The following is a 121,896-nucleotide window of genomic DNA, read 5'->3' on the forward strand; positions in this document are numbered from 1 at the left end:
AACTCAAGGTTCCTAGCTAATTAAACGTCGTTGATGTCAGCTTGATGCACGTACGTGTGTATACTCCTCGTTAAATTCGTCAGGAGCTGTTTCTACTATAGTAGTAGTAGTAGTTTCCCATGCTAGACACCCAATTAAATGCTGACAGATTACCGTTAATTCTCGCATAGAGAAAAAAATATACTTTCGGATAAGCAAGTATAACAGTAGACTATAAACCGGCTAAATGCTGAAGTGGAGGAGAGAAGAGAGGAGAGAGAGGAGAAGCGGGCTGTAAACTTACAGCCGGCTTGAACACAAGAACCAAGAAACTCTGTGAGAGAGACAAGTGGGCCCTGTATTAATTATAAAGAGCTAACTATTATATGAGTAGGCTGATAGAAGACTATAAAGAACCTTATAGCCAACAGGTCGGCTGTATTATTAGCCTTGCTCTAAGTTGTACTAGAAAACGTTATATTTAGTATTAGATTCTTATATTTTGGGACAGATATAGATACAGTAGTAGTTTCCTGTCCTAGACACACCGTTAAATGCTCTCTCTGACCAGGCCAATCCAAATTAAGGGTGAGAAGTGCAATCAAAGCGAAAGTCCTAACAAGCGATCGATCGGTCCCTCTCCCCCGCGATCGATCGGTCCCTCTCCCCCCATATGATTTCTTTTTTGGCACCGCATTACTTTCCTATTTTAGTAAATTTATACACCTAAAGTTTGTGCACCTCAAGTTTACACATCTAAAATTTATACACCTAAAGTTTAGAGACCCAAAGTTTATATATCCGATTCATATTTGAATTTGAATTCAAATATTTTTATATATAGTATTTCTATACATATAAAGTTTATACACCTAAAGTTTATAGATCCAAAGTTTAGAGACCCAAAGTTTATAAGTCAAAAGTTTATATATCCGATTCAAATTTGAATTTGTATTCAAATATTTTTATATATAGTATTTCTATACATCTAAAGTTTATACACCTAAAGTTTATAGAGACAAAGTTTATAAGTCAAAAGTTTATATATCCGATTCAAATTTGAATTTGAATTCAAATATTTTTATATATAGTATTTCTATACATCTAAAGTTTATACACCTAGAATTTATAGACCCAAAGTTTATAAGTCAAAAGTTTATATACCCGATTCAAATTTGAATTTAAATTCAAATATTTTTTTTATATATAGTATTTCTATACATAAATTTCTCTAACTTTGTTTTTTTAAAAAAATCCCAATCAAAGATTAATTGTGTGCTACTATCAAGATTCAGTAAAACTATTGTGTCACACGCACACACGAGGTGTTAGTAATTTCGTAAAGGGAGATATAACGTCGCTGGCGCATGGATCAATTCAGCAAGCTCTCTTAACCTTTCGTGACTTTGTTATCACGGTGAGATCACGTTCAAAGATGGTAGGCTGGAAAACCGGCCGTGCCGGCCGGTCCCTGCTGCAGGAAGAGGGCTGAACTCCAGTTTGATTAGGTCGCCTGGCCACCATTCGAGCGTGACACCTCTTGTAGTGTACCTGAAGATTCGTTAGTTATCGCCAGGTTTTATGGTACACATGTCACTTTTGCACCGTTAGTTCTCTTGTTTCTGCGAATAGGTCTACTTGTCCAAGTCCTCTGTTTTTTTTTTCAAATGCCTGGAAAACACTATCGTCCAAAAGATATCCGGTATGCGACAAAAGAGAATTTATATTGACCTTTAAGAAGATATATATATATATATATATATATATATATATATATATATATATATATATATATATATATATATATATATATATATATATATATATATATATATATATATATATATATATATATATATATATATATATATATATATATATATATATATACACACCATCTTTTCTATTCTAGATCAGTTGTTAATACTACATATACCAGTAGTTTCTAAATTACGTAGATGCGTGGATGTACAATGGTCAAAAGGATATAGCATTTGTTCGTGTAGGGTGAACTTTTCTAAGAACCCGTGCGTAGAAGCTCCACGCACATACACTTTGCCTCTTATCATCTGTTGATTGTCTTATTAGCTATAGACAAATTTAATTTTTAAACTCAATTTATTTGCAGTTGATTTTGGAGTTATTTCATCATAATCTATTTTTTCCGTATTGGTTTTTAAACCACCAATAACACATAAGTAATGTTTTACATGTTACTTTCTTTTTCTTTTTTAGCTGATCAAAGTTTATTTCATGATGCAGAAAACTACAATATTAGTACACGTAGCTTGATTCAAAACCAGGTACGGTTTATGATAACAAATTAATAAGATCACATAGGTAGGAAAACTATGTGCGCCTATTTGAAGAGATCAAACATTTCTACGTACAGAAATCATCGCATTATGTGTACAGGCTGACAACTCAATTCCAAACATTCACATAACATAAAATGTATAAAAAGAATACATCCATGTGGACACAACATGAAAAAATTGAAATGGAAGCTCAATGTGTAAAATAATTCCATCTAGCTGCAACCACAGAGATGAATAGCATGATATATATAAATACCAACAAGTCAATATATATCTCCAATTTTTAAAGCATAGGCGATGATCGGTTGCTTGGAATCAAAGGATTTTATCTGCAATACGGAACAGGGTTAGGCCAACAACGGTTGAAGCTGACATGCAGATAGTACACTCTTGTGATGTATGTTACCTCCAATAGAAGCACAGCGGACGCACTCGCTAGCTAGCTAGCTCCTGAGAGAGGAGCTCCCTCTCTCTCTCTTGTTGACCACAAAAGCAATCTAACGCGCAGGAAAGGAAACGAATTAATTTTTGAAGGATAGTATATTATAGTTAATTAACCTCTGATAGGTAGTTGCTGTTACCCATGATATGCACTCGCTATCACGGGAATGTTGACTCTGTTATAGGTGCTAAGGCCCAATCGACTTAATATATACTCCTTCCGTACTTGTAAAGGAAGTCGTTTTGGACAACGACATGGTCTCTAAAACACAACTTTGACTTCTTGTTTATATAAAAAATATTTATTGAAAAGTGATATATGTATGCTTTTATGAAAGTATATTTTTCAAGACAAATCTATTCATATAATTTTTACATTTTCAAATTCAACAACTTGAGAGTTATTTATGATTTATATTTTCAAGGTTTGACTTAAAGATTGTCCTAAACAACTTCCTTTACTAGCATGGAGGGAGTATATCAGTGTGAGAGTTACACATTAAGAAAATTAATTGTGTGGTTATTAATTCAAACTAACGTTCTCGCACTCCGTATATTTATTCTTGATAGGGAGCATATATACAACACAAAATGTACTCTTTAACTGCTCCTCCTATTAAAAAAACATATTGTTTGGACATCGATACGGTTTGTACTAGCTATCCAACATATATTATACGATACTAGTGCCTCCGATCCGTTTGTTTTCAAACGTATGATCGATGTCGTTAATTTTTATATATACTGTTTGGCTGTCTATTTAAAGGTAACTTGTTTTATCATTAACGAGTGCCAATGTACTCCCCTCCTAAAAGATTATCATGACAGTTAGTCAAAGTCATATTAAATATAAGAGGTTAAAATACTACTATGTACTTCATTAATTTTTAATATGGAGAGAAAACAATTAGCATGAGGAAATTAATACTATTGTTTGATGATTAAAACAGGAAGAAGCGTATAAAGTAGTATTAAAGGTTCCGTTGAACAAACCTCTAAAACCACGATCTTTGTAGGATAACATTTTTACGCTAAAAAACAACGGTCTTTTATGGATTCAGGGAGTAGTATTTTTATATATTTACACTAAATTTCCTAACTAGCCGAATGCATGGTCAAATGTCATGTAAAAAAATCAATAATATTGTGGAGTACATTTTAAGAGAGAGAGAGTAACAGCATTATTGTATTATATGAAGGTACTTTCATGATAAATAATTTAGACATGGTTTAATTTTTCACATATCCAATTCAACAATTTGAAAACGCGTACAATATTAAAGTTTCTAAGGTTAGTTTGGGATATAAGAAAACAACATACATATTTTTGTGACGAGAGGGAGTACTACAATTTACAGAAAGGTGCATGCAGCAATATTTGGTCTCCTTAATTTCCATGCCCTTTAGTCTTTATCCAATATTCCATTAAAACAATAAATTGGGTGCAAAACTAGTGCTATATATTCAAGTTAACAGAATATTGGTAGGGCAGGTTTTAGCAGCAATCCTAAAACGGTCCTAAATGCAACCATTAGTTAAGTTAATCAGCACTGTGTAATTTGCACAGTACGTTTGACAGTTCGTGTTTACTGAGCAGGTATTATATTAGGAACTGAAGATAAAAACAGATTCCGCCATAGCTAAAATAATCCAACTATCTTCGATTGATCGGCATCAAGTAGCACATATACACGTGGCCAGAGCTAGCAACTATTTCCACTTACTCCCTCCGTTTCGAAATGTTTGACGCCGTTAACTTTTTAGCACATGTTTAACCGTTCGTCTTATTCAAAAAATTTAAGTAATTATTAATTCTTTTTCTATCATTTGATTCATTGTTAAATATATTTTTATGTAGGCATATAATTTTACATATTTCACAAAAGTTTTTGAATAAGACGAACGGTCAAACATGTGCTAAAAAGTCAACGGTGTCAAACATTTAGAAACGGAGGGAGTATAAACTGCTATACATAGGAAAAAAAAGCACTCAAAACAGCAAGACATATAGGGAAGTAGCGGTATGTAGTTACAACTCAACCTACCTAACTGAGCTTAATTTAATCAATTAATTATTAAACCGGAGACAGACACGATTAGATAATAAATTACGGGATTGACCAGGTAGGTCGAGGCGCCCAACCAGCACAGGAAAACCCGTAACAACTAACTCGCTGTGGCTCTCCTCGTCCCCTACAAGCTGAAAATTAGCTAGGGTTGAGCAAGATTATGAGTAAATTAGGCTATCTGAACCGTAGAAGAACTTAACCATTCTAGGCATGATCAGTGCTCGTGTGTCTAACTGTTCCAGAATTGAAAAACATTAATGTAAGAAGATAGTATCTTGCTTGTGTAGACTCAGTCTCATTAATTATATATATTTGCCAATATGTAATATATAGATAGATATACTTTGTCGCATGGTTTGTTTAACTAATTAATTTGTTCTTGCTAGCTAGTGCATATATATGGATGGGTATAGTACAGGCACAGGGCATCGTCAATAGTAGTTCTGAAAACTACTGATAAAATTAACTAACAAGACTAATATTCTGCGCTGAGATCATTAATTGACATATAAGGATGCTCACTGTGTACTCAACTTGAGGCATAAAATTGGGTCTCCCAGTGAAGGAAACTTAATTTATTTTAAGGCACATGCAGCCATAATTAGGTGTCGAGTTACATTTTGGGGGAGGGAAGAGTGATTGGGTTGGTTAAGTAGACGTTGTAGGTTTGACAACATCAGAGAGATGTTGAGACCTGAACAACAGAATTCCCCCCACCAAGCAAACCCTACTACAGCGCATGCATCCATACATGCTGCATCAATATATCCATCTTAATTATATTTTCCCTGGCCTAATCTATCCCAAATTAATCCTGAAAATTATTAGGTGCACCTAGTGAAGAATTTTCCCTTGCACACAAAGATCGACAGAGCTAGCAGCTGCAGCTTGTGAAGATCGATCGACAATAACAAATGATCTTTCTGAAAGGTACATACAGATCATATTTAGGTAACGGATGAAGCAGCTTAAATAATAAGCTAGCAACAGAAGTAGTAGTAGTACACAGATCATCGGTTGAACTATATATTTGGTTGATACCAAACATTTTTACCAATTAGCTAGCTATACGTACTACTGTAATCTGTTTTTAGTTAACCCTTCCCTTAAATACTCTGATGACATATATATATTTTCTACGTACTATACTACTACTCATGTAGTTCCTCAATTGTCATGGGTAGTTGCATGCATGGCACCAACATGCATGCAGAAATCATGCATGCATGCTAGCTTAATTAGGTTCTGTAAGTATGCAGTTTGTTGAACAATTTGTGTAACCGGAGAGGAGATATAGGTAGTTAGTTAATTAGTTGATCTTGTGTGGACCTACACGGCGTGCGCAATAACTGACATTTTTCTATTATAGTTGCGCGAGAAGCTTAACTTACAAAACCACCAGTTAGCCCACACGTAGCATCAAACTAACCTGGTGTAACCATCTCCCATCTCACTGTCTTTAGCTTCTCCCTAACGATCAGCACAAGTGCACAACGATGGAGAGATGTAGCTAGCTAGCTTATAGCTAAAAAAAAAAAAAACTGCCCAACACAAGACACCACTTTCCCTTTGGCTAGCTAGATGCTGGCCTCCTGTCGTTCTATATATTCCCTTGGCCATCGTCTCTCTCTTGCCTTCTTCTTCTCACCCTATTGGTAGCTCCTGATTTAGTTTTTTGCTTCTCTTCTTCCTCCTCTCATCTGCATCTCCAGTGGCCCAGCCTCGCATCCGCGGCGCAATCGTTTATATATATGTCTTGATCGATCCCTCGCATCCGCGGCGCAATCGTTTATATATATGTCTTGATCGATCCTCGTTCTTGATCCGTTGTCTGAATTAACCCCCTGAAACTAGCTAGGAGATTCTTTTGTTGCTGCAGCTTATTTCCATGCTGCAACTTTAGGAAGCTATTACACATATATATATACTTGATTGAGAGATACAGCTAGTTGCAAGATTATAGCAAAGCTAGAGAAAGAGGGGGTTGAGAGGGAGATTGGATTTGCTTAATTTGTTACATATTCTGGTGATCGAGATCGATCGATCGATCGATCGATCGGGAGGATGTGCACCAGGGGCCACTGGAGGCCGTCGGAGGACGAGAAGCTGAAGGAGCTCGTCGCGCGGTACGGGCCGCATAACTGGAACGCCATAGCCGAGAAGCTCCAAGGGCGATCAGGTGTGCCATCATGATATACACATAGTAGTACATATCTACATATGCTCAAGAAATGATCAATCGATCGATTGATATATATGTGTGTTATTTACTTGAGTTCTTGATCGATCTTTGGGTTGAGTCGGTTCATTGTACGGTTTGCTTCTTCGTGGTGCAATTCATCCGAGCAAGTTTATTTGACTTGAGGCTTTGGCATGTGTTTTAGTTCGTTTTATGATCAGATAGAATTTTAATTTGTTAGAGTGTCATGTCAAAGAGGTGCAATCTACACAGTTCATCAATACATGATGTCCACTGCTCTGATGTGTATATCACATCTATATCTCTTGTAGAGCAATATATTCCATCTCTCCTGTCGAGCTAGAGCTACTACTAGAGCTAGTTACTAATTGATTTACAACCTTTCTTGCTCTCTAATTCATCCGTGCTTTTTACCTTCTCAATTTCTAGCACAAGCCTCATGCTGCAATGGTGTGTCACCAAGCACAAAAAAAAACTACATAGCGTAAAGAGCTAACCTGAAAATGACAAATAATTTTTTTTCAGGCAAAAGCTGCAGGCTTAGGTGGTTCAACCAGCTCGACCCAAGAATCAACCGGAGCCCCTTCACCGAGGAGGAGGAGGAGCTCCTCCTCGCGTCGCACCGCGCCCACGGCAACCGGTGGGCGGTGATCGCGAGGCTCTTCCCGGGCCGCACGGACAACGCCGTCAAGAACCACTGGCATGTGATCATGGCGCGGCGGTGCAGGGAGCGGATGCGGCTGTCGAATCGCCGGGGCGGCGCCGCCGCCGCCGGTGCTGCGAAAGGCGACGAGAGCCCAGCTAGGATTAGCAACGGCGAGAAGACGGCGACGAGGCCTCCTGCCACGAATGGCAGCGGCATGGCCATGGCCTCCTTGCTCGACAAGTACCGAAGAGAATGCGGCGCCGCTGGCCTGTTTGCAATTGGCAGACACCATAACAGCAAGGAGGATTATTGTTCATCTACTAATGAAGGTGTGTTTACAGTTAAACATACAACAATCTCGTATGCCAATAGTACACATTTACCATTGATCCATTAGTTCAAGTCTATAATTAATAGTGTTATTCTTAATTATCAATTTTACTATATGCTAATGGAGAATTAATTGTTTTGCAGATACGAGTAAATCGGTGGAGTTTTACGACTTCCTCCAGGTGAATGCGAGCTCGAGCGACACCAAGTGCGGCTCGAGCATTGAGGAGCAAGAGGATAACCGGGATGATGATCAAGCTGAAGGGCAGGTGCAGCTCATAGATTTCATGGAGGTTGGGACTACTTCTCGTCAATGAATTTATCCACATACATATGTGTATTTAACTAGGGGATCAAATGATCCAAAACATGCAGCTTGTAATGCATGCTTTGCAGTTTGCATGCTGTGAAAGGAGAGGGATGCTGATAGAAATCTAACACCAAAAATTAAAGTATATACTTATAGAGGAAGAGAAATGCGATGACGTACGTATATATATGACATGTAATTTATTGATGTAATTAAACACACATATATATCTGTTCGATCGTCCATCCTCGGATCGTACATGTGAAATTCCTCATGGTAAATGAGGAATTAATTATTCTCTCATCTATTTGTAAATTTCAATTAATAATATAAAATTTAATTTCTGTTTTGTTACTCAATTGCATTTTTTTATGCCGGACGGATCGATACTTGATTGGGATATAACTTATTGCAATACACCACTTCCCTACATATACTCCAAATAGTTCCTATTGGTCTAATAGTATTAATTAATATTACTACCTATATATCCAAAAGAGTGTATCTTTTAGTACTATTTAGCTAAAAGAGTGTCTAAAAATATTACTACCTAATTATCCGTTGCCTAGTACAATATGAAAATGCAGCAGCAATTTTGACATTATCAGTAATTTGATGTATAATTAACTATGTGAATACGTCCCAATTGGACATGTGATGTTGATGCCATATGTGATGGAAGCAGTCCACCATATTTATCGTCTACCATTTTGTTTGTGGATATTATATTCTGTTTATGAACATATAGTTTAACTAATTTCACATCGATCCATCATTGATTGACCCCCTGGCTATCCTAGCTTTTCTTTGTTTTGGACTTCATCTATACAGTATAACGTACGCATGTTAATTTGATTCGGAATGGAATATGGAAGATGCATGCATGGAAACTAATATGCATACTATACTGGTGACGATGGATAGTTGTTAATTTGTCACCTTTCAAGTGCACAAACTTATCCGATCCATTCACGCTTCTTTGTCGAAAAATCGCTTTTAGAGACTTCACCCGGCCTAGAGCAGTGTAACGGTGAAGCCTCCTGTTACTATATGCCATGACATGACATTTAACAAACCTGGAAGAACTTTCCCATCTCTCTCGTTTGCGGTGTGCCAAAAGGAAAGAAAGTTTAAAAAAATGTATTGGTCGATCATTTGTGATATTTCTATAAATCTATTGCACTATGTCGACGTGTCCTTTTTACTGCTTCTGTTCGAAAATGACGATAATATAGAAGTTACGTTTTTTCACTACTTTCTAACTAATTGACAAAAGAGGTCGAAACACATGCGTGTCAATTACTAGTTCTCAAAGTATTTCAAATACTAATATTGTAACAAGCACTCAAAATTTTACCAGGCATATACTCCTTCCGTTTTCAAATTAATGATAATGTTGACTATCAATTTTTCACCTTTAACCACTTTACTCTTGAATAGATAGACTATGATAATTAAACAAAAAATTATGTGCTTATATTTAGGACGCTATACATTTTTTAAGGAAAACTACAGTAATTTTTTTTAAAAGAATAACGAGTGGTCGAAGTTTAAAAATAAACAGTGACCGGTGTTAATAATTTAAAACGGGAGGAGTATAATCAAATGGTCATACGAGTGAACCACTCTTTTCTAACAATTATAAATACATTCGTAATATATCTTATAGCTAGCTAGTATACAACTATATATATACTCCTTCCATCCAAGAAAAAAACTTTAGCTAGGGATAAATTTGGACAAGTACTTGTTCAGCTAGATTCATGTCTACAAGTTGTTGTTTTTTTCTGCATTGGGTATACATCCTTAATTAGCAATATATATTAATTATGTATACTCGGATACTCCATATATACGGATATGTATATATTCATCCTTAGGTTGTGGGACCTATAATCAACCAAAGTGCTGCCCTAAAGGAGAACAAATTAATTAAGTGCACTACCCAAATTTATTGTTATCAGTTCTCCAGCGCGATCGACGACCCCAGCTAGCTAGATGCCTAGATATATAGCACACTTCCATCCATCATTCCATAAAGCTATTCATTCCAATAAAGCTATTCTTCATTCCATCAGGCCGGCCGGCAGCAGCTAGGCATGGCCACCATCTCAAGTCTCAACACAGTTAGTTATGGTGTACGTACTTACCAAGCACAGAGACGTCGGCGTCAGCAGGGCGGCGAGCTGCCGAGTCGAACTGGCGTTTCGGTCCCAAGTTAGCTAGCACTCGCAGCGCCCCCGCACGCAAGCGCGCTGCAGGCCGGGACCAGATCAATCAAAACCAAATCGCCCGATCGGGTCGCGCCCTGCCTGTGCGCGCACGACGTCGCCGTCGCCGCGCGCATGCAGCACGGCCGCGCAAACGCAACACAACGCAAAAGGCGTCGTTTTCGAACGAGGGGGGGAGAGAGAGAGAGAGAGAGGAGATTCTCCCATCCCCAGTGCGGGAGCGCGCGCGGTGGAAATGGGAGAGGCCAACTGCTTCCCCCACCACTTCGCGGCCGGCGCCGTTGTTGGTGGGCGATGTGACGCAGGCGCTGTACGATCGATATGGAGCTGAGAATGAGAGATTGTGAGAGAGCGGTTTAGTAACGGGCAAGTCGGCCGTTTCTCGCGCGATCCGGCCCGTACGTTTTTTTTCGTTATCTCGGCTCGATCGATCATGCGCGTTTTTTAGAAGAGGGAATCGGTTAATGTGGGGCATCGTGGCGTGGGGGGGATCGAGGTCAGGGGTCGCTGGAGCGACGTGGATGGGGGAGGGGCGCAGGTGGGACGTGCGCGTCGAGGGTTAATGGGGCCGTGACGTACCAGTTTGATCATCATCCGGCCGGGACGATGGGGTGTGCAAGTGCAACTTAACGTCGATTATTCCCAGGGTTTAGTTTAGTTTAATTAGGCCCTGTTTGGGACTAATCTATTAGTCTATCTATTTTAATCACTTTCAGTTAAAAAAATCCAAACAAGGGTGACTAAAAGAGACTAAGGGCCCCTTTAAATTGGAGGATTGTTATAGGAATTTTGGAGGATTTAATTTCCTAAGGATTTTTTCCTATGAAACCCTTTGATTCATAGAAAAGTATAGGAAATTTTCCTTAGGATTGCATTCCTATAGCTCAATTTCATAGGAAAATAAGCAAGAGGTTCAACCTCTTGGAAACTATCATTTTACTTTGTTTGTTTCCTATGGTGCTATCAAAGAGACCCTCTTCATATTTCCTGTGTTTTTCATTCCTATAGGATTAGAAAAACATACCACTCCAATTCCTATGTTTTTTCTATTCCTTTGTTTTTCCTATCCTACGTTTCAAAGAGGCCCTAAAAGTGCATATTGGGACTAAAATCCATTAGTCCCTCTTGGAGGTACTAAAGTGGCAGCCTCTCTCTAGAGTCTTTAGTCTCTAGATCCAAATAGGACCATAATCTTGTGGTGTGTGCGTGTATTAGTGGAAGACAAAACCCTCTCATAGCTTGCAGTGGTCTTGAAATCCATCCTACAAGAGGGCCGCTTATGGTTTTCTACAAGCACAACGTCTTTTGGGAGTCTAGTAGAACCCAACAGCCACCCTTCCCTTTTCTTAGGAGCGATTTCAAATTTAGTTCCCCCTAGCATTTTTTGGTTATTTTTTCTCTTGTGTCCTCAGGCAATGGCCGTCTGGCCGGTTGCGTCGTTTAGTTAAACTCTGTTTTCTTCTAATATATTGACGTGTAATTTTTTTGTTCGTTCGCGAAAAGAGATGATTGCATATTTGGTTCTTTCTTTATAGAAAAGTAGTTGTGTACGTTGAGACACATATCGGGTACAGATTTTGCAGGAACTACTCCCTCAGATTATTTGATCCCTTTTCCTATTAGAATTTATGTTGTCAAGCATTAATTTGCTATTCTGCAATCTTTTGTGTAGTTTTTCATAATTTTTTCCTTGATTGCCAGTTTCTATCAAAATTTTATCTTCTCTCTTTGCGTTTTTCTTTTTTCTCTCTGGTCCCGCAGAATTTTATTAATTCCTTTTATTCACATTTTATATGCTTATCTTCAAATTATATATCAGATATTGTATGGGCCCCATAACAACAGCGCATTAGGACGTTAAACCAAACTTTGGACCACAGCTAGCTAGCTCCCCAAGTACACGCTGGTGTGTCTCTAACAAAAGAAGTACACACACTTGTGCACGGCCACGTTTTGCACACTATGCACTTGCATAGTTGCATTGCACCCCACGCGCTCGCATCCGGAAGTCCGGATCACCGGAACGCTTTGCGCGCCGCCTCGACCAGACGACCACGTAAGCGCGATCGAGCGGCGGGCTCGTACGTTTCGGCCTGGAAATCCTCCGATCTGGACCTGTCTGTGTACGGCGTGGGTTTACTGGGCCGTGGTGGTCGTGGCTAAAGGAAAGAGTTTGACTCCCTTAAAAAGTCACCCGAATCTAATCCGTAGCCCTCAATCGTAAAACCAGATAGGATGACTCTCTAAACTATTCAAACTAGTGCAATTTGACTCCCTCAGCGGTTTTGCTGACGTGGCGGTGTTGACCCGATCTTCATCCCACGTGGCACTTATGTGGCATTACAATTAAAAATATTTTGTGGGACCCGTCTGTCATTTACACACAAAATATACTGTGGGACCCACATGTCATCCTTTCTCTCTCCAACCCTTCTTCCTCCCCCCTCTCTCTCCCTTCTCTCTCTTTTCTCCTGCAGCCGCACCCGCTGAACATGCCGGTGTAGTTGAACCCGTGCGCCACCTCGCCGGTGCTGGACACCACGATGAGCCCGATGAACCCTTCGTCCAGCCGTTCCTTGACGCAGTAGTCGATGGCCTCCTGCAGCCCGGCGCCCCTGTACTCCATCACGGCGGCGACGTCGCACGCCAGCGTGGAGCGTATGATGGCCTTGCCTTCCCCCGACCCGATCAACGGCGAGTCGCCGATGCGCCCGGTCATCTTGTTCATCAGCCCGCCCGTGGACATGGCCGCCGCAGTGTGGCCGTTTGAGTGCACCACTGCGCAACCCACCATCTCCGGCGTGGGATACGGCAGTCAAACTACTTGTACCAATTAATCACAGGATGTCACGGTTAGATGTTAGCAATTTTTATAGGCGAATTGGTAACATGAGTCAATGCGCTGATCGACGAACCAAGATGCTATTGGCCTCCTTGGCGAGCTTCAGCATGCCGACGTTGTCCTCGGTGATGAAGTAGCTATTGTCCACGACCTCAAGACCTTGCAAACAGTGACCACAAAGAAAAAAAATCAGACCAGTCCATGACCTCAAGATCTGCAGGACTCGGGTGGACCACGCTGGTAGGACGGATTTGTCCTGCAGCTGCTGGTCCTGCCAAAATTCGACTGGATTCCATGGCGGCCGCGCCTTGCTACCCCACACCGGCGCTGCACTTGCATCTGCTAGGCAACGCTGTGCACATGCATGTTCTCCGAGCAGAAAGAAACAGAGGCGGCACCCCCTGCCGGCGCAGACCGGGAGGCACGGCTAGGGCCGGCGGCATCTCAGGTTTCGCCGTCTACATTAGCCCTCCCGTTCGTCCCAGCCTGGCGCGGCACCATCATGGGGGAGGCCACCGGCCAGACGCCCCCGCCTTCTCCAGCGAGCTGAGGCCGTCGCCGCTCCACCACCTCTCCTCCGACTCTCTGCCGTCGCCGCCGAAGCCGCCGCTCGACCCGCTCAAGTTCCTTCCTTCGCGCCAGCCCTCACCCTGCCGCCGCCGCCGCTCCAGATTCCGCACCGAATCTGGAGGAAGAGAAACATACAGAGAAGGGAGAGAGAGGGGGAAGGAGGATAGATAAAGGATGACATGTGGGCATCGCAATTTTTTTTCATGTGAATGACGAATGGAGCCCATATAGTTTTTTATTTTAATGCCATATAAGTGCCACATCAACAACACATATCAGGTCAACATCGCCACGTCAGCAAAACCGCCATCCAAAACCACTGAGGGAGTCAAATTGCACTGGTTTGAATAGTACGGGAAGTCATCCTATCCGGTTTACTTTTGAGGGTCACGGATTAGATTAGGGTCACTTTTAAGGGAGTCAAAGTGGACTTATTCCGTGGATAAATGGGGCTTTAGTGGTGGAATGGGCTGTAATGTAGCCTGTGGCCGTCGAAAAGCTGCGTCACCGTTGGGCTTTCGCTGACGGCCTCGTAGCGCCGGCCGCCCGCTTTGCTCGCTCGTGTTGCTATCAAGTTCACGTTAGGTCCCTATATTTGTCGTCCAATCTGATTTTCATCCCTGAACCGTAAAACCGGATATAACACATCCCTCAACTTACAAAACCAGTGCACATAACATCCTAAGGCGGTTTGAATAGTGGTTTTGGCTGACGTGGCGCCTACGTGGCTGGTTTGACTAGTTCTCCGTCCCACGTGGCATTGACGTGGCGCTTACGTGGCAATTATATCTCGAAAAAATAATAAAACCGTGGGCCCACATGTCAGCTAAAAATAATAATAATTTTAAAATGGTGGGGCCCACGTTGGCCCACATGTCAGTTACAAAACAAAATAAATAGGGTGGGCCACACGTGTCAGTCTGTAGCGATTTCTTTCTCCCCACTTGACCATCTCCTCCAATCTAGCAATCCCCATCCGCGGACGGCGGTTGCTGCGGTGCTGGCAGCGCACAGCACACGGAGGGTAAGCGGAGGGGAGTGGGGGCGTGGCCAGGCTCTCGGCCTCCGGGGCGCAAAGCTGCCGCGGCGTCATCTGCTCCGGGCAGCGCCGCGGCGTGGCTAGCCGCCAGGGCCCAGGGGCTCAGCCGCTCAGGCGAGCGGCCACGCACGCGCATGAGCGTAGCGCAGGCAGAGCAGAGGAAGGGGCAAGCAGGGCGGAGGGCACAACAGCAGTGCAACCGTGCAGCACCAAGCAGCAACAACAAGCAAGCTAACTAGCCACTCAAGCAGATTGAAATTGTGAACTAATAGCTCTGTATCTTATTAACCTGAAATAATGGACTATAATTCGATGTTTGCTTCAAGAACCTACATCCACACCTTTACATACTCACCAGCGAGCGACGGTCAAAGAGGCGGGGCTGGTACGGTGGAGCCATGGTAGAGGAGCGGCGTGCGACTGCGACTCGGCGGCAACCGGCTCGCCGGCCTCCTCTTCCCCCTCTCCCGCCAGCACAGCCGGCCGCCGTGGTATCCTCCTCCTCCTCCGCGGTGGCGGCGGTGGGCGGTGTCGAGCTCCCGTCCGCGCGCCGCTGCGACTCGGCGGCCGGCGGAGCCAAGCGGAGGGCGCCAGCCTCGTCGTCGTCGTCTTCCGGCGCGCAGCGGCGCGAAGCTGGCGGGGCGGGGCGGAGCGGGCGGGCGAACGGCGGCGCGAAGCCGACGGGACGGAGTGGGGCAGCGGCGGGCGGACGCGCCGGCGGAGTCTCCTTGAGGTCGTCGTCCCCGGCACCGCCGAGACCGTGGCCAGAGAGGGGATAGGGGAGGAAGAAGAGATGGGGTGAGAATGACATGCGGGGCCCACGTGGGCCCCACCATTTTTTATTCATTTGTGTGTGAAACTGACATGTGGGTCCCATGGGGTTTAATATTTTTTTTTATCGAATTGCCACGTCACCGTCACGTCAATGCCACGTGGGATGAAGACCTAGTCGTAGGCGCCACGTCAGCCAAAACCGCCCTTCATACTGTCGAGGGATCTCGTTTGTCCGGTTTTTGTAAGTTGGGGGACGGGTTGTACCTGGTTTTGCGGTTAAGGGACGAAAATCGGACTAGCCAACTAATAGAGGGACCTAAAGTGAACTTATTCCTTCGCTAGTTGCCATTGAACTACTCCCTTCGTACTGTAATATAACAAGCTTATATTCATAGTACTAGCTTCAATAACAACATATTCTATGTTTTATATTTTAGAGTGAATAGGATAAAGGGGACAGATAGGTAAGGGCATGTTTAGATCTCTACCATATTAATCCATTAATAGTGCTAATATCTAGGTAATCTTTGGCACTGTTAATGAATTAGAATGAATTAGTAAGGTAGTATTATCAGATCATGTTTGGATTGGGATTAATATAAAGCCAAAATTTGCGAAGTGATTTAGTTCAACTGGTTCGATTTATTGTGGTGGAACCAACCCACCGGGGTTCAAATCATAGATTTGACACGAGTGCTTACATTTACGGATAATTATTCTTTCGGTGGTAGACAACGTACCCGACTACCCGTCGAACGCCCATGGTGACTTCGTCAATCTCAAGATATGTCGACCTAATCTTTCGGAGATGCTCGTAGAGGTAGGGTGTGCGTGTGTGTTTATATGGTGAGTGCACGCGCATTGTGGGAACTTGTATTTGTTCTGTGTTTCCCGAAAAAATCATAGTGAAGAAACTTCTAGAATTTAGCTAAATAAAACATGGGCACTATCAATTTGGTTGGCCTTAATCCAAACTAGCACATTTACTATTTATATTGCTAAAAAAATGGTTTTACACATTTAGGTATCAATCCAAAATGTCCCCAAGTCTTTTGTCGTTTATCTCACTTGTATATTTCTTCTTCGATTTTTTATACTGCCAATGTAGAAAATAAACTTAGTAATCCAGTTCAATATGGACAGTGGGATTGTCTACTTCTTACATCGAACTCTAGTTATCTCTGCACCAACTTATTCTACCGACTAAAGTTGCTCAGAAATTGATTCTCGACACTCCTTGGGATGCATGGATATGTAAGAGTAGGATTTTTTTATGAGTTGGAGGAGAGAGAGGAAGAGAGAGAGAGCATGAGCATGCGACTAACCAGTCGCCTGTGATGTCCACACAAAAGTCTTTCCATGTCTGCTTCCTTATCGTCTTCGATGTGGTTGCGAAAACCAAGTTTTTTAGCTAGTTACCATAACAAAACGAGAAGTAGATGTAGGTTTTGGGTGAAGGGACTTCCACAGTGGGCCAAAGTGGAGTTTCTATTGATGAGGTGAATGTATGTGCATTTTCGACCATGTTTAGTAGGGTTTCAACTCCTAAATATAACTTTAGGAGCTAAGTCTATAGTGGAGTTATAGAGCGTTCCGAACCCCACCCTATCTCTCTAGTTTATTTTTTTCGGATCACTCTAGTCTGCTCTGCTTTCTTTTCGAGTGAAACTAAAGTCGTTTGGTTGGGTTCAACTCTAAGAGAAGTGGAGCTAAAGCTAAAGCTTTGTCAAACAGACCTTTCGTTACCCTCAGTTAGGGGAGAGCAACAATGGATTCCTAATAGTACTCCATGTCTAAATGCATTGATTATGAAAGATCACAGGGTTAGATAAAAACTTGGTAAAAATGAGGTATGATGTAAGTTGTGAATCAAACTGAATATTGACTAGATATAATATAATGCTAATCTAGACAATAACATTGAACATGAAACAATTACACATACAACACAGATACATATGACATGCATTCGATTGCTTTCTATAGCGGGCAGCGCTTTCGGTAACAAGCAACCAAGCATGTTCATACTACTGATAATATATTAATTTGTTTTCACTATGAATGATATGTGACATATATCCAAACACTCGTGAATCAATAATGAGATCCATTACCTCTCTAAAATCTGAACAGGCATGCACGTGTGATTGTCATTCCGAATCAAAGTGGTTTCTGTCAAACGGATTCACCAGACCAATTGGCAGACCCCTTTAGAGCATGTATAATAGCAGACTATAAGACAACCAGAAACACTAATGTGCGATTGATCGCTACCGCGATGGGTAGCGATCACCACCCCTCCCCCCTCCCTCCCTCCACGTTTCCTTTTTTGGTACCGCATTACTTTCCTATTTTAGTAAATTTATACACCTAAAGTTTATACGCCTAAAGTTTATAGTCCCAAAGTTTATAAATCAAAAGTTTATATATTCAATTCAAATTTAAATTTGAATTCAAATATTTTTTATAGTATCTCTATACATCTAAAGTTTATACACCTAAAGTTGTAGACCCAAAGTTTATAAATCAAAAGTTTATATATCCGACTTCAAATTTGAATCGGGTATATAAACTTTAGGTCTATAAACTTTAGGTGTATAAACTTTAGATGTATAGAAATACTATATATGAAAAAAATTTGAATCAGATATTTGAATTCAAATTCAAATTTGAATCGGATATATAAACTTTTGACTTATAAACTTTAGGTGTATAAACTTTAGATGTATAGAAATACTATATATAAAAAATATTTGAATTCAAATTCAAATTTGAATTGGATATATAAACTTTTGACTTATAAATTTTGGTCTCTAAACTTTAGATGTGTAAACTTGAGGTGTATAAATTTACTAAAATAGGAAAGTAATACGGTGCCAAAAAAAGAAAACCAGGTGGAGGGAGGGAGGGGGAGGAGGGGGGCCTACCGATCGCTACCAGATCGGTAGGGCGATCGATCGCCCATTAGAACTACCCTAAGACAACTATAAACACATTTTGAGAGGATAAAATAAAAGAGAGAAAAGTAGCGGACTACAGATTTGTTGCCAGCTGTAGCACGAACTCTAATATGCATGTGTGTATGATAGGTGAGTCCATATATTAATTGTATAGTATATGTTTATATATAGCTATGGTATAAATTGGCTATAAAATTAACTATAATTCATTTGGAGCGGGTAGTTGGCCATACCCTTGCTATTATACAACCCTAACTTACACTCCAACTACCACGGTAGGAACCAATCACAATGAGGGGCTTACATACCGGACCCACAAAAGATAGCGCAAAGAAAAATGGGATCAATCTTGAACTGACAAAGAGGGCCCACATAGCAGCCAGACACGACTTGTGGACTCTGCCAAACTTAAACCCCAGCAACTCGGCTTCCTCAGCCCTGCGCTGCGTTGCCCCCCTCCTCCTCCGCCGCCGCCTCATCCCACCACTCGCTAGTCCAATCTCGGTCTCTCCCCGCGCCGCCGCCGCCGCCGCGCCAGCCGCCCCTCCCCCCGCGGAATGGGCGCGCAGGAGGCGTCGGCGGAGGAGGCGCTGCGCACCGCCGCGGCCGAGGTCTCCACCTCCTCGACGACGCGCCGCCTCCGCCTCTTCCGCCACACCCTCCCTCATCTCCTCGCCAAGGCGTCAGGTACCTACGCCGCCATCGCCTCCGCTCCCCCCTATCCCCTGGATCGCGCGTGCTCCCCCCTTCCGTCCGCGGATTAGTCTCCCCGTGCGCGTTCGCTTGCTCCCGTGCTCCTACCCCCCCTTTTTTTTTCTGCGATCGAGAAAATTCTCGGACTCTGATGGCGGATTTGCTTTGATTTGTGGGAGCTAGGGCTCATCGTCCCGCGTTGCGCGTTTGCTTGTTCGTGTGGTTGCCCAATTCCGTTTTACTTGTAGCGGATCGTAGCTCGTTAGCTTCACTCGTCTGTGAATGTGGTCGCTATCCTGTGTAGATTGAGAATAATAGTGCTTGGTTTTGCTCCTCTTTTGCATCCTTGTCTCGTGTTATGCCATGCGATCTGTAGTGTTATTTTAGTTGCTTAGATTACAGTTAGGTCAGGACTAAGCAGCTACGTAGCTTCTGGAGTTGCTTGCTGTTGTTTCATCCTGACATCTGTTTAGTAGTTTTGAACCAAGAGAATGCTTGTATACATTCGTGTGAAGCTAAGTCTCTGCTTGCTTCCAAGTGGTTCCGCAAAGCACCATTGTTTTGTATGTATCTCGTGTTGGTCTGATCTGCAATTATAACTGAATTGCATCGCGCGTTAGTCCTGACTGCAAGGGAAGTTGGTTCGTGTGCACTCATCATCTCCCTTTTTCTACTATCTGACCAAAGCTTTTATTATGATAAGCGATTAAGTTCACAGATGCATAGTGTAATCTGAGCCTCCCTTGAAGTACCTGCATTCCTGATGCAGAGCGCCAGAGCATATGCTTCTTTGTGTTGACTAGATTTGATAGTGATATGTCACTCTAAGCTTAATACGTTGGACATGCTTGTTGAATATACCAAAAGTGAATATGATGCTACAACTGCATGGTCTCTGTTACCATGCAGTGTATATGTTTATCACACACACTTATGTTACGGCTGTTCATGATTCTCTAGAAAACTTGTTGCAAACAAACCAAGGCCGCTGAACTGATGTAATAGATCCCTACACCACCACCACTAATAAGTTAATAACACACACAAACACATACTTTCCTTGCTACGCATCTGGCTGATACACCTTCATTTCATTATACTATTCCATGTATAAGATCGATGCAAAGCTGTTTTTCTTAAGATTGCTTTGTCCCCCCTGCAGAGTCACCATCAGATACAACATTGTTAGTTGATCTCATTTTCCAGACATTGCTTATATATGATGATCGGGCATCGAGAAAAGCGGTCGATGATATGGTTATACAGGCTCTTGGTGAATCTACTTTCATGAAACCCTTTGCTGCTTCACTTGTTCAGTGCATGGAAAAGAATATGAAGGTTACAAGTCCTCTTGCATGCTTCAAGCTTCTCAGATGGTCATGCTATCTTCTGAATTTGAGCCAGTTTGCCATGCTTTCAAAAGGTGGTTTCTCTAGACTTGCCAATGCACAAGCAGTGTTATGTCAAGTCCTAATGGATGGCTCATTTCGTCAGCGCCGTACTTGCAAACAATTGTTTACCCGTCTTTTCTCTGAGGTAATATTTGTTTGAAACAAGTAAATAATTGCACTATTACATGGTTATCAGAATTGCTTTCTGATTATTATTATTTGGTCTCATTTGCCAGTCTATGGGAACGTATAAGATGTACATAGATGAGATCAGAGATTCAAGGATTCCAGTCAGGGACTCTCCTGCTTTCTTAAATATAATGCTGGATTTTGCCATCACTTCACCATCATTATATGCTGAGTACAAGGTAAAACATTGAACCCAGTGCATCACCAAATTTCAGTTATTATCACCCGTGCATTTTCTCTAACCGCCCCAATAATATGGGACCTGGTTTTTCTGGTTAATTTTGTTCATGTGTTTGACAATCTGTTATGATCTCTTTCAGCCACTGTTCCTTGATTTGTATGTCAAAACCATCTTGGGTTCAAAAGACCGGCCATCACAAGCATCGGCTGAAGCTTTTAAGCCTCTTTTTTTGGATATGGGACATGAGGACTTTAAAAACATTGTTGTCCCATCATGCATAAAGATGCTGAAAAGAAATCCTGAGATCGTGCTACAATCTATTGGATATCTCCTGAATACAGTCCGTTTAGACCTAAGCAAGTATTGCATGGAGTTTTTGCCAGTTGTGCTGCATCAGGCTCGGCATTCAGTTGAAGAGAGGAGGATTATTGCTTTGAGTACTGTAGGAACATTGAGTGGGAAGTCTAGTGATCCAGACACTCTACTTTCCATGTTCAATGCTATTAAAGCAATTTTAGGAGGTTGTAAAATGCAGATACATCTCTGTTTTCTGATACCTATTGGCTTATCATATTATTTGTGGGCTCTATTTGTGGTCTACAAATTGTGGCTTTAACTTATGCTGAATACATTAAAATTTTTGGTATTGAAGTCACTTTGACAAGCTTTTGTTTGTGCAGGCTCAGAGGGCAAATTATCAATTCCATACCAGAGAATTGGAATGATAAATGCTTTGGAGCAGTTGTCAAGATCGCCTCCAAAGCAAATAAGCAGACTAGCTCCCTCGTTGTCCAGTTTCCTTCTAACGTGCTACAAGGATGATGGTAAGCCTCAAGTGTTCCACTCTAAGCTTCATACCTTCATTGAGTGGCATTGATTCATAGCTCTTTTATATTATGTCAGGTATTGAAGAAGTGAAATTGGCAGTTCTCTCAGCTTTGGGATCCTGGGCTTCGGTATCAACTGAAACTGTACAAGCAGATGTTGTTTCATTTATAGCTGCAGGTTTGAAAGAGAAAGACACTTTAAGAAAGGGGCATCTAAAATTAATACGGGCCATATGCAAAAAGTCTGATTCACTGACTAAGGTAAGATTTACTTTCAGTTTTTGTCTACAAAAAGAGTCATCTTCCTATTGGTTTCATTATTTTCCCACAAGATTAGTTGCAAGGCAGGTGATATAATTGATGCATTTCAGTTATTGAAGGATATGCTGTTATTGACTTGTTATGCAGGTTACATCTTTGTTGGATCAGTTAATACAGTTGTCAAAAACTGGTTTTACCAAGGCAACACAGCGGCTGGATGGAATCTATGCCCTCTTTTCTGTATCAAGGCTTGCTGCTATTGATACAAAAGCAGGTTTGTGTGCAATCTTTTTTCAACATCCAAGGGCATGTTTTTATGTTATCAAGAACCAGTTTCTTTTATATATATATATATATATATATATATATATATATATATATATATATATATATATATATATATATATATATATATATATATAATGCACAAAATCACTCAAAATTTTCAAATTGTGAGTATATGCCTAGTTATAATAATTCGATTCATACCTATACCTATCAACAAAACAACTCAAATTTAACTTTATTTCACAATCCATGATTACATACCTAACTAATTATATGTATGGATGCTATATACCTAGAATCAAAATCTAACAAAAACAAGTTCAAATTTAGTTCAAACTTGCTTTGAACTAGTTAGTAAAGTAGTTAATGTTAATACCTAAGGAATTGAAAAAGTTTCATACTCATTTGAATTGGGTATATACTCAATTTCAACAATGGTGCCCGGGCACCATGGAGCACCAAACAAATTTACTATATATATATATACATATATATATACATATATATATATATATATAATGTATATATGCCTTTAAATGTATAATGCAGATGCTGCTGTTCTAAAGGAGAAGCTCTGGACATTGATTGCTCAAAATGAACCCTCATTGGTCTCTGTCCAGTTGGTAATACCATATTTCTGGTGTCCTTTGAATATCTGATAAGAATATTTGTTATTTGCCAAATGATCCAGACTGCTTATGTATCTCCTATGCATGACTGGTTCATGACATATAACCTTTAAGTGGTTTTGCTAATCCACGGGCATAACAATTGGATATACGTCAGCATTCCACATTGTTCTTCATTCTTTGTACTGTGAAGCTACATTCTGAAATTTGCTTTCATTATGCCAACGTGCTTGAAGAGTATAAGTTATTAATTTTTATCAAGTAGACAAACATTAGTGGTTTGGCTCAATCATTGGAGCTTCTGTTCTTAGTTTTCATATCTTTCGATGGTACCTTGAAACTGTTGCTCATTGCAGTAATTTTTTTAAACTACACTTTTCCTATGCAGTTTTCCAAACTCACAGATGAGGATTGCTTGACCATCATGGATCTTCTCCAATCACTGTTTGTGGAGCATCATTCCCGGTCTTGCTCTAGCTCAGTGTTTATTAAATTGGCTTTTATTTGGTTGGACTAGTGCCCCCCCCCCTCCCCTCCCTTCTAACTTACACCTTCTTTTTTTCTGTACTGCAGGGTCCAAGAGTTTTTCTCTGTGCAGTCATTACTGCAGGTATGTATTATGGGACAGCATTTTCAAACTGTCAAGTTTGACTTGCTGTTCCCAAATTCTCTTCAAACTTCCTTATGTGTTCATTCCGCTTTTTTAGTGTCAGAGAATTATTGCTTCTAAAATATGCGCTACCCTGATACTCATTGCTTTTCTGGTGCAGCTGCTACTGTATCTAGTTTGCCATCCATGTTGGGAAGTCAGAAAAATGTCTTTTGATGCTACCAAAAGAATCCTCTCAAGCTCTATTGGCTTAGCTGAAGATCTTCTCTTCTTATTTACTAATTGGTTGTCATTAGTTGGAGAGAGAATGTCTATTTTGAAACAAAGGTATGCTTATTTAATGACCTTCTCTTGGTATATTGGTGATCAAGCAGCGTTATCTATCATTAATTCCTCACCCTTCTTTTGAAGTGATCGCACCTAATAAGGCATCAACTTCAGGCAATTTTGATATTATTTGTTGGCTTGAACCCTTCAAATATATCCTGACACGTCTCTTTCAATCAGTGATACAGATAGCACTGCTGATTCACAATTACCATTCATTCCATCTACTGAGGTCCTTGTCAAGTGCTTGTTGTTGATTGCACCTTACGCAGTTGGCCATAGTCCGATATCATATTCTCAACTTCTACTGTGCTCCCACCACCCTTGTATTTCCAGCTCAGATCGTTCTGCTGGTGTCTGGAAGGTTGGATCTTGCTAGCTGTCTTCTGTCCACTTTTTTCTGTGCCTAACTGGTTTGCTTGCTCTATTTCAGAGGTTGCAGAGAAGGTTGAAACAACAGAAGATATTCTTTATTGAATTGATCTCTCCGAACATTTCAGTTATCTGCAAGGTAATTCTTACATTTGGAAACATGCGATACTTTGCCTTAACCTGATGGCTTACAGAATTCTTTTCCTGTTAATGTGTGCTGCTATTTTAATAGTGCTGCCTGAAGATATTAGGCCATGCCACTATATGTAATTCGTACTATATGCTATAAGGAAAAGAGCTGAATGTGTACTACTACATATTATGACTTTTTAATGGTTATTTGTAGTCACATGGTACACACTAGGATTTGGTTCTTTGGCATCGATTATAGGCCACACACTTTCTGTAAAAAAGCACTATTATCTTCTTGTGTCAATAACCCATAGACTTTCCTTTCAGGAATTACTTTCGCTGAATGGTTTATTTAGTTCCAACAAACAAGTTCAATGTGCTGCACTAAATTCATTATCAACGCTGATGACAATAACACCCAGTGATGCATTCCTTGAGTTTGAGAAGGTATGTTTCCCTTCATATTTCAATTGAAACTTGCAATACCTTCTTCTCACATTTTTTGCATACTGTTACCTTCGCAGCACTTCATAGGGCTTCCAGATCTCACTTTGCATGATGGCTTCTCTGAGAATGATATTAAGGTGACCTTTTAAGAATGTGATGTTTTTCTATTAAGAATTATCGAGCCCCCATTTATGAACATGCATGGATGCGCCAGCTTTCTCTGTCCTCATATCTCCTTGAAATGAACTGAATTACTGTATCTGCACACCAGTCTCACAGTCTGTAGTAAGTTTAAGTATTAACTTGTCAAGAATGGCTATATTTTGCTATGACACTGCAACTATGTATGTAGTGTATTTTCAAAAGGTTTCCACATTCTTTGAGCAATTTATATGTACTAGTATCATTAGTGTTTGTGCCTTTTCAAATGGCTTCTATTCCTACTGTAAGAACATATACTTAGAAGTTCTTGTCTCCCCAATGTAGATACTCTATACTCCAGAGGGGCAGTTATCTACCGAGCAAGGAATTTATGTCGCTGAGGCTGTTGCATCCAAAAATACAAAACTTGCGAAGGGCCGTTTTCGTGCGTATGATGATCAAGACACGGTAATTTTTATACTCTTTGACACCATGAAGAAAAAGATATTCCATTGGGCAAGAGAAATGAATTGTAGAAATTAGTGTTTCTGTACAACCTCTCTTTTTCTTGTTTGTTGGAGCATTTTTGCATCCCTTCTGGAATTGGAAATATGCTACTTGTGAGGTGACTTGTGACCAAGGTTTGAGTTCCAGTTCCAGGAAAAAAAAACCAGTTTATCCTAAAAACAGTTAACCGGTCGGTTGGTTACCAGACAAAAGTTTGATTCCAAAATTTTAAATTTGAAAACCGGTAATTTTTGGTAAACCAGTTCTTGAATTAAAAAAATGGATTCAAACTTTTGGCGTGGTTAATGCACAGTATTTTCATATATCTGTTATATAAAATGCATTGATGTACTAGACATGAGTCACATGAGTACATGACATTGGAAGAAAACTTACAGTTTGTACAATTTAAAATTTTGAATTTGAATGGGTACCAAACTACCAATTGGCTGCTCAGGATCTGTAACCGGCTGGATAACTGGCGAGATTTCAATCTCTGGTTGTGACCAAAGTATGTTTGGAAGATGATGTATTGTGATGTCTTGTTTTATTACAAATGTTTCTGTGAGAGCTATAAGCATCTGGCTCAGACAATAACTAATCTGCATTTGGTATGCGATATTTTATAGGACTCTGCTCAATCTGGTGCCCCCACAAAGAGTGACAGAAGAGAGTCCTCTAGCATTGGCAAACGAGAAACAGGGAAATCCACAAAAAAGACTGGTATGATAAGCTAAGGTTCTGACACAGATTAAGTTTTCCACACTGTTTGGTAAAAAAATATCTGTACAATTTTCCAGCTCCGGCTGACAAGGCCAAGACTGCCAAAGAGGAGGCCAGAGATTTGCTTTTGAAAGAGGAAGCATCTGTGCGTGAGAAGATTGGACATGTGCAGAAGAATCTCTCCTTGATGCTGGATGCTCTTGGTGAATTGGCTATTGCTAACCCTATATTTACTCATGGCCAATTGCCTTCTCTGGTTAGCAATCCTATCAGCCTTTTTTACTGTGTGTGCTTGTTATGATTGTTTAATATTGGGACTATAACAATTGGAAGTCTGGAATCACAATGGATGGCTTTCACCATATGGTATTTTTTGTTGTAACAACAGAACTACCTTGGTCACAACAAAAAAAATGTCATCCTAATTCACGCAGTCAAACTATGCGAATATTGATCAAAGATATTTTCTAAAAATGTACTTTGGCTATGCAAAATGGAATGATTATATTATACTATTTGTTATGCAAAATACTTTCATAATATTATAATTTTTTAACCATTGCAATGAATTTTACTGGTCAAACTCCCTTCTGTTGACTTTGGGAACTAAAAAGATGACATTTTTTTTGTGAGGAGGTTGTGCATATTTTGGACATGTAATCGTGGAAAACGGGACCTGGTTAATGATCTGACTGTCAAATATGCAATTAAAACATAAATTGTAGCTGTTTGGTCGTTCAGTGTCCAAGAAGCATATATGAGTCTTAATTTAATACTTGATGGTGTTCCATGCAGGTAAATTATGTTGAACCATTGTTAAGTTCTCCAATTGTAAGTGATGCCGCATTTCGTGCAATGTTAAACCTAGCACGCTGCACAGCCCCGCCTCTTTGCAATTGGGCACCTGAGATTGCTGCTGCTATCCGTGTAATTGCGGTTGATGATTTTAAAATGGTTATGGACCTTATGCCTGTGATTGTGGAAGAAGATAGCAACAAGAAATCATCACCTGGCCTCTTTGAGCAAATAGTAACTGGGCTGACAGTTGCATGCAAAGCAGGGCCTCTTCCAGCAGATTCATTTACTTTTGTCTTTCCGGTATTTCTTCTATTCTATCACTACTATAATACTACGATAAGTTTACTTTTATTCGATCTGATCCTCCCCTTTTTTCTATGGCACCTTTCCCTCTATTTCTTGTCATTAACTTGTCATTTTGTTGTTCAGATAATGGAGAGAATTCTTCTTTCTACAAAAAAGACGTGCCTTCATGATGATGTGCTTCAGATACTAGCCATGCATCTAGATCCAATATTACCTCTTCCTCGACCTAGGATGCTATCAGTTAAACATTCTTAGTTCTTTCATACTGTATGATCTGCATTGCTTTATTCCCCTATTATGAACTAACTTGTCTTTTTGTTGTGTTAGGTTCTTTATCATGTGCTAAGTACCGTTCCTGCTTATCATCCTTCTGTTGGACCTATGCTGAATGAGTTATGTCTGGGTCTAAAAAGCAATGATTTGGCACAGGTTGTTATTTTCTGTTCATTTCTCAGCATTATTTGTTTCACATGATGTTGTGGTATTCTGAATCACTTCTTTACATAGGCTCTTGTTGGGGTATATGCAAAAGAAGTTCATGTTAGGCTTGCCTGCTTAACTGCTATAAAGTGCATTCCTAGCCACTCTGTACAACGGGATTTACAGGTATCAACAAGCCTCTGGATTGCTGCCCATGATCCGGAAAAGGTCGGTAACATTCCAACTATATTTTTCATGAAACCGTGTTTTTTACTCTTTTTACATCCTTGAAAAATGTTAGAACTTTTGATTGTTTTAGAAACTGATTATTTTATTGTACCTATCGGTGCATATGCCTTTTTCAGGTGGTTGCTGAATTAGCAGAGGAGTTATGGGATCGCTTTGGTTTTGATGTTTTTACTGACTATTCCGGTATCTTTGATGCGCTTTCCCATAAAAATTACAATGTTCGAGCTGCTGCAGCTGAAGCTCTGGCTGCTGCACTGGATGAAAATCTTGACAAAATGCAAGTAAGTTTCCATTGGTACAAGCCCCCCCTTTCTTCATTATGTATGTACTAGTGTCATTATGTTTGTTTAGCTGCAAAATATTAAAAAGGCATCAGAGCTTAGCTGTTCTTGACTAAAGAATACTTTGTTACTTTGGGAGGGACCTTCTAATTACTCTATGGTATTATGGCAGGATACACTTTCTACACTTTTTTCTTTGTACATCCGAGATCTTGGTGCTGGAGTTGAATTTGGAGATATACATTGGCTTGGAAGACAGGGTGTTGCATTAGCCCTCCATTCGCTTGCAGATGTTTTGGGTTCTAAGGATCTTCCTGTTGTTATGACATTTCTCATATCACGTGCCTTGGTAAATGTTTCTCTTTTACATTATGTGGATTCTATTATTTTTAATCCTCTTGCATTGAGTTGTTAATGCCTTATATTGAACTTATAGGCTGATCCTAATGTGGACGTTCGTGGTAGAATGATTAATGCTGGAATCCTTATTATTGATAAACATGGAAAGGAAAATGTCCCTTTGTTGTTTCCTATTTTCGAGAGCTACTTGAATAAAAAGGTGAGTCTTCCTTATAATTTCTGTTACAACTGAGTAAATTGCATTACTACTCACTAGTACAACAACTTGGCAAGTGGGTGCCATTTCGTATAAGAATTTGCAAAGTGATCAGATGGGTGAAACAACTTGACAAATGGGCGAAAGCTAGTACAAGAAATTGCAAATTGATCAAACCAGAGCAACTTGGTAAAGAGGTGCATTCATCAGTTATGAGGCTCCATGTGGGACTGTGAGCCACATCAGCAGTACCTGGCAAATGGACTGACCCAATGAGCCACACGTGCAGTGGTGCTCACTAGTTAATAATTTTATGTCAAATTCCGTACCTTTCTTGTTATTTACCTCCATGTTTTCTTTCCTGTGTTGATTCACTGGACGGTTTATGTTGAATTGAACCATAATGTAGATCTTCATGCTTCAACTTGCACCGGTAGACCCTAGGGTTAGTTTGTGATGACACGCAAGGTTATAAAACTCAGATCTGCTGGCCACCAATATTTAAGGTCCTTGTGAGATAGAACCACACATTAATCAAGCAGCATAGACAAGATTTATGCAACTAAATCTTACAGCTTTAATGGCTGACTTGATAAATAATCATTGCCTGAATGTCCTATAATGCCATGTGGGCCATGTGGCGCCTTCTAGGCATAAAAACACACTCAAAGACCAATTTGTTGCGGTAGATTGGTCAATTTTAAAGTGTTGATATACTCCCTCTGTTTTTATTTATGTCACTTTTGATCATGCACGTAAATCAATACGGTCAACTTTTTCCAGGCAAATGACCAAAGTGCCCCTAGTTTAGTGGGATATAGAATCTAGAATTTTCAAAATACATATGCCACAAATATCATCTTAGGCCCACCAATGACAAAACAGGAATCACCTGCTTTGTAAGTGCGCAGTGACAAGTATTTTCAAACTTAAAAGTTGTCAAATGTGACAAGTAATGAAAACAGATGTAGTACTAACTAGCAACCATTTACCAAGTTGCACCGAATTGATCACTTTGCAAGTTCTTATACTAACTAGAAACCACTTGCCAAGTTGTTGCACCGAATCGATCATGTTGCAAGTTCTTGTACTAATTTACGCTCATCTGTCAAAGTTGTTTCACCCACCATGCAATTTACCCATTACAATTTATGTTGATGACAAAGCTCTTGGATTTGCTTACCTGTTGTATATAATAACATTATTCTCACTTTTTTTTTCTCATTTGCTCTCAGGCCTCGGATGAGGAAAAATATGATCTTGTCAGGGAAGGTGTTGTGATATTCACTGGTGCTCTTGCAAAGCATCTATCAAAGGTACATATATTTTCACTTTTTCAGACTATGGTGGTTATAGGCTGAGTTGTCTTGAATCAAGCGTCATATTTATATGATATTACCATGCTAATATAAACTTTAAACTTTGTAACAGGATGATCCTAAAGTCCACAGTGTTGTTGAGAAGTTGTTAGATGTCCTGAACACCCCATCGGAGGCAGTTCAAAGGGCTGTGTCAGACTGTTTATCTCCACTTATGGTCTCAAAACAAGTGAGTTGCATGGCATTATCAGTTTCATCTCCCATTGCTGATTACTACTCCTTTTGTTATGTTTTCCTCCTCCTCTGTTTTATATTGTTATAATTTGCACTTCTCTATAACCAGGAAGAGGCCCAAGCTCTTGTATCTAGACTTTTAGATAGGATGATGAAATGCGAAAAGTATGGTGAACGACGTGGTGCAGCCTTTGGCCTTGCTGGTGTGGTTAAAGGATTTGGAATTTCTTCCTTGAAGAAGTATGGCATTGCTGCAATACTGCAGCAAGGTTTGGAAGACAGGTTTGCTATTTTTTTTAACTCTTCCACCAGTTCTACATGAAAGACTTACTAAGCTTTGTTTCTGCATTCACCATGTGACATATAGTTTCATCATATAATATCTAATGTGCTTGCGGCCTTTTGAAATTACTTCTTTTGCTGTCTATTGTCTAGTTGCTTTTAGAGCACTGTGAATTTGGCGCCTGTCATTGTGATCACTCTCAGTAATTGAGAAGCTCTTCCTTTGCCCTTAAGGCCTTAAGGCCCTGTTGGATGTGACAATTTTCCCTGATTCCTAATAGAATTCAACTTTGTGGAGTTTATATGTTCCAAAAATGGCCTAAATTCAGCATTTTGAAGACATATGACCTCGCTCGTGCATCTTTCAATGACAGGATAATACTTTGCATCGTACTTTCTTCTTTTGTGGATTCTCTGTCCTTTTTGACAAGAAACTATAACTAAATCTGTCCATTCCAGAGCTTCTGCAAAATCTCGCGAAGGAGCTTTACTAGGATTTGAGTGCTTGTGTGAGAAGCTTGGCAAACTATTTGAGCCGTAAGTGAGATACCATTTATTGTAGGCTTTGTTTGATCCAAAACGTTTCATTGTGATCCTTGTCTTGCAGGTATGTCATTCAAATGCTACCGTTGCTGCTCGTGTCTTTCTCAGATCAAGTTCTGGCAGTGCGTGAATCCGCGGAATGTGCTGCTCGGGCAATGATGTCCCAGCTCACAGGTCATGGGGTGAAGCTTGTCCTTCCTTCACTTCTTAAGGTGCGGATGCCTTGTTTGAAATTACCTTACTGATTCTAACGCCTTTCATGTCTTGTTTGAAGTTATCATACCTCCCATATTTGTACAATTGGTCACTTGCTGTTGCAATCCACTAACCAAACCTTCTGCCATTACATCTAGATTTGATGCATTCCATTATTTTCAAGGTTCAGTTTGATTTGAATATACACGGCATCTAGCACCAGAAACTACTAGTTGCAAGTAATCACATGATTTCAACTTAAGTATTTTGCATAATTCTGTGGGTTTGTGAAGCATTTTGACCCAATGACTGGAGTTCTTTGAAACGAATTGTAAACACCTAAGATTTGCGGAACTTACACTTCATTTAATCAACTAGAGACTAGATAGAGCTGCCCGTCTGTGATGAATGATATTCTGTCTGTGCCCTTTTTTATTCGACTCCAATGTTTATGCTGTTTATGTGAATTTTTATATGTAATATTATTGATTTAATAGTTCAGATACCATCTGGGGAAAAAAAATCAGATATATGGTCACCTTTATTTCCCTGAAGGTGAACTTAGGGGGATATCTATTTATTTGCTAAATAATTTCTTAAGATGTGCATATGTGGATAATTATCTTCCAGGGCCTAGAAGATAAAGCATGGCGTACTAAGCAAAGCAGTGTTCAACTTCTCGGTGCTATGGCCTATTGTGCTCCTCAGCAGCTATCGCAGTGTCTTCCAAAGATTGTTCCAAAACTTACAGAGGTATATGATGGAATCTGTATGTTGAGCTTATAAGCTGCGTATAATACTTTCATGTCTTCTTGTACTTGTGCTTAGAATGCCGTTTTATATGCTACGGTTAGCATGTGATTTATATATTTATTCCGTATCTTTGCTAGGTATTGACTGACACACATCCTAAAGTCCAAGCAGCAGGACAGACAGCCCTCCAGCAGGTAATGTATTATTTAATGTAAACTCTGAGATGTTGATGCCTCGTTTCCAATGGATGCTATGATGTTTTTCCAGGTTGGAAGTGTTATAAAGAATCCTGAGATATCTGCACTTGTTCCTATTCTTCTGTCCGCTCTGACAGATCCAAACAACCACACCAAACATTCTCTTGACATCCTTCTTCAGGTAAAGCAAGCTTTAAATTAACACACTTTTTTTTTTTTTTACATTTCAGCTGCTTGCATCATACTGCTTTTGTAAGAGGAACTTTTTAATTATTATATTTACCTTATATGTCCTTTTTTTTGGCAGACAACTTTCATTAATTCAATAGATGCACCATCACTTGCACTGCTGGTGCCTATCGTGCATAGGGGATTGAGGGAGAGAGGTGTTGATACCAAGAAGAAAGCAGCTCAAATAGTCGGAAACATGTCTTCTTTAGTTACAGAGCCAAAGGATATGATTCCTTACATAGGGCTGCTCCTACCTGAAGTAAAGAAGGTAACTTCTGTGCCCCTATTGTGGCACAAATAGCTTATCGAAGTGAATACATGCAAATAGCAAACCATTAGTTGATTTTCTTTATGCCTTATACTCTTCTCGACAATGTTTTTTAGGTTCTGGTGGATCCTATACCTGAAGTCAGGGCAGTTGCTGCTCGAGCTCTTGGATCTCTTATAATAGGAATGGGTGAAGAAATTTTCCCAGACCTTGTGCCATGGCTATTAGATACGCTCAAATCTGATAGTAGCAATGTTGAGCGGTCAGGAGCTGCTCAAGGACTAAGCGAGGTTGTTTTCTTTCCTTTAACATATCAGTGCTTCTCTTGTGGCCGAACTTTTTTATACCTAATAGAATGTGTGTTTTAGCTTGGTATATTTTTGTACTCTTTTGGAACCACCTGCTGCAACAATGCAATATTTTTGTTGCCAAGAGAATTCACTTCTGTAATGTCTGATATGTTTATTATTTATTGCATTGGTTCACACTTCTCTGACATATCATTCAACGAGGAAAAATGATTTTACTTAACAAAATTGAGTGTGTCATGAAGTCCATTCAGGGTTCCTAACCCAGTGTTATTATCTAAACACGTGCCATGGGTACTCTTAGGCAATAATGAATAGCTGGTTCAGCCAGCACGACATCTGTTAATATATAATTACACTAAAGTTATTGCCAATTTTCAGGTCTTGGCTGCTCTTGGAAAAGACTATTTTGATCAAATTCTTCCTGACATCATCCGTAATTGTTCCCATCAGAAGGCTTCTGTTCGCGATGGGCACTTGACACTATTCCGCGTAATTTACCTCTTATTTCTTTTGTTTTTCTCTTACTACTATGCCACTTTTAATGTTGAATTGTTTCTAACTAATATACATTTTATAGTATTTGCCAAGGTCCTTGGGTGGAGTTTTTCAGAATTACCTACAGATCGTTCTTCCTGCTATATTAGATGGTAAGATAGTTGAACTTTGGGCGTGTTTGGATGGTGCCCTGACCTGAGCGCTCTCACTCAGGCAGGTGCATCCAACCACAGGCCACCAAAATCGGACTCCTGAGAATCATGCCTGACTCAGGCGTGATTCTCAGGGTGAACCAAACAGGCCCTTTGTCTCTGCTCTGATCACATTGGTTATCTAATTACTTACTTCTGTCAGGACTTGCTGATGAGAATGAATCTGTTCGTGATGCTGCACTTTCTGCCGGTCATGTATTTGTGGAGCATTATGCTACATCGTATGCTCTCCCATTTGAATTAGTTTGCTGCTCATTTTATCACAATGCTATTGATATGTGATGACATTTTCACTATGTTAAATAGGTCTTTACCTTTGTTGCTTCCTGCCATTGAGGACGGGATATTCAGTGATAATTGGCGTATCAGACAGAGTTCTGTTGAACTATTGGGTGATCTTTTATTCAAGGTCTCTTACCTCCTTTATGTAGCACTCTCTCTTTGGTTTTCACCTTTTCAATGGTTGCACCATCTAGTAATGCTATTTTTGATAGGTGGCTGGAACTTCTGGGAAGGCAATCCTTGAAGGTGGAAGCGATGATGAAGGTGCTAGCACTGAGGCTCATGGGCGTGCAATTATTGATGTACTTGGAAGGGAGAAACGTAATGAAGTTCTTGCTGCCATTTATATGGTCCGTTCTGATGTCAGCTTGACCGTCCGGCAGGTATATTTGTGTTTTTCCCTTGCCTGTTAGAATATGCAACTGCTCAGTGTTGCCAGAACATTCATATTCAACCTACTTCTTTCAATGTCAGGCTGCATTACACGTTTGGAAAACTATCGTAGCAAATACTCCAAGAACTCTGAAGGAGATTATGCCTGTACTTATGGACACACTTATTTCATCACTTGCATCATCTTCCTCAGAACGCCGGCAGGTTTGGTCTATTACATATACTGTTTCAATGTTGTGGAGAGTTCTACTTCGACTTTGCTATATATGGACATTTTTCAGGTCGCTGGAAGATCTCTTGGTGAGCTTGTAAGAAAGCTTGGTGAGAGAGTTCTGCCCTCTATTATTCCAATTTTGTCTCAAGGACTCAAGGATCCTGATGCTAGCAGGAGACAAGTATGTATTTTTAGCTTAATGCGTTTACAGAAGTTTACAATGATCTCTTTATTTCTTAGGAGTAGTGGAGAATGAAATGAAAATCTTCGTATACTCAATTGCGTTGAGCTATGTTTTCCTTATCCTTATCATTTTTTTTTGTCTTTCACCCTGGAGTTCCTTGTCAGCTTTTACTGATGCTCTTTATGAATTTTACTCTGTACAGATTATTCATTTCGTTGAACATACTTATTCTAGGAATGATCAATATGCTTTATTTTTTTTGGTTTTCAGGGTGTTTGCATCGGCTTGAGTGAGGTTATGGGTAGTGCCGGGAAACATCAGCTACTAAGTTTTATGGATTTGCTAATCCCTACCATCCGAACTGCTCTCTGTGACAGGTTTGCTTCTTGGCTGTGATTTTTTTTTAATGTTTTATAGTTAAGTCTCAATAAACAATATGTTGTTTGTGGCAGCACCCAAGAGGTCCGTGAATCTGCAGGATTAGCATTTAGTACTCTGTACAAGGTATCACAGAGACCACGTTCTTATGTTATGGATTATTTGTCGTTCTTGTATGTTGACTTTTCCACCTTTTATGTAGAGTGCTGGACTGCAAGCCATTGATGAGATTGTCCCCACTCTGCTACGGGCTTTGGAAGACGACGAAACATCTGCGACAGCCCTTGATGGTCTAAAACAGATTCTAAGGTTCTTTTTATTCTCTCATTTGGTGAAATTGAATACGTTGACTTGGAATTGCAGAGAGATGCTGACCTTTCAGTCTGCTTTTATAGTGTCAGGACTGCAGCTGTTTTACCCCATATATTGCCCAAATTAGTCCAGCCTCCTCTCTCGTGAGTGAACCACTGCTATTCGCAATTTACTATAATTATGCTTAAATTAACACCATCCTTTCTTAACACATACTACATTGTACTTGGCTAGTTCATTCAATGCACATGCATTAGGAGCTTTAGCAGAGGTTGCTGGGCCAGGTTTGAATTCACATATTGGAACTGTCCTCCCAGCATTGATACTTGCCATGGATGATGAAGATGCTGTAAGATGCATTCAAGACACAAACATACTTTGATTTATCTAATTTCTTATTCATGTTATTCATTATTTATACTCTTAAGATCATTATCTAATATTTCACTCTTTGGTGCTTAAAGGATGTACAAAACTCGGCTAGGAAGGCTGCTGAAACTGTTGTGTTGGTTATTGATGAGGAAGGAATTGAAACATTAATACCAGAGCTTCTTAAAGGAGTCAATGATAGTCAGGTAGTTTCACCTGAAAATTCTTTTTAGGATCCGAAACAATATTATTCTGTTCATTTTAAGGGTTTTAACAAAATTTTCCCCTGCAGGCATCCATGCGGCGTGGCTCAGCCTATCTGATTGGTTTCCTCTTTAAAAACAGTAAATTGTATTTGGCTGATGAGGCTCCAGATATTATGTCCACCCTAATTACTTTGTTGAGTGATACCGATAAGGCTACTGTATCAGTGAGCACCTGCCATCCAGTATGCTACAGTGTTATTTATCTACTTTTAAGACTTATTTACTTACAACTGTCAACAGGCTGCTTTGGAAGCATTTTCGCGAGTTGTTAGCTCTGTTCCAAAGGAACAGCTTCCTACACATATAAAACTAGTACGTGATGCTGTCTCCACTGCCAGGGATAAAGAACGTAGAAGGAGAAAGGTGCTACTCTGAACTTCTAAACTTCAGCTGTGCATAAGTGGCAATCTGTCCTCTCATAGCTCGGGAAAAAAAATGTTGCCACAATATTTTCAGAGACACTTCTTAGTTGTTCTTGCAATATTTTCAGAGACTTCTTAGTTGTTCTGATTGTAGATTCTAACAAAAGTCAAATTCAATTTCAGGGTGTGCCTATTCTCGTCCCTGGCTTATGTCTTCCGAAAGCACTGCAGCCCTTTCTTCCTATATTTCAGCAGGTATGTTTTTTTAGAACTATTTTTGATATTAAGTATCCCTGCTATAACCAAAATGTGCATTTCTGGATTGAGAAACACTAAAAACGAACTGCATTTCTTTTCTTTATCTTATACCATCATCTGGAGGGTTCAGCACATTTTATGATACCTCTTCTGTTCAACTCCAGGGTTTAATTAGTGGATCAGCCGAGACAAAGGAACAGGCAGCAGAAGGTCTGGGGGAGTTAATTGATGTTACAAGTGAGAAAACTCTTAAGGAGGTTGTTGTGCCGATTACAGGGTATGGCTGATTCATCAAAATAACTTCAATTATGTGGTTATCATCTTTAGCTTTAAATTTACATGGAGCATTATGTTGTCCCAACTTTGGCTTTAAGACAGATCCAATATGGTTTAATGGGTTCCGTAACAACCATCTGTCATGCTGAAGGGGTTACTTTAAACTTCTATCAGTTTCCAGAAACCGCAAAATGCCTGGACTGGACAGTGTTGATGGTCCTTTAAGTTAATTCGCCACTCTGAAAGCTGTCCTGAACTTCACGTAGTTAGCTCCTCTTAACTTAAGTATTGCACTGATCAATGATGACCAGGGAGTTAGCTCCTCTGTTGAATATGCAGTACCATCCTTCCGAGGCATCTCTGGACTGGACAGTGTTGATGGTCCTTTAAGTTAATTCGCCACTCTGAAAGCTGTCCTGAACTTCACGTAGTTAGCTCCTCTTAACTTAAGTATTGCACTGATCAATGATGACCAGGGAGTTAGCTCCTCTGTTGAATATGCAGTACCATCCTTCCGAGGCATCTCTGAACTTCTGATATTTCAGACATATTTGTGTTGTATAGTCCTATCAAGTTAGACCGAGTTAGAGAATTTTGAACAAGAGTTCTTTCTGATCAAGTTGTATTTCTCACCATTTAATTGAAGAGTTCTATTATGACTTATACCCAGATTAATAAAAAAGACCAACAAGAAGTAATATTTTTAATTTGTATCCACATTGTTAGTTCCCATCATTCCGTCGTGTCTTTGCTCTGTATGTTTTAGACAATTCATTTATTCTATATATTTTTCTACCATGATATTTTGTAACTCATAAACATAACAAGGTTGCTGATATTTTTCACTACTATTGCTTTCAAGATGTAGTCCTTATGTTGTTAACGTTTAACAAAGATACCTTCGATCTTCATCAATTGAATGGCATCAATCTAGCTCTCCCTTACATCTAAAACACAGCACTTGGTGATCATATTTTTGGTGCTCTGGATCCAATATTAGTTAGAAGTGTAGCTTTGGCAGGTTTCAAACTGCTCCTTCTGCCCGTTGAATATTATTTTATAATGGCCATACTAATCTGCTTGTATACCATAAGCTAGAGAGTTTACATAGGTAAATACAGTCGTATCCTGGTATTGACCCTATAGTGCATCCTGGTATTGATCATAAAGTGCATTACTGACCTGTCTATGTCCCATCTGCTTGGTACATGGTCTAATGTAAACACAGAAGTGCTAACTAGTGCCCTGCCCTCTGAGACTGTAAATACGTCCCCCAAACTAGTACTTCATCCGGCAAAAAATATGTGACATTTGACTTTCTTCACGGTCTTCAAAGTTAACTTTTGACCACACTTTTATCTTAGAATAAGTTTGTAAAATATTGTATGGTTATGATATTTTAATAGTAGTACTTTGTAAGGCAAACCTACGAATACCCTTTTTTGAACCAAGTATATTAGAAGTTATTGATAGTCGAAAGTTTCAAAAGTTCGATCAAATCTTGTCCGGAAGATCAAATATTTATGGCTGGATAGAGTAAATGTGTTGTCCCGCGTGACCATAAATGGCCAGGCACTATTAGCGTCCTGGCACTAAGATAGTGGATATAAATTAAAATATAGCACTAACATTTACTGCACAAAACAATTCGTGTTATCACATTCACATCGTTGCCGCAACTTAGTTACTTCCCTTGTTTTACTTACCATGATCTACCTTGAAGAAACAACATTAAGTAGGCAAATGTGAAAACAAAACAGGAGCCTAAGCAATGCTCTAATCTAATGTTTTTCTGTTTATCCTCATTGTAGGCTGATTTACTTTTGGTTATATACATATATATATTTGCATGTCTACGTGAAGCTCTAATCTGTCCTTTTCTTTTTTCATATAGTCCTCTTATCCGTATTCTTGGAGATCGATTTCCGTGGCAAGTCAAGTCAGCTATCCTATCAACTCTGACTATCATCATTTCTAAAGGGGGGCTTGCACTTAAGCCTTTCCTTCCACAACTTCAGACTACATTTGTCAAGTGTCTGCAGGATAACAATAGGTTGGTGTTACTATCATTTCGTTTTGCAGTTTGTTCAATTGTTCTACCACCTCTCACACAAAATCTGAACAACAGATCTGTTCGAACAAGGGCTGCATCTGCTCTTGGAAAGCTTAGTGCACTTAGCACGCGAGTGGATCCTTTAGTTAGCGATCTGTTGTCCATGTTGCAGGTAGTTTTGACTTCTGCACACCCCCTCTTCTCTTTGTTTTGATGAAGTTTTGACTGCTTGTGCAAAAAAGTAATTTTAAGTTTTTTAGTCAGGGGATGATGCAGTCAAAGAAAGCGTACTTTCTGCACTTAAAGGTGTTGTCAGGCATGCTGGCAAAAGTGTTAGCCCTGTAGTCAGATCTCGCGGGTGTGATCTTCTCAAAGATCTACTTCAGGCTGATGCTGATGACGTCCGCAGTTCTGCGGCAAAGGCAATTGGTACATTATGTCAGGTATGGTTACTTTTGCCCTTCTTTTATCCATATAAACTTTTCCCTTGTGATGCAATGGAAAACCTACAAATTTGATAACTATGCTGGTAGTACTGCACAAGTGCCATTAGGGCATTTACAATGCGGTGACATGGCGAGTGGTCTTGCGCTTCCACATCGGATCCGAGCCACCACCTCAGCTGGGAGAGTGACCTCGAGTGTGCCCTGATGAAGGCACAGGAGCCTTGGCTTGGAAGGTAGCCTGGCGCGTGGAGCCGCCTTGTGCGAGCAGTGCCCTTGTCACGGTTGATTTTTGGAGGACCATCCAAGCTAGTAATGCATTGTGATGGAAGTGTCCTCGATGGTAACCTACGTAGCACACTCTCTCTCCTGAGACCATACCATTAGACCACTTTGCTCTGTAAATGCCCTTCCGCACCAGCTTCTCCACATCTGAATGGCTGCCCCCATCGTTAATCAGTCATATTGTCATTGTGCTGAACGTGAGCGGAAGGAATCGTCAAGCTCAGCGGAAATAAATGTCATTCATGCCAACTAAGGAGAATGGTTTCTGACAGGTGGCTATGTTGATTGGCATCTGATAAGCTCGGAGAGCCTTAAAAAGAGTCTCCTCTGGCTTGAGAGTGTTTGTAGCTATGGTATGGATCTGTTCTGAACAGCAATGCGTCAAAAGAAGATCTGATCTGAAGACCAGTGTACATTGTGTTCCTGGAGTACACCTTCTCTATCCGCAGCTACTAGTAACAACAGATGTTGACCTCCTTTCTTTTCTGTATAAGACTTCATTCGAAACCTTGTGATAATCACACAAGTGAAGGAAAAGAGAATTGGTCCAGTGGGAACTCATTTTATAAGTACTGATTGCAACACTGGCTCAGTATCCTTTATTTGTTTTCCTCTGACTGCTCTTTGTCACCCTCTCCAAATTCACTTTGACACTGGTGCATGACCTGCTGAAGACAAAACCTAACTTGTCAGTACCACACACCACCATGATCATAAGATGCGCCCATGTATCAGTGGTTAATGGGAAAAATAATTTCCTATAGAATGATCAGATTGAATATGCTCCTGTCTGAACCTTGTGACTGGTAACAGAGTAGCCTTGTGTCTAATAAGGTTGTTCAAATTGCTAGTCCTATTTCTTGGGAGCTTTTTTTTTTTTACATAAAGCATTGACCTATCTTTGTTGGATGTGTTAGACACAATGTCCTTTTCATAACTGTTGTGTTCTTTTCCTTCATTTGGCTGTGCATCCGTTAATTGTAATATACCTTATTTCTTCAGTACATGGAGGAGAACGAGACTTCTGACCTGGTGCAAACCTTGTTGAATATGGGAACCTTACCAGACTGGTGTACCAGGCATGGTGCTTTGTTAACATTCTGTTCGATATCGATGCATTGTTCATCTAAGTTGTGCCGTTCGATGTCATTTCCTTCTATTGTTGATCTTCTGAAAGATTCTCTGAAAGATGACAAGGTAGTGAATCATCCTGGATACCTTAGTTTCTGCAAATATAACTGTGCCCTTATGTGTAAGTCTTGTCTGTCTTGTGAAGTTCCCTGTTCGTGAAGCCTCGACAAAAACTTTGGGGAGGCTACTCTGTTACCAGTTGCAGTCTGAAGCTAGCACCTTGCAACTTATCCAGTTACTTGCCTTGGCATTGCGCGATGATTCAAGTGAAGTTCGAAGGAGATCTTTGTCTCGTCTCAAAGCTGCTGCAAAGGTTTATACTCTGATCATATGTTTCTTGATGATCATTTTTATCTTTAGTTGAGTTGGTATGGCTGGTAATCTAATGACTTGGTGAGTTGGTATTGTAGATAAATAACCCAGCCCTTGCTACGCATCTCTCAATATTGGGCCCAGCAATAGCTGAAGCTTTGAAGGATACGAACACGCCTGTGCGTGTAGCAGCAGAGCGTTGTGCCCTTCATGTTTTCCAGTTGACAAAAGGTACTTCACATGTCTTTGCCTTTCTTTTCTGCTCATATTATATTATACCAACTTCATGACAATATGTAAGGACTCCGTGAGGCGGTGATAAACTTAACATTTGCCAGAATTTCAGTGTCATATTGTTTAATGAACTTTTCAAAAACTAATGTCGCTAGCTCTGTTTCCAGGAGCAGACAATGTTACAATTGCTCAAAAGCACCTGAACATGACAGGTTTGGAAGTAAGGAAAATTGCAAAACTTCCAGAGGAGAGGTTAGACCTATTGTGCTACCTACCATTGCTGATATGTGTGATTGTTCGTTTTTTCTTTTCATTAATGAATGAAATTAGATGAGAACTATCTATAAAAAAATTGACCATTTCTTTCCACTTTCATCTGCAGTGATGGCAGTGAGAGCAGTGACGATGACAAGAGGAAATAAAACGCATTACTCACTGCAGCCACTCGGACCAAATTTTGCTTCTGTTTGTTGTCCACCCATATATGATCTTTTCTTCATAGTTGTGGAAATATGGTCATTTTTCTCCTCCTGGCCATTGGTATAAACACCCTTTTTTGACAAAATACAGTAGCAGAGGAAGACAGTTCGGCGTTGTTCATATTCTTCTTACTAGAAATCAACGTTGTTCATAATACAATGATAGTGTTAATGAAGATTAATTAATCCCAGATGCTGACTCTACCGAGGACTTTTGGTGATCATAGTAAAGCTAGAGTAGCATTGCAAAAATAGCTGATGAAAACATTGCGGTCTAATGAGTGAAATGGTTGCAACCATACTGGATTACTAATCGAAACAAAATCGGTTTGACAAAATACTCAAGTAGGTAGTCCCTTGTTCTCACGTACTGTAGTAGTAGTGGACAGTATAATAATAGCCTACAAAGTACAAACAATAGCAAATCTGTTCCCTCAATCATGAATAATAATCACGTAGTACTACATCTCTGTCACAGTACAAGCTGCTCCAGTAACCGTAAAACACCTGAACCAAAACGAAACAAACAGACACACCAAAGCACAAATGACAAATCCTCAGCCTCCTACCATCGCTCGTCCCCTTCCCAGTTGTTCTTCTCCTTGGGCCCCGTCGGCCCCTCCTCCCTGGACAGCTCGTTGGGCAGCTTGTTCAGCATCCTCTCTGCGGGGCTCCTCAGCCGGCGGTGCATCGCGCTCGTCATCCGCTCCATCCTCTGCCTCGACTTGTACACCACCGTCGGCCCCCACACCCTCATGAAGTTGAGCCACCGCGGCTCCTCCACGGCGCCCTCGCCGAGGTACTCCGCCGCCACGATCCTGTACTTGGCGCTGGAATCCACGGCCAGCTCGCTCCGCGCCGCGTCGTTCCGGATGCCGATCCCGAGCGCCGCCGACCCCTGCAGGTACACGCCCGGGAACGGGTAGCTGGCGTGGCCGTTCCGGGAGGAGTACACCGCCGGCTTGTTCCCCGCGGTGTACTCGAGCGCGGACGCGTCCACCCACCGCCCGCCGCTGTGCTGCGAGAAGTAGACGGCCATGAGCTCGCCGGTGAAGTTGCTGACGCGGAGCGTGAAGTGCTCCCAGTCGCCGATGTGCTGCCCGGTCTTGCCGAGCGGGATGGTGATCGGCCCCAACTTGAACCTGGCCGGGCCATTGAACGGGCAGAACACCCACATGGCGACGTCGGTGCACGTCCCGCCCATCGCCGGCTTCACGTGCGCGTACAGCTCCGCGCTGTCGATGTCGCCGTAGATGATGGACTCCCCACGCTTGCCGTCCGGCAGGCCGATCCAGTACTCGCCGTCGTTGCACTCGCCGCACGGGAGGTGGGACCCCTCAACGTCGAGCTCCACGGCGGCGTCCTCCCCTTTCTTGCACAGCGCGGCGCCGTTCTTGAAGAACCAGGAGACGGACGACGGGAGGTACACCTCCTTGGGGTGGAAGTACAGCGTCGGGCCGTAGTGGCGGATCACCGCGTGCGCCTGCTCCAGCGTCGGCATCGCCGACAGGTCGAGGTCCACGTTCTTGAGGCACGCCATGCCCTGCTCCCGCGGCGACAGCCCCACCGCGCCGCAGCAGAACGTCCCGGCGCCGATGCCCCGCCCCCACATCCCCCGGTGCGTCGGCCTGATGCCACGCAGGGCGAACGCCGCTGGGACCGTCGACGACGACCAGCACGCCGATTGCCCCACGAGCTGGAGCTGCAGCAGCGACCCGTGGGGCTCGCACTCGTCGGTGAGGTCCGCGCGGGCGCACGCCACCTCCCTGAGCGGCGGCTTGTCGGGCTCAGCCGTGACGAGCAGCCCGAGCGCCCGGTACCCATCCGTCGGCACGGGAAGCCAGAAGTAGGCGCCGGTGCGGCCGTACCCACGGCAAGACTTCCTGTCCTCCCCGACGCCATCGGCGCGGAACGCGCACACGAGCTCGTAGTCGTGCGGCGGCCGGAGAGGCGGCAGCGACTCCGACTCCGGCTTGCCCGCCACCGCCTTGGCGACGAGCAGGTGGCCGTGGAGCGGGCGTGTGTTGGACTGGCAGTAATGGCCGAGCACGGAGAACCCCCCCGGCACGCCGGCCGGCCTGTAGAACGTGACGCCGCCGCCGCCGCCCTTCGTCGCCGACAGGGCGCAGATCTTCTCGAACGCGGTGACCGCCGCGAGCTCCAGCTCCCCCACGCAGATCCTCCCCGTCGCAAACCCACCACCTAATCCAATCCATAACCAAATCAACACCCCCCACTCGGATAAAGCGAGACAGAATCCATCCAAATTGAAGCGTGAGAGAGACACCACTCACCTTGCGGCCATGCCGGGAGGGCGTCGGCGAAGGCGAAGCGCGCCGGCTCGGTCTCCTCCGCCGCGCGGCCCCCGATGCCCAACCGCTGCAGCATCGCCTTCGCCTCCTCGCGCTTGTGTTGGATCAGGTGAGGTGACAGGCCACACACCACCACAGTGACACACACAAACACACTAGCTGGCTCTGGCTGACGATGCCTCACGCGCGCATCGGCCGGCCAGATCCGTCTCTGACTGGCTCGTGGTCTGGGGGCGCTTTCGACGCTAGGATTTGGCAATTTGCTGGTGTATGCGCGCGCCCGACATGCCGGTCCGCGCCGCGGCGACTCCAATTAAAGGGGGCAGATGCCGTTCTTGGGTTGGTGGAGGGTGCGAATCTTAGGAGAGGAGGACGCCTTGGGAAACTATTCTAATCTCTCGAGGGGATGTTCCCTCGTTTGCTCAAAAACCATCTAAATGATTATGAAAAATTCTGAAAAAAATTGACAACATTCATACAACACATATATACAACTCCACAAAATCTCAAGTCCAAACTCAACTCACACGTCGAGATATAAAAAAGACAAATTCAGCGTATGAATAGTAGTGTACTGTTTATATCTAAATTTGTATTTTTTGTTTCTCGATGTGTAGATTGAATTTGAACATGAATTTTAGTGGACTAGTAGGTATCATTATACTCTACATTGTCAATTTTTTTCAGAATTTTTCACAACTATTTGCATCAAATTTAGAGGAAAAAGGTATACGAGGGGATATCCCCTCGAGGGATTAGAATCACTCCCGGACGCCTTGCCCTGCGATGAGAGGCGATGCGCATGTGGATCCCCCAATTGGAATTGGATGGATCATGGACGGATGGATGTAGCCGCCGACACTCGTCTACTAAACGCTTCCTCGTAGACCTATACGAATGTGAGAATGTGCGAGGAGTGTGCCAGTGTGGTGAGGATGGGGCTGTTTGGTCTGTTGTTTATGTCAAGTTGCTGTTGTTCACGTCGGGGTACTAATAAAGTTTGATGATACCATTAGAACCACCAAATCATTCGGTTTGGTGAGTAACAACAGATCGGTACTCCTACTGCTCGAGTTTTGAGCTACTGTCGGCGCTTGTCAGTGTAGTGCTACTGCTTGCTACTACATCGAGTGAACCTCAGGCCTCGAAGAAATTGGGCGAAATTTTCGGGATCTGGAAGTTCGGCTCCGCTGGCACAATCACACACAGCAAGCAGATATGATGCTGAAAATGGCCCAATCACAAGTCCACACAACAGAGCAAGAGGGGATGGCATCATGGCAACAATGTTATCTTTGACACAAGAGACAAAAGGCTAGAAGAGTTCGATAGCTGGCTGCACGGTTTCATTGACACGCAGCAACCTGGCTTCACGTGGTCAAGTTCACTTCACTGCTTGCTCTATGGAATAATAAAAATAAAAAGTCTAGCTTCCATCAGTTTGCAGGTCATGTGTGCGAATACCTGGCTAGCAAGTTATGGGAAACGAATTTGTAAACAGGCGTATGAGTACAGAATCTCATGGCATTTCTCCCCGTTTCCATCGTAATCACTCTTCTCGGAGACGGAAGTCCATGCCGAAATCAACACCGTCACGGTCATGGGGGTGTGCATGAAAGCTGCAGAAAAGAACCACTGGTTATTAGGGAATAATAGAGGAAGAAACTTTTTGCTTGTTCTGTACAAAAAGAAACAGATAAGAAAAATAACTTTAATCCAAGGAGGAATTATGGGATTCTACACGCATGTAACTTTAATTTTAGTACTACTACTGAAATGGCTGGCCTAATTTCTGCTGCTGCAACTGCAGTACGCCAGTACGTCTGAAACTGCTGCTGCAGATGCCAAATTACAGATATATGATTATCTCAAGTGCTACAGTACTACTCAACAATCGAAGTACAATGTACACCATGATAAAGATCGCTAAAGGGAAACTATGCAAGGACTTACATAGTTCAATCAGTGATCAGCATGAACTATCCTCACCACCATACAGAGTGTAAATTCATCAAGCATCAGTATTTCAGTGTTCTGTTCACTTAAACAGCATGTTCAAAGTCAAAAGATTAAAATTTCAAACAGTCAAACAAAAAAAATCAAGCAAGCTATTTGGGATGTTTTGACTACTAAATCATATGGCAATTCTGAGATACATTTTGTATGTTTACCACAGAACTGAGGTATTGGTATTTATCAATGGTTACCCATGGATCATACTTCTCTGAACAAGCGGCTATTACTTGCACAAAGCTACTATACACTGTAGTGAGATAAATCACTAGTTTGACATACATTGGAGAGGCAGACCCCTATTGAGAAAATATTCTCAAAGGTTTTCTCCATTACACATGTCCACGCCTCACTAAGTAGGTTAATGAAAAACCCCATTATGACTAAACAAAGTACTGATTAAAAACAAACAGTCCTAGTGGCACAGAATGAATAAAGCATGGCAACTGTTAGGTCCAAAAGTGCTCTTTGGTAGGGTACCCAATTATTGGATGTTAGACCTGAGTAACACCTATCCACAGAAACGGGCTAGCATGAACTAATCGGATAATTGTCGGCTCGTCCTTAATGAAAGTATCAACACAAAATTTGTATCCACTAAAAATTGGAAAATTCAATCACATTATTTCCAGAACTTATAAAATGTAAATTCCATAAACATCCACAGCGTAGATCCAAGCGCAGATTCACAACAAACAGCAATAGGGATGCTGCTTGAATGTGCTGAATTTTGCCCCAGAAACATGAGGAAGAACTATTGGGGCATGCTTGCACAATTTTGAACTCAGAGAACAGACATAGACAGATTAAAGACGAGAAATTAGCTAAAGCTATTGTTTCTTGGCCACTAAAACTGTTTAAAAAATGTACAAACACACACTCAATGTTATCAAAGCACACTTCTGAACTACAGCATTGATCATTGATCAGGGCCAGAACTCAGGTCGATCTGCTGCTTTTGCATGCAGGTGGTGTAAAAACCTTTGTTCCTTCATAATACAAAGGTGCGCAATCCTTTTGCACATTCTCTAAAGGGGTAAGAACTCAAAAGTCGGGACTAATTCTTATACATCAAGCAATCCACATAACATCATGAATTCATCCAAATGAGCAGATAATCAATTCAGGGAATCCATAATCTAGATTACCCCACAAAATAACAGGAAAAACAATACTCAGGATACACCTCAAGTTTTGGAGCAAACCTATGTGCTCATTCAATTCCAGAAGGATATTAAATGCATTCCAATCTCATTACAATATCAGGCAAATGCATCAGAAAGTTGGATCATAACAAAAGAAAATTCAAGCCCCCGTTTGTATCAGTAGATCCAGTATGCAAATTTCATAATCAGAACTAAGCATCCTGATCTATTCAGTTCTAGTATAATTAGCACGGCCAATAACGGTAAGTATTGGGGAGAATTGGAGCAAAGGATCAAATCCGCTACCTCAATTTACTTTCGGATCGGGCATGGGGAAGAGGCCCCCGCCGGCGGCGGCCGCGGCGCGGGGCGGCGCGAAGCCGAGCAGCTTCTGCAGGTTGGTGCGGATGCTGATGGAGCAGAGGAAGTAGAGGAAGACCATGGAGCAGTCGGTGGGGTCGTTCCCGGGGACGCCACGGTGGCTCATGCGCTGGACGAGCGGCACCGGGGCGAAGGGCAGCTTGGCGACGGCGCGGCCCTCGAAGAGGGAGTTGAGCAGGCCGAAGACGACGAAGAGCACGGCGGCCACGACGGCGCCGGACTTGAGCTTGGAGAGCGACAGCTCCCGCGCGGCGTCCTTGAGGCTGGTCTCGACGCGGTCCATCTTCTTGGCCCGCGACGAGGAGGAGCCCGCGGGCTGGGAGGACCCGGAGGCGCCGGCGCCGGCGGAGGAGGAGGACGAGGAGTTGGAGGCGCCGGCCTTCATGGCGTCGAGCTTGCGGGAGTGGCGCTCGATGGTGGCGCGGAGGGAGTTGTAGGTGGCGGTGCGGTAGATGAGGAGCCAGGAGATGGCCTCGCAGAGCACGGCCGTGGCGCCCGAGATCGCCACCACCGAGAGGCTGTCGCCGTAGCGCAGGGAGGACAACGCCGACGCCATCGATCGATCTCTTCGCCGCCGACGCCGACGCCGACGCCGCCGCCGGACGGGGAGGGAGTCGCCGGCTTGGAGGACGGGAAAGAGATCTCGATTTGGCTGCGGAGAGTTTTTTTTTTTTTCTCTCTCTCTTTGGACTTAGCGGCGGTTGGCCCCAGCCGTATGGAGGTTGTGGATTGACTGCGGTGGGGGGCAGGTATAGAGGTGGCCAAACGGGCGGCCCGGCCCGGCACGGCACGGGCACGGGTCCGGCACGGCCCGTTTCGGCACGGCCCGTTAGGCATGGCTCATGAAACGGGCCGTGCCGTCCCGACCCACGTGCCGAGCCGCCGGCCCAAGCACGGCCCGTGGATGGCCGGGCCGTGCCCGTGCCGGCACGGCATGCGTGTGGCCCGCCGTGTCAGTACGGGCCCGTGAATGAAAAATGGGCCGTGGACGGGGCACGGTTGGCCCAGGAACCGAAATGGCGCGGAGGGATGCGATGCGGACTTGCGGAGGTGGCTGGCGGGCTGGGCCATCAGCTAGGAGGGGTGCTCAACGGACTTGCGGAGGCGGCTAGCGGGCTGGGCCGTCAGTTGGGAGGGATGAGATACGGACTTGCGGAAGGATGAGATGCGGACTTACTACAGTAGCCGTGCCGTGCCGTGCCGGCCCGCGGGCTCGGCCGGCGGCCCAAGCACGGCACGGCTACTCGTGCTGTGCCGGCACGGCCCGTTACTGTAGCAGGCCGTGCCGGGCCGTGCCGGCTACAGGTTCCGCCGTGCCTCGGGCCGCCCGTTTTGGCCCGGCCCGTTTGGCCACCTCTAGGCAGGTAGGTGGCTGACGTGTGGGCCATGCTCGGAGGATTTCCCTAGCTAGAGATTGATCCGGCAAACTATAGTTTTAACTTAGTTTATACAGAACTAATATGAAATTCCAAGATCAGGCCATTGTACTGATATGAAGTCGAAAAATACAAGAAAAGGGTTGGCATGTTTCTGGGGATCCTGAAACAAGTTCTACTTGCAAATTTAATCTTTTATTTACTACATCCATCTCATAATATGATATATGCATATATATTAAGAATCAACTTTTAAAAGGTTTGGTCAACAATTAGTATAATATGAATTGGACTTTATTTACTGAAAATAATATCATTGATTTGATATTTTAGTTTACTTTATATGGTTATAATTTAGTTGTTATAAAATTATAGTATATGAGAAATTATAAATCAAAAATTAATCTTGGAGAAAATACATTCTTCTTGTTAAGTTTGGAGGAAAAACAAAGGATTTGGATTACTAAGGATTAATTCCTTTGGGTGCCATTTGGTTTGTAGGAATGTAAGTATAGAAAACCATTAGAAATTTTTCCTTCCTAGAAGTTGTAGAGAGAAATCATTTGAAAATTTTCATCAACTCATACCTTTTTTTAAAAAAAATAGATTAAAGTGTACATGCATTCCTATTTCTTTTTTTTCCTATTTATAGGGGTTAAAATTCCTCTAAATTGAATAAACCCTATTCTGTTGACTTGTTGAGTGGCACAGTGTTGAGATCAAATGTCATGGTAATTTGATACAAAGCATTTATTCCTGACGTTATTTGTACTACTCCTATATATTTGCGTGCTTATTTTTTTTCCGAAGGAAATGAACTGAGAAACTTGGTATCATATTCGAAGGCCCAAGAGAACGAAGGTGGTAGCTTAGCTCTCCTACAAAGCTTCAAAAGAAAATAATGTCCTCTTCGAAGGGCAGAAGACTAGTGCAGCAGATTTCACCAACCGAAGACTGCAAGGCCTTCACGAACGCATGTAAAAAGGGCCTAAAAAGGAATTGAAATATCGAATTGAGGGAGAAAAAGCATACCGAACTATCCAATTTCTATCAAGTTAACATATCAGCCACAGAGAGGTAGGGACTTCATCCCATTCCTATGAGCAAGCAACACATTCGTGGTTCCTCTGAAATGTCAGAACTCAGAAATATCAGAAGAACCAGATTGATCTCCTAATGTCTCAAAAGGAGATGTGAAAGAAGAGTCCACAAATTGGACAGTTTGGTAACTGATTAACCTAATGCTAGTAGTGACAGTAGACTAATCCATTGCCAGGGACTGTTCAGATTTCAGAAAAACAGAGGAAACTTTTACTCCTCTGGAGCCATCCCGTTTGCTGTAGTAAAATGGTGGAGGTGTCGATGGAATTGTCTGATCCTATTCTTTTTTTTTTCCCTACGCAGCGTCAATATCTGGATATAGCGCAGCTGCGCGTAGTACTCGTACGCAGCGTCAATATCTGACTCGTCGGCGAAGAGGTAGCCGCCGCGGCCGCGGTTGAGGAGCCGCACGTACTGGCCGTTTCTCGAACGGCGCAACCGCCACGCCAAGCCCCCGCGTGGGCCGCAGCACGCCACCGCGCATGAGGATCGGCGACACGCCCAGCCCCGCGGGACGCAGCAGGTCGAGGATCGACTCGAAGCCCCCGCCCGCGGCCACGCCCACGCCCCGCGGTCCGCGGATCCGTTCGGCCCCGGGCTCCAGCTGCGACCTGCGAGGGCTGTCACCTGCCGGTCGACGAGCTATCCCCCGGGCTGCACCGCGTGCGCATGGGCTCCAAGATGAAACGTGGCCACTGGCCACGGCCTCCCTCCGGCCGCTCCGGCGCCGACACGCCTCACCAACCGGATCGCGTGCGGTTTCCTGCCCGCGTCGCCGGCGAGCGGCGAGCGAGAGAGAAAGGGGAAGAGAGAGAGAGAGAGAGAGAGAGAGAGAGGCGAGGTGTTTGTTGTTGCGGCGGTTACCGCCGAAGCGCCGAGGCGGGGCGGCGAATCCGATGTGGCGGTCGCCATTCACTGGCATGCGGGGCCCACATTTTGGGGCTTGTGGAGGAACGAAACGGCGGGGAGGAAAGCTGGCGGCGGCGCGGGCGGCGAGTTGGCGAGTGTGCTCTCGTTCCAGACACCGCCAGGTGGGGCCACGGAAGCTAGGAACCCCGTGTAGGGCTTTGTTTGGATAGGCCGAAACACCGGCCCATCTCGTCTGTAGGCTGGAATTTTGGCGAAAATGTCGCGTCCGAATTTTGGCTCATCCAGACAAAAGGCCGTACCGATCTGCCCGTAGCAAGCACACGTACGATACGAGACGACGAATCAAGTCTGACTTGTACGGGAACGGAGTAGAAGAGCCGATTCCGACTCATTTTTTTTCTTGTTCTGATGAAACGATACATTGTCGTCGTCTTCGATGGCTCAAAGCTCAATCCGGCATCGGGCAGCTGCGGCGAGGAAAATCCACCAAGGCACCAACCACCGGCGTGCTTGATTCCAATCGATCGCTTCGGTGCTGGCTGCTGGGTACAATACAATGGCGGCGCCGGAAGCGGAAGGGAAGGTGAGGCGGACGAGGCGGCTGACGCCGGAGCAGATCGACCGCGCCATTGCCTTCGAGAGGAGAGGCCCTTCCGGTCGAAGCTCCTCGACATGCTCGACGTCCCCGGGAGCGTCATATCGACGACGGCATGAAGCAACACCTCAGGGAGACCCTCGCTAAGGCCGCGCGGCACGTGGAGAAGACGCACCACATCAGGATGGAGTACGAGGAGAGGGTGCTCCGCCGGTTCGTCTTGCACGGCTACGTCGACGTCACCGATAACGAGGACGATCAGGTGGGAGACGACGACGACGACGATGGCGACGATAAGGATGATCCACCGGCCTCCTTGATCCGTCCCCTAAGCTCGGCTCCAGTGGATACAGTGGCGGACCCGAGGATTTCCCTAAGGCCCGGACAAAGTTAACTGTTATCCCCAAACTTCCGATGGTGGCACGCTAGCTGATGTATGATGAAACTAAGAAGTGTACAATAGTACAAATTTAATTGTGGTCCGAAATAGAAGTACAAGATATCCTTTAGGGATGTACTAATAAGTAAGATGGGCAGCGGAATGCAAGTGTGACTTACAAAACGTACGCTCGAAAAATGAGGGACTTTCTCTCCATCTCTCAAACGCAAGTTTATATTTATCATGGCAAGGCAAATTAGAACGCTTCTCTCAAACGCAAGTCTCTTTCTATCGTGGCAAGGCAAATTAGAACGTTGGTGCTCACGTGTTCCAGAGGGCAAGTCGCAAATTGGTACTGTACTAGGTTTTTATTTTTAAATTGATTTTATACGGATCGACAAGGCAATGAAAGAGCTTCATAAAAACTGACGGGCAACAGTGTATGCACAAGTCTACAGCATTCAAAGCTTTGATAGCTCTCCTACAAAGCTTCATAAGAAAACAATGTCCTCCTCGCGGGCGAATTGCAGTATTGCACAGACCGAAGCCTGCAATGCATGCAGGAAGGCAACTGAAAGGGCATAACATAAAAAAGGATTTGAGGGGAAAAAAATGCATACTGAAGTATCCAATTTATAGCAAGTCACAGAAACAATTAACAGAGAACTAACGACTTCAGCACATTCCTATGAGCAAGAAGCATACTCATAGTCATACTTCCAGCGAAGTGCCAAAAACATCAGAAGAACAAAGCCGTCTCCTAATGTCCAAAAGAGTTGCGAAAGAATCAGTCCAGGACTGTTTTTTTTTTTTTGGTAACTGATTATCTTATTGCTAGTAGTGACAGTAAACTGATACATTGCCAGGGACTGTTCAGAAAAACCAAAGGGGACTTTTCTAATCCTCCAAAGCCATCATGTTGCTGTAAAATGGTGGAGGCGTCGACCACACTGTCCAGGGGAGGCCGGGAGGGGAAGAAAGTGTTGCCTGGTCCTATTCCTATCCTTTTCTCCTATGCAGCATCAATATCTGGAAAGCGCAGCCGCCTGTACCCTGGTGTCACAATGTCAAAGGTGAATGATCAGAATTAGGAATCCAGAAAACAAATTACATTTACTGAGTGATACAATCAAATAATTTATGTTACCGATACAGTTGCACAAGACATAATAACACTATTCCATTTCTAATAATAGGAGTAGGAGAGGGCTTGACCTCTCTTTCTCAAAAAAGAAAAGCACAGGGCATAAGCAGTGAGAAAATAGCTCCTTATTTTTAAGATTCCTAAATTAGATCACCAGCATATACTTCAAAGTAAACAGCGGAATGTTGAATGCGAACAGATAACAGATATGGAGTACACGATACAGCATGAAAGCAGGCAAAACCCATCAGCATGAAAGCAAATTTAAACATTAGTTTTCTGCTAGACTAATTCTGTTGTATCAGCGTAGGTATTAATGTGTATTGACTTCTCTTCACCGACATGCTGGATATACCTTTTCTATAACTTTCTATAATCACACTTCCCAGTGGTAAAACACACAGCTAAACAAAAAAAATGTCTGACAGTGTGATGAAAGTTTGGCAAAACAAATAGCTCCCTATTTCTGACAGAAGAACAATAGTGTGCAGAAGACTGAATGGGTGAGTTCATCAGTGAGAAGTTTCTCACCTGGTGTACCAACCATGAACACCACGACCTCGAAGTAGTCAAGTTCACTGGGAAGATCAGTGAGCAGAGGGAAGGGCTGCCCAAGACTGCCTGCTCGAATAAAGATGGACATGTTCCGGAAGCGAAAGTTGCTGCCGAGTCGATCTTCCAGGACACTGCCCAGTTCAATCAGACTCCTTCCAGGGACCGACAGATTTTGCGGGCCCGGGATATTGAAGTTCCCATCATCATCAGCCACCCTAACACCGACTTGTATCTCTCCAGAGCCTCGGCGCTGTAGCCCACAAAGCTGCTTATGCAAATTTGAAGAAAGATGTCAGTGGACAGTGAACACAGAGGTATAAAAACAGACTTGAACACAGAGGTATAACTTGACATAGATGACACAAATAGTGATCTCATTTATAAGAACCCAATTCACCAATTGACATCTAAAGAAGAAGGAAGCTACTTTTGCTTCAAAGACATTCAATCAAAAACTTTTCGACAAAACTAGCTGCTCGTAATTGACTTTGCAGTTACAGAAAAGGTGCAGTAAAAGAACTTATCAGTACGGACAACCAATTGTAGTAATCACTTACTGATCCTATCATCAGAACTTAATTCCAAGCAAATCTATCATCAGAATTTTATCAACCAAAGAACATAATCTGTAACACAAGTTGAAGCTACTGCAGACCAGGAATCAGCAACAACTAGTCCGTTAATCTCTGAACTAACAGAAGAATTAGCCACAAGAGGCAGACTAGAACTATGTTAGTGGACACAGAGGAATAGAATAGACTTGCAAATGAGCGCTAATTCGGCATAGATGCATCTCATTTAAGAACCCAGTCCACAAATTAACACCTGAAGCAAGAAGGAAACTACTTTTGCTTCAAATAATTTTAACCAGAAACTATTCGGCAACAGCTAGCTGCTTGCAACCGAGTTTGCAGTTACAAAAAGGTGCAGCAAAACTAGAGTCCACAAATTTTGTCAATACTACCGACCAATTATAACTACCACTGAATGATCCTATCGTCAGAATTAGTTTCTCCAAAGAACCCAATCATTAACACAAGTTGAAGCTTATCGCAGACCAAGAATCAGCAAGAACAAGAACAAATAGATTTAGATCAAGTGTAAAGGTTTGAAGAATTGACCACAACAGGCAGAATAGTATTTGCACAACTAACAGAGCATGGCAATTGGCAGAGCAAGTCTTTGATCACACAATACCTAGAACACATACGTCTCCACAAATTTCGCGCAACAGAAATGGTAGAAAGAGCACTTCTATTTGCAATAATAGCCGAACAGATCAATCGCCGATCAAGTTTGCAGAATCACCAAGAACTGTGCAAGAAATGAGGGTGCGGGTAATGAACTCACCCATGCTGCTCCTCCCACCTGGAACGGTGGCCTCTGCACCCTCGTGGGGATGACCTGAACCTCCCACTCCATCATCGAGCTGAAGCGCGCGTTGAAGCGGTCGATGCACTGGAGGCTGACGCCCGTGTTCCAGCGTTGGTACTTGCCGTTGGTCCGGAGGGCCCTCAGACCTCCATTGAACGAGCTCGCGTTGATGAGAACAACGCCTCCGCCTCTCGGGCCCGGGACGGTGCGCCACATGACGTTGGTGTCCATCGTCTCCAAGACGCGCTGCGTGACGAGGATGCCGATGTGGCCCTCGTCCGCGCCCAAGGGCGTGCCGGCGACGTAGCGGCCGTAGGCGCCGCGGAGCAAGATGTGCGGGGTGTCTCCCCCCAGGATCTGCACGCACCACACGGTGTTGATCAGCCCGCGGCGGCAGTCGGTGCGCACGCGCACCCCCGACTCGTCGGCGAAGAGGTAGCCGCCGCGGCCGCGGTTGAGGAGCCGCACGCACTGCCCGTTCTCGAACGGCGCCACGCCAAGGCGCGCGGGCCCGTCGCCGGACGACGCGAAGCAGATCGAGTTCAAGCCCACGCCCGCGCCCGGCTGAACGTTCGTCCCCGGGCTCCAGCAGTGAGGGCTGTCGCCTGTGCTCGTCGACGAGCTCCCGCCCGTGCTGCTGGACTCCGTGCCGAACATGGCTTCCTGCCCTCGTCGCCGGCGAGGAGCGAGCAGCAAGCGAGAGAGAAAGGGGGAGAGAGAGAGAGAGAGAGAGAGAGAGAGAGAGAGAGAGAGGCGAGGTGTTTGCTGTCGCGGCGGTTAGCGCCGAGGCGGCGTCGGGTTTAAATAGGCTCTCGGCGACGAGAGAGGCGGGCGGCGAATCTGACGTGGCGGTTGCCGTCCACTGACATGTGGGGCCCACATTTGGTAGGCACAGGGAGACACGTCACCTGCGTGGAGCCTGGCTTGCCGAGGAAGGAAACAGCTGCCGCCTGCTGGTCCCGTCCTGTGCGGCGGCCGCTCGCAGACGACGGCGGCGGAGCGTCGCGGCCGCGGCCGTCCGAGCCTCCCGTCGGCGACGGGATTCTCTTCAGCAAAGCCCATGGCGCCGGTGTTTGGAGGGAGTTCTTTGGACACCGGACACGGGCACGGGGCACCCAGACCGGCCGGAAAGGCGGACACAGACTGGCCTCACCGCGGCGGCGCGCGCGGGTGGCAGCTGCTGGAGCGACGGGCGATACGGTGGATTAACACACAACGCAAGTGATGGGCCTGGTGAATTCTGTGAAAGACAAAAAAGTTCAGTTTTGGTCCTTATTTAAGGACCGAGTTTCGATCAAGTCCCTCAACCGCAAAAAATTTACAAATTACAACACATCCCACATCTATCAAAATTCAAAACCAGCGTAAATGTAGTCCTAAGATAGTTTAGACATTGCTTACAACCAGAAAAGAAAATAGCGAGACCCAATATCAATAACATGAAAAAAAAACATGGGAGACACATGTCATCAATTCCTTCATTCTTTCCTTTCCTCTGGGGATCTAATTTGGTCTTCATCCACCTATCACTCTTGGCAGGATCGAAGGGGGACTGCACCGGCGAGAGCTCAACGACGCGTTCGTTGACCACAAACTACTCGGCGCATGGCGTGGGCGGGCTTTAGAGCTCCATGCCTCTACTGCTTGATGAGGCTGGCCTCATAGGAGGACAGGAGGCGCAACGCCGCTACAGCACCATGGCGACAAATATTGACGCTATGGAGAAATCTTCGTCGAGGCCATCGGGCCCATGGCAGCGAACAGGTGGGCGATGAGTCGACGATGCCACCGCCGAAGGTGAAGGGGTCAATAGCAGTAGGTTAGGAGCAATGGATCGAGAAGGAGTAGAGAGGGCCGGACAAGGCGGGCCTCGTCGATGTTGTTGAGATGTCTTCCGGCAAGCTGGCGAGGCCAAGTGGTGGCGGTAGACAAGACGACAGCGCATCGAGCAGACGCTCAGGTGTGCGACGCTGAGGAAAAAGGAAAAGAGAAAGAAGGGATCAGGGTTTGGGTTTGAAGCCATCCAATGGTCTAAACTTACAAAAATTTGAGAGGTGTTGTTTTGTCAAATGTATGATCGGTAGTCCTCTATGCTAACGCGAGAACCTTATCTGTATCTTAAGCAGTCAATCTCATTTAGCTGTAATTTGAATGTTGGATTGGATTGGATTGAAACTAATGTTATTGTCTCTTTCTTTATTTATAAAACAAGAAGACATTTATTTCCTATCATGTCTGCTATATTTCATTTGAATAAACACTAAAGTGATGATACTTTTCACTAGAACATGATGTTAGTACTACCTTTACTCTTTTAGCGTTAGTATTTGATTTATTACTAAATATTATACGAAACAACACACGTTGATGTTATATAATTGAGTGAAAGTATAGCATATTAGACATATAATTTTTAAAAAAAATTAGAACCTAAAGCCTCGAATTTCTAGAGATGTTCCTGCACTGTGAGTGTGTGACACCAATTAGGTGTCGCTGAAGCTCTAGATGAGACTGGCACATCAATTTGTTTGCCACTAGTGAGTGTACGTTTTTATAAAGTTTCTCCCAAGCAGTATGTTTATGCAAAAAGTTTTGGTAAACAATATATCTTTTTAAAAATCTCAAATAAATTGTGGGTCTAAAGTATAAAAAAGTGTGACAAAGCCACGAGGTGGTAAATACTCATCTATCTTAAAATATTCTTAAAATATAGCAATTTCTATGGATAGACTAGAAATTAATCTCTCCTTCTACTTTTATATATGTTGGTGGGTTATTTTTTTAATAATAGCTAACGAACATCATACAAAAGTGTAACGAATTGACGCTTAACAACAAGTCTAGTAGTATAGCTAACTATTGGCTATTAGCTCATATTAAAGTTAACATGTATAATAGGTTAACTATAAAGTTGGCTCTATTTTTTTTTCTCTACTATCTATTTCTCTTACTATAAATTTAATTAATGTAAATATTTTGGAATACGTGTATAGTTAACTCTTTCATGAGAGCCAACACTTCTCTTTTATTTTATGAGCATTAATTGCTAGACGTACTAAATTTCTTTTATAAAACTCTTATAAACAATGATCTCAACCATTTGATTCAAATAGATGAAAGTTATAGAAAATCTAGATATACTCACAGCGTAACACGTAGTGTCATTAAGAATTTTGTACATATATACTCTTTTTTTTTAATTTCTCTCTTTCATATAAGCTTCGGGTATCTCAAACATAGTTGTTGGATGGACGCTTAGGAGAAAAAAAACTGGGTTTTTTTTAAAAAGAATCGAACCAACGCGACGCTAAGAGCAAGTTCAATACTATAGCTAACTACTAGCTCCAAATCACCTACAGTTAACTTAATAGCTAATTCATCAATAGTAGTACTGCACTATTAATACATGGTCACACCTATCATACACATGTTGTGTCTTGGAGCCGTATTGCAGCTGGCTACAAAGCCCGCTGCTCTTTTCTACCATATTTTATTTTCTCGATATATGTTTATAGCTGGTATATAGTCTCCTATTATACCTGCTCTAATCCATGGCATCGCTGCTGCACGAGGGGCTGGTGTTTAAAACTTTAAATCAGTGACGAAGTAATTTTCGTGCAGGCCAATGATAGGCTCCAACAATTCTATGCGTTTGAGCCGTTGTGAGAAAGAGGATATTCCTCTCATTCTCTGTGCACATGCTTCACAAACTGATAAACGGTGTGTTTTTTTAAAAAAAATCTGTATAAAAGTTGCTTTAAAAAAATCATTTTAATTCATTTTTAAAGTTTAAAATAGTTAATACTTAATTAATTATGTGCTAATGCACCCGTGCATTAGAAACGTCTGGCTCTTATCTAGGGTGCTTAACTTTGATCACATTCTAAGCACCTGTATAAACACTTAGCATTGGAGATGCCCTTTGCTCTAATTAGTTGATTCACTCTCTCTTCTTCTTCTTCTTCTTTTTTTTTTTTTTTGGCAACGGCTGCATGCATATGCAATGGCAAAACATGATACTCCATCCCTTCCATGCATTGCAACATGAAGCCCTTAATTGGGGCGTTTAACTTTTTTTTTGATTTTTTAAACGTCCATGACTTGGCGAAGACCACGACACACACGGTTCGCGTTCCCTTCTGGCTGGCGTCGCACGGGAGACGGGATGAAGGGAGCAGTCGTACTTCTTTCTCGAGTCGGTTTGGGCTTCCAAGCCGAACCACCTATCCCGCGCATCCCGTTTCCGTTCCGACTACTCTTCCTCTTCCCCCTCTATATATCGTTCCGCATCGACAGCGATCCCCTTCCCCAACACCAACGCAACGCCTCGCGTCGCGTCGAAAGAAAAGGTAAAAGGCGAAGAAAATTAGCAGAGAGAAAAAAGAAAACTCTAGGTCAGCCATGGCGACGGCGCGGCCTGCTCCATCGTGGGGGTTGCTGGATAGCGTGGTTCGTCTCCACATGGTGGGTGAGAGGACGGAGCCGGATTGGGCGGTCATCGAGTGCTCGGAGACGAGGGCTTACGTCACCCTGTACAACTGGCACGACCGCCCCGACGGGACGTCCCCGTTCAGGCTGTCGCCGTTCGACGGCCTGGAGCTCCTCGTCCGCGTCGCCGACGACCCTCCGTACCCCACCGCGCTATCCATCCGGCTCCACGGCGACCCCGACAAGGACGTGCGGCGCGGAACCAAAAAAATATATTTGAAAACTATCATATCAAAAAGTGTATGTTGGAAACATGCGTGCGCTGAATAGCAATCCTAGTAATGGAGAGTCCACATAATGTGTAAAAAATGTGCATGTTCCCTGCAAACTTAAGGTTCAACTTTACTTATGCGAAATTGCGGATAGGAAAAAAAAACTGTTTCTACGGATCGCAAGACTATGCATTATCCTCGAAAAACAATTTATACCTTGCATTGTAGCATTTAGAATTTGTTCCAACATATAACAACTTTATATTTAAAATCTCTTCCCAACCAATTACAATTTTCCACCATTTATTTATTTTTTCATCCACTTCCTCTCTCCCATGTTTACTTACATATGTTTTTGATAACCATGTCCAATCTCAAAACTTCTTATCTTTTAAAACGGAGGTAGCAAGGCACATTCTTCTCATGATGTTAGATCGTCTTTCCTCATGTAAACAAGTACCATGGACAGTATCCTAATGTACAAGTTGTATATTTCTCATGTAATTTCAAAGGTGTTAGTTCTTCTGGTATGTATAATGACCATTAAAATATCTAACATGTAATAAGACATCGCGTTGTAACTTGTAAGACGTGTATACTCTTGTTACGATATGCGTGTTTTTATTAGATAATGGAATTAAATCCAGCCTATTGTGAGACACGTGTAGTCTGCTTGTACTCATGAGTTGTCATCTTAGATAGATGGGGACCACAAAAATTGGGTCAAATGGTATATACGCGCGCATTACTTTTGAAATATTGTTTATTGATGTTAGTATTATCCCAAAAGTGCATTTATTTTAAAATATTGTCATGTCAACTTTATTAATGTTATCATTCTCACAAAGTACACTTTATTAATGCCAATATTCTCACAAAAGTGCACGAGTTTGTTTGCAGCATTGAGAAAGATGAAGGTTAGTCCCATTAACAAGGTATTTATAGTTTGAACAAAAAAAATATTATGTGCATCATGTTTGACAGATTAACACTTAAAAACAATTCAAAACAGGCTTTAAAACATGCGAGTAATCCGCAAATTAAATCTATTCTAAAAGTAAGATTTTGTATATCGCTCTGATATATCAACATACCACCATTCCATTCAATCAACATAAAAATGTATACATAATGAAAATATTACTATGTTTTTAAACTGTACAAATTTTTAGTGTTAAAGCCGTGAAAAGAAAACACGTGTAAAATTTTGAAAAATCTGGCATTATGATGGGAGGAAACCGAAGGGCAGCAGTCGCCTGAAATTTAAAAATAAATGCTTCCATGGAAACGCTTAATTCCCCATTTTAAAAATAAATAGGGAATTTAACCTTGCCACGTCACCGATCCGCGCCTCCCCCAGACCAGCCAATCACAGCCCGCCTCCCGCTCCAACCCTAACACTATAAAACCGCGGCGCCGCCCGCCTCTCCCCTCCACCGCCTCTCTCCACTCTCTCTCTCTCTCTCTCTCTCTCTCTCTCTCCAATCTCGAAGAGTTCCAGAAGCTTCCAACCTTCGGCGGCGAGATGAGTTCCTCTCAGGGAGGCGGCGGCCGCGGCAAGGCGAAGACGACGAAGGCGGTGTCGCGGTCGTCCAAGGCCGGGCTCCAGTTCCCCGTCGGCCGCATCGCCCGCTACCTCAAGGCCGGCAAGTACGCGGAGCGCGTCGGCGCCGGCGCCCCCGTCTACCTCTCCGCCGTCCTCGAGTACCTCGCCGCCGAGGTAAACCCCATCCCTTCCCCTCCCGCTCGATCCGCGTGGGATCTTCCGATCTCGTGTCCCCCGAATCGTGTGTTCTGATCACCCATTGGCTGTGTTAATCGCAGGTGCTGGAGCTGGCCGGGAACGCGGCGAGGGACAACAAGAAGAACAGGATCGTGCCGCGGCACATCCAGCTGGCGGTGCGCAACGACGAGGAGCTGAGCAGGCTGCTGGGCACCGTCACGATCGCCGCCGGCGGCGTGCTGCCCAACATCCAGCAGGTCCTGCTTCCCAAGAAGGGCGGCGGCAAGGGCGACATCGGCTCCGCCTCCCAGGAGTTTTGAGCGGGTTTTTCTCATCGGGTGGATGAAGAGGGGATCGCCCTTTCGCCAATCTCTTGTCTGGATCGTTCATGCGATGCTTTTTTTTGCCCATGTTTCCGTGTGGTTGGGGGTGTTTGAACTTCGTGGCATGTAAAAAACTCTGGGTTCATTAAAGGTGGATGAATAGATGATATAAACAAGAAAGAAATGATGGCTTCTTATGCAAAAATGCTCTTAATCCTCTGTTTCACTGTTTGCAAGATTGATTGAGTGATTGCGTTAAATGGTTTCGCTAGGATACGGATGTGGATTGTGGGGCTCTTAGGATTGATCTCACATTCTTGTTATTGTATACGCATCAAAAAATATGCTCCTTCTGTTCATTTGCAGTTGTCTCGGATGCAGTTCTAGTAGTATGATCTCATTCTTTGGTCTCAGGGCACGTTTCTTACAAAGCATTCTCATTGAGTGACCTGCCCACCTAAGATCCTTAAGAACCATTGAATATACCAGGCTTCAGAGTTGACAGGGAATCAGGGATGCACTTACTCCATCAAAATGCAATAGTACTTCCATTCATGAAACCAAATGAATACTTGTCTGTTAAACATCCAGACTGAATATTTTGTGATCAAAGAAACATCCAGACTGAATATTCTGTGGCCAGTAACACAATAACACAACATCTAGACATCTACCGATCAATCTCTCGGTTTCTCACATCAGAGAGAAGAGACCTGTACACCATCTACTGATCAATCTCTCAATTTCTCACATTAGAGAGAAGACTTGTGCTAGGTACCTGACTAACAAAAGCGCCAACACTGCTAACTTTTGCAGGCTTGCAGTGTGCGTTGTAACTTAACTTGTAATTCGTGTTGCAGTGTGAGTGTCTGATCAAATTCCTGAATCCTGACGACTAATTCAACTGCGTTCAGTTCAGTTCAGTTCTTGTTGCTAAGGATGTTAGCCCTCATGGCCTCCAGCTCCGCCATGTTCGTCTCGACGGCGCCGGAGAAGGACGGCTCAGGGATCGGCTCCTCCGTCATCTGGGACAGCCGGACGAGGCTCCTGGTGGCGAGCACCGAGCGCGCGTCCATGGTCTCCGCGGCTCTCCAGTACATGCACTCCGCGGCGCGGGTGGCCTGCGTCTTCAGCTCGTCGGAGTTCGTCGGGCCCAGCAGGCAGTGTGCCACGATCCGCAGCACCGGCTGGAACAGCTCCCATGGCAATGGCACCCTCCGCAACTTCTCCTCGGCGGCGGCAGGCTCGGAGGCAGCCGCGACGCGCGGCTTGTCGTCCAGCTTGCTGCGGTTCCCGGTCCAGGCGACGCAGAACTCGCAGAATTCCATCTTGGAGGAGAGCGGCATGATGGCGAGCTTGCCGTGGTAGAGCTCCAGCACGGCGCCGACAATCCGGGCGCGGCGCGTGGCGCGCATGGTGCCGTGGGGCTCCAGAGCGGGGGAGAGCACGGCGACGTCGAGCTCGGCGGCCTTGGTCTTGGGCGGCACCTTCGCGTCGTGGTACACGCTGGGGTTGGCCAGGTTCGGCAGCGACACGGTCTCGGCCTCCCCGGAGCCCCGCTGCGCCGCGGCGTGCGCGTACAGCGCCAGGAGCACGGCCTCGAACCCGGCGAGCGGCTTCCTCGAGACGGCGCGGGACATGTACACGCCGGCGAGGGCCGGGACGAAGCGGAGCACGGCGAGCTGGATCTCCGGGAGGTTCGACTGGAACGCGTCGTAGAGCCACCGGCAGAGCCCGTCGTTCCCGGCGCCCGACCCTTCCCTGCGGAGGCGCCCCACCACGGCGCGGGCGACGCCGGCGTCGTGGAGGAGCGCGTTCGCGGGGTCGTCGGCCGAGGCGAGGGTGCCCGGGAGCGCGGCACCGAGGACGGCGGCGAGGGACTCCACGGCTGACTTGGCGCTCTGGATGGGCTGCGGCGACGCGTCGGACGTCATCGTCGTCGTCGTCGTCGGCGGCGGCGGCGGCGGCGTAGGAGGAGGAGATCGAGAAGTTTAGGGTGATCGCGTCGGAGGCGCGGCTCTGTGGTGGGGAAAGGAAAGCGAGAGATCGGAGGAGGAATAGGGGATTTGAGCGGGCGCGCGTTGTTTGGGCAAATGCATGGTTACACTTTATTAGCTTAATTAACAAGAGGTTAAGAGCAAATCAAGGGTGCAAGTTTGGGTTTGGCTCGCGTCACCTTGCTATTTGGAGTAATGCATCAATGCATCAGTAGCTCCTCGACCTTCCTTCTCCACTAGCATTGACGCTATAACTACATACGGCGAAATTGTGTAACACAATTTCATCACAGAAAATTAAGAATTTGTCATTAGCTTGTAAATATTCGCTCTGTTTCAAAACAGGCTATAAGTCGTTTTGATTTTGGTCAAAGTCAAACTGTTTCAAATTTAACAAATTTTATAAAAAAGGTAATATTTTCAACACAAACCAAATATATTATGAAAATATATTTTAATTGTAGATTTAATAAAACTAATTTGATATTGTAAATATTAATATATTTATCTACAAACTTGGTTTTGTTTGACTTTCACCAAAGTCAAAACAACTTATAATATAAACGGAACGGAGGGAGTACTCAACCAAGAAAAAACATGGTTTGACATGCGTACCTCAGTATAAAAGATTTCTCTTTCTTTTCTCCTTTTGTTATTTCTGGGTGCACCACAAGCATATGATCCTTATTTAAGTATGAAATTCCATCTGTGGTCTTGTGGTTTGTGTTTGAGAGAAGAGATGTTGTCATAGGTTTCTTTCGAGCTAATATGACTTCTCTCTTTCTAATTTGAAATGCTAGTTCCGATAAAAGAATGAAAATTAGCCATGTCGCTAATGGTAGTTATGCTGGGTCCACTGGAGGCCAATTTTAATTTGGCAAGAGTAGCGACTTATAATTATCTTGCAATTTAACATTGGCTTAGCCAATATCACCCAAAATTATGTAAAATCGTGCAAGTGTGCCTTTTGTTTAAGCCCAAGATGGTGTCACGGTATTTAACGCAAGAGATTTCCTTTAATAAACACTTTTGTACAAGAAATAAAATAGTGATGCTAGATGCCTAATCGAGTACCACGTCATCATGAAGTTTGTTATCACCTTTTCAATTAGTTGTAAAGAGAGTGAAAGAAAAACAAATACGACCTACATCTACTATGTATAATTGATTTGATTTTGTTGATGTTGTTGAGTTTAGCCTTGTGTTTCATGTGCCTACAAATTATGATGTACTTCAAAATTCAGTAATTCACTGACCAAACAATTCATCTATAATTTACATATCTTAACCAAACAATCCATATACACTTTATTAGTCTTGGCCAAACACTCCACTTGCACCTTGTAGATCTCATGTGATTTCAATGATATACTGTAATAAATAACCACGTCATATGGATACACAAACATGATGGACATGTATATGACAGATCGATATAAGTTTTTTTATGTGAAATTAACTCTACACGTAAGCGTGGTCCTTTTCGCTACTTCCACTTTGCGCGATGGTATTCAATACATGACATATTTGATGAACGATTTTCTCATTATATATTCCAATAACTTTATAGTTTTACAGCGGTGCAACTTAAAAGCCATCCAAATCGAGAATGCTCCCAGCAAGGTTCTGTGAGATTATTAGCTGTATCACAGCGATTCAGTTGTCCGTATCGTACGCGACATTATCTCTTATACAAATCATACGTGTGATCATCACTTTCAGCTACATATGGAGTGATTCATTTACCTGTAGATATTTTCTTTTTCAACTGACTCGACACACCAGAAAGCCAAAATCACCACAAGAACTTAAAAAGAGCCTCTGTTCTGTTCCATCTATTTTACCCCGAGATATACATGCTTCGCAGTTGAAAGCAGCGAAAAACGCAAACCGGATGGCCCTGACCGGCCGGCGTTAAGCCACCGGGCACCGGCAGCGTGGGACCCAGCCTGCCAGTGAGACGGTAGACCGCCGCTACGCGCACCCAGCACCGCGTCCCCAAAATTCGGCACCGGAGCGGCGGAAGGGAAGAGAGGAGAGGAGAGGTGAGAGAAGAAGACGAGAAAGCGAAGCTGCTTGCGGGTAGAGAGGGGTGCAGTCGAGTCGCCTCCCCGTCCGTCTCCGGGGTAAAAGCCTCGCCCCCGCCGCGCCATGGAGCCCAAGTCGTCGGCGTCGGCGGCTCATCAGGGGGGCGACGCGCCGGCCGAGGCGCCGCGCAGGCGCGGCGGCGGCGGGAAGCGCAAGTCGGGCGGGTCGTCGTTCACCCCGTCGAAGAGGCACGCCAAGGAGCGGAACGCGGCCTTCCACGTGCCCCCTCACCTGCTGCACAGCGGGCCGCTCACCCGCGCCGCGCGCCAGTCGCCGCACAAGCTCGCGGAGGAGGCGGCGGCCGCGGCGGCGGCGGGGGCCGGCGGATCGGAGGCGGGCGGCGGGAAGGGTGGCGGGGACGTGATCCGGCTCGAAGGGGAGGAGGCGCCCACCGAGGAGACGCCTCTGGTGGACGAGGTGTTCGAGGCCGTCCGATCCCGCGGCGCCGGCGTCCATGTGGTCCCTACCTTCGCCGGTGAGGCCTCTGCTCCCTAACAGCTCCGTGATCTCCTCTGTTGGGGTGGTGAATCCCGGATGCGCGCGACGCGACGGGTTTCCCTCTTTGTCGGGGCTGCTGGTTTGGATGGCGTCGGTGAATTAGTTCACTGCGAAAGTATATTCCCCCTCTTTTTACGCGCGTATGGGAGCAAACATTTAGCATGTAGCGGTGCAATTCGTTGCTTAACGTTGTTAGTTACTGCAAATCAGCTAAATTGGTACGCGTACTGTGCATACTGGAGTGTTAATTGCAGGAATTTTTGGTAGATTTAGCTCAATTTCAGGGCATGGTCATGCTGCTGATTTAATTTCTCGAGATAAGAATTTATTGCAAGCATTGCTTTCATTAATTTCAGCATATAGTGGCTATAATGTGTTTACTTTTGCTTGCTGTTGCCTGTTGAGGAAAATGAGTTCGAGCACTCACTGTTTTGCTTTCTTCCATGTGATTGGGGTGTGGCCTGTTCTCTTTTGAGATATAGTAGATGTAGACAAACCTAGGTAGTCAGCAGCTTTGGAGAATTACCTGATCTGTCCTCAGCATCCATCATGTCTTGTTTACTTAGATAAAATTTGGTGCAATCCCATTTGCTTAATTTCCTGCAATAACTGCTGCAAGCTTCCTTTTCAACTTTAGGTCCATGTGGAAATTTTGCCTTGTTGCCAGTATAGTCAGTGTATATCTTTCACTCTAGTGTGATAGAAACAATAGAATGCTAAAGTAAATCTTGATAATTCAGTAATCTTCCCTGTTTCTTGTGCAATTGCAGTAAGCCATGTTGCACTATAATTAATCCTTGTGTTCTCTTGTGCAATTGCAATAAGCCAGTAACTATATCGCACTATTATTAATCCTTGTAGCTGTATAACCCTAAATTTTCCTGTGACATGTAGCTTCTGTATATCAAGTCACACCAGTAACTGTTTTCTGTAGGATTTATCTTTGTATAACCCCTCAATTTCCTATGATATATGAATCCTGTCTATTCAAGGTATATTGTCAACCACATTGTGTGTTGAGCACATGAGCTAAACCGTTTTTAAATATTATTTACCACACAATTCATTCCATCGATTCATATTTTGTGTAAGAGATATATCCTTTTGTTTTGTATAAGAAGGCACAAAAATAACTCTGATTTTGTTCAGGATGGTTTTCATGGAAGGAAATCCACCCAATTGAGAAGCAAATGTTGCCTTCTTTTTTCAATGGCAAATCTGACAAGCGGACACCTGAGATATATTTAGGGATCAGAAATTTCATCATGTTGAAATTTCATGCTAATCCTCAGTTGCAGCTGGAGTCCAAAGATTTGGCTGAGCTATCGATTGGGGAGGCTGATGCTCATCAGGAAGTGTTGAAGTTCCTGGACCACTGGGGCTTGATCAATTTCCACCCTTTTCTACCAGCTGGACAAGAGGAGAGTAAGCCAGAGGAGGCCCATGGCAAGTCTCACAGTGAGGAGAAAGCTTCAGTGCTTGAACAGCTGTTTAAATTTGAATCAGTTCAATCATATATGATCCCTTTACCAAAGAAAGGGGAAGTGGAAACTCCAGCTCCTCTGCCTAGTTTGCTTCCTGATCCTGCACTAATTGAAGATGTAGTTTCAGCAGCCGAGCCCTCTGTTGAGTACCATTGCAATTCCTGCTCTGTTGATTGCTCAAAGAAGCGTTACCATTGCCGGACCCAGGTTAGGTGCTTTTGTTTGTATTTGCAACCCCTACTAAAATTCTCCATATGCAAGTCATTTATTTGAATCCATAGTGCAATCAGATGCATATTTATGTGGTGTCAGGTTAGAATTTTTTTTAACAACCAAAATATTTGCACTTTTCATTCTTATGTCTGAGACCTCTTTCCAACACACAAGAAATACAACTTGAGGATGAAACTTTAGTGTAATTCAACACCTCTGTTAGGCACACTTTTATTCTTCTCGCTACTAGAATCAGTGTTGTCTTAAAAACTTGATTCGAATTGATGTCATTAGCACCTATAACTTCCGACCTTGTCTGAACTGTATAAAGTTGATTATCAGAGTAACAAATGCTGAATATTGACCGCCAAAGTTTAGCCTTGAAAGACGTTGTTGCGTTTCATCAAGCACTGAGATTTATAGTACTCCCTCCTTCCCAAAATGATCATCATATATGTTTATGCACCAAGACCAAGGATAATTTAAATCATATCAATCAAGACACTATGCACACATTCTCCCACAATGCATGCATCAATCAAAACACCATGCCAATTACACCTTAGCATGCACACATTCTCCCATACTGCATTAATTGTATTATGATGAAATCCGTGTCCATGCGGTTATGTGATGATCAATTTGTGAAATTTTGAATTCCATTACATGATGATCAATTTGGGAAGGGGGGAGTAATACCAATGTTGGTATCTTGTGATTCAACTTCTCTATTGCCTGTTGCCCTGCACTGCTCATTTAATTGTGCTGTTTTCTTTCTCTTCAGTGAAATATTTGTTATAGCCGGTTTCTCCATTCCATTTCTTATGTGGTCTTCCAAAAGAAAATACATAATCACATCTTAAATCTGAAGTATGGCACGGTTTATTTTCCTTTCATTTCTACAGGCAGATTTTGACCTTTGTTCTGATTGCTACAACGAGGGAAAGTTTAATATAGGCATGGCAAAAACCGATTTCATCCTCATGGATTCTTCTGAAGTTTCTGGTGCTAGTGGTACTAGTTGGACTGACGAAGAGACATTGCTTCTTTTAGAAGCTTTGGAAATTTTTGGTGGAAAATGGACTGAGATAGCTGAACATGTTGCTACAAAAACAAAAGCTCAGTGCATGCTGCACTTCCTTCAAATGCAAATTGAGGACCGCTTTCATGGCGATGAAGATATTAATCAAAATATCCAGGAAAACACAGAGCAAGCTTCAGCAGAAAAAGGCGCTGCTGAAATACCTGATAAAATGGAAGTTGAAGAGAAAGCAGAAGGAAAAGATACTGCAGGTGAGAAAACTCCAGAGAAAGCAGAGGGCAATAGTGTAGAAGCACAAACGGAAGATGGAAATGCTATTGAAAATAAAGATGCCAATAATTCAGGTGGCACAGATTCAGTTAAATCTCTAAACACTGATGAGCCAAAAAAATCTTCTGATGCTGACCCACCGAAAAGTTCATCCGATGCTGAACCTGTAGTGAAGGAAAATTCTGTTGATGTTGATACTTCTCGTGAAAATGCATCAAACTTTGCTATTGATACATTGAAATCCGCATTTGAGGCTGTTGGTTACTTCCCAGAACATGAAGGTTCATTTGCTGATGCAGGAAATCCTGTTATGGCACTGGTAAGCATGCTACCCTTGGAAATTTATTATTACCATACAGTATGTACTGTCCGTAGGTCTAAAAATTGTTTTTGCAGGCATCATTTTTAGCTGGTCTTGTGGAAGATGACACTGCAACCAATTCATGTCGAAGTTCACTAAAAGCTATCTCTGAGGTTTCTCCTGCACTTCAGTTGGCAACTAGACACTGCTTTATTCTTGAGGATCCACCAAGTGATGTGAAAGACATGTCTGGCAATGCAAGGTCAGCAATGGTTGCACTTTTATAACATTGAAACGCTATCATGAGATTTTGCTGATGAGCTAAATGCAATTTTGCAGTACTACAAGCACAGATGGTGATAAAAGAAAAGACAAGGATAAGACTCAAGATTCAATTGATAGTGAAGTGGAAGGCATAAATAAAAAGGGAGAGACGGTTCTATCTGTTGAAGGGAAAAAAAGTTCTCCCATTTCACCAAAAGGCCAAGACACAGACAAAAAGGATGAATGTGATGAGGACCCCTCAGTGGATCCTAAACACAATAATGGTAAGGAGTCAGATGATCCTGTTTCTCTGGATAAAAGTGTGTCCAACAACAAAAAAGGTATAAACTCCAGTAAAGATTCAGTTACTCCACTGAATATTACAAATCAATGTGGTATGATAACTTCTCAAGGGTTTGTCACAGGAAATACCATGGAAACAAGTAATCCTGAAATGATAGAGGACAAAGCAAGTTCTGAAGTCAACCCTGCTGATGATTCATCTTTAGAAGGCAAGGTTGAGATGAAGAAGACCAAAGATGCAGTTGCTAATGCAACTACCGCACAGGAACAAAAGCAAAGCCAAATATTGGAAAATGGCAAGATGGAAGGTATTTCATCAAAACCTTTATCTGATTCAAGTACTACAATTCAATTAAAGCTTCTCATTATGTACTAACCCTCAAGGATTAAGTTGTTTGCGTGTCATCTTATTGCTGCTAACATTACCTAAGATTCTTCATGTTACTAAAGATCCATCATCCATCATAATAATTTGTTACCAATTCGTGGTTTTGTCTGAGAAGCATCACTAACTAACTTAAATTGAATATTTAAGATTTTACCAGCAATCATATTACTTTATCATGTTCTTCGTTCATTAATATTTTGTCTGATTGGTTCCTGCCTGCCTGGCACGAACCCACTCTGTTAACACCAGCAACACACACACACACACACGAGGGTAAATCTGTCTTTATCAGTATATGCAACCTTATATCAATTATCTAGCACCTCTCACTAAGATTTGCCTGATGAGGGATTTATGATGTAGAATCATAATACCACAGTGAACTATATGAACTAGTACTACACATACAGGAAATGCAAACACTGCAAAGATGGTGAAAACTGTGAACTTCAACTCTGGTCCTCTTACCTACGATACCTGTCCTGCAGAACCTAAGAGTACTGAAGATGTTGCTGCCGATGAAGAGAACAGCTCTAGAGTAACCGCCAACCTCACGGATTCCATAACTAGGCTGAAACGAGCAGCCGCTACAGCTATTTCTGCAGCTGCTGTGAAGGCAAAACTCCTTGCTGACCATGAGGAAGAACAAGTCCGTCAGCTGGCTGCGCTGATGATTGACAAACTGGTAATATGGAACCCCACTCGCTTTACTCTCCGAATGGTCCGTTCTGTGTTATGCGCCTCTAATGATTTTTGTTCTTTTTCTCATGCAGTATCGGAAAGTAGAGGCGAAGGTGTCTTTTCTCACCGAAGTTGAACACCTGGTCCAGAGAACAAGAGAATACACTGAAAAGACTAGAAAGAAGCTTCTGATGGAGCGAAATGCGATAATCGCTGCCCGCATGGGTTCATTGCCATCTAGGCCAAACCAGCCCGGTGCAGCCGGCAACAGATTACCAGCTGGATATGGAGGCCCCATCGTGAGACCACCACCAAACGCAATGCCCCGCCCTAGCAGCTGATCGAGCTGACCGTGGTGATCCGGACAACTAGTGCTCTATACCCCCATTCTTTAGAGGGATATCTCGAAAGCCATGAACTGTGTTGTAGTAGTACCATTCTTTTAGAAGCAGAGAATACTGTATGACGATCTGTTGTTACTGCATAAGAGCTTCTATAAAATTTTTCACGATTTTCACTTTGGATGTGCTGCTTTCCGGATCGTGCCGTGCCACCTTTTCGTTTTATGTGAATGGTGTGCATGTGGCTCTCTTGTTTTGCCCCTGCACAAGGCTGAGGCCATCTCTGCCCATCTCCGACGACACATTATTTTAGAGATAACGGAATGAAAATCCCAGCCTCTGCACCATTTACATTTTTTTATTCTCTTATAAATTTGATGGTTCAGAAAAACACCATTACAATTCACGTGATTGACCCAGTGCAATTACAATTTACATAATAACAATTTGCATAATAGTAGTTTGAAACATGCTAGTAGGCTACATTTTTTTATTCGTGTTGGACAAAAATACAGTCAAAACCAGTGCGATTAAAATTTGCATAGTAGTAATTTGAAACATGTTACTAGGCTACATTTTTTCTGGGGCAATTGTTTATTTGACCCGTTTTGAACTGTAACTGCCAATTTGACCCTACTTTTTAAAGTTTGTTTATTTGACCCTCCTTTTCAAAAACGAAGCTCCGGTCTGATCCTATTCTGTTTGGGTGAGTTAACGGTGTTAATTTTAGGGTAAATAGTCCATTTTGCCCTTGCTTATTTGACTCTGTTATATCTTGCTTGTTTGCTTGTTTGACCCTATTTTATTATACTGTGTATATATTCAAGAATGTTGAAATATTTGTAATAATTTTTGCTCAAGTTTGACAGATTTGTCATTAATTTGACAAGTTTGAATCATTTTGTCAAATTTGACTTAAATAAAATGTGACACAATTATGACATATTTGACAAATTTGATTCATTTTAACAGATTTGACTTAAAATTGTCAGAATTTTGACAAAATAAATTAGACAAAATTTGACAATTATAACATATTCAACATCATAACATCTAATTTTGACAAAAATTCGACAGCATAACATCTAATTTTGTGGATCCCAAACTGCATTCAATAAAGCATAAACATATAGCCAAGGTCGAGCTCGGGTTGAGGTTGAGGTCGAGGTCCACTGCAGCCTCTGGGGGATCCACCACCGCCACTACCTTCCTCCGCGAGCCGCCGCCGCCGCTCCTTCCCTTCACGGACGACCGCCGGCGCATATCCCGCAACCATCGCCCCTTCCCTTCACAGCCGGCCGCCGGCGCGGATCCCGCCGCCGCCGCTCCTTCCCTTCACGGACGGCCGCCGGCGCATATCCCGCAACTGCCGCCCCTTCCCTTCACAGCCGGCTGCCGGCGCGGATCCCACTGCCGCCGCCCTCTACCTCCACCAGCAGGCGCCGGCGGGGGTCGGCTTCAAGCCGCCGCCGCCCCCTCAGAGCGCCGCCGATGGACCCGCAGACGCCGCCGCCATTTCCTCAAACGCCGTTGTCGCAGGCCCGCAAGAACGAGAGAGAGAGAGAGAGAGCTGTGGATAGGATTCGAATGGATATGGTTTGGATGGATAGGGTTTGGACGAAGGGTACTTTGGGCATTAAGAATAATAATCACATTTCTTTTTTAAAAAAAAGAATCAATCCCTGACGAAGTAAGGGGGTCAGACGGGAGCTTCGATTCTGAAAAGGAGGGTCAAATAAGCAAACTCTAACAAACATAGTCTTAGAGTCTAAAACAGGCCAAATAAGCAACTGTACCTTTTTTTTATCTGTGTTGGACAAAAATGCTGTCAAAACCAGAGCAATTACAATTTGCATAGTAGTTTTTCGAAACACATTGCTAGGCTACATTTTTTTTAATCCGTGTTGGACAAAAATGCTGTCAAATTTATAATGGCGCGGATATGTGTGTATTGCGGTGCAGTTTTAAAAAATAACGAATATAAAACATCAAACAAAAGGAGACATCAAAACTGGAGTAATGTTTCAGTCTCATAATTATTGAAGTTTTGAACAATTATTGGCCTTATTTAGATCCTTCGCACTATTAAATAGCCCTCCGAAATCTTGTTATTTAGGATTATTAAACATAGATTACTGATAAAACCTATTCCATAACCCCTAGGTTATTTTGCGAGACGAATCTAACCATGTATATTAATCCATGGTTAGCGGACAATTATAGCATCACTGTAGCAAATCATGGATTAATATACCTCGTTAGATTCGTCTCGCAAAATAGCCCAAGGATTATAGAATAAGTTTCGTCAGTAATCTACGTTTAATACTCCTAAATAGTAAGATTCCAAATGGCTATTTAATAGCTCGGAGGATCTAACAGGGCCAATGACATGGTCTCCAGAGTGTGCCTGTTCGGCAGTCTGTTTTGTTTTGTGGTTGCGACGCAACCGACACCAACAGTGCCGCACGCAATGGAGCAGCCGTAGCCGCAATCCCTCCAAAATCTCTTATATTATGAGACGGAAGGAGTATATGCTATTCTAGGCCGTGTTTAGTTTCTCTCCTATTTCCAACTTTCCATCACATCAAAAACTTTCTTACACATATAAACTTACAATAATTTTTTTAAACTTTTAACTTTTTTTAAACTTTCAACTTTTTTCAGGAACTGAACACACCCCTAGTGTTTAAAGAATTATGGAACCAGAGTGTTTCAGAACTTCTCAACTTTGATGAGCTGCGTGTACCCCTAATTAGTGATTCATGACAGTCCCCCATGGTTTCTGGAGTAACTCCACACGCTGAACTCTGCGTTCACTCTCCCCCTCCCCTTTTTTACCGCACGGATCTCTCAACGGTCAAAAACTGCCACGTAGACATCCGGCCATCGAAGCGGACAAAAGCGCAAACAATTTGAACGCATACATTGGGTGGCCGGCCACACAGGCATGCGTGCGCCCCCCTTGTGTTTGGCAAATGGCTACCGGTCCACCCAATTACGTGCTCCCTGCCACACGGTCGCATCACAAGCCCCGCACCACCCACTTCTCCCCGACTACGTACACCCGTTCCTCCATGGACCGAGAGTCCGAGACTCACACATCCGCCTCGTCCCCGCCGGACCATATCGTGAGACCACTGGACCAGGTCTACGTCACGCTTCGTTCTGCTCAGCTCTGCAGGGATCGAGGCAGACACTCGTGCTTCCCATCTGCGAGCCACCGTTCCAGCGCACGCGCTAGCTTCCATATTGCTCTAACCGACATGTGGGGCCAGATCTCTCGGGCCCCACCGCGTCAGTGACTAAAGGGTCTAGGTGGGATGTGCCGTACCCCGGCACTGCACGCGCAGTACGCGCAATAACGCAGTTTGAACGGCCCCCCGGCAGGACGAAAGTACGGAAATGCCCCCCGGTCGATCCCCACTGACTACGCGGGCCCACGCGTGGCATTCCTCGTAGATAAGTAGAAACCACAGGGGTATTTCTCTCCCCTCACTTTCCCGCCTGAAACCCTCGCCGGCCTCAAACCCCTCCTCCCCACTGACTTCCGAGGAGGTCAGGACGAGCGCCACGGCCGCCAGCCCGCCGCCGAGCGACATCCCCTTCGGCCGCACGCCGCCCGCCACCAGCCGCACTACGCGCGCCGCCAGCCGTTCGGCGGCGACGAGCGGGTACCCCCGGCCCCGCGGGCGGAGGAGTTGAAGAGACCGAGGAGGCCGCCGGCGGAGCGGGAGCACGGAGCGGAAGGGGGAGAGGAAGAAGAGGGGTCGGATAGTAAGGTAATTTTTCTTATCATTTTATTGCTTGTTGGTTCATCAGGGGATTGGTTGGGGAAATTTTTTTTGGGAAATATTTTGGTATATATATATTTTTTCATTTTTTTTGGATGAAAATTTTTGATCGGAAATGGGAAAAGTTGGGTGATAAGACTGTGTTGTCTGTCTGCCCTGGGTGAAATCTTTTCACCTGTTGGAAAATGCTATTTATGCTCACTTTTCTCGCACTCTTTGATGTTTGACTTTTGTTTTCCTCTTTTGGACTAGGGTTTTAGCCTCTTTTGTTTCGAGGGGTTTTTACAGATTTTGCAGGAGTGGTGGTGGATGTGGAATGTTGGCTAGGTTTTAGATCGCTGAGGCTGATTTGTGGGTGCTGTTCCGTCAGGGCTTGAATTCGGAGGCGGCTCATGGTGGAAGGAATGGTGGTCGCTGTGGCAAATGGGACGAAGGTGGAAGCAGCACCGGCCGCCGGCGCCGGCGCCGCTGCCAACGCGGATTCCCCTACATCCGTTCTGGAGGATGAGGTGATTTATTTGTGAATAAATTTTTGTTTCCAGATCTCTCTATTTATGCTTTGTGCTTCCGCAGTTCGCGAAGTATTTCGGATTTTCTTTTTTTTTTGACGTTGAGCTTCTGTTCTTAGAAGATTTCTGAATGTAAGAATGGGGATGCCTCGGATACCGTGGAGGCAATTAAGCAAGAGGATGATCATCTCAAGGTGCTTGCTGAGGAGAGAGCTGATGATTTTGTGGATGCAAGTTCATCCCTGACTGTGGAACTTGCGGCCAACAACGGTGATTTGTCACCTCACCCTGTGCCGGTGAAGGAAGAAGACCAGTTATTGGAGCCTGTCAAGGAGGAAAAAGCTGATGATTTTGTGGATGCAACTTCATCTCTACCAATTGACCTTGAGGCCAAGAATGGTGATGCATCCCTCATCACTGATGCGATGAAGGAGGAGGAAGACAAGTTGCACGAGGCCCGGGTTAAGGCTGACGAAGAAGAGGAGGCACGGAAGAGGGCAGAAGCTGCAAGACTTGCTTTTGATCCAAATGCACGGTTTAACAAGTTGGACGAGCTGCTGACACAGACACAACTCTATTCAGAATTTCTACTTGAGAAGATGGAGACGATTGCTGATGTATGTATAACAGTCCACACGCACCCACGCCTCTTTTGGTTCTTCCTGAGTTTTATTTGATTTTCCTGTTGACGGTTGTGCTGTTGGCTAAGGTGGAGGGTGTTGACACCCCGGATGAAGAGGAGCCAGTAGAAGAGAAGAAGAAAGGGCGTGGGAGAAAGAGGAAAGCTACTTCTGCACCAAAATACAATAATGTGAGTTCTCGCTTCATACATCATTTTGTTTTCCTGTATTCTAAATTAATGGATTATGTAGATGCTGACTTTGCTCATCTGGATTTCAAATACTACTAATGTTGCGAGTTTTTCACTATTTACCAATTAGCTTTCCACCTGTAGCACATTGTTAGAAAATCATATTTAGAAGGGATGTTTAAGATTTGCCACACCACATGTACAACTGTCGCTTGATATTTTCTTGGGGTTTAAATGTTGGGCACAAATTTGGCGAATGTTTGCAATTAGTATATTGTTCAAATAGGCTCTTTTGACTGTTAGATAGTGAACTGGAGTAGGAGGTTAGAGAAGCAAGAAAATGCCAGAGTAAAATGCTCAATACAGAAACAAGCGAGTGTGGGAGGAAAGTTACCTTATATATATGTTGTTAATATCCTGCTAATTAGAGATAAGTATGATTGTTTACTCATGAATGCTGAAGATATAAGGATAACATATGAAGGAAAGAAGTTTTAAAACCATCAACTTTACTTGTACCTTTTATTTTTGGACGTTGGATAATGTTTTTTTATTTAAAAAATTACCTGGAGTTGTTTGGCTTATTTCAAATTCCTTTAGAACATGCTTACTCAGATACTTTCGTAGGATCAATCATATTCTTTAAGTGGATAGGTTGATCAGTGTTCTGTACGAATGTGGCAACTAGTTTTATACATCGATGAAATTTCAAGCAAACCATTTCATTTCTAACCAAATAAAATAAAATGTTGTTCAGAAAAAGGCCAAGAAAGCAGTGGCAGCCATGCTTACAAGATCTCGTGAAGATTGCTCGCCTGAGGATTGTACTCTCACAGAAGAAGAAAGGTGGGAAAAAGAGCAAGCCAGACTTGTTCCTCTAATGACTGGCGGGAAGTTGAAGTCCTACCAGATAAAGGGTGTTAAGTGGTTAATATCACTTTGGCAGAATGGGCTTAATGGGATATTGGCTGATCAAATGGGCCTTGGGAAAACAATACAGACTATCGGTTTTCTTGCCCATCTCAAGGGGAAGGGTCTTGATGGTCCATACCTGATAATAGCTCCTCTATCCACTCTCTCGAACTGGGTGAACGAGATCTCAAGGTGACTTGTCTATATTGTTCTTTCACCATCCTTAATTGATATTCTTAAGTGAAGCTGCTTGCTTTCAGGTTTGTTCCATCTATGACCGGTGTGATCTACCATGGGGATAAAGCAGCTCGGGCAGAGATAAGGAGAAAATTCATGCCCAAAACCACAGGCCCAAATTTTCCATTAATCGTAACTTCCTATGAGATGGCTATGTCAGACGCAAAACAACTTGCTCATTATAAGTGGAAGTATGTTATTGTGGATGAGGTAAATGGAGAAACCTTGCAAGAAGTTATTGTCCTTGTCGTTCTGTCTTAATTTTGGATTTACATGTTACTACCATGTCTTTTTCTAGGGGCATCGGCTAAAGAATTCAAAGTGCATATTATTAAGGGAGTTAAAGCGCCTGCCAATGGATAATAAGCTCCTTTTGACTGGAACACCTCTTCAGAATAATCTAGCAGAACTGTGGTCACTGCTGAACTTCATTTTGCCTGATATATTCTCATCGCATCAGGAGTTCGAGTCATGGTATGATCCATTTTGCTGAGTATATTCCTTCTCAAGTGTGGTTTGTGCTTTTATACTATCACGTCTCAGCAGTCAGCACTAAAGTACAAATATGATAGTATAATTGAAGATTTTCTTATCATGCACTCGTTCCTATATCCATCTTAACCTTTCCGTCAAATAATTGTTTGTCTCACTTTTGAGTCATTTTCCTGACTGTTTATTGTCAACTTCGTTCATTTGTATATGCATTGAGCAGAGCAGATAGTCTTCTTCTCTTCAAGACAAGACATTTGTCAGGATCTCTCTAGGTCATTGAGGGCTAGCATATTGGTCAAAACAATGTAAAAGAACCTCTTAAACTGCATAACAGCAATTTCAACACTAATCTCATCAACTAACCCTGTTTATGTATATAGTTATTCCATTAGTTTGTTGCTACTCTTAAGACGTGGCTTTATTTTTTTTCTCATTGGCTTGCCTTTATGAAGTGTCGTAAAGTTGAATGCCCTATGTGTTGTAGCGGTTATGCATATTGCTTTGATATGCGATGTCTGCTAACGTGTCTTTTGAATGTAGCACAAATCTATGCTGTACATCTACTGATTTATTTGGTGTTTACTGGGATGCTATGTTTACTTTTGTGTCTGCCTTATGTCTGTTGTACAGGTTTGATTTTTGTGCAAAAGGGGGTGAAGAAGAACAAGAGGAAAGTGAAGAGAAGAGAAAAGTCGATGTTGTTTCAAAGCTTCATGCCATATTGCGCCCCTTCCTTCTAAGGCGGATGAAGGAGGATGTAGAGCATATGCTTCCACGAAAGAAAGAGATAATCATTTATGCTAACATGACTAACCATCAGAAAGAAATCCAGAATCACTTGGTTGAACAAACATTTGATGAATACCTGCATGAAAAATCAGAAATTGGTACGGATGCTTGTGCACATAGTCTCCTACATACATTCCTGTTGACTTAAAAAGTTAATCTGACAAGTGCTGAGGAGTATTGCAGTTCTGCGGAGACCTGGCATTAAGGCGAAGCTGAATAACCTTTTAATTCAACTGAGGAAAAATTGCAACCATCCTGATCTTTTGGAGTCCGCATATGACTCATCAGGTTGTTCCACATTGGACATCTGTAGTTAATTGCTTCACGTGCTCATTTCCTAACATTTTTGTTTTTTTTTCTTTCTGTAGGTATGTACCCACCTGTTGAGAAGCTCTTAGAACAATGCGGTAAATTTCAGCTCTTGAACAGATTGCTAAATTTGCTGCTTGCACGGAAGCACAAGGTATATCATTTTCTCTGCTATTCTGTTTAATTCAGGATTACATTAATGCAAATGTTAGCTCAAACTTTTTTTGAAGAAAAAAAATCATAGACCTCAACTGGCGTTCTTTGTAGGTTCTAATATTTTCACAGTGGACAAAAGTTTTGGACATTATCGAGTACTACTTGGAAACAAAAGGCCTTCAGGTTTGCCGAATTGATGGCAGTGTTAAGTTGGAAGAGAGGAGGAGGCAGGTAAAGCGGGCTGTGCCAAGCATTGCCGATTACCATATAATGTGTAAAGTTCTAGTCTTCTAGATGCATATAGGCTGACTGCGCTATCTTAAAATACAATTAGGAGTCTCATTTTTTCGCCATTGTTATCTTTTATCATCCATTTTAATGTAATACAGTTCTCACAATTTTGTGCACTATTCTCTTGCAGATAGCAGAATTTAATGACTTGAACAGCAGCATGAATATCTTTATTCTAAGCACACGGGCTGGTGGGCTGGGTATCAATCTTACTTCGGCTGATACCTGTATCCTATATGATAGTGACTGGGTAATTCCCTATTGACATTATTTTACTTCTTCAGACTAAATATTCATATTATAGCAAGTACATTGCAAGATTCTTTTGCATGCCATCCACCTGTTCGAACAGGTGGAATGTAGGCATGTAGACTTTACCTTCTATTAGCTGATTATGTGAATTGTTAAACTTCTGCCATCATTCTGCAGAATCCTCAGATGGATTTGCAGGCCATGGATCGATGCCACCGGATTGGTCAAACACGCCCAGTTCACGTCTACCGGTTGGCAACATCACATTCTGTTGAGGTGTGTCGGATGATCTTTTTGTCTTTAGACATCGGCTACACCACCTGTTGTATAGTTGCTCATCTTAATGGTGTTGCAGGGCCGGATCATCAAGAAAGCATTTGGAAAGTTGAGGCTGGAACATGTGGTGATCGGGAAGGGTCAGTTTGAACAAGACAGAGCCAAACCTAATGCACTAGACGTAAATGTTCCCATCCATCCTCCTGAGTCCTGACTATTAAGATAACTACTCTTTGTTCACACTTTTTTTTGGAAAACAAGTTCTTTCTTCATAGAGGAACACCATATGAACAAATCTACAAAATTGACACTGAAAGAATGTCCACCCCGCGGAAAATCCTCATCTCATATTTTCCATTTCTTGTGATTATGCAGGAGGCGGAGTTGCTGGCGCTGCTCAGGGACGAGCAGGACGAGGAGGACCGGATGATCCAGACGGACATCACCGACGAGGATCTCCTGAAGGTGATGGACCGGAGCGACCTTACAGGCCCTCCTGCCAACGCCGACGCCGCCCCTCTCGTGCCCCTGAAGGGACCCGGCTGGGAGGTGGTGGTGCCGACGAAGAGCGGCGGCGGCATGCTCACGTCGCTCACCAGCTAGCTGCTTTCTTTCATCGCTCGCTGCGCACCTCAGGCCATAGCCCTAGTAAGGCTGCCGGCTAAGGTGCCTCTTGAGCTGTGCTGCATCTGCTGATGAGACGACGCTTTTGTGATCCCACCCCAAGTAATTACTGACTGGGCATTGCACTTGCGCCAGTACACTAGGAAGTGATAAGGTAGTGTGCATCTAATCTGTCGTAAGTATCTCTGTTGTTGGCTCAGCTGCTGCATTTCATTTTGCAAGGCCCAAAGCCTTTTCTAGAATGCTAGTGTAAGAACGTGGTATTTGAGAACATAATATCCTTGTCTACCTGCTTTGGTATATGCAAGCTACTGGAGTACTTCATTCGTCCCATAAAAAATAAATCTAGAATCGGATACGACATATTCTAGTATTATTAATATGTAAAAAAATAAATCTAGAACCGGATATAACATATTCTAGTACTATAGATAGACATATGTATGTTTAGATTCATTGTACTAGGATGCGTTATATCTAGTGTTAAGTTAGTTTTTTATGCGACGAAGGGAGTATTTTATTATCCATCGCTATATGAAGCTCCATCACTTGTACTGGGAGGTAGCTCATTCTTGGATTGGTAACCAATGATTGGCTTTGTCATGAAATGTGGCATGGTTTTGGAATGCTTAATCCCTAAGTATGCTGATAGCAGTAGTAAGGACAGTAGTATATGGGCCCACCGTCAGTCACCTGGAATATCCCATGTAACCTCTTTGCACATATCGCCCTGTTTATTGGACGGCAACACATGATTGCCGGGCTTTCTTCCCTCTCGTCCTGAGACAAATACACATGAAATGCAGGATTGTTCCCCTTTTTCTATGTCACATAGGAGTACCTTTTGTGCCTGAAGGAGGTTTAACAATCTGTCTTCTGAACCGGGGAAGTGATAGCCCCAACGATTGGCCTAATAAACCAAACCAAAAATCAAAATTTAAATTTTCAAACTTGTTTTAAAGTTGAATTTAAGATATTTCAATGTAATTTTTTTATGTTGATTTTAAAGTCGCTACAAATAAATATATGAAAAAATTATCGATAAATTAATCTTTATTCTTTAATAAGACGCTTTGGAGAAATATGAGCTCTCATATCAAACAACTATCGAGTCCCTGTAAGTTGTAACACGTGTTTGTTTCTCTCTCGTGGTGGAAAGAACAAAAAGAAAGGAAACAAAAGGCGGTACTACCGCCGTGGCCATATCGCTCATTCATGATTCATCACGCACTTGACCCCTTCGTTACCCTAAATCCTAATGCCGTCCCAAAGACAAAACCCACGAAACGTGTCGTGTCGCCCATCACCTTTGCCCGACGATATCGTTAGCATCCCGGCGGTCTCACCTGTCATCTCATCTCATCTGCACCCGTCACGCCACTCGCTACGCGCCGCCTTGGTAGTAGTTGGTACTTGGCCGGTGAGACGAGCGCCCCACCACCATCTCATTCTTGCCTCCTCCAAACGCAGCATCCCCGGCGGCGCGGCGCGGCGCGGCGCGGCGTGGCGTCTCGTCTCGACCCATCCCTCCCCCTCCCACGCAGCTACGCAAACGCAAACGCTGGCCGTCGGATCGGCTATCGTGCGGCACCACCACCTGTCTCGCTTATTTGGTTTTTGCCTCTTCTTCCATTTGGAAGCAGGAAACAGGTACGAATTGCGGGAGTGGGAGGCTTTAGCCGCTTTTAGAGACTCTCTGCTTTGTGCTCTCTTTTTTGTTTCCTCAGTGACACCCGACTTTAGAGCCTTATTATTATTTTGTGCAGAGATTTGGAGCGGGAGAGAGAGCCCACGGCTATTTCCTACCTCGCTAAGCAACCTTCCAACCTCGTCTGCTTAAGCCTGCAGGAAGCAGCGTTTCTGAGAGTGAGAGTGAGAGAAAGAGAGAGAGAGAGAGATGGCAGGGAGGAGGCAGCTTCTGCTTCTTCTTCTTCTCTGGGGATTCTTGCAGCTCATTCGTCTTCCTTATTCAGGTAAGGCTATATCTTTCTCGCACACAATTTGTCTCTTTTCTTGTGTTTGGTTCTGATAATCAGTCTTGGACTCTGAATCATGCTCTTGTTGCTGGAGCAGTTTCAATTTTGAGTTGGTTTTGGTTGATAGGTCAAACAAATTATAGCTCCAGCATGCATAATCTACCTCATTTTTCTGACTTTTTGTCCAAATTTTTCCCTAGTTCGAGAGTTACATCTTCCCTACAATTCGGCAAGTGCTCTTGTGCTATGGAAACGGTTTTCCTCTTCGTTTTTCTCTTGTTTCTTTATACTGTTGGATGGAATCTGCTGGACACAATGGACACAAGGGATATGGTTGTAGACATTTCGGCTCTCATCTTTTCTCGACTACACGAAGACGATCAGTCGTTATTTGGATGTCGTGTCATCATGTGATGGTGACTCAGGCGTTGTGCAGTGATAAGATGACACCTAACCTACTGATATACAGTATACAGATTACCCAGTGCTGTGGCCATTTTATTGCGGAACAAAAGCTTCTGTCTCGTTCAACACTTTTTAACTTTGTTTTTATAGAAATAAATTGTTTCTCATTCATGTGAGGTTTGAAATGTGGTATTTTACAGTGAAATCCATGCAAGATCATGTGAGGTTTCTGCTTTCAAAATAGGGCAGTAGTAGTATGGTCGTCCATCTTTTCGCTATTAGAGCAGCAGTAGTAGTATGTGCTTAGAGCAGGTACAATAACATGCTATTAGTTAGCTATAAACATATTTTAATAAAATAAAAGATGAGAGAGAAAAGCAGCGGGCTACAAATTTATAGCCAGCTGTATAGCACGTACTTCAAAACGTAGTGTGTGTATGACAGGTGGGACCATATATTAATAGTATAGTAAGCACTATTGTATGAACTGGCTATTAGATTGGCTATATATGAATTGGAGCTATTAGTGGGCTATACTATTGAACTTGCTTTTATACTTATCAGCTAAAATTTAAATTATTTTGGGTTTTTTCATCGAAGATTATTTTTCAGTCTTTACTTTTAAACCACTAAAAACATAGATATATAAAAGTTTTATTTCTAAATTATTATTTGTTTGCAAATACGCGGCAAAATGTTTTCACTGATCACGCGGGAACCGATTTATTCACTGCAGCGTCGCAGTCCTTCATCGGCATCAACTACGGCGACGTCGCCGACAACCTCCCGCCGCCGGCGTCCACCGCGCGCCTCCTCCAGTCGACGACCATCACCAAGGTGCGCCTCTACGGCACCGACCCGGCCGTCATCTCCGCCTTCGCCGGCACGGGCATCTCCCTCCTCCTCGGCGCCGCCAACGGCGACATCCCCAACTTCGCGTCCTCGCCGGCCGCGGCCGCCGCGTGGGTCGCCGCGCATCTCCCGTCCACCTCGTCGCCGGCGATCTCCGCCGTCTCCTTGGGCAACGAGGTCCTCTTCGCCGACACGTCGCTGGCGTCGCAGCTCGTCCCGGCGCTGCAGAACATCCACGCCGCGCTGCCGCCCAACTCCAGCGTGAAGGTGTCCACCGTGCACGCCATGGACGTGCTGGCGAGCTCCGACCCGCCCTCCTCGGGGGCGTTCAAGCCGGAGCTCGCCGCCGCGCTCGACCCGCTCCTGGCCTTCCTGAGCAAGACCGGCTCGCCGTTCCTCATCAACCCGTACCCCTACTTCGCGTACCTGAGCGACCCGCGGCCGGAGACGCTGGCGTTCTGCCTGTTCCAGCCCAACGCCGGGCGGCCCGACGCCGGCTCGGGGCTCACCTACACCAACATGTTCGACGCGCAGGTGGACGCCGTCCGCGCCGCGCTGGACGCCAAGGGGTACAAGGACGTGGAGATCGTCGTCGCCGAGACCGGGTGGCCGCACAGCGGCGGGGCCGACGAGGCCGGCGCCACCGTGGGGAACGCGCGCGCGTTCGTCTCGGGGCTCGTGTCGCACCTCCGGTCCATGGCCGGCACGCCGCGCGCGCCGGGGAAGCCCGTGGACACGTACCTGTTCGCCGTGTACGACGAGGACCTCAAGCCCGGGAAGCCGTCGGAGAAGTCGTTCGGGCTGTTCCAGACCACCACCCTCGCCGAGACGTACCCGACGGGGCTGATGAGGAACGGCACCGCCGCCGGTCTGGCACCAGCCATGGCGCCGGCGGCGGCGGCGCCGACCCTTCCGGTCAAGCCATCACCTGCTCCGGCGAGACTGCCGGGGCAACAACCACAGGTGACTCCATTGCAGCCGGGCTCGGCGGCGGCGGCCGGGCCTTCAGCCCTGTGCGCGCCGGGGACGGCGACGACGACGGCGAGGGGAGCAGCAGCTGCTGCTTGTAGTAGTCCTAGTGCAGCGGAATCGCCACGGACAATGTCAGTGATCAGCATAATTGCAGGCGTGTTGTTAATGTACCTGTTAATCTGAGAGGCAGATGCATGGATGCATTCTCTTGTACTCACATTTTGTTAATCAAATCCTGTTGATCTTGTCCAAGTATTGCATGAAACATGGCAACTCACATTCAAATAACGTACAATGTTTGTGTACGAACAATTCTGGAGACAGAATTGCACGCTGGGCTCAACGTGAGCAGCATGTTGGGAACAGAAGGTATAGTGACAGTCATGCAGAAAGAATGATCATCAATCAGCTCAAACATACAACAGTAGTTTGTTGGCATGCAAATACACCAACCAACACAGTGAGTAGGGCAGAAGAAACAGCAATCGTAGGCACCATCCAACACTCCAAACAGCATCTCCAACAAACATCAAATACTGTTACAACTCTCAACACACAACCAATGCACAGACAAACCCAGAAAGGCCGGTATGATTGTAGCTATGCTCCGGAATGAGACACCGGTGAGGTGATGAATTGCCCGTCTTTGAAGCTGTGGATGTACTGTTGGGGCAAAGCATGTTCCACCTGCAATATAAGAACAATATCTTAAGCGCCAGACTGTATATAGATTGTCTCTAGAAGCAAGAGGATATCGACTGTAAGCCCCTAATGGTACTGTTTGTACTCAAAAGAGATGTCTGCATCATCAAAGGTGTTTGATTATATTGCCCAGTTAATGTGCACACCAACAAGGCAACAACTAACATCACCCACAACAGATTTAAAGAATTCCCAATTGGGTCATGGTAAACACATAGACAGAAGATCAGATCTTACCCAATCACCATCAGTAGCACCACTTGGAACCATCACATTGATTTCACTAGATTTAGCTGAAGTGATGGAGGCTCCAAGTGAATCATTGCTTAAGTACAATTGACATCCAGATGTGTTGTCGATTGATATTGTTGGTGCTGTACCCTGCAAGTTAAAGAACTTCAGTCTCTGACAGCAACACAGACAAGGGTGTGTTTAGTTCATGCTAAAATTGGAAGTTTGGTTGAAATTGGAACGATGTGACGGAAAAGTTGGAAGTTTATGTGTGTAGGAAAGTTTTGATGTGATGGAAAAGTTGGAAGTTTGAAAAAAAAGTTTGCAACTAAACACGGTGATGGTAAAGCTTACGTACCGAATGGCAATGAAAACTCACACTCAGGGGTCAGGACAACAGAACACAAATAAAAATAGCTTCTAGACAGAATAATTTGTTGAAATTTATAAGTACTAAATTCAAAAGGAAAGGCGATAAAACATTAAGTTCAAAAACAAGCAATTATCTAGTCCCTCGCATTCTTTTGTGCCAGACTTTGCGCCTCATCTGCTGGCAGCATGATGAGGGTGAATGTCCAACATTTCAGTCTTTCGACCTGACCATCCAATAGTGATTTTATGACATCGTATAATAATAACTGACCAAGCAAAGGAGATTAGGAGATCGGCAGATTGCTTAAACCTAGATGATTCTGGGCATGCCCAAGCTTGATATTTCTAAAATTAGATAAAGGTCAAATCCTAAAAGTATGACAAGCAATCCAGAACACACACAAAAGCGACATCCTTTTAGAGAGGGAAGAGCAGTAATGTAACCAGATAGAATACTCCTTAACACTGTTCACACATTTACAGTTATGAGTATAGCATTCCAAAACTGAATACCTGGCATTGCACCTCAACACCATTGCAATTGACAACTTCAAAAGCTGCTACAACATGCTGAAACATTCGGTAAACAGAATTTAGTTTTGCCACAGTAATAGAATAAAATTTAGCTCAGGGTTAAATTTGGTCTCAACAGTTTAAACTAACCCACTAACCTTGAAAACGATTCCAACTTTGGTGCATTTGTCAACAGTGATATTGTTCACTTTACCTGCAAAATGTTTTATAATTGTTATGACACCAAATAATATGGGAGAACGTGATATGTAATACGTTACATATCCCAAATAAAGGTGTATATTACCATTTACTTGAAGGACAGAATCCTTGCATCCATACACATATACAGATTGTCTAGCATCACAATCATCGATTGCAAGGTTCTTTTTACCAACTTGATTTTCGACCACCCATCTGCCATTTTTTTTATATCTCAGGGAAATATGAACAGAATAATCAACAATATATAATATAAGCACATTTTATCAGAACAAGAAAATTATATGGCGTCCTTCTGACTATATGTCTAAATGAGTAAATGATGCAAGGTCCTTCAGACTGCCACGGTGCCACCATAATAAAATAAATGGTTATTGTGTCTTGGGAAGCTTCAATCATGTGGAATTATATGAATTTGTGGCATATAACATACTACTCAAATTTGAAATTAACTAGATGTATGTAATTAATTCTATTTGCAATACTTATCTTGTACATATAATTTAACTATATAGAAATGTATGGTTTCAAGCTATTTGTCTACCAAAGCCCCCATTCTTGCAACTTCTGTACCAACTCACTAATGCAACCTAGCTAACCAGAAACGAGGCTTCCCAGATAATCCTCATTGTTGGACCTGGTTGGTGTTCATGCAGCCATGCAGGCCATCAATCAAACCCATACTGTACCAATTGACAGTATATACTAGAGTCTTAGATAGTAATCTATTTGGTGTTTTGTTTAATAATCAGGGTGAAGCTCACTTGCGCCCCATCTGAAGCTCCAATTTTGGAGGCCCAGACTTGAAGGAGAAAGACCCTGCACGAGAGGTCTTCTCAGGAGCAGCAGCCGGAGCAGCAGTGCTGCTGCTAACAACACCACTTCTATCAGACCGGTTTTTAGTCTTCATGTCATCAGTAACCTTTCGCAATCCTGCAAAACAGTAATAGGGCTGTCACAGGTCTGTTTTTCAGTATTGATAACAAAAACAAAAGGGAAAAAAATGTCACAAAATAGATGAATCACGTGTTTTCATCTACCTGTGGTCACAGCTTTGCCTGAACTAATCTCCTGAAAGACAGCTGACATTCCTTCTTTAGGCTGTGCAGATTTAGGAGATTTCTCTGTGGTAAAAAGGGGTGCCGAAGGTAGAGCAGGTGGAGGGGGAGCCTTAGCCCCTGGTGCTTTAGGAGCTGGAGCAGTAGCCTTTGGTTGGGATACAGGTGCACCTCCAACTGGACCCCAGGAAGGACCAAGAGGGTAATGTTTCTTAACAAAATCCCGTAAACCAGGCATGTATAGCTCCTTCAAAGCTTTAGCCCACTCAACATGGTCAGCATCTTTGTTCCTGTACTCCACAAGAACCTAAGAGGAAGATTAATGAGCATTCTTCAAAACAGTATAATTATGTGTATGGTTCTGCAATTGAATGAGATAACTCAGGTCAATGATTAATATCATCATCGCGTACTCAGCTATAAGGAATACTGGAAAAACAGGTAAAAAAAACTACTACTATGTTTTTCATAGGAGTAGTTGGTTTCTTACTTGTCAGGCTAATGGTGAAAGAAATTGTTGGATGTCGCGCACATTTTATTATGTGAAACACTTTATGATATGCATATAACAAAATGCATTATTTCCCAGAAACTTGAGAGATACACAGACTGAAGGAATAATGAAAGGTGACAAAACAGCCCTACTTCTCACCATACGAAAGCCATTCTCATCGCGAGAATGATTGTCTAGCATCCCTTTCTAAAAGGAGAAAACTTTGAGCATTCTGACCAGGCTTCACAATTGACGCATTTTGTGACTTTACATACTGTAGGTATAAAATATGGAGATATTTAACTATTTGCCACTCTTACATGTGGCGTTTAACAATTTGCCAGCTGGACCCACATGTCTATGGGTGGCAAATTGTTAAATGCTAAATCTAAAAGTGGCAAATTGTTAGTAAAGCAAATATAGAAAATGGTCGAATAAAAAAAGTGTACCTTGTTATTGTAGAACTCAGCCATCTGCCAACTTTCTTCAACATGTGCTGTAGGGAAACTCATGCCTTGCAGAGAAGAAGAATGGGAGAAATATTACAGAATGATATATATGGTAGTCGGCAAGACACCAATGCTAAAATCCAAACATAACAAATTTACTAACCACAATCCTTTCCTAGGAAGCCAACCCACGCCAAAGCAGTGAGACTGTCGGCAACACTCTTGATATGGTTGAAATAGTCAGGCCTCCTTCCTTCAGTCATCGCAATTGCTTTCGCAATAACATCATTCAGCGGCTTAAAGAAGTCTTGTGCATCAGCCATTGATGCAGGTTTCTGCGCAACATTAGGAAAAAAAAGCTGATTACTGATGCAAGAATGGGCACCTCTTCACCCCCCCTCGCCCTTAGTAACTGAATGACTATGTGTAATGTTCCCAACTTAGAACCAATCAAAGTTCAGGCTAGCAATAAGAATGGACATCGCATTTTTCAGATCTCACAATGGCTGAAGTAATTTTGTACATAAATGTTATCAATAATTTTGTACATAAATGTTATCAATAAACATGTAAGCACGTCATCGCACAATGAACCTCCAGCAGAATGGCCCTGGCCATCTCGATAAACAAAATACCAAAATCCTGAATTCGCCTCCAAATCTCGGGTTGATCAGTCATTCCCGCGAGATTCCTCCCCGGGACGCACATCAGATTGGCCCAAACAGTACGGAACGCCGGGAGATCTACGCGCCGAGCACACCCAAAATCTAAGAGATCAAGGCAGGAACACATGAGAGAAGCCGCGCCCCGTACCTGGAGCTGCTTGGCCTGGACGAGGCGGTCCTTGGAGACGGCGAAGGCCTCGGCGAGGACCTTGGTGGCGTCGAGCACCTTCCCTCCGATCTTCTCGGCCGCGGCGGTGAGGCGGCCGACGGCCCCGGCGACGAACTCGTCGTAGGCCACGATCGCCGGATCCGACGCCGCCGCCGCCGCGTCCAGCCCGTCCCCGAGGTCCCGCGGCGCCGCCGACAGCGAGGCCCCGGAGGCCACGGCGGCCTCGAGGCGCGCCACCGCCGCCTCCAGCCGCTCCACGAGCGCCTTCTCCATGGCGGCGGAATCAACAAGCTAGGTTACTCTTCCTCTCTGCCACTTCTGCTAGTGCTCCGTGCGTGCGCGTCTCTGTGGCGTGGCGCCGCGCCGCTTCCAGCCTTGGCGGATTTATGGCTATGCGCCTTCAGTTTGAGCTTGCTTGCCAGCGCCGCGTTTATTTTTTTTTCCCTTCGTTTTTTTCCCTGATTCCTTATGAGGCGACAAAATAATAATAATAAATTATATAATAGATAAATACATGAATTTAAGCGTGTTATAATAATAATAATAATAATAATAATAATAATAATAATAATAAGTTTAAATAGGTTTTTCAGATTTGAGAAACGCTTTGATACTATTTCGATCTATTTGTAAGGACGTGGAAAGGCCAACATGACAGGATCATGGTTGCACATGATCTTTGATTTCTTTTCAAAGCTTTTGGAATTGATGAGCTGGGCTAATTGCCGAAAGTTGAAGGCAAACACCGAAGGATAGAGGGGTTTCACAACAACAACAGATCTCTCCCGTCCTTCAGCATAACAGAGAAATGTCGGTAAGGCTTTCAGCCCAACGGTCCCAAATGGCAGACAACATGCTAGCTCAAATGGCAAATTCTTTCTATACGGGCCAAAATGCCAAACCAGAATCAAAATAGGAACAAGTTCACTTAACGTGCCTAAATTTTGCATCGAGTCTATCGGAGATCCCCAATCCGCAATACCAAAAATCTCGACCCCTCAACTATCACAAACAGTGCAGAAAAGGTCATGAGGTAGTATTTGTCGGCGAAATGGGATCTAGGGCCCCCCATTTACCGGGAATATTGTAGCTCTACATTTTTGTCATCATAACTGGACCCATGGTCAAGGTTAATTCCTAGAGAAGCTCGGGGCTCCTGTCTGCCAGGAGCCTAGGCCCGCCCGCGTTTTAATATACTATATTTATTCTTCTCCAAGAAGAATGTCGATATGTACAAAACAAATACACATATAAATATTCATAACCACAAGGTAACGAGAATCCGAGTCCCAGCCTGCCCGGGGACCTGAGCCTCCTCCTGCCCTTGTGGAGAAAGGCGTGGAGACTTACAAAATCTATATCTAAAAGATATAAGGTGAGTGGAAGCGAGGAGCTCGGGTTCGCTTGGGCGCCGGACATGCCATCAAAACCTATAAGATTTACATCTTATAACAGCAAAGCCTGGGTCTGGACTGCCCCGGTGCCCTATAGGCTCCGCAACCCTCTCCCAAAGAGAAGCGTGGAGACGTACAAAACTTACATCTTGTGTAAGTTTTCGTAAATGACATATTTGAGAAACTATCATAAATATGGTAAAAACATAAACAAAGAGATGCGGGGACGTGGCTCGGGACTGGATGTTAGAACACATCCCACAACCAGTTGTAAGCAACCGCTACTACCATAAACAGGATAAGTTCGTGGAGAACTCCCACTAACTGGTATTGAAAAGACCTGGGTGGGTCTAGTGTACGAACGTTTGCATCTCGCGAAGGGTGGGAACTGGGAAGGACGCGACAGGTGCGTATGGTTCTTCCGTTCCTAATTTCCCGTTTTCCTTTTTTACGTGATTCGTTTCAATTTTCTGTTATCCTCTTTCTTACGTTATTCTTCCATAACGGTATCAAAGTTTGTGTTTTTCTTTTTTTTAGCTATAGTTATTTTTATAGCTTTTTTAATGGAAATTTTTTATATATGAACTTTTTTTTGGAAACTCACATATAAACTTTCTATATATAGATTTTATGTGCATAAACTTTCTATATATAGATTTTATGTGTATAGACTTTTTATTTATAAGAGATGAATTATATTTACAATTAGAAAGTTTAATTAGTGTATAAACTTCTGCACAATCAAAAAATCTAATTATCATCGGATATTTTTTTAAGAAATAAAATCCAATCTAAACAACTTAATCTAATAGGAAACAATGATTTGTTTGTCTTCTACCCGAAACACCCTAATCCTACGTAAGAGCTTCAACACGTCATTAGGATTAACGATAAAACGAGCTGTTCGCGAGATGCGAACGTTCGTACACTACACCCACCCGATGGAAATAGCACAGGAGGAATAAACGAACAGCGGCACGCCTCCATCCTGGAGGTTATCTGTATCGTCGCCGCGAATGGCCGAGATGAATGAAGTATCTCGATCCGTAGGTGCTTCGATATAATTTTCATCATAAAAATCTCATCTACATCAACCTCAATATCATTGTCATGCTAACAGTAACTAGTAGTAAGAACTAACAAGTGTAGTATCATTATGATTTTGAGACGTTGGATTTGATAAATGAAGTACGAAGGATGTATGACTGTGCTGGTGAACTATAGGGTAGATTATAGTAGGGGTATAAATTTGCAATACTCGAAAACAAAAATGTACTACTTTTATAAATCTCACTATTATAAAAGTTGAATATGTTTTTGTCGATTGTTTGGTACGTCATCCGATTCGAGTACGAATAAGATAGTCCGACTTCAAATCCGTATCCTATTCAATCGCCATAAAAAAAAGTCTCAAATACATCTACATGTATGTCTCGAATTTGTTGCTCGCATGTATTGAAGAAGAGAACAGGTCATCAGATCGATTCGTGCTAGAATATACCGCGCATATGTAAATTTCTCTTTATTAGTTTAGAAAGAAGCGCAGCTAGCATCGGCTGCATGCTCTTCCTGATCCGATTGTGATATGGATAAGATGATACAGCTTGGCTATTTTTCAAAGGTTGTTGCATAAACACCCATGTAGACATATCTTCATGTTATTTCTATCATTTATGAATTTGGAATATTACTATTATGTTTTTATGAGATTTTGCGATCGCAATGCAATAACCAGCCACGTGAGACAATTTCGCAAGTCATAATGCTCAAATACTGTTTAAAAATATGTCACGATTTAGTTTTTTCGTTGCAACGCACGAGCACTTTTCTAGTATATTAAAAGAGAAACAAAAGAAAAAAAAATCAGCACAGCACAGGTGTTGGGCTAAGTTATAGGCCTATAATGGGCCGGCAGGCTGTGTGGAGGAAGAACCGAGGAGAGAGAGACCAAGAAACGAACGGAGCCGTAGGATGGAAAGGAACGGTGGATATGAGAGAAGTGCACGGCCGCCGCCTCGCCCTCCTCCCCTAGCTATCACGACTTCTTCCTCTTCCCCAATCCACGCCGCCGCCGCCTCCGCTCCTCCCCTCGAGAGTCGCAACCTGCCCTTTCCCAATCTCGCCGCCAAATTCTCCGGCGAGACGGCCATGGAGGTCCCACCTTTTGCTCGCCCCAATCGAGCCTCGCCGTTGGCTTGGGAAGCGGATTTCCTCGAGAGGACAAATCTCACCATGTCGACGGTGGAGTACGCGCTTCCTACCGCAATCATGACGTCGCCATCCTTCGTCGCGGAAGGCGCTGGAGGAAGCCAGATTTGCGCCATGTATTCCTTTCAAGCCTTCAGTGAAATGATAAACGAGAGGAACGCTGAGCCCGGGATGATCGACGTCTTCCTACTCCCCCATCTTCCCCTCAATGACGTCTCCGATGTGTACGACCAGATCGGCAGCGGCGACGCCCCCTACCGCATCTCAAATGGCCCCATGCTTCTCAACAAGGTCAATGCTTATCGCGAGCTGATTCGCGTGGGTAAAGAGCTGGCGCCTCTGGAGGGTCTCATGAAAAGCCTTGAGGACGAGCTGCTTGTCCGTCTTAATAGCATTGTCTCTATACTCAAATCAGATGGTGAAGACATCCCGTTGCCACTTGACATGTCTGCAGCAACTCAGCTTCTATTCAAGTGGGAATCTGATTTTGTCGAGGCCTGTGAGATGGCAACGAAGGCCAGACGCCGCCTCATGCTGGCAACTCTTCTGGCAATGTTCTGGTCCTCCAGTGACGACTTTGTGGAGAATGAATTCTCAGTCAGGGAGGGTGATGCAATCTCCATGAGTCATGTACAAGAGACTCTCCAAAGGTTGGCTCCAGATCTTTACCAGAATGTGTTTGGCGCCCTCAATGAGGTACACTATACAGAGGATGGAAGGCCACCGAAGAGTGTAGTTGTTTCGCTCAAGAGGCTAATTACAGAGATCACATCCGAGATGACACCTACTGAGTTCGTAGCATTCTCACTGGAGACGAGTCGCAGGGACTTGATTCACCAGCTAAGTGATGTGTCCCACCAGGAATTTCGCTTGAAGGTCTTGAGGTCTCTTCAGTCTGTGGCATCTGCTTTAATCCACCTCCACATGCTGGATAAAGAGATGTTGGAGCCCCACCTCTCACGGCCAACACTCTTGGGGTGCAAAGGTAAAATTTAGCATTAGCATTGTTGATGCTATGACGTGTACGGCCCTGGATCGTTTGTAACTATCTTATATTGTGTGTTCTAGATTATTCACCGCTAAACCAGGATCCATATTGGCCCCATTTTCAAGTTTTATCAGATGAGGAATTAAGTGTTGAAGTCCGTCGAGGCTCCCTGCCAATGTTCTGAGGTAACACTTTGATTGTTACTTTTGTTCCACAAAAATATGCTATATTGCAGAAATGGACTGGTTTCAAAAGTATTTGTATAAATATACTATTTTTATACTGGGCTTGAAAGACCGGTATAAAAAGAGAAGGGGTAGCGAGCAGCCGTAAAGAGTAGAATGGTAGCGGTTTATGAGATAACAAAAAGTATAAAAGAAAATTGTAAAGAGTATTCTCCTCGCATCAGGAATTCGAGTCATTGTATGATCCATTTTGCTGAGTATATTCCTTCACAAGTGTGGTTTGTGCTTTTATAGTCTCACGTCTCAGCAGTCAGCACTAAAGTACAAATGTGATAGTATAATTGAAGATTTTCTTATCATGCATTCGTTCCTATATGCATCTTAACCTTTCTGTCAAATAATTGTTTGTCTCACTTTTGAGTCATTTTCCTGACTGTTTATTGTCAACTTCGTTCATTTGTATATGCATTGAGCAGAGCAGATAGTCTTCTTCTCTTCAAGACAAGACATTTGTCAGGATCTCTCTAGGTCATTGAGGGCTAGCATATTGGTCAAAACAATGTAAAAGAACCTCTTAAACTGCATAACAGAAATTTCAACTCTAATCCCATCAACTAACCCTGTTTATGTATATAGTTATTCCATTAGTTTGTTGCTACTCTTAAGACATGGCTTTATTTTTTTCTCATTGGCTTGCCTTTATGAAGTGGCGTAAAAGTTGAATACCCTATGTATTGTAGCGGTTATGCATATTGTTTTGATATGCGATGCCTGCTAACGTGTCTTTTGAATATAGCAGAAATCTATGCTGTGCATCTACTGATTTATTCGGTGTTTACTGAGATGCTATGTTTACTTTTTTGTCTACCTTACGCCTGTCGTGCAGGTTTGATTTTTGTGCAAAAGGAGGTGAAGAACTAGAGGAAAGTGAAGAGGAGAGAAAAGTCGATGTTGTTTGAAAGCTTCATGCCATATTGCGCCCCTTCCTTCTAAGGCGGATGAAGGTGGATGTAGAGCAAATGCTTCCATGAAAGAAAGAGATAATCATTTATGCTAACATGACTGACAATCAGAAACAAATCCAAAATCACTTGGTTGAACAAACATTTGATGAATACCTGCATGAAAAATCAGAAATTGGTACGGATGCTTATGCACATAGTCTCCTACACACATTCCTGTTGGCTTAAAAAGTTAATCCAACAAGTGCTGAGTATTGCAGTTCTGTGTGTTGTAACACGAGGCCAACACCATTCCTCCCATTCGGTCAAAACACTAACAACAAAGGAGGTCGTGAAGACTCCCAAGTGTTCAAGGCAGAAAGTACCTTTTCGCATGGTAAAATACTCTCGAATGGGAAAGTATCTTCGATTCTTCGTGCCTGCCGTATCTGAAAATTAAGGTAGAGCTGGGCTTAAATTTTCCATCAATGTTCAAACTGCCAACGGTTCTGCGTATCTCGGCGTACGGCCGACTTCTATGTTCTATCCACCTGACCTCGGTGCACAGCTGCGCCTGCATGCGTCAGGCCCGCAACGCACATGACGTTGCGTTTTGCACGATTTGGTCCACTACTGTTTCTTTTGCGTGGAGGATAGCCTCATCAATCATCCAAGTGCTTTGCGCCGCGGCACGGAAGTCGAAGTCATCATGTGTACAGGTTGTACTCGTAGGAGTATCTTGCAACTGCAGCTCGTTCATTAGATCGATCGTGTGTCGCCGATGATTTTTGCCGTGTACACAGAATTTTGTAGCGGAACAGGTTGGCTCGCTCTGCTGAATTTCGTCCCGTCCATCGCCTAACCAGGCCAGACATTCGTGACGCAGGTCTGCAGCTGCGTCATGAAGAGAGATGCATGCATTTCCATTCAATGCTGACGGCTCCGCCGTGCTGGACTCGTTCGTGCTCGCCGGCCGCCGATCGAGTCCGCTCCGGTGATGCGAAATAGAATACCGAGTAGCAAGATACTCCGTATACAGCAGTTGTTTCCCTCCATCCAAATACTACTATCCACATTACCTAATAAGCCAAAACGCTTTATTACAAAATACAAATTAATTTATAAGTAAAAATTTTCTATATGTGTTGTTAGCGATTTAAAAGTCAAAACTATACTTAAAAATATCTTAAAATTAAATTCAAAATTAAGTTTAAAAATTTAAATTTTAGCTTTGAATTTGGTTTATTATTAGAAGCCCTAAGGCTGACGCCTAGTTCAATAGAGCAACTTTACTCCTTTTCATTACCAAGTTTCCCATACTGCTAAACATTATGTTTTATGTAACAAACATTTATATAGAATTTTTTTTAAAAAAATCAAATTAATTTATTTTTAAAATTTAAATTAATTAATCCTATGCTAACGATCTGTCCTATTTTCCAAATCGCCATCAACTCTAGCTGTTCGTTTTGGGTGTTGCGTATGGAAACTTCGTGTCACATAAAACAAGATGAATCGTTAGAACATGATTAATTAAATATTATTATTATAAATTTGAATTGAGTTTTTTTAAATAAACTCATATGTAAAATATTAAATGTTGCGTATCGTTTATCAGAAATAGTAGCAGCGGTCCAAGTCATTTCCAGTGTGCCCTCGCTAGTCGGTCTCCCCTGGCGATGGCTCCGCACAACGGGCGAAGGCCGGAGGCGGGGGCTTCACGCGATGGCAGCCGGCGGCAGGGGCTTTGCGTGACGGCGGCCGACAGCAACGATACCGATGGTGGTGGCTTTAGCTTCATGCAGCGCTAGCTGAGCATGGGACTTCACAAGAGATTAGGCTGGTAATCCTCCAGCGATACTACACCTCGAGCTCAGGCGACCAAAATCGGTCACCTGACTCAGGCCAGTGACATGCCAGGTTTCATCAGGCCAGGCGAGTGGAAAGGGGGTTTAGGGTGGCAACCAAACAGAGAGTAAAATAACTTAGGCTTTTGTCTCAGGCCAGGCAAATTTTTCTCAGGATAGCAATCAAACAAACCCTTATTCATTTGAGAGTCTAAACCAGAATAAACACTTGTGTTCGTATGCTTATACGATCTTGCGTAGGCCAATGTACCGCGCGAGGCCGCCGACGCCGACGACGACGACGCAGTCCAAGTCCAACGACACTCGTGTAGTCGTGTGCCACTGGATTCCCTATTGTTCGTACGCGCGCGCAGTAATTGGTAGGGTTCAGCCATTTAGCAAAGGTTTCTCGACCTATGATGGACCGATGGTTGGTCGCTGGGGCGTTCCACCAGCCAATTTGGCGAGGAACAAAGTGACAAACTTGGATTGGATTTGAATTAGTAGGTTCAACTATATGAACAACTTGGAATGCTCGTGAAAAGAACGTACGGGCCACTAAAGCCATCATCACAAATGATAATTACATAATTTTTTTAATAAGAAAAATGATCAGACGTATCTCAGAAAATCAAATCATATATTAAAAAAATGTTTGGGTAGAGGACAATATACGCGTAGAAATGATCACGTGAAATAACTCCTATTGTATATATATAGTGGTAGTAGTCTCTCCGGGTTCATAATTCTGATCATTTTGGACATGAGCATCAATCTAAAAAAACTTTGACCATTATTTTCCATTATAATAGATATAAAAATATTAACAAATATACGGTTTTATTAAAGTACTTTTTAAGACTAATCTATACATAGTCACCTTATTTGAAAGACAAATATTTTTAAAATGATTCATAATCAAATATTTTAAAATTTGCCCTCACCCTTGTCTAAAACAAGTATTTTAAAGAAAACACTGTTGTGCTGATAGTAGCTTGATTCGTTCATGGAATTAATATATGCTTAGGCTATTTAAGACTTTTACAGCCGCAGTACCCCTCAATTCCCCCAAATTGTCGTGTCGTGGAACGTTTGTGCTTGCACGAGTGCACGGTACAGGTACAGTGCAGGACCATGCTGCACAGAGAGGACATCACGCGTGCTAATCCATTGCAAATTATTGGATTTCATCAATTTATTGTAATAAATTATTAGTCAAAGGCAAAGACTGCATCTTGGAGTGAGCTGACGTCAAAAACCATATTTCATGCGGCTTTATCTCACAAAACAGTGAGGACACCCTGAAACTCCTGCCTCTTAAGAAGCTCTTTGGCAATCCTGCGGCCTCTTTCCTCCAACCAATCAACCGTCGGGAGACCCTTAATTCTAACCATCGGATCCATGATCATACAGTCAAGTCTACTAGCACAACGACGAATGTGGTGTGCTAGCTCGATCAGCCCCTGCCAATGACAGGCTCCAGACATGACCACCCTCTTGAGCTTGTCATGCCGATACGGTAGCATATCCACTCTGATCGCCTGTCTGATGACGAAATCAGAGAAGCGAAACTGCACGCAACAAATCAGCGCACTTGTGAGTTCCATCGCATAATGTTTCCGTCAGTAATTCATCCAATGTTTGGAATGCATGAATTTATGGAAGAAGAAAAACTAATTGGAAGGAAAAAAAAAGCAAACACAAAAGTCAAAACCAGAGTGTTTGGAATCGGGTCGGTGCTGTTTTATGAGCAGCAGCAACAACAACACCAACAACAATAATTATAAATTAATAATAATAATAATGTACTAATATGTTGTCCTCAGAACAGATGCTATCCTAACGAATCTACCCTCATAAATCTAATAGCTTTTATATAACATATTGTTTTAATCTATTTTTAAAATTTTTCTTATAAGCATAGATTTCAAGATGAAAACTGGAAGACATCAAATCACTCTAACCCTACGGTTTCCCATTTCAAACTAAAGGAGCACACCTGCAGCTTAAGAATAGGATCATCACAATTGCCAATAATTTTTATAAGGTGCCAACACATTTCAAAATTTAAAGAGTAAATTTCATAAAACCCCACCTATTATGGTCTAAGTTGCACAGAACCACATGGATTTTAACATGTCACACATAACCTCAAATATTATAGTCCTAAAGTTTCACAAAACCACGCCGTTAACCAAATTGACATACTCCTATATCAAAATTTTAAAAAGATTTACTTACATGGATCTAACATTTATATGATGGATAAATCTCTACTATTATAAAAATTGAAGATGTTTTTGCCGATACTTTTGGTACGTCATTCGTATATGAATCGGTTTTCAAGTTCGTTCGCTTTTGGAAATACAGAAGGAGTCGTATAAAAAATCTCTTTAAAAATTTCGCATGCTAACTTGAGATGATTGGACTCCTAATTGCAGCTCATGATTTTCTAGAAAAAAATATATATCCACGAGAATTCTCAGAGTGATTTTCATCTTAACTAAACTAGAGTATATAATAATAATAAAATTAAAATAGCCTTCATCCGTTGCAACGCACGGGCATTTTTTCTAGTAAATTATAAATTTGAGATGTGATTGTAGAACTAACAAATGTGGTAAATCAATGTTGAAATGATCAAAATCGTGGTTTTGTGAAACTTTATGGCCATAATACCTAAGGTTATGTGCCACATGCCAAAACCTTTGGGTTTTGTGCAACTTAGACCATAATACCTAGGGTTATGTGAAATTTACTCAAATTTGAAACAATCCAATATTATATATAGACTCTGTGACATAAATGGGATGATACCATTAAATATGCATATGAAATTATTCCCATATTATCATGACTTTGTAATTACAAAACAACAGTACAATGCAAAAGAAAGTAACACTCAAAGGTCAAATTGTAATTGTGGCTTCAAAATATTAAAAGAAGGAATGGTTCTAGAACATTATGCCAATAAAGAATCCAACAGGCTTCGAAATATAAACAAAATTGTATTGTATCACAAAATAATAAGGTAATAAAGCATGGTAGTCTCTAATTTCCAATAGATAGAAACTTTGTTACCCTTTTGTATTTTTCAACTATAAGATCAAAATCGACCAACTCCAAATTTAAGCAATGTAGTTGTAGCTTTAGATGAATGAAAATAACAAACATACAGGAAATTGAAAAATAAAAAGATTTGTTTTAGATGAATGAAAGAAAAGTAGGTAATAGAAAATAACAAGGATGACGCTGTGCCACCACAAAAATGTCTACACATAATGCATGTTTAAGAAATTGTGAACAGATTTTGAAGTTGTCAAAGCCACTCACGTGCAGTTCCAGTTCCTCTAGAACTGGAGCGAGCTCCAAGAGGTAGGCCAAACGAAGAATCCCACCAACTGACCTGCCGTCCCCATAAAGAGGCAAATACAAGCTCAGATGCCTCAAATTGATGAATCTCACTGAGGTTTTGGCAAAACTTTGCAACTGAAACACAACCATGATAGTCAAGGTATGGATGAGATGACAAACAGATGTCTAACTGATTAATGAATTTAGTTGCTTTCAGAAAGAGATAAAACCTCATCGTAGATGCAGAGTGTCGAGGTAATGGAGAGTTTCTGCACATGCGGAAGAGCGGCAGGAAGCTCGGTGCAGATGTAGTCCAGATTATCACCATAAAGCACGCTCTTATGTAGCAGTTTAATGTTTGCCTCCATCACCTTCAGAGATTCACTTAGTGCCAACGGAATTGGCCGATTGGTCAAATCGACCGATGTGAGGTTTGGAGCTTCCAGCTCAACCTTTTCCATGTAGCAGTAGTGCAAAGAAAGATAACGCAGACGGCGCAGTGGCTTGCACAAGGTTAGCTCAGTGAAGGAAGAGCAGCTGATGCTCAGCCACTCAAGAGCAGTGCACTCCGACAGCATCAGATGTTGGAAGTCATTTAAAAAGGAAACTTTGTGCAGGGTGAGCTTCTTGAGGTTTGCAAAGCCAGTGAAACCAGTGGTTGCTGTGTTCAACCAGACGTAGCTCAGATGAAGGGATTTGATATGAGCAGGGGAGCGGTCAGGGACACTGAAAACATGCAGGTGGAAGATGTACTTTTCATCAGCTAAGCCCCTGAAAATACCCTTCACTCCAGGAGTGAAATCAAAAGTGATGTGCCTTGCTCTCAACTTGGAGCAGAAGCCAACCCATCTGTTGACATGGCAGGTATGTTTCCTGCGCAGCCCAAACTTAACAACAAACTTATTCAGGGTAGGAGGTGCACATAGCTGCCGCAAAAGACTGTTGACTCTCCTGGCAAAGTTGGTCCTTGTACGTCTTATGGTTTTATTCCCAGGCTTGAACATGGTGGCCCTGGTGAAGATCAATTTCGGGCAGCAGCTTCTCCACAGTTTCTGCCACTTGCGAGAAAGAAGGCCCATCCGTGAGGACTCTCTGAATGTTAATCGAGACAGTATGCGGTGCAGGACATCCTGCACATTCGTAGGTAGCATGTTACGGATTAATTACCGAGTAAACTGATTCATTACTAAGTAAAGAGTTCGCTCATTCTCTGGAATCATTTAGCAGATGTGTAAGTGTGAAAGGCACATTGAATTAATTGCTTACATCGGGCAGATGGTGAAGTTGCAGGGCTTCTGGCTTGGTCATGGGAACAGATTTATCTGGTATGAACATGCCAGATCATGAGAATACAAAGATGTAACTCCCAAAATAAGCATTGGGTAATGCCTTGCTTGGATGCCTCCCCCCTCCCCCAAAAAAAAAAAAAAGTACAGTTGAACCCAAAAAGCTTTTTTGGGAACAAACTGTAATTAGTACTGAGGTTAAGGCAAAGAGAAAAGCTTCTCAGATCTAGAACAGAACATAAGGTAAGACAGAAAAGGAGGATGTGCGTACAGGTGCTCACCGGCGACGAGAGGATGCAGCTGAAGGAAGCAGCACTGCTCGCGGGATGGAGATTGGTGCAGGTGGCTGGCGAAGTCGTCACGAGACAGGAGAGAGTCGAGGCAGAAGATGCATCAATACACCACCCAGAAGCCGTTTCGGTATTGGATATCAGAAAAGATACAGATCAAAATAATTTTCGATACGGCTTTGATACGGAATCGATCCTTCCCTCCGGAAAAAATCTCGATTTCGAACCCCAAAATTCTTCTCTTCACCAAAAAGAAGAAACAGAAAAACTCCTGACACACTAAAAAAAATCAAAGCTGCGACAAACTTTCCTGGTCGCGTCGGGGAGGAGCGGCGTCTATATTCTGAGAGCGTAAGGCTGCCGGTGAAGAGCCAATCCCAGTCTCCTGTCCTCTTCTCACTGCTCCACTTCCCTCCCGAGAGCTTCTTCCCCTCCCGGCTACCCTCAGTAGTCCTTCTCGATCTGGCCTGAAGGTCACCGGTGGCAATCCCCAGCCGCCAGATGCCACTCCTCCCCGACGCGACCAGGAAAGTTTGTCGCAGCTTTTTTTTTAGTGCGTCAGGAGTTTCTCTGTTTCTTCTTTTTGGTGAAGAGAAGAAAGAGAAGAACTTTGGGGTTCGAAATCGAGATTTTTTTTTCCAGAGGGAAAGATCGATTCCGTATCAAAGTCGTATCGAAAATTATTTTGATTTGTATCTTTTCTGATATCCAATACCGAAACGGCCGCTGGGTGGTGTACGGTGCATCTTCTGCCTCGACTCCTGTCTCGTGGCGACTTCGCCAGCCACCTGCACCGATCTCCATCCCACGAGCAGCGCTGCTTCCTTCAGCCGCATCCTCTCAACGCCAGTGAGCAACAGGCAAATCAACAAAATTATGGGGAATGTCAAAAAAATTCAAATTCAAGAGGAACAGGCAGTGGACAGATAAAGCAAGAAAGAAATTTACGAGAGAAGATCAGAGAGTATACCAGCACTTTCTTTGCGCTGCTGGGGATGCTTGACTGCTTGAGACGATGTCAGTTGTGGACGGCGGCACCCTCGGCCTCCACTGCCCCTGCCCGAATCTCAAAGCTTGGGAGGTGAGGCTGGGCAAGACCTGGTTACCACTGCCCGAGACTTCTAACTGCCTAAATAATTAGGAATTTCGGAATGTAGTCTCTAACAACAAATTGCCCTTAGTGGCAACACAAAAAAGGAGCTTATTGACCAAACAAAAGGAGTACCGAACAAAAGGACAAAATTAGGTACCTGAAATAAGGTGTACCATCAGAACAGTAAGAAAAAATTTGCATGGATTCAAAACCTCAAGCTTCTTTTCATCATCTAGCAAAATAATTGGAATATTCATAAATGAACAGTAATAAACTGAATTTCATGATCTTAGAGGACACAATTAATGCAGGTGTAAAGCATTCAGTTAAAAATATAATATGCTAAAAGGTTAAAGATTTTTTTTCCAGAGCATCTCACAGCAACACATTCTTATAAGACATGGCAACTCAGAGAAAATGGCTTCATATTAGCTTATCTGGTTTAAACTGTAATGGTGGCCTTAAATAAAGAGAGAATTCATTGACTTCATTCTATACCCCCTAAGTTTACTCTAGTTCAATGATTTGTCATCAACTTTGTCTCTCTCTGCAATATGCCACTGACTTTGACAATTTTTTCTACAATATGCCATTGGGGTGGATACTTTTCAAAAAATGCCTAAAATAACCTTCAAGCTATACAAGGGTTGCCAATCAATTGACTCATTATAAGTTTTGAAAAAAAAATTGAAAGTTTTAGTGTAGCCTTCTTATATACGATACAAAGTTTGTATGTATATTTTAAGATTTTCTTCAATGTTTTTTTTTTTGAAAAAATATTCTTATGTGGCATATGAAAGATGAATCATACATAAAATATAGCGAGATTAGAAAAATAATTTTGTGTAGCATATGAAAGATGATTTACATAAAAGAACTCAACGTTACAGTATTCCATTAGCATATGAAACATAAATTATATTTCCAAAAAAATTAATCCAAGCAAGAATAATTGAAGCATGAGTACCAAATGAAAATGATAAGCACCAAATCTGGATCAGCATGAGTACCAAATGGAAATTGATAATCAGTAGTTGATAATCAGACAGTTCCCTAGCCAGAGCACATTCTGTCAACTACTACCAAACAAATAATGTGCATGTAAAGTCCTACAAATACCAGGTTATTGTGTATGCTTGACCAATGAGAAGTTATTTAAATGAGAGGCACCTTAGCACTTAGCAGCTAGACAGCTGAACACATTTGGAACAAAGGCAGAAAGTGAGACACCTGAACAGAACAAATTGTTAAGCTATTTCTAAAATCTAGACCTCATATTTATCCATCCAAATGTTGTGCCTATTTACATTCTGAACTTTAAACTTATTATATACATATTCTGAAATATATACCATATGCTGAATCAGAATAACATAATGATCGCGCAGAGTGGGTAGCAAGCACAGTAAGAAATAGTGCAGAAGTTCAGAAGAGGACAACTGGCATTACCTTAATTGCATAGGATGTTGAGCAGCAGTGACCTGGAGCAGATGCTACGAGAAAATGTAAGCTGTTAAAACAATGACATTCAATTAGAAACCAAACTATCTGTTTTCCAATGGCTGAGATTATAAAGTGTACTGCATTTTTTATACAGAAATATTGTAGTCCTTATATCCAAAAGTTGGAGCTGCAATAGTTTAACCACAAATAAGTGTGTGACCTTAGGAATTAATGTACAATCAGTATAGTGCTGGCTAGTTTTAGCTAAATAAAATAATTTAGCTATGGAATATGCCATTTTTCACTACAGTTCCATTGGAGGTTGTTTAACAGAGTAAAAACAATCGATGCGAGATACTACACTAAACCGACCCCTGCAGCCGGCAGCTGTACACCGAGCCAACCAAATGAAATCAGATCAGAACCTCTGTCACTATTCATATTGGAAATTTCAGTTAGCCTTATTTACTTGAATAATATAAACAAGAGCTAATGGTATACTATACTATATGGGATCCAAATCGCTAGGCAATTAAACGTATCGTCAGAAAGCATCACCTTTTCATAGCCTGGCCACAGGCGTCAGTGCATAACAACATCTTCTCAACTTGAATGTATGCATCACATATCCACAGACAGGAAGCAAAAAGCAAATACCTGATGAAATCTTATCGGTCTTTTCCGGGTAATACCTCGATTTGGCATGCTGTACTTCTCCGCCAGGAAGCCAACGACGATGCAAGGACCCGGGCAGCGTAGAGGGGATGTTAGAGACGCGGCGGCAGTGAGTCCCCACGCGCCGGCGGGGCAGGGAAGGCCACCTCCGCAGATCGGCCTCAGCCCTCAGCGGCAGTGAGAGGGTTTCACCGATGGTGTGGGGAGGGGGAAGGAGCGGCGGCGGGACTGAGGGGGCGGTGGCGGCGCGGGACGGATCTGCGTGAGTCTAGGGTTTCGTCGGTAGTGGTAGTGGTGGCGGTGGCGGTGGCGGCGGGACTGAGGGGGCGGGGGCGGTGGCGGCGCGAGTCGTGGCGGGAGGGAAAGGAGCGTAGGGGAGACGGTCGTGAGGAGGGAGGGGCGCGCGCGGTTTGGGGGAGCGATCGAGGGGTAGGTCTGATGCACGAGTTTTCGCGGTCACCGGCGCGAGCGAACGAGAAACCATAAAAACCGGGAAAAAGTAAACGGAACGTCTCCCAACTTGTCATCAGGATAAAAAACATCATCGATCCGCAAAAGAGATCCTTTAACTATATAAAACCGGTCTTAATAGGTCCATTAGCGGTTTTGATCCCGGTTTTATCCTACGTGGCTGCTGAGTCATCGTGGGCCCTACCTGTCAACCTCCTATTTTTTCCCCTCCTCTCTCACTCTGGGCAGGCCGGCCGATTAGGTGGGGAGGAAGTCGGCGGCGGCGGCAGCCTCCTCTCCGTGCTCGCCGACGAGGAGGAGCGGCAGGCAACCACGGCGGCGGAGCTGGAGCCACATGCGCGGCCGGCAGAGACGCGGGGCGGGTGGAACGCGTTGGCGTCGGCTCAGGGAGCAAGGCGGCGGTGGAGGTGACGACGCGGTCGCAGGGGAGGGGCATCGGCGGCGGGGAGGGGAGCAAGGCAGCGGTAGCAGCCTCCTCTCCATGCTCGCCGACGAGGAGGAGCGGCGGGCGATCGCAGCGGCGGAGCTAGAGCCACACGCGTGGCCGGCGGAGGTACGTGCGTCATGGTAGCTAAGGGCTCCCATCGATCTTGTAACATCCCGGCCTAGAGTTTAATAGAATTAATAGAATACTCATATCAACAAGTTGCAACTTCTTTTTCGAAAGCCGATCTCCAAAGAACTCCAAGGTTAAGCGTGCTTGGCCTGGAGCAATTTAGGGATAAACTGTAGCATCACATAGGCTAATCATGGATTAATTAGGCTCAATAGATTCGTCTCGCGAATTAGTCCAAGATTATGAATGGGTTTTATTAATAATCTACGTTTAATATTTATAATTAGTGTCCAAACATTCGATGTGATAGGGATTTAAAAGATTTAGTCTCGTCTAAACAGGTCTAAGTGCGTATGACCGTGCGTCGAGTGTAAAATTGGAAGATTTTAGTCGATTGATCTATACATATAAATCTTCGGGAGACACTAGCGAGCGTACCATCTTCAGCTTGCCCGTATTTCGGCTGGTGGCGTTGAGCTCCTTTCGGATATTATCCAGATCGAACTGCACTGCATGCAGGGACGAGAATGCTGCAAGCCAGATAGATGTACCGTAGATGACCTCGTCGACAATATCGACGGACCGCAACGACCGGTGCGGAAGAGGTTGATATCAAGCATCGTCGTGTGATGAGGTGGAGCAGCGCCGACGGACGACTTTCGGTTGGCAAAGTACAACGACCGGCGGCGCACGGTAGGGTTATGGGAGTTCTCCGAGGCTCGATATATATAGGAAAAAGTACACCGAAAGTCCCTCAACTTATCATCGAGTTACAAAATCGTCACTGTCATACCCAGCAGTAATCGGTTAAGCTCGGCGGAATCCACCATTTACCAAGTCTTAATATGGGATAAGCCACAAGACCAACAAGACCCACGCCGCCAAATATCGATAGATGATAGAGATTAGCCTAGACATACCCCATCCCGTGCCTATGAAAAGCCGGCAAGAGAGATCTAGCACAATCTCTGATCTCTTATTATACTTGTGTGATCTAGATGGATAAAGAGAACACCGGCTTCGGCTAACAGGATATAGGGCTATTACCTGTCAAATAAGGGGCCCTAACCTGTATAAAAATCTATGTCTCCATCTCTTTTACCTCAATCTCACATATACCCTAGTATCGACAATCCCCATACCATCTAAATAACTTAGTCGCGGTACCACCCGTCGACAGTCTCCCAACCACAAAACCAAATATATGATATCCCTCAACTTAAAAAACCGTCCACTTTAGGTCCTTTGATGGTTTTGACCCCGGTTTTATCCGACGTGGCGGCTGAGTCAGCATGGGACCCACGTGGAGCCCATATATCAGGAATCAGGATGCCATCATCACCCCCTCTCTCTCCCTTTCTCTCTCTCACTTTTTCTCGTCTCGCAGGCCAGCCGATGGGGCGAGGCAGGAGAGAAGTAGGTTTGCATGGTTTTAATTACATGAGGAGTAAAGATTTCTGATATTAGAGATTAGGATGTCATGCAAACTCGATGTAAAATTCAGGGATGGTAAGTGAACTTATTCCAGTCAGAATCAATACTGGTTGCGGCCGTGAAGGCCACATGGTATCAGCCACAGTTCACAGTGGTCTACAGGACTAGTTCCACAGGACTTCAAACTCTCATGTTCTTCATGGGCTGCTGCCTGAAAGAAAGTCCGGTTTATTATTGCCGGTAGCCATATGCCGCATAATTTCATCATAAAAATCTCATCTAATTAAGCTCAATTTCATTGTCGCGCTAACAGTAACTAGAAAAGTGCAGTATTGTTGTTGGTTTGTGTAACATTTGGCAGGGCCACAGGATATTGTGTAGGCCATTGTTATGTTTGGTTGAGTGCAACACTGGTGTTTAAGATTTGACCAGCTTAGCCCTGGTGTTTAGTTCGTGCCATAATTATCGTATGCTATACGTTTTAAGATATATCAAGTACACTCGTAAAAAGCTCATTTTACCACAACTTATTACAAGTGTGACCAACAAATCACATATAATTATATAAACTTTTGTAGAAAAGTGAGATTAATTGTCTTCTCTCTCCCTTTTTTTAGAACTAGATTATCTTCCAAACAACCCCTTAATCTGAAGTCGCTAGCCATCCTGATCTCATGCAACTACCGTGGAGGACAGAGAATGGGTGGGGTTCCAGACTATTGGCTCCTACCCGTACAGATACAATGATATCATCATCATACCGGTACTCAAGCAAAATACTCCATCCGTCCCAAAATATAAGAACATATGACGGGGATGAAACATACATTTTTTAATACTATGAACCTAAACAGAAATGTCTCGTTTAGTCCTATGTTTTTATATTTTAAGATGGAGAGAGTACAGTACTACTTCTTCCATTCTAAAATATATTAATATAGTACTGAACTGAACACAATCGAATCGAGTACTACAAATTTAGATAAACTCTTTGTTTAAATTGTTATATTTTAAGACTAGAAGTACAATGCTTCATCTAAATATTAATCTAAGAAATACATTACTCTCCATACTATGAATCTACTATCATCTACGGTGCACGACAATGACTCCAATCGACATAAACTGGACCATACATTAGACATTATGCTCCATGATTTGAGGCCTTCACTGTACACGCCACGCCAGCTATATATACATATATACACGGTACACGCCTCCATGGACCATTGCCGATCAATCATATGCGTGCATAGGAATAAGATAACTAAGTCTGATCAGTGAGAGTAGAAGACAGTGACTCGTCACTGAATACGCATACCAACATCTAGTAGAGAACAAAAAAAATAAACAGATAAAATACGCATACCAGCTAATCCGAGTAGCTAGTCCTGTTTACCCTAAAATTCAGGGTAATCAACACGCCGTCACATACGGAGTAGGAGTACTCCAGTATATTACACTCACGCACCGTAGCATCAGTTGATAATTAACTGCGTGTGGACAAACCGAGACGCATTGTTGTAACCAGAAGCGCGCAGTAGTAGATGATCAGGCCGTGGTTTTTTACCTTTTCAACCGCACAATCCGGCACGTTTTCCTTAAACCGCGGTAGCCAGCTGGAGTGGTACGTGCCTGCTACTACCTGCCAAGCGTCGGCGAGTGCGGACACACAAGCAACAGGAGAGGAGTGGTCGAAATCTACGTGCAGCCCCGCACAAAGACAGCGGATCCATTAAAACGCGACGCGTCCACGTCGCTCGCGGGTGCGCATCGGTCGCCGTCGCCCCGCCACCGAAGAAAAATCCAACCCCCCGCCCACCCGGGCGGCGCTTGCAGCTTTCGGCCGCGCGACGACGCGATCACATCGAAAAGCGCCCGCAACCTCACGAAACTTTGCGCGGGCGCGCGACGGCGGCACGGCGCGCGAGACGTACGCACGCAAAGTGCGCGCGCGCGGGAGTTTGAACCCTGAGCGCGACCGGTGGTTTTTTGTCGCGTACACCGGCGTCACGGGGACAGGGACGTGACTAGCTCCAGGCAGCGCGCGCGTCCGCGTCCGCGTCGTCGTCGTCGATCGATCGAGCTAGCGACCGGCGGCGCGCGGCCAGCGACGACGCGCGCGCGCACGCACGGTGTGAAAGGCCGGCTTGACCCTATCTGAGCCTTTACGACCGGTGCGGGCGGATTTGCTTCCGTCCCCGAAACTCGTTTGGTGCGCGGCTAGCTTTCCCGGAGGAGAAAAAACGGTTACGCGCGTTCACTTGACTATGGCAAAGTGATCAGATATCGGGATATGCAAAGCAAAGCGACGTAGTTTCATTCTTTGCTGAGATCGGAGGGAAAAGTGGCAAGAGATGACCTGAACCGGGCAAAGAACGTGTGCTTGTGAGATTTATTAGTGCCTTGGCAGGACAGAATTATGGTGTTCCTTTCCTTTATCCGGGCTATAGGCTACGTGAACGTGATCCACGCTTCCCGAGCAGAGAGCAGCTCGAGATTCACGTCCCGACAGATTAGAATGGTTACAAAAAAAACTCAGCTGTTGACCCAAGGCTGGGTTTTGCACGTCATTTGGGTCCTCAAAGTCACGGCACAATCATTTTCAGACCCCCTGGCCCGTCACTCGGGCTAGCTAAGCTAGCCGCGCACGTGTAAAAGTAGCTTTCACTGGTGGAGAAACCATCTTTCGTCGGTCGGCCGATTTCCACAATAGTGCCGGATGCAATAAAAACCGGGGCTAAAGATGATCTTTAGTCCCGGTTCAAAAGGGTAACGGGCATATTTGATCTTTAGTCCCGGTTTGTGCTACCAACCGGGACTAAAGTTAAAGCACCAACCGGGACTACTAAAGTTAAGATCTTTAGCCCCGGTTGGTGCTACCAACCGGGACTAAAGATCTTAACTTTAGTCCCGGTTGGTAATACCAACCGGGACTAATGATCCCGGTGATCTTTAGCCCCGGTTGGTGCTACCAACCGGGACTAAAGTCCCACCCCTATATATATGTCTTCTTCCTCCTCCAGCTGCCCGAGCGAGCTTCAAAATTTCTTCAAAAAAGAGGGGAGGTCATGCCAAAATTTCTATTGAATTTATTTTGGTGATTACATACAAATCGGAGGTGCCTAAAAGGTTTGCAACTTCATCCTCCAATGTTTTTTTTGTCATACTACATTTGCACCTATGTTTTGCACACTTTTTTTTGTCTCCAAAATTTAGTTGTAAGTTGATGAGAGAGAAAATGTGTGTGGGGAAGAAAGAATATATAGAAATTTAGTTCATTTGCTAAACAAGGTTTTATAAAATAGTTGAGAAGGAAAACTCTAGTGAAAGTTAATCTTAAATAATAGAAAACAAACTAAAATGAAAATTAAAAGAAGTAAAACACATTAAAATTAGTTTAAAACTTTACAAATAGTTTTTAAGAATTATTTGGTGTAATATTTTATGATTTTTGTATGAATAAAGATATCTTATAATTATTGTATGACTGTCATTATTGTAAGAATAATTATTTGTGTGCGGTTTTTTTGACTCATGTAGATGGATCGGCAATGGATGTACGCTGACCGGCGGTCCAAAGAGTTTATTGACGGCGTGCACTATTTTTTGAGAGTGGCCGAAGCTAACAGGCAAAGGGGTTTTATTTGTTGTCCATGCAATAAGTGTAAGAATCAGAAGGAGTATTCTGCATCCAGGACTATTCATTTCCACTTGTTTGAGTCGGGGTTCATGCCAAGCTATAATTGTTAGACATCCCACGGAGAGCAAGGTGTTGAAATGGAAGAAGATGAAGTGGAAGACGACAATATTCCGGACTTTGCTCAGTATGTTGGATTTGAAGGAAATCAAACGGGCGAGGAGGAAATAGCTGCTGATGGTAACGATGTTGCGGATGATCTTGGTCAGATGTTGCAGGACGCCAGGGAAGACTGCGAAAGTGAAAAGGAGGCCCATAAATTGGACAAGATGTTGGAGGACCACAGAACTTCGTTGTACCCAGGTTGCGAGCTGGGGCACAAAAAGTTGGATACCACTCTGGAGTTGTTGCAATGGAAGGCAAAAAATGGGGTTAGTGACAAGGCATTTGGCGATTTATTGAAACTCGTCAAGAACATTCTTCCGGGGGGAAACAAATTGCCCGAGACAACGTACGAGGCTAAGAAGATAGTTTGCCCGTTAGGACTGGAAGTTCATAAGATTCACGCATGTCCGAACGATTGTATCCTATATCGCGGTGAGGAGTATGAGAACCTAGAAGCATGCCCTGTTTGCAAAGCACTACGATACAAGATTAGACGGGACGATCCAGGAGAAGTTGACGGGCAGCTAACAAAGAAGAGAATTCCTGCTAAGGTGATGTGGTATTTCCCTATAATACCACGGCTAAGGCGTTTGTTCAGGAACAAGGGGAATGCTAGAATGTTGCGATGGCACGCTGAAGAGCGTCAACAGGACGGGATGCTGAGACACCCCGCCGATGGTTCGCAGTGGCGAAACATCGACAGAAAATTTAAAGAATTTGGAAAGGACGCACGAAACATACGGTTTGGTTTGAGTACGGATGGCATGAATCCTTTTGGAGAGATGAGCAGCGGCCATAGCACTTGGCCCGTTACGATGTGTATCTACAACCTCCCCCCTGGCTATGCATGAAGAGGAAGTACATAATGATGCCGATTATTATTCAAGGCCCCAAGCAACCTGGTAACGACATCGACGTGTACCTAAGACCACTAGTCGAAGATCTTAAACAGTTGTGGAAGAAGGAAGGTGTCCCCGTGTGGGACGAGGACAAACAGGAGGAGTTTAACCTACGAGCGCTGCTGTTCGTAACCATCAACGATTGGCCTGCACTTAGCAACCTATCCGGACAGTCCAACAAGGGGTACAAGGCTTGCACTCACTGTATGGATGAAACAGAAAGTACGTATCTTAAGCACTGTAGGAAGGTTGTATACATGGGTCATCGTCGATTCCTTGCAGCAAACCACCCGGTACGGAAGAAAGGCAAGCACTTCGAACATAAGGCCGACCACCGTACGAAGCCTAAACATCGCAGCGGGAAAACAGTGTTTGCTATGGTTAAAGATCTTAAAGTAGTGTTCGGAAAGGGGCCTGGAAGCCAGCATATAGAGAGCGAAGATGGTCACGCGGCGATGTGAAAAAAGAACTCTATATTTTGGGAGTTACCATATTGGGAATTCTTATACGTACGCCACGCAATCGACGTGATGCACCTCACTAAGAACCTTTGCGTAAACCTTCTTGGCTTCCTAGGTGTATACGGAAAGTCGAAAGATACACTGGAAGCACGTAATGATCTGAAGCATATGGAACAACGCGGCGACCTTCACCCGGAACCAAAGGAGAAAGGAAGCCATTACTTGAGTCCAGCCAGCTACACTCTTAGCAAGGAAGAGAAGGAAAGTATGTTTGAATGCTTGGAGAGCATAAAGGTACCGTCTGGATACTCCACGAATATCAAGCGAATAATAAGCACGAAGGAGAAGAAGTTCACAAACCTAAAGTCTCATGACTGTCACGTGTTGATGACACAACTGCTACCAGTTGTAATAAGGGGTATCCTTCCAGACAATGTCCGGGCAACAATAACAAAGATATGTGCATTCATGAACGCAATTTCGCAGAAGGTCATCGATCCGGATAGATTAGAAGCCCTTCAGAATGAAGTGGTGCAATGTCTCGTCAGTTTTGAGTTGATATTTCCACCTTCATTTTTCAATATAATGACGCATCTGCTTTGTCACCTTGTGAAAGAGATCCGTATTCTCGGGCCTATGTACCTACACAACATGTTTCCTTTCGAGAGGTACATGGGCGTTCTGAAGAAGTATGTTCCTAACCGTGCTCGTCCAGAGGCAAGCATCGCCAAGGGTTATGGAACAGAGGAGGTCATCGAATTTTGCGTAGAATTTATCGAAGACCTTCGCCCAATCGGGGTACCTGAATCACGCCATGAAGGGAGACTACGGGGAAAGGGAACTCTCGGAAGGAAAGCAATAACGACGGTAGACAACAATTTATTCCGTAAAGCCCATTTCACTGTTCTGCAACACTCTTCATTGGTAGCTCCTTACATCGAGGAGCACTTGGCTCTAGTTCGCGCCAGGAACATCGGTAAGTCCGATGCATGGATTACACGGCATCACATTGATACTTTCCCCGCGTGGCTACGACATCATCTCATGGGTAACGAGTCGATCAACCAACAACTTGCCTTCCTGGCGAGGGGACCGTTTGGGTCGATCGCGACATTACAGGGATATGAGATCAATGGGTACACATTCTACACGAGAGCCCAAGACATGAAGAGCACGAACCAAAACAGCGCTGTTCGTGTCGATGCCATGGGACACGATGGAACAACTGCCACGTATTACGGTGCCATCGAGGACATATGGGAACTTGACTATGGTCCTCTCAAGGTTCCTCTGTTCCGGTGCCAATGGGTTAGGTTGACTGGTGGAGGCGTAATGATTGATGATAGTGGGATGACAACTGTTGACCTTAACAAGGTTGGATACTCGGACGAACCTTTTGTCCTTGCCAATGATGTAATGCAAGTCTTTTTCGTGAAGGACATGTCTAGCAAAGGAAAGAAGGGCAGAGGGCCTGATGAGCCTAAGCGTCAAGTGGTTCTCCCAGGCAAAAGAAAAATCATCGGAGTTGAGGACAAGACTGACGAGGATTACGATCAGTTGGATGGGCAACCCCCTTTCACGGTGACGATTGACCCTAGCATCCTCCTATCAAATGAAGACACCCCTTACTCACGCAGCGATCACAAGGAGGGAACAATAGTGAGGAGAAAGTACGTGCCGTAATTATTGTGTACACGATGTAAACTATTTTGGATGTATTGATTATCCATATAAATCAATTGATGTATGGCATATGTTAATTACGCACGATTATTAGAGGTTTCAACAAGTTTAAATCATGTATATGCTAGTTATATGTGATACTTACAATTTTTAAAAGTTTTAAATCACACAGGTGACAATTTCATATGTATGTTAATTAGAGTTTTTAACATTTAATTTACTAGCATTCATATGCTAATTATAATTGACTAGAGGATTTTTAAAAGTTTTAAATCACGCAAGTGGCAATTTCATATGTTAATTAGAGTTTTTAACATTTAATTTACTATCATTCATATGCTAATTATAATTGACTAGAGAATTTTTAAAAGTATTAAATTTAATATATTTTTAAAACTATCATTCATATATTAGAGTTTTTCACAATTAAATTTACTATCTTTCATATGCTACTTATATATGACTATTCGAATTTTTAAAAGGTTTAAATCATGCATGTGGTATTTACATATGTTAATTAGAGTTTTTAGCATTTAATTTAATATAATTCCTACGCTAAGTACATATGATGATTACAATTTTTATTAATTTTAAATCATGCAGTATGTACATACATATCTTAATTAGAGTTTTTACCAATATAATAATATCATTCATATATATGCTAAGTATATATGATTATTGGAATTTTTATTAATTATATTTGCTTATTACGATTTATCCACTTAATTTATTACAGACAAAAATAATTTTTCGAAGTAATTGTCATTAATCTTTGTACTTTAAATAATGTTAATGCATTAACTTCTATTTTATAAACACGTATGTAAGCGAAAAACATATGCAGTGCTATAATCTTTAGTCCCGGTTCTTAACCCTAACCGGGTTTAAAAAGAATTTCGAAATAGCGGGAAAAGATATTTACTCCCGGTTGTTGAGAACAACCGGGACTAAAGATATCTTTAGTCCCGGTTGTTGACAACAACCGGGAGTAAAGATCTTTTCTTTACTCCCGGTTGTTCTCAACAACCGGGACTAAAGATCTTTTCTTTACTCCCGGTTGTTCTCAACAACCGGGACTAAAGATATCTTTAGTCCCGGTTGTTGAGAACAACCGGGAGTAAAGATCCGGGGGTATATATATTCCCGGTGCGCCCTCGTCTTCTTCACCAACACTTAAACGTTTTCGGCCGATCGATCTCTCTCGGCCTCTCTCCTTCGCCGCCACTGCCTAGGGCAAATCCCCGCGCCGACGCCGCCGTATCTCGCCGTCGTCTCGAGCTCGTCGTCATCGCCGCCGCCTCCGCCTCCTCCGCTGCCGCCGCATCTCTGGGGTGAGAGCCGCCGCCGCCAGATCTCCCTTCATGCATCTCGATCTCTCCGATCTCGATCTCTCTCCGTCGCGCCGCCCGCCACGAGACGCCGCGCCACGACGACGACGCGCCACGATGACGACGCGCCACGCCGCCGCCTTCGACGCCGCGCAACGCCGCTGCCGCATGCCAACGCCACGCCGCCGCCGCCGTCGCCACGCCGCCGCCGCCTTCGCCGCCGCGCGCGCACTGCCGCCGCCGCCACGCCACGCCACGCCGCCGCCGCCACGCCACGCCGCCGCCGCCACTGCCCCGCAACGCCACGCCGCCGCCGCCGCCGCCACGCCGCCGCGCCAACCGCCGCCCCGATGCCGCCACACCGCCGTTAACGAACGAGAACGAGAACGATCGAACGAACGAGAGCGAGAACGAACACGTCAACGTACGTTGCCGCGACAACGTGAACGAGAACGAGAACGATCGAACGAACGAGAGCGAGAACGAACACGTCAACGTACGTTGCCGCGAGAACGTGAACGAGAACGAGAACGATCGAACGAACGAGAGCGAGAACGAACACGATCGAACGAAGACAAGCGAGAACGAGGGAACGAACGTGAATGAGAACAAGCGAACGAACGTGAATGAGAACGAGCGAACGAACGTGAACGAGCTAGGGAACGTGAACGAGCGAACGAACGAGGACGAACGTTAACGTGAAATGCAATATATATATATATATATATATATATATATATATATATATATATATATATATATATATATATATATATATATATATATATATATATATATATATATATGTTACTTCGCATTTATCCTAATACATTTTTTGTATCTTGCAGAAAAGACGTGTTGTCGGAGTCGTCCGTCAAGCCTGAGTGGAAGAGCTAGCCCTAGAAGGAATTGGAGCAGGCAAGTGACGTAATAATATAAATGATTGTTATATTTGTAATGCAATTAATTAAGATTATTAGACCTTTAATTAGACTTATCATATAAGATTGTGTAGTGTTCTAATATTATTTGAGTTTTAATATAAGATTATTTTATTGCAAATTAGACTTAGTATGACATTATTGACTACGGAATTGGTGCGACTCCTAGCAATTGACTATTGTAGTCTTAATTAGACTTAGCATATACGCACGAAACACTTAGCATACATGACTATTTTAGTCTTAGCATGTAATATTATTTGAGTTTTAATATAATATTATTTTATTTGTAATTAGACTTGGTATGTAATTATTGACTACGGAATTGGTGCGACAAGTAGCAATTGACTATTGTAGTCTTAATTAGACTTAGCATATACGCACGAAACACTTAGCATATACATGACTATTTTAGTCTTAGCATATAATATTATTTGAGTTTTAATATAAGATTATTTTATTTGTAATTAGACTTAGTATATAATTATTTACTAGCTAGGGTTGTATAATATACGTCACCTAGACTTAGCTTATATCACGATTTATAATTAGACTTAGCACGTAAGGTTGTGTAGGGTTCTAATGTACGACATTTACACTTAGCATACATGACTTAGATTGTTAAAACATAAATGTCTCGTGACTTAGCAGATGTTTCTTGTATCAACAGATGGCTGACCGCGATGAGGAACAGATATTGTACGATACAATCGCGGAGGGAAGCAGCCAGTACTGGAATGAAGAAGAGGGGAACGAGGATCCAAACCAGTACTTGAACGAGGAAGGGAACGTGGAGAGGGATGCGGAGGGGAACCAGCAGGGGCACGTGGAAAGGGATGTGGAGGGGAACCAGGAGGAGGTTAGTGGTAATCAACCCTCCGTTGGACAGAAGAGGGCATGCGGGCAACGAGGTGCAGCGAAGAAGCTTGAGGGTCGGCACATCATAACGGAAGTGGAAGAAGATGGACGTCCTAGTGCCCCGGCCGAAGCCGCCAAGAACTATGTACGTCACAGCGGTTGGGTTGTGCGGGATAACGTGCCTGTCAGTACGGTGTACTGGCGAAGAACAAGGGCACACGGAGATCATGAGAGCTTTGTCCCAGATTCGGAGAAAGAGATGTTGTGGACCACAATGCTCGAGACATTCACCCTTCCTGCTGGTACAGAGGACAAAGTGAAAAGGTGGACTCTGAAGAAAATGGCAGAACAGTTTCAGAGCTTCAAGGGAGATCTGTACCAGAAGTATATACTGAAGGGGCAGACACCGAACTTCGACACATTCCCAAAGCTAAGGGATCACTGGGACGAGTTCGTTGCATATAAGACAGATGAACAAGGGCAGGCGATGATGGAAAGAAACAAAGAAAATGCCGCCAAGAAGAAGTACCATCACCACTTGGGGTCAGGAGGCTATAGCGTCGCGATACCGAAGTGGGAGCAGATGGAGGCTAGCTTGATTGAGAGGGGTATCGAACCGGCAACAGCCAATTGGCCGGAACGATCGAAGTTCTGGTACTATGCTCACGGTGGAACGCTCAACCCAGCTGATGGCTCACTGGTCTTCGGCTATCAGATACGAGAGGCTGCGCGACGACTAACAGATGCAGTGGAAGCCTCCTCTCAGGGCACGTTCCGACCAGACAGAGATAGGGACGAGCTGACACTCGCCCTGCAGACTCCAGAGCATCCAGGACGAACTCGAGGGAAAGGGGTGATTCCTTGGAAGATTGGTTTCAAGGAGGACATCCACACGTACAGGAGTCGGATGAGGAGCAAGAGAGATACCGAGGCGAAGATTGCAGACCTAGAGTTCCGGGTATCGAGCTACGAACTCAACATGCAAGAGGAGGTGGCAAGGAAGGTTGATGAACGCATGGCCGCACATCGGTCCCATGATCCCCAGCCGACCATTCCTCTTGCAATGGTGAGCCCGTCAGGAAACCGTAGCAGCTGCGCCTCAACAGGGCAGGTAGGATCACAGAGCATGGACGCCATGCAAACACAGGACGAATCGACCTGTCCCGTTGATGACATCACTCAGCGGACACCATGTGAGCTGCATATTCCTTTCAAGAACTTATCAATAAAGGTAAGATTTAGCCATTCCGCTAGTTGCTGCTTATATATGTTGATTACTAATAAATAATCTCTCACAACATGAAGGTGGCGTCGGGCATGGCCATCCCAACGGACCCTTCAGGTACTTAACACTGTAGGCCGATTCCAGCAGGATACTCGAAGGTCGAAGTTGAGTTGGTCGAAGGCGCGTACGAGGACCTCGAGCTGGATTACCCTGGAGGAGACGGTGAGACGCATCTACGAGACACATGCCATGCCATTATTCTATGGCGCAGGCGGTACATCATCCTCCCTGGGCGACAAGCGGCGTCTCGTGCACCATCTCCTCCGGCTCCGCCATCTCCTCCTCAGGATCCTGCACCGTCTCCTCCTCATGCTCCGCCAGCACCGTCTCCACCTCAGGCTCCAGCATCGACTCCTCCTCAGGATCCTGCACCGACTCCTCCTCGTGCTCCTACACCTACTCCCCCGCAAGCTCCTCTTCTGGCACCTTCAAAGTCAGGGGCCCCCCCAGCTCCACCGCCTGCCCACACAAGGGCAACGAAGAAGGCGAAAGTTGACGCCGCCAAGAACAAGGACCCGGGGTACGATTGCACGCAAGAGGAGCTTGACGCTTACGTTGCATCAGAAGTCAAGAGACAATTCAAGCCTCGAAGTCCAGAAAAGAAGATTCCTATAGACCCCAGTGTCAGGAACTTCTTCAGGGGTATGTCTGCATCTGTCAAGGAGGCCATCAAGCTATCGGACTATGAGCGAACGCTGAAGAAAGCATCTTTTGGAAAGTCCAAACCAGTCCCTCAGCTTGGAGAGCAACCAAACCAGGAGATCGAGCCGTTGGTGACCGGTAAAGAAATGACGATAGAACAATTTATTACTGACACCGGTCTAACTACAGATCAATTGCTAGGAGTCGCACCAATCGAAAAGGCGGAAGTGAAATACATGTACGAACTCGGTAAACCGCTTGTCAAGCCTGAGCTGCTGCAGTCCCTACCCACACAAATGTACAAGTTCCATCAGCTGTACATGGAGATGAGCGCCACCGGTAGAGAGATGATCGGAGCGAGGATCAGGGACACGGGCTTCTTGCAAGGAGATGACATTCTCTGGATCAATTTCAGGGGAATCTACGAACTATACCAGCTGGACGCCCTCGACGTCTCTATTATGAGTTGCTGGATTTTGTAAGTATATCGTTCAGTTAGATTTCTTACTATACGTCTCCTTTAATTAATTAGGTCCTTGTATATAAGTAGACCATAGAAAATAATATACTCCCTTTTATCGTTGTAGAATGGAGATTCAAAGGGCCCGACGGCGGAGGGTTTTCGATACTGGATTCATCGACCCTCGGAAAGTAAACGTCGCAATGCTCGACCAATATCCACAAGAAACAGAGGACAATCTCGTCCATCTCCTGAAGGCGCAGCATTACAAGACGTTCATACTGTTGCCATACAACACAGAGTTAGTTTAATTTTACTGTCTTCCTACATACCAAATTTCATTCCCGTACGAACTTGCTAAGTGTTTCATATGTAATACATCCCACGCACATTGCAGATTCCACTGGGTGCTTTTACTCATCGACCTGGAGGCCTGCACCGTCAACGTATATGATTCAATGGATAAAAAAGAGTCTACGTTTGACAAGGTTTTCGAACTTATAGACAGGTACCGTCATAAGTTCCTTTGTTAATTAAGAAAATCTTGTTATGTTAATTGCTACTACGAATCATAGCTTTAAACTCCATGTAGGGCTTGGTATCGGTTCCGTCATTTGGTCCGCGGCAAATGGAGAGAAAGACTTAGGCGGAAGTTCAAATTTCCTGTGA

The 121,896-nt window shown here is 43.6% G+C and overlaps 13 protein-coding genes and 1 pseudogene across 19 annotated transcripts; 7 read left to right on the forward strand and 7 right to left on the reverse strand.

Moving 5' to 3' along the window:
- The first annotated feature begins 6,313 nt into the window (after positions 1 to 6,313).
- On the forward strand, positions 6,314 to 8,647 carry LOC4333934 (transcription factor MYB52). Its single transcript, XM_015773452.3, has 3 exons — positions 6,314 to 6,986; positions 7,533 to 7,982; positions 8,128 to 8,647. Exons 1-3 carry the CDS (start codon positions 6,872 to 6,874, stop codon positions 8,298 to 8,300), a joined length of 738 nt encoding a protein of 245 aa, XP_015628938.1. The 5' UTR covers positions 6,314 to 6,871; the 3' UTR covers positions 8,301 to 8,647.
- A 4,184-nt stretch (positions 8,648 to 12,831) lies between these two features.
- On the reverse strand, positions 12,832 to 15,375 carry LOC136355687 (probable isoaspartyl peptidase/L-asparaginase 2; annotated as a pseudogene).
- Positions 15,376 to 19,149: 3,774 nt separating this feature from the next.
- Positions 19,150 to 42,499, forward strand: LOC4333935 (protein ILITYHIA). Its single transcript, XM_015775120.3, has 60 exons — positions 19,150 to 19,396; positions 20,565 to 20,938; positions 21,030 to 21,161; positions 21,303 to 21,684; positions 21,844 to 21,987; positions 22,067 to 22,251; positions 22,399 to 22,525; positions 23,089 to 23,162; positions 23,557 to 23,633; positions 23,742 to 23,778; positions 23,939 to 24,105; positions 24,286 to 24,469; positions 24,539 to 24,616; positions 24,937 to 25,056; positions 25,134 to 25,193; positions 25,543 to 25,665; positions 26,334 to 26,427; positions 26,505 to 26,683; positions 27,223 to 27,525; positions 27,655 to 27,771; positions 27,859 to 27,960; positions 28,039 to 28,179; positions 28,317 to 28,481; positions 28,654 to 28,830; positions 28,918 to 29,040; positions 30,273 to 30,353; positions 30,469 to 30,585; positions 30,700 to 30,872; positions 31,332 to 31,409; positions 31,480 to 31,627; positions 32,241 to 32,363; positions 32,501 to 32,557; positions 32,631 to 32,741; positions 32,868 to 33,059; positions 33,176 to 33,349; positions 33,749 to 33,859; positions 33,948 to 34,017; positions 34,220 to 34,298; positions 34,384 to 34,486; positions 34,572 to 34,742; positions 34,834 to 34,956; positions 35,034 to 35,147; positions 35,421 to 35,527; positions 35,603 to 35,654; positions 35,731 to 35,837; positions 35,924 to 35,983; positions 36,075 to 36,189; positions 36,305 to 36,415; positions 36,502 to 36,639; positions 36,716 to 36,838; positions 37,021 to 37,092; positions 37,260 to 37,372; positions 39,266 to 39,424; positions 39,500 to 39,596; positions 39,685 to 39,867; positions 41,155 to 41,349; positions 41,429 to 41,596; positions 41,694 to 41,826; positions 41,997 to 42,081; positions 42,212 to 42,499. Exons 1-60 carry the CDS (start codon positions 19,267 to 19,269, stop codon positions 42,249 to 42,251), a joined length of 7,878 nt encoding a protein of 2,625 aa, XP_015630606.1. The 5' UTR covers positions 19,150 to 19,266; the 3' UTR covers positions 42,252 to 42,499.
- A 227-nt stretch (positions 42,500 to 42,726) lies between these two features.
- LOC4333936 (hypothetical protein At1g04090) lies at positions 42,727 to 45,277 on the reverse strand. The gene is made up of 2 exons (XM_015775121.3): positions 44,603 to 45,277; positions 42,727 to 44,510 (listed from the first exon to the last, which is right to left on the reverse strand). The coding sequence occupies exons 1-2, from the start codon at positions 44,694 to 44,696 to the stop codon at positions 42,874 to 42,876; spliced, it is 1,731 nt and encodes a 576-aa protein (XP_015630607.1). The 5' UTR covers positions 44,697 to 45,277; the 3' UTR covers positions 42,727 to 42,873.
- Positions 45,278 to 45,890: 613 nt separating this feature from the next.
- LOC4333937 (uncharacterized) lies at positions 45,891 to 48,883 on the reverse strand. The gene is made up of 2 exons (XM_015777866.3): positions 48,085 to 48,883; positions 45,891 to 46,239 (listed from the first exon to the last, which is right to left on the reverse strand). The coding sequence occupies exon 1, from the start codon at positions 48,713 to 48,715 to the stop codon at positions 48,086 to 48,088; it is 630 nt and encodes a 209-aa protein (XP_015633352.1). The 5' UTR covers positions 48,716 to 48,883; the 3' UTR covers positions 45,891 to 46,239; position 48,085.
- Positions 48,884 to 53,135: 4,252 nt separating this feature from the next.
- LOC4333938 (uncharacterized) lies at positions 53,136 to 56,732 on the reverse strand. The gene is made up of 3 exons (XM_015774859.3): positions 55,530 to 56,732; positions 54,156 to 54,444; positions 53,136 to 53,533 (listed from the first exon to the last, which is right to left on the reverse strand). The coding sequence occupies exons 1-3, from the start codon at positions 56,208 to 56,210 to the stop codon at positions 53,493 to 53,495; spliced, it is 1,011 nt and encodes a 336-aa protein (XP_015630345.1). The 5' UTR covers positions 56,211 to 56,732; the 3' UTR covers positions 53,136 to 53,492.
- A 4,962-nt stretch (positions 56,733 to 61,694) lies between these two features.
- LOC4333939 (probable histone H2AXa) lies at positions 61,695 to 62,503 on the forward strand. The gene is made up of 2 exons (NM_001418967.1): positions 61,695 to 61,973; positions 62,078 to 62,503. Exons 1-2 carry the CDS (start codon positions 61,779 to 61,781, stop codon positions 62,294 to 62,296), a joined length of 414 nt encoding a protein of 137 aa, NP_001405896.1. The 5' UTR covers positions 61,695 to 61,778; the 3' UTR covers positions 62,297 to 62,503.
- A 319-nt stretch (positions 62,504 to 62,822) lies between these two features.
- LOC4333940 (uncharacterized) lies at positions 62,823 to 64,358 on the reverse strand. The gene has a single exon (NM_001418966.1). The coding sequence runs from the start codon at positions 64,231 to 64,233 to the stop codon at positions 63,220 to 63,222; it is 1,014 nt and encodes a 337-aa protein (NP_001405895.1). The 5' UTR covers positions 64,234 to 64,358; the 3' UTR covers positions 62,823 to 63,219.
- A 1,970-nt stretch (positions 64,359 to 66,328) lies between these two features.
- LOC4333941 (SWI/SNF complex subunit SWI3D) lies at positions 66,329 to 72,352 on the forward strand. 2 transcript variants are annotated; one of them, XM_015776797.3, is made up of 8 exons: positions 66,329 to 66,859; positions 68,032 to 68,573; positions 69,485 to 70,210; positions 70,288 to 70,454; positions 70,532 to 70,797; positions 70,882 to 71,067; positions 71,636 to 71,832; positions 71,921 to 72,352. In XM_015776797.3, exons 1-8 carry the CDS (start codon positions 66,448 to 66,450, stop codon positions 72,167 to 72,169), a joined length of 2,745 nt encoding a protein of 914 aa, XP_015632283.1. In that variant the 5' UTR covers positions 66,329 to 66,447; the 3' UTR covers positions 72,170 to 72,352. The 2 variants fall into 2 exon arrangements, with proteins under 2 accessions (XP_015632283.1, XP_015632282.1); XM_015776796.3 differs by having other exon boundaries at positions 70,532 to 71,067.
- Positions 72,353 to 75,684: 3,332 nt separating this feature from the next.
- LOC4333943 (ATP-dependent DNA helicase DDM1) lies at positions 75,685 to 81,918 on the forward strand. Of its 2 annotated transcripts, none has more exons than XM_015772687.3 (15): positions 75,685 to 75,948; positions 76,331 to 76,469; positions 76,592 to 77,086; positions 77,179 to 77,280; positions 78,038 to 78,384; positions 78,453 to 78,639; positions 78,728 to 78,903; positions 79,552 to 79,808; positions 79,894 to 79,998; positions 80,079 to 80,173; positions 80,287 to 80,406; positions 80,597 to 80,716; positions 80,896 to 80,994; positions 81,074 to 81,175; positions 81,370 to 81,918. In XM_015772687.3, exons 2-15 carry the CDS (start codon positions 76,353 to 76,355, stop codon positions 81,595 to 81,597), a joined length of 2,550 nt encoding a protein of 849 aa, XP_015628173.1. In that variant the 5' UTR covers positions 75,685 to 75,948; positions 76,331 to 76,352; the 3' UTR covers positions 81,598 to 81,918. The 2 variants fall into 2 exon arrangements, with proteins under 2 accessions (XP_015628173.1, XP_015628172.1); XM_015772686.3 differs by having other exon boundaries at positions 75,839 to 75,948; positions 76,589 to 77,086.
- A 943-nt stretch (positions 81,919 to 82,861) lies between these two features.
- LOC4333944 (glucan endo-1,3-beta-glucosidase 7) lies at positions 82,862 to 86,075 on the forward strand. 2 transcript variants are annotated; one of them, XM_015776683.2, is made up of 3 exons: positions 82,862 to 83,268; positions 83,385 to 83,591; positions 84,736 to 86,075. In XM_015776683.2, the coding sequence occupies exons 1-3, from the start codon at positions 82,877 to 82,879 to the stop codon at positions 85,919 to 85,921; spliced, it is 1,785 nt and encodes a 594-aa protein (XP_015632169.2). In that variant the 5' UTR covers positions 82,862 to 82,876; the 3' UTR covers positions 85,922 to 86,075. The 2 variants fall into 2 exon arrangements, with proteins under 2 accessions (XP_015632169.2, XP_015632170.1); XM_015776684.3 differs by lacking the exon at positions 82,862 to 83,268 and having other exon boundaries at positions 83,396 to 83,591.
- A 120-nt stretch (positions 86,076 to 86,195) lies between these two features.
- On the reverse strand, positions 86,196 to 91,054 carry LOC4333945 (cyclase-associated protein 1). Its single transcript, XM_015776681.3, has 10 exons — positions 90,677 to 91,054; positions 90,027 to 90,198; positions 89,864 to 89,928; positions 88,904 to 89,228; positions 88,628 to 88,796; positions 87,949 to 88,058; positions 87,800 to 87,855; positions 87,642 to 87,698; positions 86,763 to 86,906; positions 86,196 to 86,510 (listed from the first exon to the last, which is right to left on the reverse strand). Exons 1-10 carry the CDS (start codon positions 90,968 to 90,970, stop codon positions 86,424 to 86,426), a joined length of 1,479 nt encoding a protein of 492 aa, XP_015632167.1. The 5' UTR covers positions 90,971 to 91,054; the 3' UTR covers positions 86,196 to 86,423.
- Positions 91,055 to 94,121: 3,067 nt separating this feature from the next.
- On the forward strand, positions 94,122 to 96,629 carry LOC9267902 (uncharacterized). Its single transcript, XM_015772849.3, has 3 exons — positions 94,122 to 95,284; positions 95,368 to 95,472; positions 96,359 to 96,629. The coding sequence occupies exons 1-2, from the start codon at positions 94,240 to 94,242 to the stop codon at positions 95,469 to 95,471; spliced, it is 1,149 nt and encodes a 382-aa protein (XP_015628335.1). The 5' UTR covers positions 94,122 to 94,239; the 3' UTR covers position 95,472; positions 96,359 to 96,629.
- A 2,616-nt stretch (positions 96,630 to 99,245) lies between these two features.
- Positions 99,246 to 106,808, reverse strand: LOC4333947 (F-box protein At5g03100). 4 transcript variants are annotated; one of them, XM_015777464.3, is made up of 8 exons: positions 106,419 to 106,808; positions 105,733 to 105,793; positions 104,441 to 104,515; positions 104,161 to 104,319; positions 102,881 to 102,936; positions 101,845 to 102,744; positions 101,594 to 101,749; positions 99,246 to 99,831 (listed from the first exon to the last, which is right to left on the reverse strand). In XM_015777464.3, the coding sequence occupies exons 5-8, from the start codon at positions 102,920 to 102,922 to the stop codon at positions 99,541 to 99,543; spliced, it is 1,389 nt and encodes a 462-aa protein (XP_015632950.1). In that variant the 5' UTR covers positions 102,923 to 102,936; positions 104,161 to 104,319; positions 104,441 to 104,515; positions 105,733 to 105,793; positions 106,419 to 106,808; the 3' UTR covers positions 99,246 to 99,540. The 4 variants fall into 4 exon arrangements, with proteins under 4 accessions (XP_015632950.1, XP_066165083.1, XP_015632952.1 ...); XM_066308986.1 differs by having other exon boundaries at positions 102,881 to 103,126; XM_015777466.3 differs by having other exon boundaries at positions 106,384 to 106,808.
- Positions 106,809 to 121,896: the final 15,088 nt, after the last annotated feature.

This window comes from Oryza sativa, chromosome 3, assembly GCF_034140825.1.
Source record: "Oryza sativa Japonica Group chromosome 3, ASM3414082v1".
Classification (NCBI taxonomy): domain Eukaryota; kingdom Viridiplantae; phylum Streptophyta; class Magnoliopsida; order Poales; family Poaceae; genus Oryza; species Oryza sativa.

Bases quoted from the DNA above. Each gene is read 5' to 3' on its own strand.
- LOC4333934 (XM_015773452.3), top strand. From the start codon at position 6,872: ATGTGCACCAGGGGCCACTGGAGGCCGTCGGAGGACGAGAAGCTGAAG. The intron at 6,987-7,532 runs GTGTGCCATCAT...ATTTTTTTTCAG, and splicing joins GAAGCTCCAAGGGCGATCAG to GCAAAAGCTGCAGGCTTAGG. The intron at 7,983-8,127 runs GTGTGTTTACAG...ATTGTTTTGCAG, and splicing joins TTGTTCATCTACTAATGAAG to ATACGAGTAAATCGGTGGAG.
- LOC4333935 (XM_015775120.3), top strand. From the start codon at position 19,267: ATGGGCGCGCAGGAGGCGTCGGCGGAGGAGGCGCTGCGCACCGCCGCG. The intron at 25,666-26,333 runs GTAATTTTTATA...GATATTTTATAG, and splicing joins CGTATGATGATCAAGACACG to GACTCTGCTCAATCTGGTGC. The intron at 36,416-36,501 runs GTAGTTTCACCT...TTTCCCCTGCAG, and splicing joins AAGGAGTCAATGATAGTCAG to GCATCCATGCGGCGTGGCTC.
- LOC4333936 (XM_015775121.3), bottom strand. From the start codon at position 44,696: ATGCTGCAGCGGTTGGGCATCGGGGGCCGCGCGGCGGAGGAGACCGAG. The intron at 44,511-44,602 runs GTGAGTGGTGTC...GGATTGGATTAG, and splicing joins CCTCCCGGCATGGCCGCAAG to GTGGTGGGTTTGCGACGGGG.
- LOC4333937 (XM_015777866.3), bottom strand. From the start codon at position 48,715: ATGGCGTCGGCGTTGTCCTCCCTGCGCTACGGCGACAGCCTCTCGGTG.
- LOC4333938 (XM_015774859.3), bottom strand. From the start codon at position 56,210: ATGTTCGGCACGGAGTCCAGCAGCACGGGCGGGAGCTCGTCGACGAGC. The intron at 54,445-55,529 runs GTGAGTTCATTA...TTGCATAAGCAG, and splicing joins AGGTGGGAGGAGCAGCATGG to CTTTGTGGGCTACAGCGCCG. The intron at 53,534-54,155 runs GTGAGAAACTTC...TTGTGACACCAG, and splicing joins GTTCATGGTTGGTACACCAG to GGTACAGGCGGCTGCGCTTT.
- LOC4333939 (NM_001418967.1), top strand. From the start codon at position 61,779: ATGAGTTCCTCTCAGGGAGGCGGCGGCCGCGGCAAGGCGAAGACGACG. The intron at 61,974-62,077 runs GTAAACCCCATC...TGTTAATCGCAG, and splicing joins TCGAGTACCTCGCCGCCGAG to GTGCTGGAGCTGGCCGGGAA.
- LOC4333940 (NM_001418966.1), bottom strand. From the start codon at position 64,233: ATGACGTCCGACGCGTCGCCGCAGCCCATCCAGAGCGCCAAGTCAGCC.
- LOC4333941 (XM_015776796.3), top strand. From the start codon at position 66,448: ATGGAGCCCAAGTCGTCGGCGTCGGCGGCTCATCAGGGGGGCGACGCG. The intron at 68,574-69,484 runs GTTAGGTGCTTT...TCATTTCTACAG, and splicing joins GTTACCATTGCCGGACCCAG to GCAGATTTTGACCTTTGTTC. The intron at 70,211-70,287 runs GTAAGCATGCTA...TTGTTTTTGCAG, and splicing joins GAAATCCTGTTATGGCACTG to GCATCATTTTTAGCTGGTCT.
- LOC4333943 (XM_015772686.3), top strand. From the start codon at position 76,353: ATGGTGGAAGGAATGGTGGTCGCTGTGGCAAATGGGACGAAGGTGGAA. The intron at 78,385-78,452 runs GTGACTTGTCTA...GCTTGCTTTCAG, and splicing joins TGGGTGAACGAGATCTCAAG to GTTTGTTCCATCTATGACCG. The intron at 79,809-79,893 runs GTACGGATGCTT...GGAGTATTGCAG, and splicing joins GCATGAAAAATCAGAAATTG to TTCTGCGGAGACCTGGCATT.
- LOC4333944 (XM_015776683.2), top strand. From the start codon at position 82,877: ATGCCGTCCCAAAGACAAAACCCACGAAACGTGTCGTGTCGCCCATCA. The intron at 83,269-83,384 runs GTACGAATTGCG...TATTTTGTGCAG, and splicing joins CATTTGGAAGCAGGAAACAG to AGATTTGGAGCGGGAGAGAG. The intron at 83,592-84,735 runs GTAAGGCTATAT...TATTCACTGCAG, and splicing joins CATTCGTCTTCCTTATTCAG to CGTCGCAGTCCTTCATCGGC.
- LOC4333945 (XM_015776681.3), bottom strand. From the start codon at position 90,970: ATGGAGAAGGCGCTCGTGGAGCGGCTGGAGGCGGCGGTGGCGCGCCTC. The intron at 88,797-88,903 runs GTAGATGAAAAC...ACTGTTTTGCAG, and splicing joins AGGCAAAGCTGTGACCACAG to GATTGCGAAAGGTTACTGAT. The intron at 86,907-87,641 runs GTATTCAGTTTT...TTTAACTTGCAG, and splicing joins GTGTTGAGGTGCAATGCCAG to GGTACAGCACCAACAATATC.
- LOC9267902 (XM_015772849.3), top strand. From the start codon at position 94,240: ATGGAGGTCCCACCTTTTGCTCGCCCCAATCGAGCCTCGCCGTTGGCT. The intron at 95,285-95,367 runs GTAAAATTTAGC...TGTGTGTTCTAG, and splicing joins AACACTCTTGGGGTGCAAAG to ATTATTCACCGCTAAACCAG.
- LOC4333947 (XM_066308986.1), bottom strand. From the start codon at position 102,949: ATGTTCATACCAGATAAATCTGTTCCCATGACCAAGCCAGAAGCCCTG. The intron at 102,745-102,880 runs GTAAGCAATTAA...ACGAATGTGCAG, and splicing joins AACTTCACCATCTGCCCGAT to GATGTCCTGCACCGCATACT. The intron at 101,750-101,844 runs GTTTTATCTCTT...GTTGTGTTTCAG, and splicing joins CACTCTGCATCTACGATGAG to TTGCAAAGTTTTGCCAAAAC.